At 34.5% G+C, this 122,859-nt stretch overlaps 10 protein-coding genes across 12 annotated transcripts in view; 6 read left to right on the top strand and 4 right to left on the bottom strand.

The window, feature by feature from the left end:
* The window catches only part of LOC130648389 (transmembrane channel-like protein 7), a 13,086-nt gene extending 6,806 nt beyond the window's left edge, over positions 1-6,280 (top strand). Inside the window, exons 10-18 of the mRNA XM_057454435.1 lie at positions 216-300; positions 545-642; positions 2,003-2,116; positions 2,234-2,309; positions 2,847-2,977; positions 3,524-3,553; positions 3,870-4,007; positions 4,520-4,598; positions 5,052-6,280. Of these exons, the coding sequence (XP_057310418.1) occupies positions 216-300; positions 545-642; positions 2,003-2,116; positions 2,234-2,309; positions 2,847-2,977; positions 3,524-3,553; positions 3,870-4,007; positions 4,520-4,598; positions 5,052-5,162 (862 nt within the window). The 3' untranslated portion in view covers positions 5,163-6,280. The remainder of the gene's footprint in view (positions 1-215; positions 301-544; positions 643-2,002; positions 2,117-2,233; positions 2,310-2,846; positions 2,978-3,523; positions 3,554-3,869; positions 4,008-4,519; positions 4,599-5,051) is intronic.
* A 3,200-nt stretch (positions 6,281-9,480) lies between these two features.
* On the bottom strand, positions 9,481-15,780 carry LOC130648390 (40S ribosomal protein S9-like). Its single transcript, XM_057454436.1, has 3 exons — positions 15,328-15,780; positions 10,130-10,300; positions 9,481-9,549 (listed from the first exon to the last, which is right to left on the bottom strand). Coding segments are annotated over exons 1-3 (570 nt in total). The 5' UTR covers positions 15,726-15,780; the 3' UTR covers positions 9,481-9,548.
* Positions 15,781-19,067: 3,287 nt separating this feature from the next.
* LOC130648749 (uncharacterized) lies at positions 19,068-35,884 on the top strand. 2 transcript variants are annotated; one of them, XM_057454830.1, is made up of 30 exons: positions 19,068-19,226; positions 19,319-19,390; positions 19,740-19,814; positions 20,373-20,447; positions 20,633-20,746; positions 21,484-21,677; positions 21,883-21,986; positions 22,530-22,597; positions 22,744-22,813; positions 22,979-23,034; positions 23,148-23,309; positions 23,390-23,497; positions 24,866-24,924; positions 24,998-25,047; positions 25,412-25,497; positions 26,569-26,631; positions 27,281-27,337; positions 28,237-28,297; positions 28,447-28,509; positions 29,005-29,055; positions 29,354-29,424; positions 29,812-29,991; positions 30,258-30,350; positions 30,442-30,478; positions 31,018-31,097; positions 31,361-31,434; positions 31,708-31,759; positions 31,905-32,083; positions 32,342-32,393; positions 35,447-35,884. In XM_057454830.1, the coding sequence occupies exons 1-29, from the start codon at positions 19,194-19,196 to the stop codon at positions 32,391-32,393; spliced, it is 2,439 nt and encodes an 812-aa protein (XP_057310813.1). In that variant the 5' UTR covers positions 19,068-19,193; the 3' UTR covers positions 35,447-35,884. The 2 variants fall into 2 exon arrangements, with proteins under 2 accessions (XP_057310813.1, XP_057310814.1); XM_057454831.1 differs by lacking the exon at positions 28,447-28,509 and having other exon boundaries at positions 35,447-35,883.
* On the top strand, positions 32,400-35,149 carry LOC130648750 (queuosine salvage protein-like). The gene is made up of 2 exons (XM_057454832.1): positions 32,400-33,914; positions 34,428-35,149. The coding sequence occupies exons 1-2, from the start codon at positions 33,597-33,599 to the stop codon at positions 35,097-35,099; spliced, it is 990 nt and encodes a 329-aa protein (XP_057310815.1). The 5' UTR covers positions 32,400-33,596; the 3' UTR covers positions 35,100-35,149.
* A 2,036-nt stretch (positions 35,885-37,920) lies between the features above and the next one.
* Positions 37,921-40,288, bottom strand: LOC130648498 (uncharacterized). Its single transcript, XM_057454550.1, has 2 exons — positions 39,089-40,288; positions 37,921-38,540 (listed from the first exon to the last, which is right to left on the bottom strand). Exons 1-2 carry the CDS (start codon positions 39,447-39,449, stop codon positions 37,921-37,923), a joined length of 981 nt encoding a protein of 326 aa, XP_057310533.1. The 5' UTR covers positions 39,450-40,288.
* Positions 40,289-46,567: 6,279 nt separating this feature from the next.
* LOC130649181 (uncharacterized) lies at positions 46,568-54,858 on the top strand. Of its 2 annotated transcripts, none has more exons than XM_057455422.1 (4): positions 46,568-46,791; positions 52,486-52,799; positions 53,000-53,251; positions 53,784-54,858. In XM_057455422.1, exons 2-4 carry the CDS (start codon positions 52,694-52,696, stop codon positions 54,131-54,133), a joined length of 708 nt encoding a protein of 235 aa, XP_057311405.1. In that variant the 5' UTR covers positions 46,568-46,791; positions 52,486-52,693; the 3' UTR covers positions 54,134-54,858. The 2 variants fall into 2 exon arrangements, with proteins under 2 accessions (XP_057311405.1, XP_057311404.1); XM_057455421.1 differs by lacking the exon at positions 46,568-46,791 and adding an exon at positions 50,755-50,815.
* A 4,704-nt stretch (positions 54,859-59,562) lies between these two features.
* Positions 59,563-65,370, bottom strand: LOC130648887 (capsule biosynthesis protein CapA-like). The gene is made up of 7 exons (XM_057455005.1): positions 65,283-65,370; positions 64,826-65,076; positions 64,507-64,654; positions 63,979-64,140; positions 61,829-62,050; positions 61,120-61,241; positions 59,563-60,295 (listed from the first exon to the last, which is right to left on the bottom strand). Exons 2-7 carry the CDS (start codon positions 64,837-64,839, stop codon positions 60,061-60,063), a joined length of 903 nt encoding a protein of 300 aa, XP_057310988.1. The 5' UTR covers positions 64,840-65,076; positions 65,283-65,370; the 3' UTR covers positions 59,563-60,060.
* A 4,265-nt stretch (positions 65,371-69,635) lies between these two features.
* Positions 69,636-75,158, bottom strand: LOC130648888 (NADH dehydrogenase [ubiquinone] 1 alpha subcomplex subunit 3-like). Its single transcript, XM_057455006.1, has 3 exons — positions 75,003-75,158; positions 70,981-71,061; positions 69,636-69,813 (listed from the first exon to the last, which is right to left on the bottom strand). Exons 1-3 carry the CDS (start codon positions 75,097-75,099, stop codon positions 69,731-69,733), a joined length of 261 nt encoding a protein of 86 aa, XP_057310989.1. The 5' UTR covers positions 75,100-75,158; the 3' UTR covers positions 69,636-69,730.
* Positions 75,159-79,382: 4,224 nt separating this feature from the next.
* Positions 79,383-83,898, top strand: LOC130648904 (mediator of RNA polymerase II transcription subunit 7-like). Its single transcript, XM_057455033.1, has 7 exons — positions 79,383-79,591; positions 79,675-79,747; positions 80,028-80,122; positions 81,945-82,022; positions 82,453-82,526; positions 82,731-82,824; positions 83,522-83,898. Exons 1-7 carry the CDS (start codon positions 79,427-79,429, stop codon positions 83,609-83,611), a joined length of 669 nt encoding a protein of 222 aa, XP_057311016.1. The 5' UTR covers positions 79,383-79,426; the 3' UTR covers positions 83,612-83,898.
* A 1,986-nt stretch (positions 83,899-85,884) lies between these two features.
* On the top strand, positions 85,885-86,875 carry LOC130648905 (histone H1-delta-like). Its single transcript, XM_057455034.1, has 2 exons — positions 85,885-86,057; positions 86,143-86,875. Exons 1-2 carry the CDS (start codon positions 85,973-85,975, stop codon positions 86,568-86,570), a joined length of 513 nt encoding a protein of 170 aa, XP_057311017.1. The 5' UTR covers positions 85,885-85,972; the 3' UTR covers positions 86,571-86,875.
* Positions 86,876-122,859: the final 35,984 nt, after the last annotated feature.

The raw sequence follows: 122,859 nt of genomic DNA, 5'->3' as shown, positions 1-122,859 counted from the left end.
GTATGATTTACATCTATATACTTTTTAAAACTTCGCAACGACAATTCCATTTTTGATTTATTTTTGCAGTATTTTGCAGTGGTCATTTCTTGAACAGGTTGTTACGTTTTTAAATAAATCTCCATACCATCTTTCCTTTGCTGACTTGGTTGTCCCTTTTAAACAGATCTGCCAACATTTTTACATGTCATGGCAAGCTACTGCATTGTGTTTAGGGCTGTGTTGTTAAAATTGGCTTCAGTTGCCGTTTTGGTAATCACGTTGTTTGCGTCGTATAGTAAAGATCATGGTTGTCAACAGGTGAACAATTATCTGATACGTTAGATTAAGCTTCCCTTCTAATAAGCCCCACCTTTCGTTAAACCACCACTTTTAAAATCATTTCTTACAAATGAACCCCCGGGTACAGATTATTTACGGTAATGTTTTAAGACCACCAGCAATTTTTTATCACAAAAAATAATAATGCCTTTATACTTCACTTGTTGTTCCCAAGTTGTGGATCTTTTGTGTTTTATGCTTCATTCGAATCTTATTTCTCTAGTGTTGGGAAAATCTTGTGGCTGGCCAAATGTTCAATTTAATATTCGTTGACTTCTTTGTCGTTGTTGGAATCACAATCGTGGCTGAAACAGGAAGAAAGTAAGTTTTTTTATTATTTAAACTACTTCTGTTCTTTTCTTCTTTCGCTAGTCTCTGTAGTAGTAGCCTCTGTCTGTTTGTCTGTCTGTTACGGAAACACGAAATGCGATATATAAAGGACGGGCGACTAGTTAAAAAATATTAATTGTTGAGAAATTAATTTAAACAGCTAACATTCATTGCAATAATAATGTTTAATATGTTGTTTAATAATGTCAATAATGTTTGAATACCTATAGTAACCAAATATAAGGTAAAACTTTTAGAAATAGTTAAATTGCAGAAATGTTTTCTTCGAACAACGCTTTAAAATTCGTCGTCAAAAGTTAATCGCCAATGCGAGCGTATTGTGAACGTCAATTGGTAATTTATCGTGAGTTAGAAGAAAGAGACTCTCGCAGAAACTAAAAATTTATGAAACTGTTACTTTTAATTGTGTTTACCGTAATCCGTAATGCTTCGAATAAACGCCCCCCTTCTATTAAACGCCCCCTCTAATAGACGCCCCTCCTTTTCAGTCATTTTTTAAGTAAACGCCCCCCCCCCCTCGAATAGATGCCCCTCCCTCATAAGGGGAGTTTATGCGAGGCGATAGTAAAAGTATACTTACTAACTTTTTTCCTAAATCTTAGGTTCAAGGTTGGAAATTTAGCTTTTCGCTTTTGAAGTTCATTCTCTAAAACATGTGAATATCTTTTATTTTATTTTGTGAATATATATATTATAGGTATCCTTAAAAACTGCAAAAGAGACGAAGTGTAAAAAATTAAATAAACGCCTTCCTCTTTTAAACGCCCCCCTCGAATAGAAGCTCCCTCAAAATGTCAAAAAATTTAAGAAACGCTCCGGGCGTTTATTCGAAGCATTACGGTATTAGTTGTGATAAAATTATCGAGCGAGTATTTTCGTTGTTAAGCCATCCGGTAAAAAGACTCGTTTGGGTTTGTTGCGATTGATAGTCAATAAAATTTAACGGCTATTGAACAGTGGGAGAGTGACAATGCAAGTCAAACTGTACGAAATAATTTCGAAAACAAAATGGGCAGATCTACTTTTTGATTCTTTATTTGTTGTCGCTGGGTGTTAGTATAACCTTTCAGCAATTTTTGCGAGAATTAATTTTATCTATTTATCTACATTAATGACCATTGAAGACTCCGTAAAACGACTAGTAACAATAAGCGCAGCGTGTAGGTTATAGAATACTTCTCTTAATATGTAATGACAATTAGTAGCTGAATATTGAAGAGAAGCTTTATATAAAACATCATTACACAGGCTGAAGACGTAAAAGTGGAAAATACAAAAGGTTATCATCTCAAACGTAGTCTGGTGTTCTTATACTTTCTTTTTTTTTTAGATACGTATATCGCTATCTAGATTGTGGTTGTGGACTTGGACAAAAAATTGGAATGCAGGAATTTCAAATACCCAAGAACGTGCTTGATTTAGTCTATGGACAATCTCTTATTTGGTAAGTTTACAGCCAAATTACAGTGTAGTTAACTGTTGAAAAATATAGCATTGATCTACAACTCGTCTGTAAGTGGTGTATTTTTAAATTACTGCATGTTTAATTTTTAACCGATAGGATTGGTGCATTCTTCTCACCGTTGCTACCCGTACTTGGTATACTGAAGTTGTTTATATTGTTTTATGTGAAGAAGGTATTAGTTTTGTTTTGTTTTGTTATTTTCATTTGAGGCGCGCCCTGAAAATTTTGCTACTCTTTTCACAAGGAGAAGTTTGAAAACATTTTCAGATTGATTACGAACGACACGTTAGTCTAGTCGAGAAATTGCAAGTCTAATATACGTGCAATAGATTTGAGACAGTCTAATAAGATATAACCGTTTGTTGATCCTGCTACATGCACTAAAAATGGTATGATTCAAGTGTTCTGACTCAAAGTGTTTACGTTCGACGATGCTTCAAGGGTTCCCTTTAATGTCAAATCATCGTTAAACGCAAACAATTCTAGTCCACCAGCCCATCATTTTACATGATAAACCTTACATAGTTTCAAAATTAACCTGTTAAGGAAGTCCATTTGCCTTTTTGTTTATAAAACCTTGCAACCTGTTTTATATTTCTTGTCTTTTCAAGTGTGTTACTGTAAACAAAACATAACGCGCAAAACCAAAGTACTTTTAATAGACAATGAAAGTACGTACAAACTCTTTACAAGCGCTCTCTTTTTTTAGATCAGTCTCATATATAACTGCAAACCTTCTACTCAACCATACCAAGGTGCAAGATCGAACTATTTCTTTACATTGCTGTTATTGTTGACTTTCCTCTTATGTACAGTTGCTAATGGATGGGGTGTCACAAAGTAAGTTCACTTCAATGTCTTTGTTGCAATCTGTGTTCATAAATGATCATAATACAGTTTAAATATCACTGAAGTTTTTTAAACTTATACCGATATGAAAACCAAGAAACGGACTGTCAAGACGGGCCCAATAAAGTCAATTAAACAGGAAAATTTTTCAGGAATATTTTTGTCTGTCTCTGACATCACTTTCTTACATTACTTTTCAAAATGTATGGCATTGCCTTGACTCTTTACATCCGGTTCCCATTAACAGTATCCAAACTACAAACTACTTAGGTGTTGAAGTAAAACTATAAACGCACAAACACGAATGTTGTTACTGCTGAACTTTTTTCCACTAAAAAGCGTCCTTGAAATTGAATAAAGTTAAAAAAAACGTATTTTTTTTCTAGTGCCTAGAGTTTCCAAAACTATTCGAATAAATGATCTAAGGGATGTCTGAACGAATATAAGAAAATTTAGAAAAAATGTGATTTTTAAGACAGAAGGAGAGAAGACACTAGATGATATGGTGTAAAGTAAACCTTTACTTATTTACTTTAGGATTCCTACTTCTTGTTGCGGACCTTACAGGTATGTATCATTAGTCAAGTTTAATGCAGTATAACCATACTTCTTATCTTTTGCGCCTCGCTGTTTTTTACGTAACATTTATGCGCGCCTTTACAATTCACACATCGCGCGCCTTTACAATTCACACATCGCGCGCACTGGAATTAAAATGTCAATTTTCTCTTTCAGTTCTTCAAGCAATCGCCTCTTTTCTTTTCGCGCATTTTTAATTTTCGCGCGTTTTTAATTTTCGCGCGTTTTTAATTTTGGCATAGCCAAAGTAAGCGTGAACAACAAATTTATACCTATTACTTTAATTCTAACATTGTTATTTTAGTAACACACAATGCGATTCCGAGAAACAGATGATCGATATTATTGGTGCTACGATAAATGATTGGCCAAGAGCTTTTAAAGATACCATCAATTTTCTGAAGACTGCAGTTTTCATCTTTCCATTATTTATTGTCATTTTGTAAGTATCACCTAATTCGCCTGTGCTGCAATAAGTAAGGCTTCTGCATAAATACACCTTCTGCATAAATAAACGCCCCTTGTTAAGTATATACCTTCTGCTTAAATATACGCCTAAATGAAATTTAAAAAAACCAACACCCCCCCCCCCCCCCCCCTAGTAATTGTTGTCTGTAATAAGCTATCCCTTTCAACCTGTGTCAAAAAAGCAATATGTTTTTTTTAAATAAGCTGAATACATTACTAAACGCCCAAGGTTTTAATTTGAGTATTCACGCCATGCCATTTGCGTTATAGTAGGTCTCAAAGAATAAATCCAGATCTCTATATGAAAACGTTTTCTTTAAATAAGTTGTCACCACCTGACTGTTTCGCCTTTCTTTAATTTATTGCTGTATTACTATCACGTGATCTCATTTTTTAGCGTATTGCTGTACTATTTATTGTCACGTGATCTCACTTTTTTAGCTTATTGCTGGACTATTTATTGTCACGTGATCTTACCTTTTTTAGCTTATTGCTGTACTACTATCATGCGATGACAAAGGCTCATGAGAAAATGATTAACATGCTGAAGGACCAACTTATAATGGTTAGATCTGTTTATATAAAATGAGATACTCTGTGCTGTGTGCGTTTTCTCATGTTTAAAGCTTTGACTGTATTTTGTTGTGATCTTATTAAAACAGTGAAGAACGTTTTAGGAAGTTTGACATCTCTGGCGATTCCATGCGAACTACCAACTCTTTCTACTCTGCGACTGTAATTATGTTACATTACCGACAGAGATACGCATGGCCTAGGTGGATATCCTCCTGGGTAAAGCATTGCTCTAACTTGCATGCCTGCCACAAAAGTCGTCCTGCGGTCAATAGGTTTGCTACAAATAGGCTGACAACACTACATATGAAGTGTGCTTTGCAGAGGTTACTCGAACCTGCAATCTGGTGATGTCGAATGCGCACCACACGAAAACTATATATACTTGTGATGGAAAAGATTTTTATTTTCATTTCATATCCTTTTGTTTTTTTGTTTTTTATAGGAAGGTAAAGATAAGCGTTTCCTGATGGATAGACTTATACGTGCCAGTGAACAAAATAAAATAACTGGAACCATGAGAACAACGACGCAAGAAACTGTCCTCCAGTCATAATCATTTTTATCTTACTTAGCAAGTTACTATTAAGTTTTACGTTAATTATTAGTTCATAGTTACTCAAGTAACCACCGAGGTGTTTTTGGAATTTACCAAATCTACTTTCTCGTATTTCTTTACGAAATGGGTCGTAAATTACGCAACGCGGTCGGTTGTTAGAGTAGCTACGATAGATTATAATATATGCCGCATGTTTATAGAAACATCTTTTATCAGTGGAAAGTATAAATGTTCAGTTTTATAGCAGCCATGAAGTTTGTTTAAGTTTGAAACAATAATCTTAGTGGATTTGACACACACACTCGCAGCCGACAGACAATCGAGGACAGGCATAAACATAGCACACAATCGGGTACAAGAGTGAATACTTTAGCGAAAGGTGAACGGTGTTTATGTGATTGAGAAAACTCAGTTTTTGTCGCACAAATATGCTCATTCTAACTCAAGAGGATACCATTGTCTTTATACAAGAGTTGTAAAATAATTGCTTGTCCTAGAATAAGTTGTGGCAGCTAGATGTAATTTCATTTTAATACATGCCACCCTGGATAAAGAAATGATCAGTAAGATTGGATTGTTTGCACCGATATCATAATTTAAAACGTTGATTTAAAAAAATATTTATTTTTTATAGTAAGTTATTTCAAAAATAATTTAACAATTTTGTGACCAGGTTCGTTTTAGACCTGGAATGAGATTGTTATAGGGTGGGAGGGCTGTGTTTTTATGGGAGTAGCACGTTTAGAAAATTTTATATTGCTTAAAGCACTATTTTTAGAATGCGATAGTTATTGTATATAACCAAGTTGATACAATCTTGTTTTGAAGTCTAAGTAAAATGCTAATCTCTATACACAGGTCAGAGTTTGTCACTTATTTGAGTTAAAGACTATTTGCTATACACAGATCCGATTTGTGTGTTGCGTTGCTGTTATTGTTTTCGTCAACCTATAAATTTTATTGCACATTGTACAGTTTACAAGGTTCTCATTTTTCTTTGTTAAAATGTTTTTCTAACGATTTGTTTGTACGGAGTAACTAATTTTTTAATGATTTCACGTGATAATTAACACTGTAAATATAGAAGAATATATTTTGGATAATCACTAACTAAATATTTCTTAAACATACAGTGTCAAATCTCCAATCTCACCCCTAGAGCTCTTCATAGTTTAGGGGTTAGAATTACACGGGGCTGATTAGAAACGAATTAGACAACGAATCTCGCATCAAATTGCGAATTGGTTTTCTAGTCTTTTGGTATTCATTTTTATATGGTTGGGATCAAGGGTATAGTATCTAACCGAGTGACCACGGTGTAGATAATTTAAACTGTTTATATCATCTAAAAATGAATCAGTTTCTGCAGTGTTGTGTATGGTGGCCGAGAACTGCCACACGAAAAAAAAACTCTTTGATTTAATTGATTTATTTATTTATAAATTTATTTAATTTCTGTTTTTTGTTTTTTATTAACTTTTATTTTACTTTTACTTTCAATTTAATTTATTTTTAATTTTCTTTTTCTATTTTAATTTATTTACTTTTAAAAAAATTCAACTATATTATACTTTTATTTTACTTCTACTTTCAATTTAATTTGCTTTTTTTATTTTAATTTATTTCACTTTGCATAAAAAATCAGCGGCTTTTATGTTTTTTTATTTTGTTTTTAATTCAATTTTAAATTAAACTTGATTTGTATTTACCTAAGCTTTTATTTAAAAAAAATAAATTGAGTTTAAAAATTAAATTTAAAATCTGGCTTGGCCTAGAGCTGCCATATTATACCATAATGCAATCCGAACAACTGGTTTCTATATTGTCACAAGGACATGTGCAAAAGAATAGTCTAAATAAATTATCGGTTAATATATTTACATATAACAATACACAATACAAACATTCCACCACCGCAGTTTCTGTAACGGATTTGTAAGCTTCGCTAAATTCCTTCGCTTCTTTCTCCTGTTCTTTCTTCAATGGTCAGGAAATCATCACCCACAACATCAAGGCCTGATTGCATCCATGATTTCTGCAATTTGAGCAATGTCAAATTCGACAGTTTTTATATTTGGTGACCAGGACATAGCATCTTACAAAAATAATGTTTAAAGATGTTAAGTGGTGGAGTGTTTTTTGTTTGGAGTGAAAAATTAAAAACATGCTTTTTTAATATTTTTAATCGTAATTTTTTCGTAGTCATGGGAGACTAATTCCTGTGGGCCTATCCTTAAATACGTTTTCTCCTTCCCTTTCACGTCACTCGTTAGTCTTTGCACTACAATTTCTTGCCTATCCAAAATTTCTTTAATTTTATTGCAAAACTTGTCCTTTCCAGCTATCGTGGTTGGTTTTGTTCTCTATGCAGTAACAGCTTTTCGGAAAACTTTAAAATCAGTCATTCTAATTTAAGTAAGCGTAAAAATTGTTATAACATAGTAGAAACCAATGTTTTGAAAAAATGGTTTTACATTGTTAAGAATTTTCCGCATGGGTAGTTTCTGCCGACTACACAAGACAACGGGCAGGTTACTTGCGTCTCTATAAAAACACACAGATATTAGTAGAAAGAATAAAACCTGTAATAGCAGCTGAAAAGGACAATAGGAAGCCAGTTCCTTTGTTATAAAAGATATACTCATTCATTTGTACGATAGCGTCTTTTAAAACTATCTTTTAATTACTCACTTTACAAATTGATATCCAAATTATAGTTTTGCGGTAAAGAGAATAATTTTTAACTTATGATTAATACACGGTTTTCCATATAACATGAGAGGAAAACTAAGAACTTCTCGAGTTAATATTTTGAATTAGTTTCTCCGTGCGCACGTGTTGTACACTGGGCTGGTTTCTATCCCCATGTTTTTACTTGTGCACGTGTTAATGTCGTCGAAATGCATTGTGGTATACTATGGCAGCTCTCGGCCAAGCGACAAAAAAATTTAAAATAAAAACGTTTTTAAAAACAGAAAAAAAGGTAAAAGTATAATAAATTGAAATAAAAAATGAATTAAAAGTTCTCGGCAGTTCTTGGCCATCATAGAGCTCACTCAACAAAAGTTACTCACTCCGCTGGCAACTTTGAATAATAAATTTTAAATTGAATGAAGCACCAAAATTCGAATGCTTTCATCAACCCATTTTGATGACATTGCAAATGACAAATTCTATTTCATCGAAACATTCGGATATTGATCAAAATCTTTTGAAAATAAGGATACTCGATTTTAATTAAAAATTTTGATGCATTCGCCCGGCCTTAACAAAGAAAAATGTTCTGAAATAATGGTAAAAACATTGTACCTAGCGGTTTAAGTACCAAACATTAGGACCTACACACTGTTAGACTTCGCGGATAACAGAAGTGATACAGCGCACTTACGACATAAAGCGCACGAATGTGTCACAAGCGAAATCCAGAAACAGATGGAAAATTTAAGATTCGAAATTAAGTATTCGAAAGACACTTCGCCAAGCAGATTAGATCATTCGATAACCACATGCTAAACCAGTACTTTGTTGCCAAATGTTGGGAATGCGCAGAAGCCAAATTTTTAAAGCTAAAGGCAGCGCCGAAAACAAAAATCCCTTCTTGGAATTGGAAATCATCGTTGAGTAATGCAAATATTTAAGAAAAAAATCAACGTTAGTTCGCGCGATTTAAAAAAAAAATTAATAAGAACGAAATACTAAACAAATTGATGATACGACATTTCAATAAAACCCGTCTCTCCCTCTTACGAGTACGTCGCTTTGGAAAATAAAAAGCCTTATCCGCGAAATATTCCACACTCCTTCATTCGCCAGTTTATGTTACAAACTTTTTAAGCTTTTTAATTATTTTACCACGCATTCTTTTTTGTGAACACATCAACTTTAACGCAAATGATTTATCAGTATACCCGAATTGAAAATATGTAATTTTTTTCCAATCACAAGCACTTTTCGCTAAAGCTTGGTCCCCAGCATAGGTTTCATAAGCACCACCTTTAGGCATAGGTTAAAATTAGCAAACTCGAAGCATATTTTGAGTACCACACAGGGGCTTGGGTGCACTCGGACGGAGCACAGTAAGGTATATTTGCACGACAAAAATAACATGCATATTTTAATTAAAAATTTTTAGCAGCAAATCATTTTAGAATCATCTTCGATTCATATCAGTTAAGATAAAATGATGCATTTTGCAATGCTTTACAGAAAATGAAAAGCATCCGTTTCTATGTTTACACTCAAGTTCATGGTTTTTCAGACTTGTTTAAGGCCATGTATTATAGCTTTTAGGTAAAATAAAAACAAACAAAAAAGATTCCCTTGTCTGTAATTTATTCCACCAAATAATTTACAAGGTTTATTATTGGTTGGTGAAGTTGGAAATCTAAAAATAATAATAAAATAGCGTTACTTTATATTAGTTAAATTTTAGACAGGGTTGTACTACAAAGCATGCTAGCTTAAAGCTACAATCAACATCAGTCCTGTGCTACATAAGGGGATTTAACTTAAATTTCGAAGATTACATGGGTTTTGTTGAATGTATATATGCATCTGTGATACAAAAACTGTAAGACGGCAAAAATAATTTTCACAACACTGGTAAAAGTATTTTAATGACAATCTTACAGCAGTTGGGCCATACCAGCATTTTTTCAAGCACACACAAACTGTATATTACTACTCTAGCAACCCAAAAAAACTTCAAATTTATCACCCTTCTTAATTTCAACAAACAACTCCTCCTATATTACTCTTAAAAGAAAAATTTCACAAGAAATAAAATCATCGTAAGTAAACCTCATATTCCATGGAAAAAAACTAGGTAAACATTTACTCAAATCATTTTACTTATCGCATTTAAATTTTATTGTTGGAATGAAAAACCACAAACATTCACTTCTTATGAAAGTCTTGAAACAAGGAAAGTTTATTCTGGCAGTAAAGATATATTTAGTACTTACTAATCCTCCTCTTCTTCACCATCATCATCACCACCACCTTTCTTGGCATTCTTACGTTTAACACGTCCAGCTCTACCACCAGCATATGGGGAATTTTGACGGTAGTCAATATGTTTTTGTGAGTCCAATCTTACCAGGAATGAGGGTACGTTTACTAGTTGTTTTCGAACTCTAAAAAATTCATAATTTTTTATTCCAATTTTCATGACAGTAACTCTGAAGTCCTACATTTTTGTAAGACAAAAACAAAAAGAAAAAGCAAAGAAATGATTTTAGATAAAATATTTCTTGAAGTACTTCAAAAATTGTTAATTTGAGAAGATGCGGTCACGCCTGTGTTAACACGCACATCTCTATAACAACCCCTTGCTATAAAAACGACAACTTTAAAGTGCAGACCTCTGATTTTAGTAGTACATGTCTACATGATTACATTATTTTTTGCTGATAATTTATCAATTTCCCTTGTTAGGTTTTATTGCTAAAATTATTTGTTGCTAGATTTGACTATAAATTTAACGTCTTTAACCATAAGATCAATTTGTATTCACAGATTTGCAGTAGAGATTTGCAGCAGGGATTTGCAGTAGGATAAAACTTATTTGATCCTATTTTTGTGGCATTAGACCAGACTAAGAAATAAGAGACTAGCTGAGCCATAAATTGCTCTCCCAATTCCAAAAATTTTGTCTGGCTGAGCAATACTTTTAAGTACTTTAAAGGAGAATATTTTTTCTATAAGGTTACCCTTTTATAGTAACTTTGGGAGAGCAATTTATTGCTCAGGTGTTATTTTCTCATTCATAGGCTTAAAAGTGATAATGTTAATAAAACATAAAGCATTGATGTGTTCCATATTATCATGTTCCTACTACAAGCTTTACAACAGATTGTCTGATGGCGCTACGGAATACAAAATAGGTAGAGATAACACATTATCTAAGGGTGCTTTTATTCTTAATAAACAAACAAAACAATGCAACACAAAACTTAATATTCCTTCTTCAGTATCAGACTTGAGAATGGTTATAATTTTGCATTTTTTAAAAAAGCTCTTTCTACAAGAAACATGTGAAAAGGAAATGTTAAGTTACAAATTGGATGGATGATTTCATTGAATTAGGGCTCCTGTTAACATGAACTAAGACTTAAGCTTTATGGAGACAATGCAATTTTTTCATCTGCATGCAATGCGATTTTGTTGCATTGCATGCGGATGAAAAAATTGCATCGTAGAGCCGGGTAAAATGATGGGATTCTTTTCGTGCAATGCTTAAAAAAAATTGTTGCATGAAATCAACTCGATTGATTTCCTTCAACATTTTTTTTTAATGCTGCAGACAACGATGGTTTGCAATATTTTTTTGATGCATGATAAAAATCTACCAACCAGAATACAGTATTTTCTCCAATCATTTGCTGGATAATGCTGAATAATCATAACGGAAAGTGCATAGTACAAGAATTGTTATTTTTGTGTGGAAAAAAAGTTGAAAATGAACGAGCAAGAAAAACGAGAACTCGTAAACTTTTATCGAGAAAATCCAGTACTGTGGAAAAATGACGATTCAGATCACAACAATAAACAGAAAAGATCAGCAGTAAAAGACAGTTTATATTCTTTGTTTGATAGGAAAGTATACAATAGAGGTACTTGAAAAAACTTTCCACTGTCAGATACAGCAAGGCTGAAATCAAACAAGAATGGAACAACTTGGTAACAACCTACAAAAGAGAGTATATGAGGCAAGAAGCGTAAAAATCTAGTGGATCTGGAACAAGGGATGTGTACGTTTCCAATTGGGAGTATTTCAACATGACCTTTATCGAAGCAACATGTATTGTCGACAAGTCGTTCAACACGATTGGTGATTCTATTTTACCTCCTTCAAAAAAGAAAAAAAAGAAATCAAAATCAGACAGAATCAGTGCAGAACAAAATGCTGTTCGTTTCACTTATATATCTACTTTTGCACATTTCCATTGCCAGGGAACACAGCCTTCCTGTGTAAAGTATTCCGTGAATTCTTGCCTTATCTCATTGGCCTGATTGCTTGCATGATAACCACGACTTGTAGCCAAGGGTATCCACGGATACGCTAAGTGTGTCTGTCTGTCTGTGCAGTGCACCTAAAACTTTGAGGCCAAATAACTTGAAAACGAGGCGGTGACGTCAATGATTTTACACCGCGTAGGTAACTAGGGACCACCTAGGACCAATTTGGGTAAGTTTGCAAACCTGGCTCACTGAATCCGTTTCGGAATGGACGGGTTAATGACGTCATAAAAAACCTTTAAACCATAATATCTCTGCAAATTACACAATCCTATACATTTTCTTGATTATAGCTTTTTAAGATCTATACGATGAAGGCAATAGGCATACACATTTGTGAAAAAAAATTTTGTGTTCTGACATGTCTCTGCTAATGTCATTAAAATTTTTCCACGGGCTTTATCGACTAGTTAATACATATATTAACGAACAAAAATTCCTAATCTCGGCCTATCATACCCATTAAAACGATGCTGTCAGTATTTTTATAGTTCCGATAGTGAGAACCAGAGTGTGACAGTTGCTCAATGACAATATGCTTCCCATCACCAATGCTGTACTGAAAATTCCAATGTAATATGAATTTTTTAGAAATATCCAACCAAGCATCTTCAGTGTTTGGTGTTGTCAAATATTCAATTCTAAGTTCTTCATATATTGCCATACATACATCAAGAATAATATTTGATATGGTTCTTTTGCCTATTCGGAATTGAAATTCCAATGAACGAAACGATTCTCCACTAGCAAGATAACGCAATGTAAGACAGCAAATTTCTTCCGGTTTTATGCACTCACACATATTCTTATCCTGTTTAATGATATGTTTGTAGACCTTCTGTAACAACAATTCAAATTGTGTTCTATCTAACCTCAGATTGTTCTTGAAGGCTATATTATCTAGCTTTAAGTCAGTGAATAGCGTATGAAACGCACCTTATCGTTGTCTTTTTACGATCCATGGTCGAGCCTATATTCTATTTCTTCCTTTTTCTTCCTCATCAAGTAAGAACGCTATGATAGCTGCTCTTTTCACCGCATAATGAGTTTAGTGAGTGAAGAAAATGATAACTTTGTTGCATATAAGTTGTTGCACAGATGGCGAGAAGACAGCGACTGTTTGATCTTGCAATGCAACAAGATCGCATTGCATGCGGATAAAAAACCCGGATCGTCTCCCCAAAGCTTTACACCATTGGGTAATTTCAGGGGTCCCAGGGCAAAAACACAAATTTTATTTATGATTTTATGCCAATGTACACCCTATTTTTATGCTATTTTATGCCATATACTTCTAATTTCATGACATTTGTTATGAAAATTTAGCTGATTTTATGCCAATTTTATGCCAATGTTTAATTTTTCCTAATTTCTTACTAATTTCTCACAGATTTGACAAATTTCCTATATAAACTGGATAACCCTTGGAGAACTGGGTATACATAAAAAGTGCTTTGAATTTTGACCGTCTATACTGTTACCACCAAGGTTTATTGCTAAACAATGGGCTAAATTAATAAAGTATAAGTGTTTGCACCTAAAATTTGTTTTTGGTTTTATCAACCATTTGCAAAGCTTGTAACATTTCTGCCTTTTTTACTAAATTTTCTGGACTTTGGAATAAACTGCTGTAACTAAGACTTAACTTGCCACCTTTGGTTTGGTTGTAAATGTCCTCCAGTTAATAAGCTGAAAATTTATCATTTTTAACAAAACTGAGCTTAGGATAGCTTTTCCCCACTTACTATTGTAATTACTAACCTTGAAAAAAGTTGTTCTACTCTCTTCTCGACCTAAACAATTGCTACATAAAACTCTGGGAAATGTCATAGGAATAATAAATGTTAAGTAAAAAGCAAACAAAATTAAAAATAACTGCGTAAACAAAATTTTGGTGAACACATGTATAAAAATTATGATTGCCAAAAAATCAATTTTATGCTTATTTTATGGTTTTTGAGAAAAAATTGCTCATTTTATGATTTATGATTTTATGCTGGATGGGACCCCTGTAATTTTACCTGATCAAGTAACATTTGAGTTAATATGTCTGAAGTTAATTACGTACAAGTGTGCACATCCCCATAATTCTTAAAATAAAATTAGCCAATGTTCTTTACACAGATTTAGGACTGCTTGTTTTGTAATGATTTTTAATTCCTATTTTTTACTCTTTGGCCACCATCAAAAATATGTTATGTTCGCATTCTGAAGACCCCACAAAAAATGAGTCTGGCAGGTGGCCGTATATTTTTCCCAGGAGGAAATTCGTTCCCAGGGCCAAAACAGTATAGAGTCATTCGACATCATTTGTACAACATTTTTCACCGTCCTGTAAACTGCCAGTAGCCACAGAAGTGCCCTAAAGGAATTAATTTTTAGGGAAATAAATTTTTGCGAGTTTTTGTCAACTTTGCATAAATTAGTTCTGGCGAAAAAAATTTTTTTTTGAAAAATATTACCAAAAGTGAGTCGGTAGGAGGACGGAAGATAGATAGATAGATGTGCATATTTTACATGGCTAGCCTCACAAATATCGAGGGATATACCGTCTATTATTTCCAGGAGGGGCCATGGCTTAGATGGAGAGTCCTAGAGTATTTAAAGCTCATTTTGAGCTACGCAGACCCAATTAGAGCCCGCGCTCCACTAGACAACTCCCTGCAACATCCAACGGCCCACAGTGTGCCATCTTCCCAATTTCCCTCACAAGGCTTGGGTTAACCCGGGCTATGGTAACATTCACTTGCCCGTGTTGAATCGCCGTCAAGAGAAATCGAACCCCGGTCTCCCGCACAGAGTACGAGAGCTGTAACCACTAATCTACGGCGCCACAATCGAAACACAACATATTTTTGATGACGGCCTTAGATTGAATTGTCAGAGTAAAATAGAATTATAACAGAATTCCTGGAAAAGAACCAGAGTACTCTGTCAAACGCAGGACTCAGTGGATTTTTCCAGTCGAGGCTATAAGGTATAACAGGAAAAGGTTGAGTCTCCACCTTTGTTCATCATAACTGTGACGTACAATAGAAACCAGCAGCCTTAGCACAATGATAACTACTCAAATGCAGTATTCTAGCTAGATTTAATCATTAATAATAGTGTGAAAGTATATAAATTTTAACTTTTGCATTACCTGATATGCCTTTGTCTAATAATAACACGAGCATGATGGATAGATTTAGCTAGTCCAAGTTTAAATACTTGTGTTTGGAGACGTCTCTCTAAGAAATCTTCAACTTTTAAACCCAACACATAATCGAGTTTCATACGGCTTTCGTCTAAAACACCAATTCGAACAAGTCTACGAAGAAGTGCGTTTCCTTCAAATAACCGTCTGTTATCTTTCTCTGGAAGAGTCAGCAAATCTCGAGCCCGCTTACGAATTTTGGCAAGGGATAATTTTACTCTCCATACTTCCCGTTTGTTACGTAAACCAAATTGACCAATAAGTTGCAACTCTTGATCTAATCGAGCTTTTTCGAAAGGACGCCTCGGAGTGACATAAGTCTTCGAACAAACATTCTTGACCATGATGGCCGACGGTGATAAAGAACGGGCAAAAAGAACGTGTAGTGGGAACACGGGGAAGAATAAGCACCATCTTCATCGCATCCAGCGAAAATTACCAGCCACACGTACCAGGTTTAATTAAGAAGTTTTATCTTAGATTATGTTCTGGTGCAGCTATTCAGCAAGTAGCTAGCAAAAAAGACATGCTTCTTGATATATCTACCTTGCCAGGAGGAGAAAGAAGATGGTACCGTTAAAGATCAACAAAACAAAGCGAGGTGAATTACGGAAACGAAAGTGCAACTTTGCAAACTCTCAAAATATTGTGAATTTAATGAAATAGGAGAATCTAATAAGAGATGTTATATTAGTAGGTGTAAGTGATGAACGACTAAGGGAGAGAATGTTGGGAGAACCTGACCTAAACTAGGACAAGGCTTTGCAACTAGGAAACTCTGCTGAACAAACAAATATCCATGTGAAAGAACTGAAACGAAAGCATACAAACGTGACACAGAAAGTTAGACAACACAGTGAGACAAGACGGTAGACATAAAACAACTTTTGCAATCATAACAACTCCAAAATATTCGGGAAAGCAACACAATTTTTACATTTGTAATAGTGCAAACTAGAATATATACTGGTTTGCTTTGGTGATTTCTTTTTTAATCCTTCTTAGCATATTCTTGTTTAATAAGAGCAAGAATTTTTCCACAATCTTACAAATCATGTTTAGTTATGAAGCTGTGTGACGCCACAAATCTACATAATATATACGAACTGGTTCATATGGTCCATTATCAAATGAAAATGTATGGTGACCATTGATGTAATTATCGTTTTATAACTAACCAATTATCGCTTATTAATATGTAGTTCAAACCATCTTTGTAAACATGCATTTTAGGAATTAAGGAAAAATAAAACCATTGTAAATCTTTTGCCTGGCATTTACTATGGTTATTAAATGGGAACTGTATATTCATACGCACTTTAATATGACGTAAAGTGCGTATTAATAGTGTGTATATATAAAATAAATCGCAATAATTAGCATGCCGAGAAGAGTTTATTCAGGCTTAATGTGATTTCTTACACGCTGTTAAATGATTGCAGTAAATGTTTTTTCTTTTATGGATTAAGTAAGAAAACCTTTATTCAACCACCTTTCAATAATTTAGGCACTAGTTTGTGCACCCAAACTGGTATACCGGCATCTAAAACCCATCTAAAACTATGGTGTTTTGGCATCAGAGATGCTGCCTTTGACTGGTTCGAGTCCTACTTAACGGGCCGAATGCAGCTGACTCTTGTAAACGACACAGCATCAGATCTGCTTCATGAAGACGCTTTTGGGCCAAGTCGACCTCTGGCTGAATAATAACAAAATGACTATTAATACGGACAAAACTGAAACAATCTTTTTCGGCAACCACAGCCAGTTAAAAAAAGTTGAGAACAAAACTATCAACTATATGGGTATTCCTTTGAAGAGGAGCGAAAAAGTTAAATATCTTGGGGTAACATTTGATCAAAAAATGCAATGGGAAAAGCACATTAATGACATAAATGAAAAATACTAATTAAATATTCTAAAATTAGAACCATTGCATCCTGTTTAACACCTCACACAAAAAACCTTTTAATTAATGCACTTGTCATGCCATATTTCAACTACTGCTCCTCGTCATGGGCTTGTGCCACCCAAGGTAGATTGGGAAAACTAGAAAAACGATTAAAATGTGTCCGTACCTTTCTTGGGAAAGAGAGGGAATATTCAATGAATAATTTACTCATCAAAAACGATGCCATATTAGTTTTCAAAGCCATGAATCACATTGCTCCTGATTACATGCGCTCAAAATTTCTTTTGACAAAAAACTGTCATAATCATCAAACAAGAGGAGCTTCAAAAAACAGGTTCACACTTCCCTTGGTCAACACGGAATTTGGCAAAAAAGCCTTCCCATTTAGAGCTGCAAAAGTGTGGAATAATCTTCCAGACCAAGTGACCTGTGATGAAAGTCTGCTTTCGTTTAAGACTTCCATCTCTAATGTATTTGGCAAATTCTAATGGAGATCACTTTTTAACTTTTTAATTTTTTGTTTTTTATTCTTTTTCTTTTCAATTTTCACAGATTATAAATGTTACTATGTTTGATTGAGCTGAGGCAGTCTAAGGTTTATCATTTTTTGTTTCTTTTTTGTTCTAGTGGCCCCCAGTGGAAACAATCCACTAACTATAGGTTTTTGTGATTTTCTGGGCTAGCCACTTTAAATATTTATTGTTATTATTATTATTATTATTATTATTATTATTATTATTATTATTATTATTATTATTATTATTATTATTATTATTATTATTATTATTATTATTATTATTATTATTATTATTATTATTATTATTATTATTATTATTATTATTATTATTATTATTATTATTATTATTATTATTATTATTATTATTATTATTATTATTATTATTATTATTATTATTATTATTATTATTATTATTATTATTATTGGATACGCCACTGTCTTTATTAAGAGATGGTGGATAACCCAGCAGGATGTACTGGTTAGTTTTAAATAGGCTTTCATTGCTTTGTTTAATAATAATAAAAATGTTATAGTACATAATAACAATAGCTATTAAACCTGGATGTGTGATCATGTCAAAAAAGTATGATTGTCAGACTTTTTTAAGTCTATAGTTTAAAAACATTGTTTATAAGCGATATCTTTGTGACGTGATTTTGTTAGACATTTTGTTAGCACATCAGGTTAAAAAAGGTTTGATAAACTTTGCATGGGATTATGACCACTCATGAAAAGGATTACAACTTTGTTGCAAGCATTAAAAAACAAATTGGGACAAAAATTGCATTTTGTCATGTAGCAACTGCAATTTGAGAATATGAGTTAGAATATTATCCTTGCAGGTGAGATGTAATAATGACAGTTATGTGCTTATTTTCTGGATGTACCAGTCAATAGCCATGGGAATCAATAAAAATATATCCAATTTGCTATTATGTACAAAATTTTTTGTGCTTTCTTAACATAAAATTACCTTGTTTTCAGACAAAATATTGATGTTATTAGTATAAGGGACTGACTAAAAATCAAATTAAAGAATAAATAATTAATAAAATGATTTTTGTTGATAATATTATGTTTTTTTAAAAATATATAATAAAAAATGGAGGTTGGTGTGTTTTAAAGTTGTTCTTTTGATAATAAACTGTATAAAAATGGCAGGTTTCAGCTACTTATATAACAAGTCATAAATAATTTGAGAGCAACGCGCAAATACTATAACTTTCCACATCATTTTGTTGACATTGGGAATTATCCAAAAACTTTAAAATATTTTGTTATAGCATAGTATATAAAATGTCAACTGATTCAAAATGGCATGTTTGTGTAATGTTAATTTCTTCAAAATGTAAGTAGAGGAAAGAATTCTTACAGTTTGGAAAAATGGAATTAAGATCAGCAGAAACATCATGTGAGGTAAGTTGACCAACGTAAAAAACATACTGACTGCTTTATGATGTCTTATAGTTTCTTATAGTTATCTCATGTAGATGTTGCATCTTTTTTAGATATGTCTTGTGAAGGCAGTGCAGAGAAAAATGAGTGACTTGTTGCTGCAGTATCCATTTTTAAAATTTAAGGTAAGTGTGTTGGCAATATTATGTATGCTATGACATTAAGCTAAAAAATTATCACTTGTCTTCAAATAAACATTTTTTTCCCTTAACTTGGCCAACTTTAAAAAAATTTAGCTAGCCTTAAAATTTTTCTCATAAAATGTAAAAGTATGTTCAACCTCACAAATTTAAAACCCGTAATTACAATTTTTAATGCTATCATCTCATATAATATAAGTCACTGCAGTCACAAAACGTTTTTTTTCTCTTTTTTATTAAATCCGACAAGCAGATATTAATTTTTATATTCTCTCAATTTGCTCACTATATATGTTTCTTCAAAGGAAGATATGTTTTCTACTTCTTTTGTTAGGAAGAACAGATTGCTATAAAAAGGTATCTAGATTTACTTAAATCTAAAAGTGAAGAAATAATAATTTACATTCAGGTATGTATGTTTTGAATGTTTGAGTTTTAGATAGACAGATAAACAGATGGATAGATGTGCATAATATTTCATGGCTAGCCACACAAATATCGAGGGATATACTCTGTCTGCTATTTCCAGGAGGAGCCTGCCTTTGATGGCAGAGTCCTAGAGTAATTAATGCTCATTTTGAACCACGCAGACCCAATTGGTGTCCCTGCAACATCCATCAGGCCACACAGTGTGCATCTCCCCCATTTTCCTCACATGGGTAGGGGTAACCTGGGGCTATGGCAAAATTAACTCGCTCATTCCAAGAATCACCGCCAAGGAAATCTAACCCCCAGTCTCCCACACAAAGTACGAGAGTTAAGCTACAGCGTCATAAGTTTTGATTATTTTTATTCACAATTTCAAGTTTGTAGGACCACTTTGAAGATAATAAATAATAGTTTGTGTAATTGTCTTTTCTGCAAATGCTTTATTTTCACACTTAACAATATAATTGATAATTTTTAGTGTTAACATTGGAATAATGGTGTCTTTTTTTTCAACATTATAGTTTTATGTTATTTATAGATAATGCTAAAAGTAAAAAATGAACTTGCTTTTGCAAGACTGGATATGGAAAGAACGATAAAATTGAATAATAAAGTAGGATGCTCTGCTTTTTTTATATATATTATAAGAAAGCTTGGAAAACAATACTGAGAAATAAATTGTTTCTTTCAGGCAATACTTTTTTTTATATATTACACATGTTTAGTTATTGTTATAAATTATTTGTATTTTCACAATGTCTTAAAATTGAGAGTAGCAGCTAGTCAGTACTGTTTTAGTTTCAAATAAAACAAGCACAAAAGAGGGTGAGATGGTTAGAGGATAAACTTGAAGATCTCACAGAAGCATGTCAAAAGTTATTTTTTGAAACAGACAAACACATCTCCAATACGGTATGATCTTTTTATTCTTTTTGACGTAACAATAATTCCAACTTTAATTAAAATTTTAGTTTAAAACAATTGTTAAATTAATTCTCCTTAACTAATTGGCTAGAAAATATTTTATGTCAACCATGTATATTAACTAAACTGTTTTCAAAATTTTGTAATGCTAAAATACTGTTATCAAAAAGTTTCTGACAATTACCAGCTTTTCTAATTTATGTCAGCACTGGCCAATTGCTGACGCGGATGCTTGACCTTCATTTTCTTTAAGTTGTATGTGATTTAAAATTACAACGGGTATTAATTCTACTGTACTTTCTGGATGTGAGCAAAAAGTATAAATTGCTAACTTGAAACACAAGTTTTTTGATGTGATATGTTGGCAATTTTTAACTAATATGAAGTAAATTTAATTCTGAAGGCTGATTTCAGTGAGCACTGCTATAAAATCAGTTCAATTTTGACAATTGCTTAGACACATGCTGGATATTGACTAAAATTAAGCCTTGTGAGACAAAGTATACCAAGTTTCATATTTAGAAATCAGATGGTTTATAATCAAAAATGCCATTATAATCGCAGCTATAGTCATAGTAATGACCCCTGTCCAAATAATTTCCTACTTTAAGCTAGCAGGTAAACAAGAATGCACAGACTAGCGATGCTAGAGATGATTTTCAGTGGAATTATCCACAGTCTACCCACCAGTAATTTTAAATGGCATTTAATGTTTGCTTTTACAGGCAATTGAATTTGCAGAAAGTGATGCTTCTACTAGACTAAAAAGTATTCTTTACAATTCCACAAAAACATCGATATTTAAAAGCTTGTGCAGTTGCAGTGACAAAGAATTATCAATGGAGGAGAAGGCACTACTACGGTTAAAACACAGTGTCAGCAGAGTTTTAAAACATGACAAAAAACATATAAAAGAGAAGTACTGTTTGATTTCCTATTTTTTATATTTTATCTTTTTTTAAAACCCAACAACTTATCATGCAAACAAATCTAAAAACGCATAAAATGACAAAATTCCCAAGAATTCTATAATTGTTCTCTATGTTAACACTGCTGTCTAGTGCTTTACTTTTGTTATTCTAGTTGTCCAGTTCATGTGTAACAAGTCAAATTTTCTGTCATAGAATATCAATGTCAGCTTTACCTTCAGTGGAAGATAAGATTAAAAACAGTAAAGATCAGAGAAGAATCAATGTTCCAGATACTCAGACATTTAATGAGAAAAAAAGTACTTTTTTATTGTTATTAGACTTCTGGTTATTTTAAGTGTGACAGAAAATATTTCAAATAAATAAGGGGTAATATTCATCAACATCAACTTTAACGATGAGCTTAGCAGAAATATTTCTTAAAAAATAAAACACATTTTTTTAATCTCAATGATACGTTTCAATAGTTCTAATTGTCATTGTCAGGTTATAAAGTTTTTAGAAACCTCTTTTTTACAATATATTCAGTTTTAAAACCCTTTACAAAAGATCAGCAACACCATTTCACTTTTATACTCTGTTCAAGCCTTTGGGGATTAGTATTTTTTACAAGATCCTACGAAGTTTTAACATAAATTGACAGGCACTTCGATGCCTTTAATCCTGTCATTGGGCATATCTCAACCACGGAAGGTAAAGATCAATTAATTGGATAAATTGGATTTTAAATTTCGAGATACATATTTATATTCCTTTGCCCTATCATGCATCTAAAGCACAAGCTTTCTGTTTTTGTTTATTTTTTTTAAAAAAACAAGATCATTAACTTCATAATTATTTAGATACAAATCAACCACCTCAATTTATGTGGAAGGAAAAGCCAAAATTTAGTTCAGTGATTGACTATCATGTAAGTTTTTTGTTGCATGAGCTTAAAAAGTATACATGAACTGTGGTTAAAAATCAAGGCTTTCTTTTAGTTTTGCATAAAGATATCCTCTTTTGGGATAATTTTTTTTCATATATTTGAATAAATTTATTTTATTGGTGGCTTAGAGTAAGGCATTGGATAGATTGGTAGGAAGACTAGAAAATATTTACAATTCTGCTGAGGATGCAAGTGCAGGTAATTTTTATTTAGGTTCATACTTGCACAAATAACAAACATTTAATATCTAAAATAACCATTGAGTTTAGCGTTATTATCAGTACATTATCGGTTTTGCCTTTATATATATCCTTGGTGACGATTGCTTGTTGTGTATTTTTAAATTCAGACTTTTCAATGTAGACTCCTTAACGCACAAAGAAGTTGATAAAATTAATGATTTACCTGCAGATGCAGAGGTTAGTTTGCTACTTCCAACTTTAACTTACTTTTAGCATACTTCATTTAGTTAGCCAACATATTAATTTTTTTCTTCTACATTTGTATAATTTTTTTGATCACTATTATGCAGATATTATCGCAAGACATATTACCTGACATCAACAAAAAATCTTCAGTTATAAAAAAAACTGATGAGACAATAGAAGCTCAAAATAGAAGAAAAGTTGAGTCCAATGATAGCATTTCCAACCTAAAACTACACTTGTTACAGCCCGAAAATGCAAACTTAAAGGTAATAAAACTGTGGAAAAAAACAATTTCCTTTTTGAACACCTTGAATAATTTTTTTAAATGATTTTCCTTATTTTTTAGACAAGACATATGGTGTACCCACGTTCACCTTCCACGTGGTGCAATCAAAACATCAATGATACTCCTGGTCTAATTAAACATTTAAAGCAACCAAAACCCTCCAAAGCAGTATGTTTTTTAGTAATTTCATTGAAGCCATTTTGTTACTATCAACCTCTAAGAGCCTTTTTATATGAGAACCGGGAAACTCGCTAATCGAGTTTCTCGGTAGAGTGGGCTAATATCAATTCCGGGTTTATATGTAAATTTGTCATTTTCTATCCCAGGTTTATATGAAGAAAAATTAGCAGGAAATTAAAAGTGGCGGAGTGAATATGTAAGCAAATATTGCTTCCATTAACAGAAAAAAGAAACCGCTACTGTTAAGGGCTTAAAACAACTGTGTTATTATCACTATTAATTATTTCTCAAATTTTTTGAAAATTCAAGTGTTCCATCATTTCTGAGCAATTTTTATATTATTCATTAAAATCTTCCACATGCTTGAAACAGCATTAAAAGTTAATCTTAGATCATTCTCAATTATAATTTTAGTGAAACCTAGTGTTTTCAACATGTTTCATGGTTTTGTTGTCTTTTATTACAAATACACTTTATACAAAAACAATTGTGTCAATCGATATGCAGTAAAAGTGATAATTATTTGCTCCTCTAAAGTTACATAAACTTTTTCCGTACTTTGCTACCAGGTTTTTTTGTTTACATTGACAAATATCCATCCCGTTTGACTGGGATCCTAGCTTATTCATCCGGGATCTTGGTTGACCGAGTTTCCTGTTGTAACCAGGGGGAGATGAATATGCACCATGTAAACACGATTTCAATTTTCAGCATTCTTTCCCAAATATCAGAGATCTAGGTCATGCAGGATATCTCAGTCAAGCAATTACCTAGCAAGTCAGAGGTCGTGATTTATATTTGCAGCACTTAGGAAGATAATGTCCAAGTTTACTTATACCAATACATTGCTTTGATACATGTTGCATTCTGAGGAAAATTAGGCTTTGTCTTTTTTCACGCTAGAATGGCCGATTATCTTTTTAGGACCATTTTCACCATTGTGCTTGAAGGTCAATTTTCACTTTTAAAATGATTTGAATTACAATGCATCACCTCTTATATCTGTCATGTTATGTGTTTTTAAATATTTTTGAAGTAGGAAAAATGCCTTTTTAAATTTAATTAACCTGCATAAATTATATCAAATTTAATTTGCTAATGGCGTTATTGTATGTATACATGTTTGCAAACAACTACCTTTTCAAAACAGCTACCTTTGGAAAACAATTACCTTTGCAAAACAGCTACTTTTGCAAAATAGCTACTTTTGCAAAACAATTTATGTGATAGATAGGATGAAATTTGTTTTTGATTTATAAAGTATTCTTTCCTCGTTTTACCTGATTAGTTTTTCAGGTAAAGAAAAACTTAATAGCCAAGATTTTTGTCTTTATGTTCACGATTAAATTTCTATAGAGTGCTTACACATCATTGCAGAAACACAAGGTTGAAACACCTCTATCAAATTCTTCTTTGTAAGTTCTACTTCTATTTATTTTCCTATTTTCTTTATTTCCCCTGTCTTTATTGTTTTGCTTAATTTTCTAGAGAAAACGAGAAGAATTCAGTAATGAAAAGAGCTGCAGCTAGAGTACGAGGTAAATTTATTTAGATATTTTTGCAGTGATCAGTAGCATGATATGGTATATTTAAAATATGTAACTACTACAAAAACTTTTACTTGTTGTTAACATTTCTGCTTTTGCTAAATTTTGCCAAATGCGATTTTTTGTTCAACATGTTTAAAATCACTGTCTTTTAATACATCTATTTTTGGTTTATTAGTTGTCGATCCACAATGTCATTTGCATTTTAACAGATTAATTATTTAATCATTAAAATTTCTGAGGTTGCCAACTGTTGCTGCTGTATTGATTTTTAGACATAAAAATGCATCTTGAATAATCACTTATGTATGACAAAGGAATGTTAAAAAAAAATTCATTATAATTTGTGTTTTAGCTGTGGCTAAAATTAAGATCCAGTTTTGTAACATAACGCATAACAAGGATCCAGAATTTGACAGTGTTAAAATAAAGAGAATCAAGGTAAGTTGAAATGATTTATGGAGTTAATATTGCTTGTTAAATCAAGAAATAATTTAGCAGACACTAAAAAATTGTTTAAATTATTCAGTCGTACTATGAGGCAAAGTTTGAGTGTTTGGTTAAGGGAGCAAAACGTCGTTGCCTACAGTTTCTTACTTGTGATGAGTGGCCAAATGCATAGTATTGAAGATTAAACATAAGGTATCTTTTTAACTCAAGCAGATGTGACCATAAAGAGATGAAAATTCAAAGCAAAAATATTTAAAAATGGCGGTGTGGTAGTGGTGAACAACACGTGGTTTACAACCAAAGCATATTTATCAAAAAAGAATGTAGAACGATATTTATTTTATTGTAAGCTATGCAAAAAAGTGTAATGTAATGTTATTTAGCTTCCATAATGAAACTTTTTTGTAGTTTGTGTACAGAAAAGAAAAAAAGGGGGGATATTCAAACGAGTAAGGCCAAGTTCTAAGTTTTCAAGAATGGTTAAAACCATAAAATTATGACTATGCAGAAATTTATTTAGGGAGTTAATGCGTGTACTTAATGCCAGTTTTTTTGTAATAAACGTTAATAATGTGTTGAGTAAGTTTTCAAATAGTATGACTGTTAAGATGCTGAACTATTTGGGGGGTTGGTTTAAGGGAATATGGGAATAAAACCTTACGATCTTACTGAACTTTGTTGTTCCAATTTACTTCTAAAAGCACATATGTTAATAATAATAATAATAATAATAATAATAATAATAATAATAATAATAATAATAATAATAATAATAATAATAATAATAATAATAATAATAATAATAATAATAATAGCCAATGGATATAATTTACAAAAATTGTATCCACGGCAATATAAATAAAAATTAACAAAAACGATGGGGTTTTTTATAGATAAGCTTTTATCTTGAACTCAAGCCATGCAATTTTTATTCAGCTATCACTTGGCCATTAGTAAACCCCTGTCTTTATATTAGAGTTTAACGAAATAGGGATTTATGTTATTATTTTTCTATACAAAAAAAAAATGAATTAGATAAATTGCAGCGCTTATCTTTTACAGGATTTAGTGGGCGAATCTGGTATCTGCTCTGAAAACACAAACATAGCAGTCGATGCTGCGAAGGTACATGACTTTTGTGGAATTTTTTAACTATGGTCAGATATTGTGCACACTACACCAAGCACATTATATACCTGTGTTAATGGTAATGTTTAATGTAAGGTTTAAATTTTTAAAGAACTTGTAGAATAGAAATATCAGATATCATGATATGTTGGGGTTTTGTTTTAAACAAATATAATAAAAATATTTCAGATCTGTTAAAACATGTTGTTTTAGGTATGAATGTATATAATGGTAACACAACAGACTAGATCACCTTTATGTTTAGGACGTAACAATAAACTATTTATCACAGAATAATTTTTTTGGCCATTTTGAAGGAACCTTATTAAAAAGAAAGCGTCTGATTCCCAGTGAAAATTAATATTTATTGTGTACGATCAAACAACGCAAATTACACAATTAATCGTTTTGTTACATTTTATGGGAAATGAATATAACTTAAGGCCGCACACCAGTTTGCATCACATGTATACACCAAGAATGAGACGTCATGTAGATGTCTAGACACGTATTGTGTTTACATAATCTTTAAAAACATATCATGTAGTAATTGCTTGACGATTCTATAAGACTTAGGTTTGATTTAGTTAAATTGCATGTTATAATATTCTAATTTATGAAGTAATAATTAGAAACCTTTTTCTAGGCATTGGGTCAGTTAAAATTCCAAGACGAGTCTGTCATTAAAGGTTTGGAGATGCAGGTAGGTCACTTGTTGTCAATGATTTAATTTTGACACCTGGGATAGCAGTTACTGGTATATATGAAATTAAAACTTAAGCATGGAGATTCTGTTCAGTTCTAAATAAGTTTTCGTTTGAACATATTTATACGTTTTTGTCCTCTTTAATGTTTTACGTTGTATGTTACTCTGTCCATTATTTCTTGGGTAACTCAGGAGCATTTCTTGTGCTACAATTTAGTAATCTTCAGTATTCACAGCTTTAGTGAGATGTTTAGTAACTAGTTCATTATATAATACAAAAAAAACACAGTTCGCATGAAAAAATCTGATGATTTAATCTGCAGCTGGAGTTTAGTCAAAAGTGCAGGCCTTGTAACCTCAACATTAAAACCGATCAATAACCCTTCTTATTAACGACAATGCTACTCATAAGTTTTTGGAAAATGGCATTTTTGGCTATTTCTTACAAAGGCAAAACAGCATAGTCTGACGAATGCTCCGTTGCTGAAAGTCTACAAAAGTTTTACTTAGGCAGATGCATCGGGTAAGTGAGAAACGTTGAAAATGCACTGTTCATAGTTTTTGCGATGTCCACATTATGTAACATTTAACGCGACGGCCCGCGTAAGCCTAAGGAATTATGAAATTAATCCATGTTGACGTCAGCAAGAATTATTACACAGTTTAAGGTTAAGTATCTAACCAAATAGCATAAGATTCTAAGTCCATTGTGAATATGGACAAGCTCAAAGTGCGTGTTAATCATTATTTGAGGGTGTGAATTAAGGATTTATTCAAATATTTTTTTGAACAGGATTTGTAATCTGTTATCCATAGGTCGGATCTCGGTGAACATTCTTTTTCCATAGAATTGACTGACTTGACATAGTATAAATTGTATTTCTCTCTGGTTTTAGATAGATAGCAAAGAAAGAAGCTTTTTATCGTATGAATGTGCGAAATCATTACTTTTACTAGGTAACTTAATTCTTGTATATGGAAATGTTTTAAATCTTTTTAAATATATATATTTTCTCTGAGGCTACAAATTCCTAACAGAATTATGACTAGAAGAAGGTTTTATGCTCTACCAGAAATTATTTTATGAATCTTTGACTTTATTTCAGAAGCTTGTGGCATAAGAATTGGTGATTCTCTTAAACACCTAGTTGTAGGGGTGGAAGGGAGTGGTTGGTAAATTTTTTCAACTAGTGTTACTTTCTTTTTTAAAAATGTGAAATGCCCTTTTGTGTGTAACATGTATACTTGTGTTTATTTGCAAATTCTATATGGTTGCAGGAGTGTTTTTTTTTTATTTCGGGCGTTTAATAGATTGAAATGGATAGTATAATTTTCCACAGCTGGTGTTGTCCTTCCCATGCATAGCACACTGGTTTACATGTTCTGCTTTAATGAAACTTATCGAATTTAGTAAAGATGATCAAATTCCCTTGGATTTGCCATAATTGGGGTATATTTAGATAATTAGGGTGTTGAGAGGAAAGTTAAGAGGGTACTACGTCAGCAATTTAGAATTAAAAAGTTCAAACATAATGCAAATACAGACACATGACAGGTCCACTTTCTCAATATAAAATAATTATTTTGTTCAACACTATAGTATCCAAACGAAATGTTATCCAATATTTTCTCTTGTTTGATTTCACTGATGAAATTGTTTTAAGGGCATTGGCGAGAGAATGCAATGGCGGTTTTAACAGATTGCCTTAAAAATGGTAACGAAATGTCATATTATTTTTATGTTGTACTAATAGCGACATGGTTTAACCAGCATTGCTTAATACATACCTTGCTATGTTTTTTTAATGTCGAAAAAAGCCTTTGCCCACTTTATAATTGCATTTCAGTTGTACAAAGTGACTTTTGAGTTTGAATTCTAGTGTATTGCAGTGTTACCAATAGGTAGACAGTCTTATTTGTCTTGTGCTAAACCTAAAAAATCACCACTGCGTCTTTTTGTGTGTTTTATAATATATGTTCTAGTTTTGTCGGGACGTGACATTTTTTTTTCAGGCAATAAAAAGATTTGTGAAGATATACTAGCAACAATAAAGAAGTCACCAAATGCAGCTTTTATTTCAAAGGTAATACGTTGGTTCTGAAGTCTTTTATTTGCAAAATATAGAAAAATAGGTCTTTTCAATAAGAAAGGTGTTAGAATCCCTTGTTTTGTAATATTTAGCAATTTCTTTCGCTTAAAAAATATTTTGATGATTAAGAAGCTAGTTATGGAAATCAATGTTATCTATTTTTGAGTGAATTCCAAACAATTTCTTAAACTAACAGCGTAAAAATTAAATTTTGTATATATGCTTCCATATAAAAGTGCTTGAAACGATGTTCAATTTATAGTGTATGCGATCATTCGCGCACGAAGAGTACTAAACAAATTTAATATCCTTGTGCAGGTGTAAGAATTGTGGCCACCATTTGGCTCACAAACAAAAACAACTGAACTGTTTGTGTTTTAGTCATCGAAATCATTCAAATCTTTATCAAATGTGTTAAGAGAAATTGTGTCTTCGTCAGATGATGAAAATATAGCATTTAATGCAGCTACCTGTCTTGGACATTTGTGTGTATACACTGAAGAGGCTAAGTGTTTGTTACTGCAAGCCATAAAAGATGACTCATATGGTAAAAAAGCTGATGTAAGTTATGTTTTTTTGTTACATTCACCACTTATTTATGTCTTGTCAATTTGTTTTTGGGACGGCTGTCTGTTCGTCCGTCTGTCTGTCCACCCACCCATCTTTTTTTCTATCTATCTGGCTGGCTATCTGCCAGTCATTCTGTCTATCTGTCTGCTTATCTGTCTGTGTCTGTCTGTATTTTTTATCTATCAGTCTATATCCCACTTGCTATCTAAATTTGTGCTGCGTTGTTTACTGTTTCTGCTGTTTAAATGCTTCCCTAGGCGTTAAATGTTTTGATAAAACAGATCAATTGCAAAGAAGACATAGTGTTGGATGGTTTGATGCATCAGATAAGTCACGCCCACTGCTGGAAGGTATGTTGTTTTTGTGTAGTTTTGACTACATACTGAGATAAATTTGCCAGCTATAGATTTTTTTGTTAACAGTATTTTTCTTGTTTCATAGCATCGTATCGAGGCTGCTGAATTGTTAAAGTTTGTGGGTATGCCGTACAGTAATTTGAAATTGTTTTCAACAATGTTATTTTTGAACTTAAATATTTTCTTTCAAAGATGCACTAACATCATTGAATGTTGTAGTTAATCCCAAAATGTATTTGTCCTTTGTGAGTAAAACAAGGTTTATAAGCACAAACTTTTTTTCGCTTACATCAAAAGAAAATTAGCTAATGCGTTGTCATAAGAAACCAAGGACTAATTAAAAATTGTACCCTGCTCTGAAAGCAAATCATAGCTATGTGTGTAAAATCAAAATAAGTGTTGATTCAGCTTTTTCATCTAAACAATATTTTAAGAAGCGCCATTGCCAAAATAGAGAAAGTTGTATCGTGCTCTTGTTCTTCTGGCGCCCATTGATTCAAAAATTAAAGTGCCTTGCTTACACAACCTTTTATGTATATTGTTATTCATGAGTTGAATTGATTGATGTTTGACAACATCTTGAGAGGTGCTTGTCTGATAAAAAAAACATCATCGAAATCTAAGTTGTTTTTCTATATTTAAGATGTTCTTCTTCGCACAGGTTTAAGGAGATTGCAGCAGTACGATTTAACAAAAGTTTTCGATGTTCTGCATGAGTTGCTATGGAATCATCCAAACAAGGTTTGTCCTTTTTCCCATTTTACAGGTAGTCAGACGGGTAATTTTAATGACTTTCAGCTGAACGGTTTTACTGACCAATGCGACGCAGGTAAACATGTCACTAACCAATCAAATACTGTTAATACATCACACAAACTCCACTTAAACATTGCATCCGTCAATAAACTTTCATTGTTAAATAAAAATAAAACTCGTTAGCCTCGCGTTAAGTCATGATATCCTTTCGGATTAACTCTTCATCATTCTTGATTTTTCTTTTGTAGGAGTTTCGTTCCAAAATAACTTCACTTCTGACTGACTTTGGTATGAGAGATGATGCATGCGCAATCACTCTAAAGTAAGTTTCTATATATATAAACTATATATTTTGAGGGCTTTAAAACGTGTTAAATGTTTCGACATAAAGGACGCAAAAGAATGTGGCATGAAATACTGGAGTGTGCAATACCAATGTTTATAGGAGGGGGCGGGGAGTGGCTGAGGGGCCGATCTTGCCCACGTTTGTACGAAAATTACACACTGGAGTGCACACACAAACACATGCATAGATTTTTCTATTATTTGATGTAACTGTTACCTGATTTCTTATGATTATTTTTCCTCTTTTTAGAAGGCTGGAAAACAAAAATGAAACTGTTAGAGTGGAAGCCATCATCGCATTGGTAAATAACTTTAAATATTGATAACAAGTTTTGATTAAATACACCATGAAATTATTTAAAAAGTTTGAGTTTTAAAAGAAACACATGAAGTGATAGTGGAGTGCAAAAATGTCTACTTTGTTTTTATGTATGACATCATTTGCAGGCTACACTTAAGATGAAGGGAGAGAAAGAACTGAAAATGTTGTTGGGTATTTTTGAGTTGGATTCAAGCAACTACGTGCGTATACAAGTGATTAAAGCTTTTGTTGATCTTAAATGGAACAATCCACGAGTTTTACGAGCACTGAAAGAACGACAGAAAGGAGATGACGTGCTCGCGCAGTAAGTTATTATTGATTGATTGACTAATTGATTGATTGATTGGATGATTAATTGACTGATTGATTGATTGTATCTTATCTACGATTAGGTGTGAATTTCTAAAGCACCGCACTCATTACTGTTCGAATGTGCACAAAATCACGAAATACTTTTTGGAGTAATTAAAAGTTAGGAAAATGTTATAAATGCTGATTGAACAAATCAGCATTTATAACAAAATAAAACTGTCAGAATGACTCGTAATCTTTTTTACTTTAGAGAAGCGTCAAAGGCTTTAAAAATGCTGACGTCATCATCGCTGATGGAGTAGGTGAGTTGTCAATATTTCACGAAATATTTTGCTTGCGAATATTCCGCCTTGACAAATCAACCGAGCTCCACATGCTTAGAGTGTAGTTGAAATTTCTCCGGCGAAAAGTTTGTTGTTTTTTCGTCGTCATTTTGTTGTACTCTGACGTTGTTGCTATTGTTATTGTTGTTGTCGTTTTAGGCTTAACAATCAGTGTCTGATTGTGGTTTTCGTGCATTATTGTACTAATGTTATGTGTGTTAAGGTTTGATTTTCAAAATATCCTGTGAACAAGGGTCCTCGCCATTCTCGTAAATGTTGTCATATTTTTGACGTATCGTAGGGTTTTATAAATCGGAATTATGACGGTTTATTTAGCGAGCGACGGTAGGTAGTAGAGTGTAGCTTGAACGCGCACGCGCACCTAGATGTAAAAAATCATTCAAAGGTAACATTTGGAGTAGTATTCTGAATGGTCAGTAATGGAGCTTGTTAACTTATTGACTATGTTTTTATTGAGATTAGGTTGTTTAACCTTTACCAATTTTCGTTTCTGTGGCTTCCAGTGCTTTAATCTTTTGACTATGGAAGCAAATTAAAACTAAAGTAAAATCTTTTTTGTAACGAACACCTCTCTGAAGCAGGCACTTTTCTCAGGAACAGATGGAATGACAGTCAAACTCTCATAAAACTTCTATGTAGCAAACGTTGCAGCAGGCACCTATCTATAATGGACGTCATTTAAAGGTCCCAATTTACATTACCCCTAGATCCGACCACTGCATAGAACATGCGCCCAATAATAAAACAAATGTAAATGTAATAAGTTTGTCTATATTTTACTTAATATGTCACAAGTTCATTAAATTCTTTTTTTCAAAAATAAAGCACAATTCTTAATTTCTTTGCAGATTCTTACGTCAACCTTTTTTACAATATTGTCATTGGGCTCTTTCACCTGTTTGACTATATTTTGTCAGCAATGCGTGCCAATACAGGAAAACCTCTTCATAGCGCAAACTTTTTTGATTCCTATGGTGACCGCTAAAAAGAGGTTTCGCTGTAAAGCTGTTTAGAGTGCGTATAATTTATGAATGACTCCCAATGCCATTAAATCTTCTCCACAAGCGAGTGGAAACTCACCACTGTGGACGGAAGATGTGACTATTCTTGCCGATGCATTAATAATAATTTTATTTCTTTACATATAAAGTATATTACAGTATGTCAAAACTTTCTCCGCGTGAGAGCGGGAAACTGATAGCTGCTAACAGCAAACATGTAACCGTCCATCGCAACTCAACCGCTGCGAAGGAGATTTTTCAACGAATGAAAGAACAAAAATACTCGAGATCCTTGTGGAAACAGTGGCCTCTACATCCCAAGAATTTAACTAAAGAGACAGTTGATTGGATCTTTGTTGTGGACTCGCTTAACTTCTCGTTTTGGCTTGCTGGAGAGAAGCAATTTCAACTAGAATATAATGGGAAGGTTTATGAAGATTACGAGGCCTTGTGTGCCGCAATTAACCGTGCTTTAGATGTAAGACAATAATTTCTGATTTACCTGTACCTTTTATATTTTTCGTTAACTTTTCTTCGTACTAAAAAAGTTTTAATTTTTCAAGAAGGGTTTTAACGCTAAAGAATACATCCTATTTCATTAATTCTTGGACCCCATAGTAATTTTCAATCTTTAGTTAATGACATCATAGCTGGTTATCGACGCAATTTTGAGCAACTCCAGATCTGCCAAGTTTTTTTGCCATGCTTATGTAAACCTTAGAGGTAATACGGAACGCCCAGAGGTTACGCCCTCTCTCAGGTTACACAGGTTGAAATTTAGTTAATTCGTAGTGTCATTACAGCCATGAAAATATCTAAGCAGTAACTTCTTGACACTTTAAAGATGTCCTACACAGTCTGGCTTTAACTTTTGTCTGTTAAACGCCATACGGGTGGACTGACTTCTGTCCATCTCAAAAACATTAATCAAAATTTGTTCGACGACCCACGTTTTTTAGGTATCATTACACAAGCACATGTTTTGTTTTAGGAGGGTGTTGCTATAACAACACCAGCTTACTACAAAAACATCACATTGGACGAGATTAATCACGTGTTCAGATCGTGCAATGGCACTGTTCTTCCGTTACTAGAGCAACGACAGAAGAATCTAAATGAAGCAGGGAAGATTTTATGCGAAAAGTATAATGGTTCCTTTAGTAATCTTTTGTTGGAGTGTGACCACGATGTTAATCACGTGATTCAAAAAGTGACTCATCATTTTACGTCATTTCGGGACGAAGCTACATTCGACGAGCAGACAGTTTGTTTTTATAAGCGAGTTCAAATCCTTATCGCCGACATGTGGGCTTGTTTTGACGCTCAAAGTTTTGGCGAGTTCCATAATATCGAATTGTTAACGATGTTTGCCGATTATCGAGTTCCACAAGCGTTGTTAGCGCTGAATCTGCTTAGTTACAGCGAAGAACTTATGTGTAAATTACAGAACAATGTACAGATTCCTTCCAACTCCCGCGAAGAAATGGAGATTCGTGGGTGTTCGATTCATGCTGTGGAGATCTTACGTGAAGAAATAGCCAAGCTTAATGAGTCGACTGTTCATTCACTAATGTTAGATTTTTATCTCTGGGATTTTGCAACACAAAATCCAGAGAAGATGAAAGGTTTTCCAGAGCATAGGACCAGGTCCACATTTTATTAAATAACGAACAGTGGAAGATTTTTATTAAGAAATATATTATTTTAAATTTTGTTGTTGTTGTTGTTGTTGCTTGAAGAAAGCTGAATTGAAATGTTTATCAAAAATTGTAGTGGTAATCATTAACCCACCAGACCATAATATCTTCACGAAAAGTCCGTTGTTGAAGTGGGGGAGGGTAGGTCAAAATCTCAGTGGATGAATTGGTGGATGCCACCCCCTCCTTCCGCTTTCGTCAGTCCAGCATTTATGCACTTCTAGATTACCAGTATTAATGGAATAGTATGAGAAACGAAATGTCGACAGATTTTGTGGTTAATAATGTTTTAAAAAAACTGTTATTTTTTTAGATGAACTTCGTCAAATATATCAACATCCTGAAGAAATTTGAAACCAGAGTTGCAACTTAAATCATAGCATTGGTGGATAAAATTGCTTCGTAGATATTTTTAAAATGACTAATTTTAGATTTTTTGACCAACATGATTGTTCACATTTGTTGTTTCATGTTTCGATGGCATGCTATGAATAAGATTTAACGTTACCCATCGATATGTAATTGTATTTTTCTGAATATCAGCTAAATTTTTGGACAGCGTCGAATTTTTGCTGCCTTGATGAAGTTTTAAGTTTGCTTTTAATTATGGTATAAAACTTTGTATTGAGCGAAATAAGGCGATTGTTTATTCTTGATGATGTAATTTTTTTATTTATAAATAGTCTGTTTTTTAAGTGTAAATAACTAATATTTATTTTAGATGTTTTTCAGTAGAAAATAAATGATGTAGTTAAGTGAAATATTATATCCCCTCTAAATTCTTTCATTAAGCTTTGTGGATTAGTTAGAGCCTAATTGGGAAAAACTAGTCGTTAGCCCGTGGAAAATCCACGGGTTCGCCCGTCCTTTTTATACCGCATTGCGTGCTTCTCGCATTATTTATCTTCGCAACAGCACTCTTCTTCCAGTAGCTTGGAAACTAAATGGCATGGAAAACCTTGGTAATGATTTCTCACTACCAGTAGATCATGGTGTAATTGAACCAATGAATGAGTTCATTACGAAGAACATTTCGGTTAGATTCCCATTTAGTTTATTTGAAAACGTAATAAAACAAAATTAGTTTTGATTTCTTTAAAAAACTACTTAACTCTTGAGACCGGGTGTGGTTAAACCTTGAAGACATGTCCCACAAATATCCGGGCAAATATTCGGGCTTTCTTATAAATAAAACGGATAAGGACGTTAAGCGTAAGGCATAGAAGAAACTTTCAATTTTTTATTTTTTTGTAACTATATTAACTTCATATATTCATTAGTTTGAACTGCTTTGTTTACATTTTTTCAAGTAGCGCAAATTATAAGAACGGTGCGCGCAATATCGTTACAAGATATATTAGCAAGTCTGTACAACACAACAGATCAAAATCAAAAATTATTTTTGGTAATTTGAAAAAAGTAAAAATAGAAGCCTGTGTATGCAGAAAAAAAAAATTAAAAAATAACGTTACAAAATGTGCTTTGGCTCATTACAACACAATTTCAGTTGCAAAAAATGTATAACTTTTTTCACAGCGTTCGTAAGATATAACAAAAGGATTCTGTCAGATTTTAAAACCATGGATAAAGTTAAGATCGGTGATTAAATGATTGATGTTGATTGATAGAATTTACCATGTAGTTCTGAGCATGCTGCTAAACAGGTTTACAATTTATTAGTGAGCCCCCAGGGCTTTTTTAATGTCCAAGATACGTTCATCTTAGTTGTACAAGAGTGATGATTGTTTCCAAAAAAAGATTGCAACTGAATGCGTGCGTCATATTAAAAGAAAAGGAAAATTACTATTTCAAGCTTGAGCCGTGATCAATATTTAAAAATATATAACATCCTATTCATAGTAAATTTCAAAGAAACAACAGAATATTTTTACTCTATAAAATCCTCAACTACACAAATTCAATGTATAGAGTGCTTATGTAAAATATATTTCCCAGGACAAAGATTATTCAAAGGAAGGGAGTGAGATGGACTTGTCCAAAGATAATGACCTACATCCGGTACAATGAACCAACTGTAGAAGAACTTGGACAGGATATCAAAATAATCTTAATTTTAAGTCGCAGTCATATTAATGGGTGTTTCAACATAAGCGCCGAATGTTCATTCATTCTCTTATAATTATGTCATAAAATTACTGAGATGTTGACCAACGACATAAGAAATTACGTAAAACTCTCCTGTACAACATAAGCACTTAGGTTCGTTAGGATCTTTTTTAAAAACTTGAGTCCACCCCCTTCGAAGTTTCTATCCAAAAATGCCTTTGCCCTTATTTTCTTAACTGCCTGAGTAAAAACTAAATTCATTTGTTATTTTATAGATAATAATAACTTAGCTCTGCCAACTTTTCGTATATCTCTAAAGGTCTAAATTTCAGACTAAATGTTTTTATTATTTTTTTTAATTTTTCAGCCTCGAATGTTCTTATTTGCATTCTCTGTCAAAAAGTTGTGAAAATTAGTTATATCTTGTCGGAATTTTTTGTTCTTTACTTATAATCTATGAACAAATTCAGGCTGAATGGACTATGTTATTAATTTTTTTAAAAAAAAATGCAGCCTTAACGCTCTTATAAACTAAGTTGTTAGATGGGAAAACGTGTACCGTGTGTACCATACTTAAACAGTAGAAAAATAATATTTTTTTGTTATATAGGTTCCTAAAAGTAGATTGAGGAGATTTCTTTGAAGTCGCGAAAGACGTGGAAAAATATTGTCTCGAAATAAAAAGAAGCAAAAAAATAACCTTTTTATGTTTTCTTTCATCTATTTCCGAAACAAACGAAACTTCTTTTGCATATTCGCACATTTTAACTTGTGTAAATTCTCAAAAGCTTTTTCTAAACGCACGTGAAAATTTTTAAGAGTGTCGTCCACCTTCGCTTTCAAGTTATTATTAATATAATTCGTCATAGCAACGTGTTGATCTTGCAAAGTTTCAACTTTTAACCGAAGATCTTCATACGCTGTTGATTTTGAACAATTTTCAACTTTAAGATCAATCAAGACATCTTCCAACACGCTAATATATTCCAGGTAAGAAGTAGCGGCTTCTTTTAATTCTTTATAATCTGCACTGCGCTTTTGAAACATCTCCAAACGATACTTCAATACTGCTTCTTCGTATCGTTTTTGCAACGCTATTTTCTTACGCTTGAGTTGTTTCTCATCAGTCTTATCCAATAGAATGGTTTGGTCTTTTTCATTAACCAATGAGGTTGTATCATTTCTTTGATTGTAAACAAACATAAGATGATTCTTTAAGGCGCGATTTTCTTGTTTTAAGTGTGCCATCTGGCTTTGCTGTTTTTTTGCATTTGCGTTTTCCGTATTTAATGACTGAGTTTTCAAAAGTGGATTGTTTTGTTCCAAACATCTTTGTTGTTCTAAATATAAAATAAACCATCGGCTATTGCAAAGTCGACAAAAATATTTTGCATATTGCAATTTTGTGTGTTCGTAGCACGACGTTTTTTTTGCAGGCAGACAGACAATACGACTTGACTAATTCTAAGAACGATAATTGACGTTATTATTTGTTAGTTTTTGATAGATACAGGTGTTTTGGTCTGTGTTTTAAACACGACAGTCAAGCCTTATTGTTTGATAAATAGGTTGTTATTTGAATTTGTTTTTAGTGTTCCATGCTACATTGTTTTTTAAACTTTTCACATAATAAGAAGTAACAAATGGTTTCGTGCACTATGGTTGCAAACAAGGAGTCAAGTAACTCTCCTAGACCAGAACGAAATTATGATCTGTGAGTTCATGTCATGTGAGTTAAAATCGACTCTAATAGCGAGTGCCTAAAGATTTGAAAGAAAAGACTTTTCTCCCTCTCAATTTACCCTCCCTAATTATTTGACTCCGTATAAACAGAATTAACGTTAGATGTTAGCTACTATATACGATCTTTTTATAATTGATTACTTACGTCTGCTCGTTGTATCGCGTTGCATAGCAACATTACTTTGTTTACTTTTTCGAGCACGCATAACTGGAACACCATTTGTTATCTCTGTGTCAATGAGCCTACGCTCACTTAACGGAGATAAAATAATGCTATCTCCGTCAGCAATTGCCGATGTTATGGCTTGCAAAACTTTTTCCGAGCGTTGTTGATTTCTAGAAAATTCTTTCTGTTCATTGACATCGTTGTTAATTCCAGCTGTGTTTTGACGAATTTGATTTGTCGCATTAGTGTGAGGCTTCTTCTTAGCGGAAATATTACTCGATAGAACTTGCTTCACAGGGATACAAGAAGGGCGTTTTGATTTCTGAGTGTGAACCAACATCTTCTCGGTCGCTTCAAGAAATATACACTGCTTTCAATTTGACGTTAAATAATACTTTTACCAAATAAAACGTCATAATTTTATAGTGTATTGTTTAGCAGCTAGATTACTCAAAAAAAACTCTCTTGAATAACTTTGAAATGATATAATTAAGTAAGATTTTTTTAAAGATATCAAAAGGTCTCCTCATACCAAAGCTTAGAACCAACAAACGAATCGCTTAGAGTAAACCCCGAATTCAACTCGATCAATAAACACCAAATCTCACTCTCATTAAAATAGTACATGTGTTAATTATGTTTGTTTTGGTTATTGAAATCATGAAAAACAAGCAAGAAAAGGTAACTAATCAATAAGCGCGGATCGTATTTGCCTTTAGGGAATCTGTTTTCCACCCAGCTACAAAACTCTTCTAATTTCCCGCTTTATCTCGATGTTAGTTGTAAAAAAAATCGACACTGGGTTTCCTGGATGTTGATTCGGTGGAAAAATAAGGTTTACAATATACGAAAGATCTTTGTTATTATTCTTCTTCTTGTAGTTGAACATTTGAATTGGTTCTTATGTTTTCGGTTTTATATCTGGTGAATTAATGACATGTAATACAATACAAAAAACTTTAAAAATTTCTCTATAGCCAATTTTCGTCTTATTAAAACTAGGATTTCTGTAGGCTAAGTACAAAGTTGGTTTTACTATATTTCTTGCTACTTATACTTATTCAGGCAGTTTTCACAGCAGAAAAGACTTCCTATATGGATCAATATTAAAAATGGTGACGAAGTAGCTAATTTTTGTTTTATATATAATTTTGATATCATCAAGTGTAGCAATTAAAGGTTTAATTACGTTCATTGATAACCTTTGTTATGATTTGTCAATCTTTTATTATGACGTCAGGACTTCCCATCCTTTCACTTACACCGCTAATCCAAGCGAGAGATTTCCAACACGCCCTGGAAACGAGGTTGGAGAGATTGCAAGTAAAATTATTCTTGTTAAGCCTTATATTTTTGACTGTCAGGAAGGCTGTCACAAAGATAAATTCTTAAAGCTGTATATCCGCAGTCGAATATAAGATGATATCAATCTAAAATTTGTAGAGAAAGATAAGGGAGAATTTTCATAAAACTGTGAATAAAATTTTGTTTGTTCAGAAAAGATTATTTTGAGCACGTAAAACTTAAAACTTGTTATTTTTAAAACATCAAAGTCTGAATAATTCACGTCTGCATAAAACGTATTTAAAACCAACGCTTTTGCTACTATTGAGACTAATTACTCCTCAAAGAAAAGGGGTTCTGTAACTCGTTACTTGAAACCGCAATTTCAATGATCTAAGATAGGAAAAATTACCCGTTTTATTTTTTTACAAATCATAAAACATTGAAATTTGCAAGCAATTGATCACTTATCCTCTTGGAGTGATGGCAACCATTTCATGCAGATTTGTAAGTTTTCAGTACGTCATTATTGGAAGTGGATCACATGTTTGAAAGTAGAACACGTGATATTTGAATAACCTATTGGTACCAATCACCAGGAGTTATAAAAGCCTAATTCTAACGTCCTGTCAAACACTTCACACGATAATAGTTTCTTTTAATAAGGCAGTCACTTCCATAAATAGAAATTTTGATCAACAAAGTAATGTAGGAAGATAATCATCAACATGTTTTATCTTAGTTGCTGGATAAATCAGCATTTCAAAATTTCTTGTGTGGGTAGAATAATATACGTTACCAATGTGATCTGACATGTATTATCGAGTATCATCGAGTATTATCGAGTATTATCGAGTATCATCAATGCGTGTGTCAGTATGACACTTTATTCATATTTCAATAATCTTTTTCTCAGTTTCACTCATTCTGCAGTAAATCGCAGCTTGTCACTCACTATTCTACAAACTTTGTACCCAGTACTTGTTTTCGTTTTGTACTACCGATAGTAAAGGGGCCTTTGAAACAAGTTGACTTAATTAGTCATCAATTTTCGTATTTAGAAAGAGCTGACTCAGTTTAAAAATTCACACCCAATAATATTAGGATTCATACTTTGTATGAAAAATGAGATCAGCCTTTTGTATAAGCACAATTTTTATTTTATGCTAAGCCTGAATAAGAAATATAAACTAAATTATTCTTAAGAAATGCGAAAAAAAAGTCGGAACACTCATTACAGTAAACGTTTCTAATTTTTTGTCCTGTTGTCTATTTGATATCGTGAAACATACTTTGGACAAAAATACGGACATTCCTTTATTTATATTTTACTTTCGGCTGTTTTAAATTAAAAGGATATCCACAAATGAAACGCATCCCATGCATTTTATTGGATTTATTTTGATAGATACAATTATGCTCTCTCATTTTATTTTATTAAATGTTTAAATAAATGGTAAATGTTTGTGTTTTATATCAAGAAAAATGTAGGGGAAAGTTTCTCCAGCTTTGAAGAAATGTTTCTGGTGGGTTGTTATTGTCTAAACGACTCCACCCTCGCATTGAATGCTGGGATAAACACACAAAAGATAGGTCGCATTAGTTTTTTTCACATACCTAAAAATATGCAGGAGTATTTTCCGTTTTCTAACGTACCAGCTTATTAAGTTTCGCGCCATTTTTTAACGAAATGCGACGCACAAAGGTTTGTTAGAAAGATATATTTTTTGTTTTATAGGCTATAAAATAAACAAAAAGCAGCTATTTTTACAACTAAGATAAAATTTTTTTAGCACGTTTCTAAAATTGTTGTGTATAGCATCACACAAATGTTGCTGAGGGGAGGTCGTGGTACAACCCCTTTGACCAACCTTATTCCGCAAATTAATCGAAGAGTTCTTTGTATATATTTAGACACGCCAACTTCCATGAGACATTTTTACGTTTTAGACAACGTTGAAGCTACAAGGAGTTTGCTGTGGTTGTACAGCTACGTATTAGAATTTGATATATGCAACTGTCTGTATATATACCACGAACCTGAAAGCATATTGCATGTGACATACCTGCATGTGTATCAAACAGATAAAAAAGGTTGGTGGCTTTTTTTTCATTTTATCATTCAACAAAAAAGTGTTTTATCATGTTTATTCTTATGTTGTTCACTGAACAAATCTATTGCTAAAATTGTTACTGTTTTATACTCCATAACTGTTGTTATTTTTACTAAAGATCTAACATCTGCAAGTTGTGTAAGGCTTGTTATTGAGTGAAAAAAGATGTTTGACGCCAAGCAACATGCAAAAGTCAGACAATGGGCGTAAATGTCAGACAATGGGCGTAAAAGTCAGACAGTGGGCGTGGTCAATTTTTACATCTCCAATAATAACACATTTTGTTTTTTTCTAGTTGAGCGTTATAAGGTCCCTTCTAATAAAGCGCTGTACTTGATAGAATGTTATTTAAATTATTTTAGAACGGTTGGAAGCAAATAAGTTATAAATCTTACTGCGCTATGGATGCACAGTCTAACTTTATTAGATGACGCGTTTGTCTAAAATAAATACAGTGTACGCCCGATAAGTTAAACTCCCAAAGAAACAAAGAAATAATTATCGAGATATTTGATAACAAAAGAAGAAAGACAATTGTTAGGGAGAGTTCAAGAGGAATGTAAAGACAGTTTGAGTTACTAAAATTACGAGTTGCGTTTGAGTTATCGAGGTTATACTACACAAATTGTCCTTGTTTATCACAGTTATAAAAAATAAATTTCGTCCTTCCGCTTTTTTTAAGAAATTATTTTTGTGTGAGTGACGAACATTTCCCAAGATTGTGACAAAACCCTATAAGTTCAAACCCTGTTAGTATTCATACTATTTAACAATACATTACAACAAAAAGAAATTTTAGATAACACTGCGATTTATCTATTGTTATTTTTCCGTTTAAGAATTTTACCCTTTCCCGTAAAAATAAATACAAAACAACTGTCTAGAAATATGTAATTGCATGGCTAGAGTAGTTATAAATGGCAGGAGCAAGTCCTATTGGAAATTACATCGTGAGAAATTATTAAAGACATGTTAACTGCGCCTTTGAGATGTCGAAGGGAGAATCAAGGTGACACATTGAAAAACTCAGAGGTGTGCGTTTCCCCTGTACGTGTAGTTTATTTTTCATACGTGAGAATATCGCTTTCGGTGATATAAGCAGGAAAATGTTATCGGATAATTTTAGTCTATTGTTTTATTTTGTCCAATTAAATGCTTTGCAAACGTGTTGTGCTTTGAACATGTTTTCAAATAAGCACGTGACCTTTAGTTGCTAAAAAAAGCTAGGAGTTTATAAATAACTTTTGTTTAATTCTTTTTATAAAATGTTCAAATAATGAAGCAATCAAGCTTAATTGGCTTGATTATATTTGTAATTAATTCCCTCTTAAGTAGAGGCTAATAGTTTGGCCAAGAAAGTTTGTCAAAACTCATTGTAAGTGGGAGGCTGCAGAGAGTTCGTGAGTTTTGTATAGATTTTATTTTTTTATTTCATTAAAACTCAAAAGCTCACACATCAACAAAAAAACAACAACAGTGTAGTACGTTGTAACATGGTACCAAAAAAGAATGGTTACAATTTCGTGCCCACTATTTTTTCGTATTAGCCAAGAGACAAAATGTGTTTTTTTGAAACCAAAAATTTGAAAGAATAAAGTTGGAAAAAATTACGCTAATCGCAAAACAAATTTTTGCGGTCATGAGGCTGACTGTGACTATTAATTGGTGCTTACTTTTTTTCTCATGTGGTCAATTGTTTTAAGTTGATGGTTTCACTCACCGAAACAATAACATGCTTAATTCCAAGACTCTTTATAGGGGTAAGATGTGACTGCGTTGAATTTGTGTTTTCAACAATCCAGCATGTTAAACTTTATTTCTTTTTGTTGTTGTTGTTCTTTTTATGCATGTTAAACTTATGAAAGTCTGAATAGGCAAATAAGAAAAATACGTGAAGACTGGACAACCAATTTCAAGGTATTATGTTATAGACTTATGTTTCAAGAGATTCTTTTAATTTGAAAGGTTGGTTTAATGACGTCAACAGCTATCATTGTGACGTAGGCGTTTTCCATCAGAGTTATCGTCTAGCATCTACATACGATATCTTTATGAGAGGCTTTTGAAAAAAGGACTTCAATTTTAAAAAACGATGCTTTACGATTTTCACCCAGCCCGTTTTTACATTATTCATTTCCTTTTTGTATGAATAAAAAAGGGACAAAAATACTGATGCAAGGCTAGTTCTACTCATTTCAGAAACCCGGGTATACACGTTTCACCCTCGTCCCCAGGGTTTTTTACCTTCTTGATATGAGAGATAAAGGTAAAAAAAAGGCAAAAACCCCTGGGGAAGAGGGTGTACACGTTTTGGCCTTATACTTAAAGTTTTTTAAAATTTAACTAATTATGATAATTCCCCGCTTTATATAACGGCATTTTAGCAATTCGTATTAGGCAATTTTTTTTCTGTACTATCCTTGAATTCAAAATGGCAGGTAATACTCTGTACAGCAGTTTTTATAGATTTTACTTCATTTTGTTCATTTAAATCATTTATTTGACTTAAAAATATTTATATTTTTAATTCCTTATGTGCGTAACAATTCCAGTTCTTAAAACAGACGCCAAACAGACACGTGTTCTTCGATCGTCCCACTTACACTGCACGAAAACATGGCGACACCAAGTTGCAAAATGAACAACAACCTACAAATATTAAAAGAATTAGTAACCCTCCTCGATGTTCACATTTGCTTTTACGTAATATGTTTATCATATGGATAACAACTGTCTACGATGGAGATCCGAATTCCTTCGAATAACCGTTACCCTAATCAGAGCTAAGCCGGTAGTGAATTCTGTGTGTTAATTTTAACACAAGCTAGCTAATGATCCATTCTAACTACATTTAAAAGCACTAGTGTGTGGATAAAAACGTCTATATAGAAATTAATTCGAACGGGAAGGTTATAAATCTATTTCAATGTAGACTTCCGAGCTCAGCTCAGCGAGAGTAATCTATTGACACTCCAAACATGGTTTTTACTTGCTTTTGAAATGGTTTTGTTAAGTTGGGAATTGTCAGAGAAATTTGTGTATTGTGTCTTAATGTTGCTTTCAGAAAGGACAGTTAATCCTGTTATCTCGTTCCCAGGAGATTGGTAAAAAGCAATCGGAGGAGGTGTACGAATTAAAATTGTCCATTACCAGTTCCATCAACCATTTTAAAAATTTTCCTGCGGAAAACTTTCATTTTTTTGCCTTTTCATCATTATATTGACTTTAACGTTGTTATAAACACTACACAACTTCTTTTAAAAAAACCAATCAGATGGTAGATTGTTTCAGCAAAAAAGCTTATTCACCAGGGAAACATGTTCATCATACTGGTTTCCGATTAAGACCCTCCCCTTCTGTTTTGTTTTTAATTATTTATTCTGTCTCTATGCTGTTGGGTCGCTGCTGGTTCTGAGATCGTTCTTGTCGGCTAACTGTTTTAGTCCTTACGTAACGTTCGTTTCATAGTCCTGATTAAAACCTGTTTTCAACTGGCTGATATCCGAAGCATGTGTATTGTTGAATTAACGGAAAGGAACAAAACCACAATTATGATCATTATCCAACTTGTATTTGAATATTATCCACAAATTATCTTTTTCCTTATTTTTTTGGCGTCGAATAAAATATTCTATAACCAAACAAAATTTGATAATTAAAATATCATAGAGTATCATACGCTGACTGAAGATTTTCTTAACAGAATTTAATCGTAAAGGTATTTGCCGCTGGTGAAGTATTGTTTTAAAAAATATTTTTTACATAAAATTTTACTTAGGAACTTATTGCATAGTCGCTAATGCATTCTGTACAAAAATACACAATTACTAGAGTTAGATGTCTTTCATGCAGTGCACGCAGAAACCACTATGATATGGCAAATTATTTTTAACAAACAGAAATGTTTTTGCAGGATTTTACACTTCCTTTAGCAGTCAAAACTTAAAAAGTGTATTTAAATACAAATAATGGAATGGAATTTACACATAAAAATCCTTTTCCTATTTAGTAATAATAAAAAAACAATTTGCTCAATACCCTCTGGATTAAGGGGAGGACATTAATTTGAAAAGAAAATTAAAAAAGCTTCTGATACCAAACGTCATAATACGCTGTTAAGAATCTATACTACTTGATCAAAATGATACGAACATCCGAATTAGAAAGAATTTCCTTCACACGTTGTTTTAACGACATAACGTTAGATTTGACGACAAAAACATTGATTTAAATTACACCGAACACCTACAGCCATGGTTTGAAAGAAATTTATTGACTTTTTTGGTAAGATAGCTAAATTTTTTGATTATTGCTGCTACTATGAAATACTACTACCATCTATATATTAATTTCTAAGTAGTTAGTTCTAGTTTACGAAATGTGTTATTTGCAGAAAAATTAGTACAATTTTGCTATACAACTAGATTTTTTGAGGTTTAACTGTAAAACAGGACAAAAAGCCTAAACCAGCATTACTACAGCGGCGAAAATAGTAAAGAAAAAAGATGGGGCGAGAGGAGAAAAAAAATCTTTTTCTTCAAAAAAAATTTTTTTTCAAAAAACGGTGCTTTTACTGCTATAAAAGCAGATTGTAAGATATTGTAAGAATCCAAGACTGGTAAAACTAATAATGCATTGTTTTATTTAAAAAGAATGAATAGTTCACGTTACCTATATCAAACGGCAAGTGTTAACATTTTTCCATTGATAATGTGTTTATTTTTTAATTAATTTTTGCATATTATAGTTTACTACTTATCTTAGTACTTTTTCGTGTGTGTTATAGTATACGCCTTTAAGTTTAAAATCTATCGGTTTATGGTGACAAAAGTGTACGAAGATGACAAAATTCATAGTCATGTGATTGATGATGGTAACACAATAGATATAGCAACTACACTATCGTCAGTACAGTGATAAAATTTTAGGTGGCGAAGAGTATGGCCACCAAAGTTTAGACGTGTATTCAATTTAAGCAATGTCTCAACAGCGCTATATTTATTATCAAGAACATCAAGTGATAATTCAAATACTGCATGTTATTTTAATTATTGGTCTAAATCACTTTTATGACTACTAAATTATTTATTGTGGCAATTTTCTAATAAGTTGAACCTAATTATTTAAAATATTAAAAATCAATGGAATTGCTACCAATTAAAGAAGACGGTATGTCCTTAGGAAATTGGCCATTTTGTTTCAATTGAACGATGCGGCGTATGAATCAGAATGTTTAACATTTTTTAAAAATCTTGCAATTAAGTATTTCTTTTCTTTTCTTTCCTTTTCTTTTTTTTTTAAAAAAAAATGAATGACATTTTGACATGAAATTTTCGTTTTTTCACCTTAAGAAGACTATTTGAAATTTAGGATTAGTGTATTTTGCTTTTGTTTTTAAAATCTGACACTTACTTACTGGTGTCATTCGTTCTTATGCTATTTCTATCTAATAAATGATTCTGTTTTAGCAAGTAGGTATTTTGTTCATTGATAATTTTTATACAGTCGGTTACACCTGACATAACCAAAAGTATTATTTCAAAGCTCTCTCTTTTAGTAAGTCTTCTGAAAGTATCAAGAACAATCCTTTTTGATTATTTTGCAACTTCTCCACATTTAACTATTTCAAGCTTTAACATTGTGTTTAAAAAAATTCTTGCGTATGATATGAAAGCAGAAGATCAAATCATAGCATATGATGTTATGAGGTATATTGACTTATAATTCTATTTTGTAAGAAAAGATAAAGGCACTGTGTTTTTGTTAAAAAAAGAAAACTGATAAAATGTGACCACGAACATTTTGAATTATCAATGAAGGTGGTCGGATGACTGTCATAGTGTCATGTTGAAAGCGTGGGGACAGAGGACAATTATAAACCCGTCAAATACACATATTAAACATTCTAAGACAAACTTGTTTATAGATGAAGTTAAAGTTATACTTCAATTATGTTTTAGATAAATTAGGCATTTTAATGAAGATTTTAAGTGACACTATCTACATTTCTCACAGAGATAATGTGGTTGTCATTGTTAGGTTTGTTGCTATTTCATGTTGTTGTTGTGTTGCTGTTGATGTGTTGCTGTTATTGTGTTGCTTTTTGAAGGTCGGTGTCATTAAAATAAAAATTGTTGAGCAACAATTGTAGTAACAGTCTTCAATTTAATGTTGTACAACGAAGTGACACTAGGGATGCACAACAATAGCGGACATTAATATAAAATAACCTTGGAAGTCTCATCACGACATTTTCTTGCTTTACATTGTGATTTCGCTGCACTCGTAATGATGATGGAGGAAATTAAGATTTAATTTTCTCCTTCTGATATCCGTTTCTAAGGCAAGCTTCTCATTTCAGTTAGACTAAGTCAGTGAGTTAAAATGAATCAATTATATAAGACATTTTAACATACCTCACAACGTTGGCTGATTTTAAAGTATTTTGCGAGCGTAGAGTTGATGCATAGAGAAAGAGACACAACGGCTAGTCATTAATATTCTAATACCCAACTTCAGTCTGTGAGCCAAAGATTGTAGCTGCAAGTAGAGACAGGCGAATTGGCTGTGGATTTCAATGGGCGTGTAACTAGTCTTTTATATTTTTCACGTCCGTAGGTATTACAAAAAACTAAAACTAAAAGCCCGACCGTTTGCTCAAAAAATAGTGTTTCATATAACATTAAGCAGTAACTATTATATAAAACTATGAGTCAGCAAAAACTTCTTTTAGCTAGCTAAATTTTAACTATGAAACATTATTTTTGTGTTTTAAATCTTTGAAAATACTTGTTATGGTTACGCTTAATACTGTTGAAATTTTGTTAGATATATACCTGTTACTTGGAGAGGTACCGGTCAGCATCGCAATAGTTAGCTTAAAGTTTCGCCCTTAAGCGCGTAGGCACTAGAGATTTCGCACGCACCAAATGACTAATTTTTTCGTACCTTCCCCATGCAGTAACACCTTTTCGTACCATACATGACTTTGCTTTTTGATGTAGCATTGTCATCTTCCTCATCCATTCAACTTTTCTACATTTTTAGTCGCATGGTTGTTTTGTAACCGATTAAAAGCAATATGTTCTCAATTTTTAGAGGAAAAGATTTTTGTTCTATCGCGCATAGTAAAAGAATTTAACAAAAGAAGAGAAGCCAGTCTTCTTGCACGACTTTTTGCCGTCAAACTTCTAGGAAAATAATTACAACATTCAAAAATATTTCTTTATAATTTTTACCTGCTGCTTCAATTGAATAAGACTTTAAATACTGACCAAAACCACGCTAGGGATCTTTCGCGTTTGATGAACGTTTTACATCATACTTATTTCCGACATATTATTTGCGTGTATATGCCACTGTCAATTTCTCTTGTTGCAAATATAGCTTGTGCAAGTTATTTGCGTAATTCACAAATCATACAGGAGTTAATTACGCCGAAAAGATTCCACGTCTGTTGATACATGAGTTGCTTAGTAAACGATAGCAACTTGAGTGTTTTATGAGCACCTAAATCAAAAAAAAAAAAACTGTTTTGGCATACAGAAAAAGAAAATGTTAGCTATTAATGACGATGTAGTGAGATAGACACTTACAGTTTGTCAACAAATAATCACAGCCTGAACTGAATTTACGTAGATTGTTTTTCGACCATTTATAATGGATTGTGTGTCAGGCGAACAAGATAGGCGAAAAATATATATATATTTTATTGCGATCTTAATTGTTTACCTTCATGGTTCAAGATTGATCTAGAAGCATCTTATGAAGGATCTTAAGAAACTTGTTAGTTTTTAATAGTCCGAAGACATCTTTCCTCAAAGTAGGCCCTGTAACACTGCATGTCACTGTGACTGCACTGATAGAATGACTGGTGCAACAGTTTCAGTTGTTAGTTGGACATTGTGAATCAAAACCGTTGGGTAATGTCACAGATATACTAACACTTAGTCGAGAGAAGCAAAAAGAGGAAAAAAATGTGGAAACGTGTTATATTGAAAACAATTTCACAGCAAAATATTCTATTTCATAGTGTGGGACGTATTGTTAGTCAAAGAGAATAAAATATTCAGTATAGTGTGGTGAGAAGGGAATTTATAAAAGCCTATAAAGTACGTAGCTTAACAACACTTAAGATTCATTTTAAAAGATGAAAAAACCTTATTTTTTATCTGATACGTACAAAAAACAAATCATAAATAAATAATTTGAATAAAAATATAGAAAGATCGAAACTGCAAAAAACCATTTTTAAACTAAACTGAAATTGTCGATAAGATAGAAGGCAAAACTCTCGGGGTGTTCTCAGGTAGGATAAATTTAGCTATAATACGTAACTATTATCTTTGACCACCTACAAAAATTAAACAAAAACTGAAAAATCAAATATAGAGTTTTTTGCGGTAGCTAATTACGGTATTCAGTTACTAATACACAATATATGTTTCCTGTTACCGGTGCATTTACTGGCTAATCGTCAAATTACTGTGTTAGATATTACGAAGAACGCACAATAAGCCAACGAAAATAGAAGATTGGGTATATTAGAAAGGTATTTTGGAATGATTAGACTACATCAGTTTGTTAATTAAAAGTGCACGCCTTAGGCGATTAATATTGATATGCTATCATTGAGATGGTCTTGACAGGGACATTGAAGTAATCACTTTATGACCACAGAAGACTGTAAGTTCTAAAATTGACAGCATTACTCATTGTTTCCCGTCAAGGCATATTTTTATCATGTAACTTCATAATCCTACGGTACCTCCACTTAGATTTTATAAGAAACAAACTTTTCAAAGGAAAACCACCAAAGTCACTTTTTCTTCATAATAATACTTACAAAAATTTTTATTTTTTTTAGGTGACTAAAAAACCTTTAAACTAGAAAGTGCAGCCTGCTTGTACTGCTATTATCAATAATTTTATCTTTATTTTCCAAACCAGTCTATTTTCACAGAATGCATAAGTTATAGCGAGTTCTGATTTTGTTGAGCTTTTTGAGAAAAAGTTTATCTCAAAGAACCCTGCAACGAGAATGACTAATTTAGCGCACCATGTAATTTAATCAAGCTTCGTTAAATATTAGTATTTAGGCACTTTATATTTGTTTAATTTGCTAATGACTTTGACCCTGTCCTTCGTTATGGCGATAACAAGTACAGTACTACAAGTATATACATTTATATGACACTTTGGACGAAAACAAAATTAAGGACCGGAAGAAGTGGACCGGTGTTGACTATCCGCCGGTGTAAGTAAGGCCAATAAGGTCTTTTGATTTTTAACCTTATTGAGACTTTGGTAGATTTCTGCCCCCTGTCTTCGGACATGGTTGACTTTTCACCTGCATAAGAAATCAAGCAGAAGATAACAAGTAGCAACCATAAATAATTGTTGCGTGGATAATTTATTATTCCATTGGCTAATCGAGTTGTCACTATCTCTATAAAGCCAAAAGGTGGGCGAGATCATAAATCATACACCAATTACGGTACATCATGTTTTGGTGTAATTAAGGAATATAACACTTAATTTGCACTGCGTAAACAAATAATTAACAGTTGTTATGAAAAACAATAGATTAAAAGCAAGGAAAAGAGCTACATCGATATTCTCTCCCCCGCATAATCGCCTTACTCACTTGTCATTAAAACTTGCAGGAATGTCACTATCCTGTTGGCGACGATAAAAACATAGTTGCAGCTCTATAACATGGATTAGTTGCAGTGTCTCTGTGTGTATATGCAAACGTCTCGTGGTGATTAACAAGTCTTATGTTTCAATTGTTCATGTTTAAACAAGATCTCATGGTGCTAATTTTAACATGTTTATGATGAAACGCTAGTAAAATAAAAATCTTATAAAGAACGAATTGTATAGTGGGCTTTTTATGCTTTAGTGTGATACGTTTTTGTAGAAGGGTTGAAATGACGTTACATCGTATTTTTAAGAATACTTTTCTTTATATTATAGAATATATTACAAAAAATACATTATCCGGTATCTTACGACGAAGAAATAAAAGAATTTAAAGAAAAAGCTGAAAAAAGATTGTATATCTTTAACAATACCGTAGCATATTTCGAATTTTTGCTATATCACCACAACAGTTGATCGACTTGACATCTTTTAGAAGTCACGATAACTAGAAAAAAGTGTTATTTTGCCACTTGCTTCAAGTATGCGTTACATGAATGTGTGTCTCTTGTTTTGGAGCGTTTTAACGCTATCCTTCTGTTGTGCTATCGCTAATGTCATCGCGAAGAAATCATACACGAGTATGAGCGGTAAGTAATATAAAATAGTAACTGCGCCATGACTAGTTATGTTTCCCACTTACCATTTTTATTTCTAAGTTTGTAAAAATATATGATATTAGAAGTAAAATTTGAACTTAGAAAAAAATGTGGTAATGAAAGACCTCAAAAATAATTTTTAAATGACTTTTTTAAAATATTTTTTGTAATTTTTGTTTACGTGTTTCTAGATTGTGAATACTCGCTACATACCAAGTGTGTCATTGGTCAACTAAAGAGCAAGAAACTGACGGAAGAATGTGACGCCAGTGATTTATTGCAGTGTTTGAAGAAACATGTTACAGATGAACTTTGCTCTATAAATGATCCTAAAACTTTATCAACAATTAAGTCATTAATTGATCAAGTTATGAAAAGATTTAAAATAAAGAAGTTATGCGCAAATAAAAGATTTTTAAATAACATGGAAGATCATTTTCTAGGTAAAATTCTTTCTGCTCCACGAAAGTTTGTTTGGTTTTGGTTTTCCACATAAATCTTGTATTATTCAATGGAAGGTTAAGAACTCAACTTCTTTTCGAGCAGCGTAAAAAAAATTATTTTGTAGTCGAATTCGTAATTCTGAATACGCACGTTGATGTTGTCAAAAAAGGTGCCCGAAGTCTGTTTTCGATTTTTCGAAAACTCATAATCACATCTATAAAAACACTTTTTATAATGAAGTCTGGAGAATGTGTGAAATGTTTAACCTTTTGTTAAGTTACGTAAGAAAAGTCTGAAAAAATTAAAGATTGATGAACTCCCTAATTTTTTAGTTATATCTCTTATTTAACGTAAACATACAAAGAAACAAATAATATGGAAAATACAGAAAATATTTCAAAATTGTGAATTTACTACATTTATAAAGTTTTAACCTGTAGCACACTGGGATATTTCCTCACAATAATATCACTCGTCCTTGGATACTTTTGATGTTTTTGTATAAATATGTGAATATTGTTTATTTTTTAGTCCAAGGAGAAAAGGTGGGCACAGATCAAGGCAAGGAAACTGATATGGCGTCATCAGGTTCCGGTGAAGTTCCCGATGACAACGAACCTGACGATGATGCAGGCGAGGAAGAGAAAGGAAAAAAAGAATCCAAGGAGACATCGGACGTCGATTTTTGGAAAGAGAATGCTAAAAAGATGAGCTGGAAACATGTACCACTATTAGTGTATTTTGACGACCCGAAACAATACAAAAAGAACAAGCTTAAAGAGAAAAATAAAACTGTGTCTAAACCGGTTCAAAAAGCTTGGCAAAACTTAAAAAAAGAATATCAAAACTGGTTTAAATCATCAAAATATTACGCTGTGTAGTGACCACACATACCGGAATGAAAAAATATGCATATGTAGAATAATAAGCAGAGATTACATCACAGGTTGCTCTGCCAAGTTCCTACAAAACAGAAGAATTTAATTAATTGCAAAGGATGTAAAAAATGACGAAATTATTTCAAGTATTCTGTCATTATTGCTGTGAATAATTTATAATGTGTTCAGAGTTTTATGTAGTGTTACTGTTTCTGTAAGGTCTGGTTCTCACAACGCCACTTAGCGATGGTACAATGGCCGGAAATTACCTTACACCTTGTGTTTCAAATCGTGACTTCCTTGTTTTTTAAGGTGGTCTGACACTAGAAAACATTTTGTGTTTTTGGTTTTTTTAATTTATATAAAGTATTTATTCTTATTTGACTTTAAAAGTGTTGTATATTTTCCAGACCAGAAAAAAGAATTTTATTAATATTTTATAGAATTGCAAAACATATCACGTGCCACATGACAAACTGGTTACCAGTACTTTGTGTTACTCTCAGTACTCGTATTAAAAGGAGGTTGTGTTGAACTGTATCAAATTTCTTTATAAAAGCAATCAAACAATATAGATGTCTTCTACTCAAAAACGCTTCCCCATTCTATACACTTCATACCACCGGCCGTTTAAATAAATCGATTACCGAATTAATCGTTACTTGTATATAAGATATATTAAAAAATGTATTTAAATATATTGTAAATGTTATAAAGAAAGATACAAGCACGATTAGTTCAAAATGTTGTTTTTGTTGACACTCGTCCCAAGGGGCAAGAACCCCTGGGGATGATATCACAGAGTGGCTATCACGAAGACAAAAGCGCCTTCAAACGGGGATGTCCCTAAATTTTGCGTGTGTTTATCTTCCACATTCCAATAAAATGCGTATAAATCAATATATTCAAATTAACACTAGCTGGGTGACACGGCGTCGATTGCCATGTTGAGGGCTTAAGTACAGGCGAACCGTGCTGCACATCTGTGGAATTATTTTTTGAAAAAGGCATTTTCCTCAAAGCGGTTCAAACCAAAACACAGTATAAGTCTACCTGGCCAAAAAGTCTCTTTATTAAAATACACCCGAACGTTTAGTATTTTGCAAAATAACTTCTTGTGAAAGTTATCGAATTAAGTACTTCGTTTTAAAAAACACAGGGCTGAGTCTTTTGTTATCATAGACTATTGCTGCAGTTTGCATAGAATTTCTATCATTGTGTTATTAAACATTAGACGTTCATTCCAGAAACCTTCTTGTTCCAGTTTATAATGCAATCAAGGGACCTAACTATGAAAATAAAAGTCAATTCTGAAAATTTTTGTCGAAGCTATGATATGTGCAATATTTAAGGAAATAATTTTCGAACCTGCACATTAGATTTCCAAATACTCTGCAAGATTGATGACGAGGATGCTTTTTTGGTACGATAATCGTGAGGAAGATATACAACCCGGCCTCGTAGAAAGTTGCAAAGTAGAACTACTCTCGCTTTTTCTACTGCATGTGCTAGGCAGATATCATCGGATCAATAACACTGTCGGTAGAGCAACGACTGCAATGCAAGAGGTCGAAGAATCAAGTCCAACTTGATACATCACCATTAGTAATGCTTATTTTTTGAGGTAGTTTCTTCACTTTTTTTGTTTACAATAATTTCAACTTGTCTCGACACCACTGTTCTGTTTGCTTAAAATCGTCAATCGAAATCAAAAAGGATTACTTTCCTTTCATGTTTACAATAAAAACAAAAAACATTTACATGAAAGCGTACGTGACCGTTATATGAGCTATTTACATTTGAAATATCCGAGCTTATGTTTGCCTTCTCCAAATTAGCATAAAAAAATAACAATTCTTTTTTACGATAAAGCCTGCGAGAAGGTGATTGAAATAAGAATCTGTCTTCAGCGTAAACTTTTAATCAAACAACCATGACATGCAGACGTCAAATAAAAACTTTTTATTGCAGGTCAGCCACAATCATAAAGTAGAAGAAAGGCCCTAGAATCAAAATAATATTTTAAAGTTGAAAATGTTTGCTGCAATAAATTAGCGCCTTGGTAAAAAAGATTCTTTACACGTCTCTAAAAGAGCGCCCTCTGGCAAAGTTATATATTTAATAAACAGCCTCCCGGAGGTTAGAAAAATTTCCTTTCCTCTACTCAAATACCACTAGGGTGCATGGGTGATCTAGAAGCGGTACAACATACCACCAAAAGTAGGTCTCATACTTTACGGTATATATGGAAAAAGTTTGGTACAGACTTTACCATTAAAATCGCAAGGGGAAATTTAGCATTTTATTTCTTATACACGAAAGTTTTGCAGACGGGCGTATATTTATACAATTGCATAAGCTTAAAAAAAACAAAAACATAGCTAATCAGAACTTGTTAACGACCAGAAATAATAATAAGATAAAAAAAATTTGAATAATAATTTCAAAAAATCCAACACACAAAGTTCGGAAAAACATTTATGGAAAAGCCTTGTATTCAACGAGATTGGCGGGCGATCGCAATTTTTACATTTTCGTCTCCACGATATTTAGACATAAACTAAAAAAGTCCTGGAGAGAAAGTTGTCTGGTGTGACGAAATTTTTAATTCATTAACTACATTTTAAACAATGACACGCGCAAACATTAAAAAATAAATGATCTGGATTTCATTAGTAAATTTTGGTGTTACCTGGATACAAGAAATTATATGGCCAAGAAAAATAAAACATTAGTCAGTACTATTTTTATGCCAAAAATTTAATTGGTAAAAAATCGCCTCATTGTAATAGTCTACTAATGAGCCGGTCATTATATGCTATATTCCATAGATATCAAAATATCAGGACTCTCTTTTTTTCTCACTGCTGTGACATGGTGTTTTAAGGTCTGCAATATTATATCAGAAGGTCAGTTATTCTGTACATTTGACTTAGAAGTTTGTTCTATGAGAAAGCACCTAATATTGAACATCAAGCTTTCCAACGGAAGAAAAATGAGAACAAATCTTTAACATAATAGGCTTTTAAAGATTATGTTTGTAAAAACATCATCTAGAAAATATGAATTGTAGTACATGACCTTGAGTCGATTTTTTACCAATTAATTTTTTGGCATAAAAATAGCAATGACTAATGATTTGTTTTCCTTGACCATACAATTTCTCGTATTCAGTAACATTAGAATTTAATAAGGAAACACGGATCACTTATTTTTAATTTTTACTCGTGTCGTAGTTTAACATATTAAACTAGACAACCTACTTTCCAGGCTTTCTTGGGGTTTTAGATTTCACCCAATATAAAAAACCTAAGAAGCCCTGGGTACAAGTTTGCAAAATGTGATAACCTGGTAACTAAGCAGAGTTTCGTATATCGATTTATATATATATTTGCTTACTGTTTAGATTGGTATTAAAATGGTTTTACACATGCTGTAATTCGCGAATCGATCAAACGCTGAACATTTGGGAAATCTTGGATTATTTCCTAATTTATTTATTTCTTAAAGCTTAGTTATTTTTAAGAATCAAAGGATAAGCGAAGTGATTATACTCGTATAAGCTTTCGTGATTACTGTTCCTAAATAAAAAATCCATGTAAAACCTATAATATTCTCAACTAAATCAAAAACTTTGTTTAACCCTATTCGGTCCGGGGTTTTTCATACTATGACCCTTCCCTCCCCCCCCTCAATAACTTTTCATAGGATTATTCAAATTGAATCAAACTTGGCACACTTATAGTACGTCATAAAAGGAACAAAATGGCGGCAATAAATTTTTGCTTGCGTCAGCACATTTTCCGTGACGTCATCAGAAGCTTGAGAATTGTTAAAAATGCCACTATCTGCATAAAATATAATTACTTTTGTTCTAGAGCGAATTTTTACATTCTGTTTGAAGTTTCTGAAAGCTAAATAAAATTTTTTTAACATATCTTCCGGTTTTTACATGGATCGGATAAAAAATTGCCAGAAATTGCCCAAAAATCCGTTTTTTTTCGATTTTCAGGTAAAATCCTACAAAATCGGGAAATCAGATTAGTCACGTGTCAAAATTATTCACAATGATTCTTCTTGATGAAACAAAGTTGTGTTGCAAGTTTCAAGTTCTAAGGATAATCCTAACAGGAGTTATTATATTTTCCATATTATAAGGATTTCATAGAGATTTTTAGGGTAGTTTCGAGTAATGGCCAATATCAAAGCCTCTGAAAGGTATGGGACTTAAAAATTTAACATGCAGGTGTGTCATAGATAAATGTTGAAACTCAGTAAGTATCATAGCCATATAAGAAAGCAATCAGGAGTCCCCGGACCTAATAGGGTTAAGCTTCTTGACTTTCCTGCTAGATTTTAATACATTTTTAAGTCTAAAATCTATCCACTTTTGGAAAAACAGATGTTATTGGTAATCTCTTAACATTTTTAGGTAGCCTTAACACCTGAAAAATTTCTGCTGTGTTAAAAATCCTTACACTATTATCATGCCAAAAATTGTAGTCAAACAAAATAAATGGAAAATAAATGTAAAGCATTATATTGAAGTAAGTGATTCTTTAAAACATGCTTATACGTCATGCAGTCATCTCCATTTTCTTTTCTTTAACATTGACCAATTGTCTATAACTGTGCTGAAGCAAGAAGCAGAGCAAACCTTACTATGACAATTCATAAATGGCTCTCATATTTAATTGTCATGAATTAATTTTCGCGCAGATCTAATATCGCCAATAATTGCAAATTGTTTTCGTACATCACAGCTAGGAAATAGTTCCGTGTTTCCTCAGAAATAGGGGAATCCATAAACTAAAAGAAAGAGGGGAGGGGTGGGTGAGGGCAGGAGCGCCATAGTAAAACGGGGGTTTGCTTGGGTATGTACCTACGCATTCCTTGTACAAGGACGGATGCATGGAGGGATTGAATGACGATAAAACTCTTGTCACGAAAGTAATGTCATTGTACCAATGTAAAATACTCTGTGGAACTGACCCCTGGTTTGCGACTGCTTCAATTATGTTATATATTAGCTACTTGATATCGTACTTTGTCAAAACAACGAAGTTCCCACAGGTTTGACTTTTGAAGTGAGGATCAAAATATTTAATTTTCTTCGCTTAAAATAGACAATACATTTAAAATATATATTGACTTTAGTTTTTTTTTTCTGTCAAATCAGCATCCTGACACACTGTGCCGTCAATTTCAATATACCTCAAAGCAACAGAGCAAGCTTTTGAAGCAATACATACAAATTTGGAAAGAACCAGCATGTAGCGAACACTTCTCGATAGCCAAATGTTTTTGTTCGATATAGACAGGTTTCACTGAATTTCAAGAAACAAGCAAAACGCTTTAAAATTAACCTGTTTTTGGCATGTTTATACGAAAGTAATAAGGAAGTAATTAAGGATGTTCAAATAGCATGACTTGTTTGAATTTTGACATCTAACGCGTGTGGAGGTTTAGCTTGTGATTAGTCTTTCCCACATTTGTACAATTAGGTGTCTAGCTATCGAAAACATTTGCCTTGAACGAGAAAGAAGCGTAGGAATAATAGTGTAATAAAATTCCGTTTGAATAAAGTAGAATCCATTCAAAAGGATCTGACGTTATGGAAACTAACAAGTTACACAATTTCCTAGTTTTTTTTAAATAAAAAAATTTAGTACTTAATTCGAAGGATAGCTTTGGTAAAGGTCTGTATTAAAAGTAAATTTTTTGAATAGACGAGGAAAAAGACTTTTGAGTATGCTTAGACGATTTTTTTATCAATGTCAAAACAAGCGTGGATTAACCATCTCAGATTTTTAACATTATTACCTTAAACCAATGGATCCAAAATGGACTTACATAAAATAAACATTGAAAAGTTTAACTTAAAAACATTGTATCCACGACAATATTAAAGACGTGTGTTTAAACTTGAACTACACATTTTTGTAGGTTTCGTGTAATTTCCCCTTTCCTTTTTTCTTTTTTGGTTTGACTTTTTGTACGCCTCCACAATGCAACATATTACAGTCATTAGTACCAACGCAGTGTTTGTCATTTTTATCACAGATTGTTTTCCATGATCCTTTCTTCTTGACAACCAGACAATGCTGTTTTGTTACATCAATCTCAATTGGTAGATACTTGGTTCCAGCCCTTATTATGCCTGCTCTATAATAGAATGAAATAAAAATGACATTCATAGCAAATACTAGGTACAAAGAAAAAACATTGAGTATACAATTTTCACTCAAGGTGGACTATTTTAGTCTCGTGGAGGAAATATCAACAAGAATTGATTCAGAATATTTTTTTAATTTCTTACTATAAACGTGTTTTTTATTAAACAATCTGTATTGGTGAGAAAACATGAACAACAGAATTGTATTTCCCATTTTTCAATCTTTCTTCAAAGTAGGGTTAAAAAAATTTGTCTATAAGCAAAGAGGTTTCCTCCTTGATCCACGCATAAGCATTAAATATCAAACAAACACGATCCTGGACATATTCTTTTTGCAAAGGATCATGTTTTGGTTAAAATTAACAAACTGCATCACTTGAGAAGTGCCGAGCAGTAGTGGAGTAAATAGCTCTACTTTGGCAAATATGTAGGATACGTGAACATCATTCATAAGCGCTAGTCGTAGTTTTCAAAATGCTTTATGTAACAATACAAAACGGAATGTAATGGACCAAACGATACGGTGTGCTGATGTCAGGAAAAATTGAAACTTTTTGAACAAACCGGTTAAATTAAGATGTTTTAAAAACATTTCCTTGCATTGGCCAAAATATTCCCTAATAATCAATCAATAAATCCTAAGTTCTGTAGCCATCAATAAAATTATCATGTGTATCAGTAAATAAGCCACATAACCGCTAATACATCAAAAACAGGTAGATGAATTGAGCAAAGTTGGTAGTTCAAATAGCTACTTAAATTAGCTTATGTAGCTACATACTTTTTTTCATCAGAACGTAGGGTGTATGCTTACTTGTTTATTTCCACCATTATTAATTTACCAAAGGAAGTAGGATTCTTTAATAACTTTGTCTGTTTATACCATACTTTATCGTGGTCAGGTCGAGATATATTTTCACCTTTATCCAAAAATTTCTATAACATAAGTTGTAAAATTAAGGTCTTTTTGCATGCCTACAAAATACGAAGTAGAAATGGATTTCCTCTAGACTTTATCATAGTAGGAACTTGATCTATTTTGGCGTTGTTTATTAATGATGATTGACCAAAAAAATGTCCCTACTGAGGAAAAACACAAGCAAACGTCTATTTCCTTTGCATTTATTATTTTACATAAAAATAAGGGAAGTTTCCACTGCTACAATATTTGTACGCAATATTTTACAATTAATTGTAGTAACTGGTGTACAATTCCGAACAATTTTACGAAAAAAAAATACATCTTTGTTTTGATAATGCCCATGAGTTGTTCAATTCTTTTGAAATTAATTCAATAGGCACTAGCTTCTTCAAATCACGCTGATTTGACTCCAAAATACTTGTGAACTTTGAAGTCACAATATAATGTACATCGTGTTAATATCTGTAAAATATCTTGAACAAGAATATACAATTTTGTACAATTAATTGTGTACAAGATATTGTAGCAATGAAATTAGACCAAAGAATACACAGTCAAAAAGATAGACACACAGAAAGTAAGAACAGAGGAAGTAACTTACATTCATGACACTACCGTGCAACGGAAACAACATGTTTCCCACACTTTGAACAACTAAGGCACCATCGTTGTAAAAATGGTCTTGTACCACGTGGGGGTGGGAACCAATAATGACGTCAACATATGGTGACAACTGGACGATGACCTGTTCACCATGATACTTTGGTAGAAATTTGGCGTACTCAACACCCCAGTGCATGAGGACGACAATGATATCTACTACCTAAAGATAAATTTGTTTTTATTATCTTTGTTAAAATTGTTATTATTTTTAATGTTACTATAATACCCAACTCTTCGTCTCTAAGTTAATGTATACTAAATTTCTTTTTGACTAAGTTTAGGCGCGTTTAGCTACAACATTTTATGCCCATTTTATAGCTCTTTCTACTTCTATTTTTTTCTTCTGTATTTATATTTTTTCAATTTTCTAATATTTTTATTCATTAAACTTCTAAGCTACCAATAAATCCTAAATATAATTTTACGGACCAAAGAGATACATTCGTTTCCATGTTTCGAATTATCCTGCACCTTTATAACGTTGAAAACCAGATAGACATTTCCTCACTTTTTCAGGTACTGTCATTTTATATTTTGGTTAATGGTGAAAGTATAGTCAGTTCCCAGATTGCTTTGTACTTTTCACTGAAAGTTGTTAGGCAGACTTTTTAAATGACAACAGATGCGAACCATGTTTAACATAACAGCCTGTATATTTATTCCAATGAAAGTCAAAATTAGTTTGTGATCACTCTTTTTGTTGAATGGCAAAATGTTGTACGTGTAACATTTTTAAGTATTCAGTAAAGACATCTGATGCCCATTGAAAGTTAATAGTCACAGTATTATCGTAGTCTATAATGCTGGACATTAACCCTATTCATATCGTGTTGTGGAATATAAAAAACTGTCGGGTCGAGGTTAATCAACATTAGGTCTTAAAAGTAATGACAAGCTCATTTGGTCTGAAATTTTCTTACCATATCCATAAATTGTACGTTTTTCTTTGTTATTTGGTCAAAATCTATAATTTTCTTCAAAAAGTCTGATTGCCTTTTCTTAAAATGCCTAAATTTTAGAAATCAGGAATCTGGCTAATACAAAAACTGTCATTCAATAAATCATTTAAAGCATTGGTCATTGATCTTTACCTTCAAGTTATTGCATTTTTGATATTCAAAGACGCTCAATCATGACGATGTGACCACTATGACTTAATTGTTGTGATTTTTGTTACTCCTTTCTGCTTGACTTATAATTGAGAAGGAATTGATTGAATAGAAAAGGCAACCACAAATCAAAAGGGTGCAAAGACGATGTACTACGTCCAGCGTGCGCCACCGGGTCTCAGCTAGTACTGAAAAATATCAAGCAACTATCATTAAAGCAGGATATGTTGAAGTATTATACCGGTCATGGTAGAATCAAACCTTTTACCTGAGGTGAGTAATTTCACAATGCTAAGTTGTAAATTTCCATGCTACGTTATCTGTAGCCATCTGCAGCTCAAAAAGTGAAACCGCTCAAGAAAGTACAAGAATGCAATACATTTTTTTAGTTTCCAACAAAAACTGTTGACAATAGAATTGCTAACAGTAATGGCGGACAGAAAAGAATCATAATTAGTATCATTTGTGAAAGCATCAATACTTTATCGTAAGCAGTATATTCAGTTCGTTACCTTGCTGTCTATTACAGAGGACTTTGTATTTTGAGATTTTTGAAAGGCGTAAAATAATAAAATTTTAATGTTACCAATTTGGTTCTTATTCCTCATGCTTTTTTTTGATTTTTGAGCAGCTTTGTCGAAAGAAAGTCTGCGGCCAGAAGAAAAACTTTATTTAGCTAAATGTTATTTTCGACATGTTACTGTAGATTCCAAAACTGTTTTGATCCAATTGGACTAGAAATGATAAAAAGTGTGAAAAATTAAAAATCCTAAACTCACCATCATGTCTGACATGCTTTTTATGTCAAAGGCTAATTTCCGTCGAAAGAGAGGCATAGACGGCATATTGTTGGGGAAAAACAAAAAAACCCGTATAATTGACGCCTAACAACGACGTATTGACGCGATGAAAGAAAAGTTGTTACAATAAAAAGGAAAAACGAAAACAAACGCTCGCGTATACCCTTAAGGTTTTTTACCTTTCTTAGTCTTTTAGCTTCACGTATAGCCAACGTTTTATCATAAATAGCAGGTCCCGTAGACACTCTATCGCGATAATTTTCTTGCAAACATCCTTCATCTGAAGAGCAATACGCAAGAAATCCAATTTTTATTCCCTTCTCTGTTATGATCAAAGGTTCCTAAAAATATACAATATACATATTCCTAAAGAAAAACCACCTACAAACAGATGTGGCTTCTACTAGTCCATAATGGCATTTCCGGTCCTCCAACTTTGTATAATGCTATATTTTCTTCCTGATTTAAGTGTTAGAGTAACTTGGCATATTAGAAGATACAATTTGAGCGTTTAGATTTTGTTTTTAGCAAATGGGACTACACATTTTGAGTTATAATTTATAATTTATACTGTTGATTAAAATTAATATTTTTTTAATAGTTTAACCTACGCCTTATGCAATACCTTTCTCCACGATAATACCTGTTGCGTTTCTTTTCTAAAAATATTTTTTCATACAAAAGAAAAGAAAAGAAATCCAACAAACCTGATCAACAAACATAGATTTGCCATACGTAACACCAACGTATTGAACGTCAAACTTCTTTAAATATTCTATTGTCAGATTAGCTGGTCCTTCTCCAAAATCGATGAAGTGGTTATTGGCCAAGGTAACTATATCTATGCCTGCATAGCTACAAAAAAATGGTTGCATAACTGTGACGAAATAAAAGTGTTTTTGTTGAGTCGTTTTAAATTTGGATTTATAAGCAATAAAAAAACAAAGCGTAAAAAACATAATGGTCACTAAGATTATTTAACGGGCATAAAGCTAGTCTTATATATGGTAGAATAACTTTAACTACTTAAGTGCTGCCATTGCATCTGTATCCGAAATTAACGTCACTTCTTTCTTCGGATTCAATTCTTGAAGCTTTTCATCTTTTTTATGATGAAATGGAGTTTCTAGGTTGACAATAACGTGATCAGCTTCGCTAAGGACAGATTTAATTGGTTTAAAAGAATCCTCATATCTACACTCCTGTCTTCTTGCGTGATACTTGATTACTCCAGAAAATGCAACATCGCCTCCAAATATAAGTCTTACTGTTTCTCCCTACAACATGATTTAACAAACGATGAGACACCTTACTATTCTACAGATTGAAATTTGCAACTAAACAAGCTAGTAAATTGCAGAACTGTAGCTGCAATGTTTTAAATTTGCCATTTAAGGCTATTGTATCTTTAGATTTCAATGTAACTTTTGTTTGTCAAGAAGAGAATAAATAACAACACCAATTCTATGAGAAGATTTCTTACCTGAACTTTTACGCTGAGCCAAACATTCGGAAGACATAATAAGAAGAACCATAAAGTACGCTGTTCTAAAGAAACTGATAATATTGATGACAATGACAAAATTGAATAATTAATGAGTGTGCATTAAACAAAGATAATCATGTGTTTTGCAAAATATGTGCACAAGACATTTTGTGGGTTAAAATTTGCGTTCTGATGAGATACTTTTGCCTAATACTTGCCATAAAGAGATTTAGTCAAATAATGACACAAAAATAGAACTACTACTTATGCATGTTTTAATGTAAAACAATATGTAACTTACTCTTCATTACGACAACACCACCACCACGGAAATAAAAACTTTTTAACAATTCAAGTCATAATGCTATGCGCAAAAGGAGCATGTAAATTGAAAACCACACGCCAGAGGTAATTCACTCCATTACTTCCGGTACGTACAAAAAAACGTACGTTTGCGCAGTTAGAATATAGGTGGATTACTATTTACACGCTCTCGCGTATTTTTGTGACAGTAAACCGATATAAACATGCGCGCAGTTATTGTTTAAGCAGGTTTCTACAGCGTGCGATGGTTCGTAAAGAAAAGTAGAAACAGATCCTACTTGTGCGATCGTAAAAATGCTTATGTAAAAACTTAGCAAGAATGCAGAAAAAGAGCACGAAGATTTATTTAAGCCTGGTACCCACTAGATGATGTTATGCTTAAAACTCACAAGTTATGCGTTAACGAGCGTGTGAAGCTTAACGCCACCCCTAGTGGGTTGATGCAATGCTAAGGATTTGAAAATCCTAGCACGATTGCAAAGCGTTAGCGCTGCGGTATCTGGAATGAAGTAAGCGTTAGACATTAGAGCCGGTGATAAACTTTAGCGCACATTGCATGTAGAATAAAAGATTTTTCAATCTTGACGCTGGGTGGTTAGCAAATCAAGAACACGCTGTACAAATTTGAAATGTGAAACAATCCGAAATCGCAAAATCAAACTTTTTTTCTAAAGTTTTTTTATTAACTGTAAAAATAAAGCGCGGGAGAAAGACATTGCTTTGGCAGAAATAATACAATAGTATACATCTATCTATAATAAGGCTATTCCTGAGTATCACAAAAAGGTGTTTAAGAGATTTGCTGGAACGTTATTGCAACCGAGTTAGGTATGGAGACAGATTGGTGAATATATTGGTGAATACTTACAGATATGTAACTTTCTTTACAATCGGTTGTTTTTGTGTTGCATTTTTGTTTTTGTTACATATTTTTTAAATTCATTTTATTTTTTTATCATCAGATGTAATAATAAAATATAGTAAAAATCAAGATAAAGTTTTGTTTTAGGAAAAGTGGCAAAAAAGTCATTCAAAAGTATCCGTAAGATGTTCAATAAAAGTTGGAGGCTTTAACACAAGAAGCAATGGAAGCAAAAAGAGATATCGATGGATACGAATATTTGATGTGGTTAGTTCAAATTTATCGATGTCAGGAAAACGTCACTACTGTCAACTTCTTAACAAAAAATGATTTGCAGGAAAAGCTTAAGGATGACAAGGCAGACTTAAGTGGAAGAAAGGCATTTCTTTCTTTATATATGGAACAAATTCAAAATTTACGTTTCCTTCTTCCCTTGACTTCTTTGGTCGCCCGATTCCTTCGTTGTTGTCACAACAGTAACAATCTCCTGTTGAGCACGGCCATATTGAATATTCTGAGATAAAACAAAAGAGAAAAGATTTATAAAAGACAGTAACATGAGCTTCTACAAAATTTCATATTGTTCATCTGCATCACAAATTCTTGGTGGCATCAAGAATATTTTTAGGTTTTTGAAAATACAACCGCTACGCGTTAGGAAAGTATGGCGTTAAAACTTACGCCACTTGCGACCCCAAGTGGGTACTAAAAATAGATTCCAGGAATAACATGTTTTGTACGTTCAAAAAAGGGGGAATATTAGAAACTCAAAATAAACTTAAAAGGGTGTTTATCTTACGGCATGTTATCTTAGTACTTATGACTGTTGATGCGTTTAAATCACGAAACGTTCCATCCTAATAAAGAAACAGGGCGTAGGATTAGTACGACACGATGGTCTATTTATACCCTTTGCCTTAACCAATCAAGTTTGAGATAAATAAAACAGCTGAATTTACACACGAAGCATAAACATTCTAAAAGTAAAAAATAAAATATTGGCAGGTGAAAGGTACATCCTAACAATTCTTTTTATTAATGTAATCTAGTAAATTTTAAATTATGAAAAACATTTGAAGCCTGTGTAAAAAGAAGATACGAATTTTAGAAGAAAAATATATTTTGTAAGATATCTTAGCGATTTAAACTGAAATCGGAAATGTAATTTTTGCTAAAAATTGTATCACTATTTGTTAGCAGGTTGGACGTATATTGGAATTTTGTGAAATTACGTACTACGCCTCCTGTAGCACAAGTTTGCTAGCTTGAGAAACCTGTGCATTTATTAATAATAAACCAGCACATATCCCGTCTTTTCTATATCGTATGGTGCTAAACGCGGACTTCCAATTTCTTTTCTTCTTTCAAGTGTCATAAATAATAGAAGAAAAAAAAATGAATATCGTGAAAATAGATTGTGGTTTATTTCACCATATAACACTCCCTGAAGATCATTTTCATTACACCATTGCTACTACCGCTGAAGTTATCGGCATTCTAACCATCATACTCAATGCTGTATATTTAATATCAATGTATAAATATTCAACCAAACTATCTGTTGCAGATACACTGTACATTATGTTATCTGTTAGTGATCTACTTACTGGAGCATTATTTACGTTGCCTTTGATGGTTCTTCATACCTATGCTGTACTGAGCAAAGATAGGTGCAAGTTGATCAACTTCGTTTCCATCACTGGGTACACCTTTGGTGCAATGTCAGGATTCATCATCACTTTTATTACAATAGACTTGTATGCATCTGTTCTTCATCCGTTCTTCTACGAAGAAAGTTTTACACCTGAGCGAGCTGTTGTTGTCAGCATATCAACTTTAATGCTGTTGATACTGGCACCAAGCATAACAAAGAATGTAAACACATCCGCATTTGAATTTTGTCAAATCCTCATGGGTGCACTCCTTGGTATATTGATCGTCTTAACGTTTGTTATGCAGCTACAAATTTATAAGGAACTACAGAAGCTGTATACCAACAAAAATGAGCATAGTATAACCCAAACAGAGAATATCACTACTATGGATCGTCACATCGGTAATGTCTGTAGTGTGCTTTATAACAATAGCTAAAAAATGGTATATTTACCAGTTCCTTGCAGCATTAGGAACCATTTGTGTTATGGTAGCACTCTTTGTCATGCACAGACAGATATACAACGAACTCAACAGATTAAGTGGCAGGTTAAGCCAAGGAGACATGAAAGAGAGGAAAGAGATGAGCTGCAAACGAAAAGCTTCAAGAGTGGGGATTAAGGTTTTAGCAACATTTTGTGTGTGTTTTCTACCAGCAGTGATTTGCTACTTTAATAACATCTTGATCAGCGGAAAAACAGTGTTCGTCACAAATTATGTCGAAAATGTTTGTCTTTTGATATACTTTATCAATCCAGTATTGGATCCGTTTATATATTATTTTAGATTGTCAAAAATACGCGTTAAAATTCAACGATTATTTAGAAAGAACAGTATCGCTGAAAAGAGGTGACTTAATTCAGTAAGTTCTAAATGGGAACTGGAAACAGCACATGAAGGTTATCAAAAAATAGACGTTGTTCTTTTTTTAGCATTGTTTAGCTTATCGTATTGCCGCGAAGAATAATACGGAGATATCTACTTTACTATAATATATGTTAAAACTTGGAGGAAAGAATACGGATTCTTTCCTCCAAGGTTAAAATAAGACTTCCCCAAAAAAAGATCGGGTGCGAACATTTTAACCTAAAAAAAAGACATGCAAATTTCCAGTCCAATAACTCTGCAATAATTATGACTCTTTTATTGGACACTGTAGCCTTTTCTTCTTGAAAATAACGTGCGCGAAATTTGGGAGAGTCAAGATATACCTTAACTTATCCATTCACTGAAAAGAAAAAAAAAACTTTTTAACTGGAATCTAGGAAAACATAGGAATGGGGCTGATAATTTTATTTGTCTGTTTCTTCAGTTTTTGCTTTTATGTAAAAGAAATAAAAAAAAGTCTGCTGAAGTAGTGGGGATTCACATATAAATTACATATAGTTCTAGGTAAATCAGAAGTAAAAAAGAACTGAAAATCGTTTTTTAAAAAAAGAGACAATATTCAAATTTTGCAAATGACGAGTTTCCCAATAATTTTCGCAAAATTAAAAAAAAAAACGCAAGTCTGTAAAAAAGAGAGTATCTTTTGTTTACGTTTGTTTGTTCTTACTAACTATATATGATACAAATTTTAAAGCAACCATTTGGAACTATCCAATATTTACTCAACTTTCCACGTTGGCTGTTCGGAAGGATGGACAGACATTTTTTCATAGACACGAGAAGGTTCTGTAGGCAGGTTATCTATAACAGAAATAAAACAATGGGATCACACCTTTATTTCTTCATTTTAATGTCACTAGTCTGACATTGTAATGTCAGTTACTCTGGAGTACTGAATACCCTTTCTCTCCCGTTAGTATACCCCCCCCCCCCCAAAGTTTTAAGTTAAGTTGAAACATCCGGTCAATTTGGCTGTAATCTAATCGAAACATCATACCATAATGGTAGAATTCTACAAAAAGAATCAAAGACAATGTGCACCACATTGACGTGCCATTTAACACCGCAACACCTCAACCATGAAGTTTTCAAAAATATATTTGTTTTCATTTTTTATATACGCTTAATTGTGCCACTCGCTCAATTTTGAATATTTTTTGAATCTATTTATTCGATACTTTCAAGTATGCTTTCATAAAACTAATTAACTGGTTAACAAATTTTTAACTTGATTAGGCGCATAACGTACTTTCTTCAACACACGTTTAAAATTTTAAGATTTTTAGGAGGACAAGGACTAGGATGCTGTTTATTTACAAAAAAAAAGAGAGGGGACGTTTATTGGAGGAAATTTCGTAATATAAATCAGGGTGGGGTATGCTTATGCAGAACAAAATCAGGCCTAAGGCTCGTTTTCATTAGACTGCATTTTCCACTACAGCGCAGAAAGCTCAAGAGCTTTTTTGTCAAATGATTCATGATGACCACGTGATTTTCGAGTATATTTATAATGGGAATTGAAACATACTTTTGGGCCTGGATGTTTATTAACTTAAAATTTTAGCCACACTAATTTACTTTTATAAAGCTTTTTAGTAGAAAATCTATTAATTTATCAATTCCCTTTTTTTGATTTTATTTCACCCGCCCGCAGTTGTAAGAATCTAACCTTATGTTTCTTAAAGTCATGTTTCTTATAACGATATTTTATCTTGTACATTAGGTAAGTAAATTTCCCAAATAAGTGAATTCGTTCGTTCTATGGAGGCTGAAGTAGAAAGATTCAGTAAAAGGATGAGGAGAAACTTGAAAAGAGATTAAACTGATAACACGAGCTCCGACTACACAATATGAATGATAAATTTTTTATTTTATAATAATAAAGACAATTCAACATCTACACAAACTGTAAAGTAAATACAGATTAGTGCATTGGACTGAAATCCTAAGATGCAAAAGATTACTTACAGAAATTATACATAGTTGGCCAATTATCCATCTCGTCAGCTTGTTTGTATGTGTATGGACTTGCCAACATGCTAGTCATGCCTACAGTATATTAAGGAAAAAAATGATAGCTGGTGTCATCAAGATTTTTTACATACCCCCTTTTATTGTTTAGAATGTAAAAAGGCTCTGATCACTTAACAGTACAAAAAACTTCCTAAATAATAAAGCACTGCAAATTCTATCTATACTGCTTCTAAATGGAAGAAGAATCTTTGACCTGCTGGCTACAAAATATTTTGCCAAGAAAAATAGAATTTTAAAGGAGATTTTGCACTGAATTTTGAGGATTTTTTTGTTAAAATAAAGAACTTTAAAAAAATAGAGTATTTCAGAGGATCACTTTTTTCACTTTCTTCGGTTTTCTCAAGTCTATTAATTCTGATGTCACGAAGAAATATGTCAAGGAAAGTAGTACTTTCAGGATAAAAGATTCAAAAAGAATTGAAATAAAGCTCATGATTAGGGATGTATTGCAGCTTATATCACCATAAAAAATGTAAAATTTCTGTATGTAATAGTAAAACTATTATAGTGTATATACTTGAAAAAAAAATTAAGGGGTTAAATAGGAGATTTGGTCACATTTTTACCTTTTTAAAGGACTTCAGAGAAGCATAGCCACCCTGTTAAGTCTAATTTAAAGTTGAAACACACACCTTATAAAGCTTAAATACACAAAAAAATAAACATGATGTGTAGACTGGGCATTTTGAAAACTCCAAACAGATGTTTTGTCACTTCAAACAAATGTTTTGGTGTTTTCTTCAGTGGAAAACACACTATTTTCAGGCTAAATATTTAAAATTTCCCTCTCTCTCCCAAAGGTTAAAACCTCAAAAAGTGGGAGGTTCTTTTCAGTAGTGAGAGGAGGAGAAGGGGGGGGGGGGGGGGGGGGGAGATTCATATATTAGAAGTTGACCTCTCTGCAGCAAAAAAATAAATGTTAACCTAAATTTCTCCTTAACCTTTATCCTGTGACTTTATTGACTGAGCAAATTATATCACAGGAAGACTTTTTTTAGAACAACTAAAAACTTTCTCAACATTTGTTGGTGATATCACTTGCAATATAATCATGTTAAATTATGCCTGTCAGCACCAATAGCATGCTTGGCGCATACAGGTCTTGTTGAATGAAAAAGTAATGTGGACACAAATTCTGTGCTCTTTTGACTTTTTTTTTGTTTTAATTTTAAATGAATGCTGGCTTTTTAAGTGAAAGTTTGAGGGTTTTTTATAACGAGGAACTTTTCTAATATATAGGGTAAGAGGCCATCAATCACTCGCCCAATTCTGAGAAATAAGAAACTAGCTGAATCATTACAGGCTTGGACTGGAATGGCGTGCGGTTGTACACGCAAGATCGCACACCTATAGAAAGTATTTGTGTGTTTTAAAAGGTAGGGACGATTTAACCAGTGAACCCCAAACACTGGAGACTGCAAAAGCCTAAAACATATAAAACAAAATAATCAGATTTCTGTAGCTACATCTCAACATGCAAAATAACGAGATAATTCAAATATAATCTGTCTCTTTTAATCAATCTTTGTTCCACATCCCTTTTGTTTCCTTTTTATTTGCCATGTGCCAGCATGGAAGTTTTGTAACCATGATCAACTTTCCACAAGTAATAAATGCATCAGGGCAGGATTAAAAAACAAAGTAAGGCTGCGCATTTTAATAAGCCAATTTAATCGCACAAATGCCGTTGCTAAAGAAAACTTAAAACATATAAAACAAAATAAGTTTTTAAGTCTGTCTTATTATTATTATTATTTGTAAAGTCATCATAAGGGAATAGGAAAAAATATCTAAAAAAAATCTTTTAAGTTTATCCAAGTGGCTTAAATAAAACTTTAAAATTCATTCAGAAAATTTAGCTACATTTTAACAAAATTTATACAGAAAAATAATTATACCGCATGTGATTTTCATTTTTAAAATTATTTGAACTGGTAAAGAACGTTGGACGCTTGTGCTTGGAAATAATTACGTTTGTTTGTTCCGCCTGTAAGTGCAGTTGTGCAGACTTGCTTCATCTGTGCTCTGTCGGCATTCACCTCCGCATTAGTTAAGAACTGCATGGCTGGATTTCTTGTGTACGACCTGGTTACCAACAACAAAGGGTCCAGGCAAGAGATTCATGTCTAAGTAGTTCTTTTAACTAAGTTAGGAATTAGTGATTTAGCTAGGATGGTCATGTTGGCTATGAATAGGCTTATTCCTGGATTAAAAAAGGACAGAACTATTCAATAAATCAGAGATCTAAGCAAATGGAAATGTCTGACCAAGATGGAAATCTATCGGATGTTTGGTCTGATAAAAGTTGATTCATACACATTTTTTTTTTAATTTTTCACCCAACGTATGCACAACAAGTATTTAAGGTGTGTACTACCCACGCCTAACTTTACTTTTTGACATGCGATCTGTTGCACTCGCCAACAAGATTTTGGCGTGTGATGGCCCGCACGCCAGAGATTTTACTCCTGTCCAAGCCTTGCTCCCCCAATTCCCAAAAAGATTTTTTTGGCTGAGCAATATGGAAATCGATGTTCTCTTTCTTATTAATTACAGTAAAAAAATACCAAAATATATAAAAAAGATAAAATAAAATATAGATAAAAAAGACTTTGTGACAAAATATGCATTAATAAACTTATTCCATTTATTCAGATTGCTCACTCAGTTTAAATTATTGTAACCTTGGGCGAGCGATTTATTTTATTTCTCGGGTGTTATTCTCTTATTGATAGGCCTGTTCTTGATAAATAAGCTGTTAGTGTCTTACTTTTTATAAAGCATGGATGGTGAGAGCAGACTCGCAGCCTGTCAGTTTTTATAAATATAAAAAATAAAAAAATGGCAGCAAAATGGAGAGAAAAGCAAAAAATGTCCTCCACTTGCGAGAAAGCCCACTGTGTATTGATTTGCCACAATCTTAATGTGAACACATTGGATCCCACTTTTAAAGACGTTATGCATGACAACATGTGAGTATGTATGGAAGGCTCCTCTAAAATCAGTACGGGATCTTTCCCCGATCAGGTGAGTGTCCCCCGATTGAGTAAACCACTCGATCTAGTGAGTCAGCACTGGTGGCAATTTTTCACGACCACCCGATTGAGTGAGTCATAACTGGCAGTAAATTTTTAGCTGGCTAAATACATAAACAAACCAAAGGTGCTTGAGAGAGACTTAGTTCTTGCCTAGCACCTAGTCAGCTTAAGCTCTAGAGACAGAGAACTAGCTATGTTAAAGATATCAATATTTCTCTACTATACTTTGTGTGCAAATTTTTCTCTATATAGCTTGCTATACTGGCTTCTTACTAAACTAATTCCAGGCACATGTCTATAAGACAACTAAAATGAGCTTCAGAGGCACAACATGTGCAACCTAGACTGAAAATATGCACGATGTAGTCAATCCAACTCAAGAAATCATCAATAGCATTGGAACGGCACTGTGAATTTTTTTTTAATTGGTGAAATGCCGCAAAATAAGTTTATGACTTAATGTAAACAAAAATTATATTGCACTTTTGGCCAGCAGCTTGCCCTTTTAAAAAGCAATTTTAACCAAGAAAAATACTTACCCGATTCGAGTAAGTCTCTCCCCCGATTGGGTGGTTGCGCACTCACTCGATCGGGAGATTTACCCCGATTGGGGGACAGTCACCTGATCGGGGAAAGATCCCGTACTGAAAATAGGGCCTGAAATTTTTTTAAAGGCCCCTTGGGGATTTACTGCAACATGTTGCTAAAACTACAAAAGTTAGAAAATATCTTTTTACAGCTATGCACATATTGCATTTAATCAGCCAGTAGCACCTTCAAACATTTACTATTTAGGTAGGCACTAACTACTCCCCACCACCATATCATTTGCACAGAAAAAAATTCTTAAATTTATGAAAAGTTATCTCCTAAAAGAACCTAATATAACAAGATAGAAAGCAATACAAAAAAACATGCCTACTGCTCCAAATACTACGGATACAACAATAATAGGCTCCTTATCCCATGCATTACGAAGAAATCTGTAAAAGTTTCTCAGTCCTATGGACGCCATGTTTAGTGGTTATATTTCGGATAATAGTTACAGAAAATCGGAATTTCCGATCTTAAAAGGCAGCATTGCTGGACACCACATACGGTGGCTCATATCTGCCACATTTTCAAAGCAGCTGACTTAAGCTTCGGGACACGGAAACATTTTCCATGCAATACACCCTTACGATAATTTAATTGTACATGCGTTCCTACGGCTCTCCATCCTTTTACAGCATCGTAAAAAAGGAGGTAAAAATCGTGTTTTTATGACAGTTTGATAGAGACGAAAGCGTGTTTACTCCAGTTTTTTAACTTCCGTCGTATCAATTTCTTTCAAATTTTCAGGAAACGTTAATAATAAGATACAACTTATGCGTACTTTTCATTAAAAACAAAACGCGGCAAGAAAAGTTATCACGAAAAAACGTGTTTTCTCCTTAATAAACTCTTTCTTATAAAAGTGTGGTTTACCTCCTTCGATCGCAAAGTAAGCTGCGATGGAGTGCTGGTTTTCCCAAATTATCGTAAAGGTGTGTTGCAACAAAAATCTTTTTTTTCCTCGTGTCGATCGCGTGGGATGCTAGTTTATGAAACAAATTTTCATGCAGCTATGAAGAAAGATGGCGGTTGTAAAAAAAAGTAGTAATAACAGCAATAGCACTTCTTCTTGAAGAAGAAGAAGTAACGAAAAGACAAACAAGGCGCTCTATTTGGACAAGACAAATTGGTGGAAGTTAGTTAGAAGAAGAAGATTCAGAAGGTTTTAAAGGTTTTTTAAGAATGGACGTTAAACATTATAATGAGTTCGTTCATCTTCTTACCCCAATCTTGCAAAAACAAAATACCAACATAAGAGAATGTACAAAGCCTGAGGAGATGTGTTGCATCGCCTTAAGATATCTTGCAAGCGGCGAATCATCTAGATCCCTAGAATTTGATTGGTTAAAAACAATAATGTTGCAAAAATTTTACTCAAGGTGCGGGGACACGATAGGTTTTTACTTCCAAAATATGTCTCTACTTTCGAAACATGAAAATTTTGTTCCTGAAACAAAAAGAAAAAAGAAAAAAAATTCAAATCAATTTGAATTTTTTTTTTGTTTCAGCAACAAAAACTTTTAGGAAAAAATGTTGCAAATTCTAGTAATTTAACGAGGGGACACATGGAAACATTTTTATTTGTTTGCAACAAATCGTATTTTTGTTTCAATCGCATGAAAATTCATTTCCGTGTCCCCGAAGCTTTAGTATTTTAGTGCGCACTAAAACATTATCCAGTGCGCACTGGTGACTTTGTTACTGCGCACTAGAAGACAGCACTAATGCGCACTAAAAAATGATATAGTGCGCACTAAAAATGATCTAGTGCGCACCAGAGTTTGTAGAACATTTAGAAAACACTAGTTATATTGTTACTGCGCACTAGACTCCACGCTAGTGCGCACCAGGTTTTATCCCAGTGCACACTAAACTCCACACTAGTGCGCACTAGTTTTTATCCCAGTGCGCATAAGGATCAGCCTAATGCGCACGAAAAATGTTTCTAGTGCGCACTAAACTGCGCCCTTAGTGCGCACTAACATTATGACTAGTGCGCAATAGCAATATACTTAGTTAGTGCACGCTGAAATCATGTTCAGTGTGCACCAACTTTTATGTTCTAAAAGTCGTTTGGGTAAGACTAGTGTGCGCTAAATTGCGTTATACTTTATGTATGGTGTTTATACAGTCCCCCTTTGTTTTCCTAGTTCTCTTCGAAGTCATAATGGTAGATCTAGCTATAGGTTTACTTAGTTTAGGTAAGGATCGACTGTCCTTTTATTTCATCTAGAATCATCTTTCGAGGTCAATGTTTGCCGGCGTTTCACAAAATCGAGGCTATCGTAACATCCGACATAGGCTTCTTCAAACTTATGAATTTTAATTAAAGGATTATTTCAGAACAAGTGTAATATGTTTTAAAGGAATATATTGCAGGATATGACAACTATATCTTCTTCGCTTCTATTAATAATAATTTTAGTGCACACTACTATGTTTCCTGGGGCGCACTATGTTATTATCTAGTGCGCACCAGCAAATTGCATGTATTCTCCATACAATAAGTTGTATGGAGAATACATGCAAAAATCTTCAAAGTGACGATTGTGTCGCAGAATACCACTCATTTATATTGTAATGTTTCATATTATATAAAATAGAAGAAAATACAGCAATAAAATGTCGAAAATGGGTCGATTTATTTTTGTCTGATTGAAAAAATCAACCCGCACTATGATTAGACGAAATTTTGACCCTTACCGCAATAACTAGAGGAAAACTGAAAACTCCCAAAACTTATCCGCATTAATAATCAGGGGAAAAAATTGTTTCTTTTTGCGCCAAGATTTTGATGCATATCACCGTGTGTAGCGTACTATTTGACGCTGTTCTTCAATTCATCTTGTACACGAAAACAACTTTAAATTCCATATTGAAATCCTTTAAGAAAATTGATATTATAAAAAAATTCTTTGCCTAGACAGTTACTAGTTGCTTCCAACCTCGTCCCCATGGTCTTGTGGCACCAGAATGAGCCGTTATTACGGGGAATTTTTTAAAAAAAGCCAAAATGACCTTGGAACGTGGTACAGTTGCTCTCTTAACTCCACGAGTTACGCCTTATTTGTTATTTTTAAAAAATATGAGTTCATAGCAACTAATAATTTTCTTGAATTTTTTTTTATAGAAAGTATGAATAGAATAATTTTTTTTTGAAAAAATTCTCTAAAACGTTGTTAAGCTTTGGAAACTTCCTATACATATGGTTGACGCTGTGTTGGAAAGAATACGTAAAGGTGCGTGCGGTGCGAGGCTCAAACTTCGTAATGTGGGGTGTAGATGTCGTTGTTTATTGGCCTTGCCGCAGGCCTGTATCGGCATTAGCACTACTGTTATCATGACAAACGAGGATACAACCATAGCTATAAGATTATTATTATTATTCCGAATATTTATACAGGATATAACTATTTCAGTGTTGGAAACACTGTTATTATTGTGGGTCTTGTGTTTGGAATGTATCCAATTTCTCTCATACTGCATGGATTAACCCGAAGCTGCTGTAAAGGCGTTTGCTAAACATTCCCCGTGCTGTGGACCGAACCACGGACCTTGTGATTACAAAGCGAACTCCATAACCACAAGACCACGCGCCATAAATTGAGCGCCTGTGGTTCCTTCGGTTAATATTTATCTTAAAACCTTTTACGATAAAGAATCTTGCTTGCAGTGAACAGCAGCTAATTGCAAACGGTCAAATATGGAAAAATGATTTTGAACTAACAGAATACCTTCATCATGGTATATTCATCGCGTAGTAAGTGTTTGGACCTTCGTGTACCGGCTTCTGGACCGACGCAAGTCTATAGAGAAATGATATTTTTGAATCACCAACTTTTTTGATGATCCTTTAAGAACCTCTACTAAATAAAAGAGGCACAGCGCCGATGAGAGACAACAAGCCCTGGGAACGAGGTTGAGGGGGCACAGCACTGGGGATAATTTTCCTGACACATCCCACACTCCTGGGCACCAAAACTCGTGTTTCGCGCGCCGTTATGACAAAAAAACATTGCTCAAAGTTCTGAACCACAAAATGCTTATCCAGATTCAGTCAGCCTGAGATGTTTCAGTAACTCAGTAAACTTTCAGGTTGCAAACATGCCAACATAATTAATAGGAATTTATACACACACGGAGTTTAAAAATCGTATTTAATTCCCTTTTTTGTATGAGTAATTTATAAAATAAAATTCCATATGGTTTCTTACAGTACAGAGTTCATTTATTTTCCAAAATTTTCATTGTGTCAGTTATTTTCTGCACTCAATGCACATAACCTTATCCTGTCTGAGTTGCTGTGCATTAGCCGAGTGCTCAACAGAAGACACATTTTACATAGACATTCAAAATTATGGTTTTGAATATCTAGGATAAATAATTGTAATGTAATATTTCCCTCGGTCTACGCCACACATTTATATGTATTAATTGATAATATTGCTAGCTAGCTAGATAGATATAGCTACAGCTAGCTATCTAGCTAGCTCTAAACATTGGAGGACAGAGGAGAATGAATGAAGGAGGGAATAAAAGACAATGCAATATATATTATATATATAAATTTGTATTATTTTCTGTATATTTTTTTGGCACCAGCATAATAAACCGATTCATGTGTTTCATGCATAAATATATATTTTGCCGGAAGAATATTACGTAAAATTATACTGGAACTAATCTTCAGTATATATAATATACATTTTATGTCAATTTTATTGGTTTAGTTTTTCTTATCAATAAAAATGGCAGGCGCTGGAAACACTGGAGAAGATGCACAACTATCTTTTCCTCTCCCACCTACATTTTATTACAAACACTATACAAATCACAATGTTAAAGCAAAGTTAGTTCCAAAGGCTCCTGCTCCAGTAACTGGTGAATACACAATGTTCGGTCATCAATACAAGGTATGAAGGTTTCTCATGAGTCTAAATCATGCTGTATATACATTATTTCTTACGAATCTGTTGTATTCACCAATTTAATTTAGACTGATGATGAAATAATTCAACCACTAGAAAGTCAAGGAATAAAGAGATTATACTCAAAAGAAAAACAATTTGGTAATTTTCTCATGTGTACTTATGGGATAATCACTATGTAAGTGATTAGCGACAATCCCATCTGTTCAAAATGTTTTATGTGTAATAAGGTTTATAAAAAATTTTTTGTGTATATATAATATATACATTCAATTTCACAGACATTAGGTTTTTTGTGCTGTTTAATTATTGCACAAAATTCAAAGCATGTAATGTGAAGCACCAGACTCTGAAATTGGCATGTATTTGTGAATGAATCAACAAAATTGTAGCAACTTCATTTTTTTTCATGCATCTTTAGACCATATTGTGGAAATGAAAAAGTTGAATCATTCAATATTGGTCAACTATCTTGAACTACTGGAAACAATGATAGAAGAGCCAGCTTCAGCAGAGGTATGCAAAACAAACATGCCATTGCTAACCAGTAATTTTTTTTTTTTTGAAGAAAGTAATCAATTATGGGTATGTATCAGTACTGTGATGCAATGTAATAACGGGTATATATGTGTGTTAATAACCACAATTGTACTCTCATTTTTAAAAAATTCTTTTGCTAACACGGACTGTTGTCCATGTTAGCACATCCGTATTTCATTCTCAACAGAGAATGCTTCACCCCGATCAGACCTCTGATCATGACGGGCGAGTATAATGCGTGTAAGTCATATTGAAGAAGAACTACTTTGTTCATCACTAACACACTGCCAAGCAGTGCACGGGATTCGATCCGCGGTCCCCAGAACTGGGAGCCGCAGACAAACCCACTACACTACGTGTCAACCTGTTGGATAGATAATTTATTGGAGTTTATCATTCTTATTTCCTCATCCCCCTGCTAATTTGTTATGTAAGTAATGTTTTCCTTACAGTAAAAAAATGGCTTGAAAAATATAAATTTTAAAAAGTTCCTTGTATATTTATATATTATTTTTTTTATTAATTCATTGTAGATCATCTAATGATCATCATCATTCATCATTCTTGGCTTAACATCCGTTTTCCATGCTAGCATGGGTTGGACGGGCTATATTAATGACCCTCTTCCAATCTGATCTAGACTGTGTTAGATCTAAACTCAACTTCCTCTGTATTAAGTCTGTCCTTATAACATCCTGCCAAGTCTTTCTCTGTCTGCCTCTGGGCTTTGCCCCAAGAACTATCAAGTCTCTACACTTTCTTACCCAATTATTCCCCTCCATTCTTTCCAAGTGCCTCAGTCAATTCAATCTTCTTATCTGGATAACATCTTTAATTCTAGGGATACTTAGCCTGCTTCTTAGCTCATCCGAACTCTTTCTGTCTCTCAGACTGGCGTTACACATCCACCTAACCTTTCTTATATCATTCCTTTCTAAACGGTCAAGATCTTCCTGCTTCACTGCCCATGTCTCACTACCGTACAACATAACACTTCTTACACAGGCCTCACACAACCTACTTTTTAACTCAATTGACAAGACTCTGCTAGTCAACAAAGGAAGTAACTCTCTGAACTTTTTCCAAGCAGAACCTATCCTGCAAGTAACACTTCTTCCAACACCCCCTTCACTGCCCAACATATCACCTAAGTAACAGAAGTTCTCAACTATCTCTAACGAGCCACTGTTTTACATCATTGAAGCTGGAAATACTTCATTCTCTATAATCTCACCTTTGCAACGCTTACATAAAAACTGAATGTCAGCTCTTAACCTTCCACCAATACTACTGCACTTCTTATTTTAGTTACTACCAACCCCTTTCCTGCAAACTCCACAAGGCCACTTTCCAACTACAAGGTCACACTTGGCTGCAATGCTACTAATCATGACTTTAGACTTTGCTGTGTTCACCCTTAGCCCTTTTTCTTCTAGTCCTTTCTTCCACTTCTCAAATTTTTCAACTAATTCTTCCATCGACTCTGCTATGAGAACCAAATCATCTGCATACAATAACTCCCATGGACAACCTGTTCTGAACTCCATCGACAGCGCTTCTAAGACTAGAACAAACAACAAAGGACTAAGTACAGAACCCTGATGTACACCAACATGAACACTAAATTCATCACTAAGTGAATCGTTAATCCTGACACGACTTCTAGCATTGCTGTACAAAGACTGTACCATCGTAGCCACTCATCCACACCTAATTTTCTCATAGCCCATGATGTGCAATTTAATTTTTATAACACTATTGATAAAATTGACCAACGTTTATGTGATCTAATATTTAGAGGATACGAAAGATTGAAGAAATCAAGGTTTTATTTATAAATCTTCACCATCTGATTAATGAGTTCAGACCACACCAGGTAGATTTTTTACATTATTTTGATGAAAATTACTCATTGATCCGATTTGATTATGTGCTATGCCTCGGTCTAACACACCTTTGATTAAATTGCATGTATACTTACTTCTTAATTTTTTTATAATACTTTACTGACATATATTACTGTTTTAAAGAGATTGTTGCGCCAAACAATATGTTTGTAAGGCTTTGACCTTTTATTTTTATCAATGAAAATAATATTCATGTCGTTTTAAGCACAGGTATATCATAATGTTTGCAAATGATTTTTGAAATATTCTTATTCAAACCAAACGGGGTAGCCAGTATACCACATTGGATAGAAAGCTACATAAATTGGCACAAAGTGCACAGGTGGATGTATACCACACAAACTAACTGTTGATTGTTTTTTGGACATGGTATTCTATGGAACGTAAATTTGTACTTAGGCACGAGAAACGTTACGGATCATGCTTCATAGACAAAAACAACAACGATTAGAGACAACTGAGAGACTGCGATTGTAAGTAGTTTTGATTTTGAGCAGACAATAAGAAATTTTATCTTACCAGTTAAGAAAAAATGTTATGGATTTTAATCTATATAAAAAACATTTATTTTGTAGGACAACTAATTTTTTTTTAATTGCATTTATCTGAGTCCCTACTCAGATAAATATATTGATTGATAATTTTTTAGACACTATTGAAAGTGTTTTTTTTCATAGAAACATCGATAAGGCAAAGTCCATATTAAAAGCCTGTGCTGGTCAACTCAACAACTTGCAAGGTTCTACGTCAATTGCAGTAGAAGATACAAAGGTATGTATGAAATTCGTAATTCGTTTGAGACTGCAGAAAAAATACTTCCGATATTCGCAGATTTATTAAAGTTAACCCAATCCTTATATAATAATAAGCAATACATATTTTTCATAAGCAATTGAAATTCCAAAATGAGGCTTATAGAAAAGTACTTTTTCAGGCTCAAAATATGCTTAGGTTATGCTTAATGGCAAAAAGATTTTTGGGATATGCTTAAGTAAAACACATGATAAGGCTCAAAATATGCTTATTTGAAAAAAAAAATATTTCATTTAAATTTTAAATATCAGTAATTAGAACTTAAATGTCACTACAACACAAAAACTTCACAACATTTTCTTAGACTTCGCATATGCTTAAAAAATTACCAAATTTAATGCTACAGATGCCTAAAAATATCTTGCTTAAAAAAACATGTAGAATTGAAAAGAGTAGCAACCTGAAGTGTAATTGATGAGTTTCATGATAAAAACGATTCGGAGTCCAAATAAATATTCAAGTGAATTATTGAAATGTAAATCATATTTGTGCATTCACAAAGATTTATCCTGGTACATATATTTTTTAAGTAAGTTTGTTTCCAAAATATTTGATGAAAAATATTTGATGAAAAATACTTGATGAAAAAGCATGCCTTCCTGTAGGATGCTCGGTCTGATTGATTTAATAATAATTTTGTACATTTTTCTGTCAGGTACCTGGGAATAACACCAACGAAACTGTAAAAGAATTAGAAGCACTACGACATAAAATTATGTGTGATATCGTCGATGAGATATCATAACATGGAGTAAAACGTGTTCCATTCGAATAGCTGATTTGTCCAAGAAATTTGTCAAGAATCGTGCCATCGAACCTAAATTCTGCGTTACCTGGACTTCGCGGTTTTTCCGTTTTGTACAGACTAAAAACCCAAAACATTGTCACTAGTGACTACTGAAAATTTACATATGTTTGTTGGTATATCATAGTTTTACACCTTGTATTTTATTAAAAAAGTATGACAAACTTTCCTTGGTTTTTGTAACTTATAATTTAGAAGGAGAAAATGGAAATGGGAGGTGCATAACACACATGGCTGTTTTTTCTCACGCATGTGTGCAAGTGAAAATTAACTATTGATAGGAACACGAGGTCGAAAGTGCCCTACTTCTTAGCTTGCCCATGTTTTCATTTATGATTCTTATATTTAAAATATGATGCTATCTGATTGTTTAAAAAACAACAACAGAAAATTACCCCCAAAATAAATACTGTTTATTCGCACGTGGCGCGCGTGTGCAATTTAACATTACTTTAGAAATTACAGATTCTCTTTTATAAAGCGTTTCAATGCCATAAGTAACAGTACTAACATCTGTAAAATTTTTAAAGAGCTTAAGTATTAGCAATATTTGTTACAAAAAAAATTTTTACACTACGGTTTTAACAAGATACATTACCGACTTTACGTTAGGTTAAACATTGTATAGCTTCTGTTTTCGTGACCCCTAATAATTTATAATATTTATGAAACAGCCTCCTTTTTCTGTTTTTGAAATAAATAATTATTTGGTCTGGGTGTTAGCTAAGTTTAACATTAAGTCATACTTGTATGAGGGACCTGCAACCTTCAAGGTGGGAACACGGGTGGTTTTTCGCAGGCAAGCATACTCATGCGTTGAAGCCGGTGAAAGATAGGCCTAACGTTAAGAAAATTATAGCTAAAAATCAGTAATTTGAAAGATATAATTGATATATTTTTATTACTTTGATGAAAATGGTCAAAGTCTAATTCCGCTAAATCTTCGGAAACAAAGTTTGATGTGAATAAAAACACCGACGCCATTTTGAATGTACTAAATTTTTATCTTGTTTATTTTTGTTTTTTAAACTTAGATTTAAAATTTCGAGTTTTAAAGGCTGAAAGAACATAAACTTTTTATATCGAGTCATCTAAAATTCTTAAAGCAACATTTTGTAATCAAAATTATTTTTTTCCACATCTACACGAAGTAAATTTCTTTTGTGTGCAAGAGTAGTTGTCTCCCACGCCAAAAATCACTGAAAGCTTTTGTACAAGCATAGTATTCCAAATCCGGATGTAGTTTATTAAAGAATAAACCGAATTTATACTTCTTAACGCAACATAACAACATTCTAAACTTTTGACTGAATTTTTCTATAATATTTAGATAGCTGATAATATAACACAATTTTGTGTATCTGATATATAATTCTTCGTAAACATATTCACCACACGCCTTTTTTCTCCCTAACTAATGTTTTTTGCACTAGTTTATTGGCATCGAGAGAACTATAATTTACATTTAGATCAGTCTTAACATACTTTTCGGCAATTATTTAAAACAAGATCAAATTTTTATATTTAGCAATCTAGCTAATTTTTTGAGTCCGAACTTTCACAGAACTTTTTCTGTGGTATCACACCACAGTCTAAATTACAATATCTCCTATATTATAACCATCCTAATGTTTTGTCTTTGGATACTAAATATATTTATTGGTAATTTTATCATTATGAGCTACAATAACAAAAAGGAAGAAGAAGAAGAAGATAAGATACGAGAAAAATTCCAAAAAAAGTTGTGACATTGATCAAAATCGGGTGGAAATAAAACGTGTTTGTTGTCTTTTTTAAAATCACGTTAACAACCTCTTTTTCGCAAATTCAACATGATGTTTCACTTGAAATCAAAAGAATATAGTTCAAAGTTACTTTTTAGGGTAATATGTCAGGTCTTATAAGCTGAATTGTAAAGTTGTGGTGCATTGGTTTCGAAATATAGTACTTACGAAACTAATTTATTGAAAGTATGGTGCTAATTGGAGATATTTTCCTTGCATCTAACTCTAGAAAATTTGTAATATAATAATTTACTCCCTCTACCATCATCCTAAAAATAAATTAATTTTCCAGGTACTTTTTAGGTCCTATAAATTTTGTGCAAACAAGGAAAGGAAACACAACTTTCTTAAAACTAGCTTTGCCATGTCTGAACTGCAATATTTGTTGTTTGGTACATCTAGGTCCGCAAGTTATAGTATAAATAAGCAGAACGGCGCGTAGTTTTTAAAACAGCAAAAATATTTTCGGGTGAAGTTACGTGTCAATAAATTATTAACATTAAAACAATCAAAAACAATGGTTGCTGCAAAAAAGAATGCTGACCATCCACTGTTTATAGAAATGATATCAGCTGCTATAACAGCACTTAAGGAGAGAAAAGGTTTGTCTTGCTTAAAATTAGCAGCTAGAGTAAATGCAATGTGCAAAAGCTAAAGATTATTGAGTTAATGTTTTCTTATTTCTAGGAAGTTCCAGACAAGCTATTGTTAAATACATTAAGGCTAACTACAAGGTTGGAGATAATGTTGAAACCGTTGTTAAAATGACTCTTAAGCGTAATATTGGTGGTCGTCTTGTTCAAACAAAAGGAACAGGCGCGTCAGGTTCTTTCAAGCTTTCTGCTCCTGTTGCTAAGAAGCCTGCTGCTAAGAAGACTACTGCAAAGAAGCCAGCAGCAAAGAAACCGGCAGCAAAAAAAGCTGTTGCGAAAAAGCCATCTGCTAAAAGAACACCAAAGAAAACAACTACGAAAAGAACAACTACGAAAAAAACAGCTGGTAAAAAGAAGACTCCGAAGAAGGCAACGAAGACTCCAACAAAAAAATCTCCTGCCAAGAAGGCTGTAAAAAAAAGTAAGGCAAAGAAAACCCCCACTAAGAAATCTAAGAAATAAACTAGCTAGTTGATGCTTGCCTGGTTTGTCTATATGTAGTGAAAAATATTTTATATAAAGCTATTTCCATTATCCTAGGGATTGTAAATATATAACTTTGTTTTAAAATTATTTAATATTTTAGCCAGATTTTTCATTATTTTACTTTTGCGTATGTATGTCAAGTGTGAGTAATGTAATATGTCAAAGGATGTAATGTGTATATTGCTACGAACCCTTTTAGCAAATTTTGATCAGACATTTTAAAAAGTCTGTTAAAAACAGGAGTTGTAACAGTTACTTATTATTATTAACCATAACAACAACTTTGACTATTTATTATTATCTTTCAACACAAAGTTTGAATTCATTAAATTTGTAGTGTATCAGCTGCTTTATCTTCATCAATTTTTTCTATAAGTAAAAAAAAAACTGTGTTTTTAATTAGTTTTGCAGAGGTGTCCGGTCTGATCATATACTCAATTCAAATCCACTGATTAAAATCAACCAATGAGTACAAAGTTATTGGGTCACATCTTGCCCTCTTAAAAGGACGAGAATTTACTTAAGTTGTTCGGGTGAGTGAGGCTATTTGCGCTAGAAACAGGATTTCCTGATAATGATTATGTGAGTAAAGAACACTAGAAATCACCAATCAAGAAGCGCGGTTAATACTTTAACCTCAGAAAGTTTGTTTGCAAGCTATACCTTAATTTTCTCTGCCTCAACTATTCCGATTTTTTGGCGGTAGAAAAAATTAATCCTGGGTTTCCTGGTTACTGTTTTCCATAATGGCTATAAACTCATTGTCAGTTCTAATTGTCAAGTTTGTCCTTATTACCTTGTTTCTCGGTTTACCACTGAGATTTGCCCCAGGAACTACTAAAGGAAGAAATTTCGCGTTTAAGGTTTTTAATAGTTAACTAACTTTTTGAATCGATTCATTATTTTCATCGTTGATGACATTTTATCGTAACTTCACACATAACTTCAAGACTTTGAACTCTCCTTGATTTCGGAATTTTTTTACTCGTAGAAGTTTCTTCCTTAAATTTCTTACCCAACTATCCTCCATTCTTTCCAAATACCCAAACAAACTCAATATTTTTTTATCTGGATAACATATTCTACGAATACTATGGCCTGCTTCTTAGCTTATCTGATCGTCATCATCATCATGGAAATTATCCCAATCAAACCCAGTCTCAAGCAACCTCCGATAATGGTTACGTATACACTTTTAACCTTCAGCATCTTGATTCGTGTTTTTCATTCGCCTTGCTTTCCTAAACAGCTCATTACGTTGGTACTCCCTTCTTAATACATCTACAAATATGTTTTTCTTTCATTCGGACTTTACATTATACACTGCTGCACGCGCACGCCGCTAACACCAAAGGCACACTCATCGGTCAAGGACTCTTAATTAAAATGCAGGTAAAAAAGATCGCAACTCAATCACGCACAATACAGGCTGAAACTTGAATTTTGATTCTCGTCTGCAAAATATGCAACAAAAAAATAAACGAAACCCTTGTAATAATGAGATATACAAGCGTTTTTATAAGAACGAGGGCTTAGAGTATTGCCGAATAATTCGGACTATTCAAATCATTGTTTGTAAAGTCAAGAACAGCCCTAGTCTGAATTTCACTATAAAATAAGGACGATCCGATTATAAATTCTCTTGTAATTATTTTTTAATCTAACGAAGCGTTAAAAAATCCTGGACATAAATATAGATTTCCATTAGCAACAAATTTTTTTTTTATTAACACATTACTTTCAGAGAAAAAAGATTATAAGTAAGAACGAAATAAGCCTAAATTCTGGAGAAAAAACAAATTGGGCTGAAAAGGCTGGAGAAGTAAGATCAACTAGCCTCGAGTCAGATGTTACTGGTACTTGATCAACTTAAAGACATTTAGAAAAGTGATTCGTGAATTGCATGACATTCAGTAATATACAGACTAAAATTCTAAAATTTTACAGACCAAACTTTATATTAAGATTCTAGTCAGTGAAACATATAGTAATGAAGAATTTATAATCTATTTAATAACAGCCTGTAAAAGGTAAAGATCTGTACTGCTTGTGGAAGACCTTACTAATATTCATAACTAGTCGTTAGCACGCGAAAAATTATATCGCACATGTTATTTGTAGCTTCAATATTTCGTCTGTGGTTACCACCGTTACAAACAGAGAGTGCTGAAAGTGACATCCAGCCATCGCAGAGCTTTAGACCACTCTTTATTCTTGGGTCAGTGAATAGCCCAGAGTAAAAAATAGATAGATGTGCATATGTTACATAAATGCTAGCCACATAAATATCGAGGGATATACCCTGTCTATTATTTCAAGAAGGTGTCATGGCTTCGATGAGAAGTCCTAGAGTATTTAATGCTCATTTCGAGCTACGCAGACCCAATTAAGTTCCGCGCTCTGCCAGACAACTCCCTGCAACATCCAACGGCCCACACAGTGCACCATCTTCCCAATTTCCCTCACACGGCTTGGATAAACCCGACTACGATAACATTCACTCGCTCATATTGAATCGCTGCCAAGCGAAATCGTACCCTGGTGTTCCGCACAAAGTGCGAGAGTTATAACCATTATGTGCGGCGCCACAATAATAATGCAAAGATCTCAACAACAGGCAAGTCTATGGTGTGTAATTTTGTTTTCTGTATTCAGCTCGTTATTTAAAGTTAACTTCGACTTGATGTACTACCATTGCCTGGCTCGAATAACATTGTAGAAACATATGATAGCTCATTTTCAGGTAATCAGGTAATTGGATTTGCGAAGTATACAGCCAGAGTGAAAAACACTTGCTAAAAACTCAAAATCCTCTTCCGGAGCAGTAAGGAGTAACAAGGGTTGCTGTTGTTACAGTGATAGGCATGACCATATACCGACTATCGAGCTCCCAGGTAAATATTGTACACTGGTGAATATTTCGAAGTAGCCGATAAACTTTTTCTGCACTACTTAAAATACATATTTGGTATACGCAAAGCTGTGGAGAAAAAACATGTTTATGTTTCTGTGTTATAGAAGTTACATGTAAGCCTCGAGCGACAACTCTGTAATCGACACTTATTTGAAGCATAGGAAACAACATTTTTTAACTCTCCTGAACGCGAAATTTAAAGCAACACGCTTGTGAACGTTCTGCAGCGTGTTTACATCATTGTTTAAATTTACATAAATCTAGTTTTGGCATCTTATACTTTCCGTTACTGGCTATCATGTAAAATTTTCCTTACTCCAGGCATAATTTTAAACGTAAAAACGTCTTTATTGGTAGAATAGGAATTTTTTTCTTTCCTCCTAGTTATGAAATGTTCAAGTATTCGATTATAATTTAAAAACACAATTTTCTCGTCCTGAATTCTCTCGATAATTTTTTAAGAATCACTTAAATAAATTTTTGTCGAAAACAGTGTCGGAGCTATCCAACACTGTCTTCGACACAGCCATCCTCCAACAAACTAATCGTTTTGGCTGTTGTGGCTGAATACAATACAATAGTGTTTCAATTAAACTGAGACAGTGTTTATTGATATAATAAGGTATAATAAGGTAATATTGATATAATAATACAAAAAGTCTTGACTGCAGATCAAGACTGAAACGATACCTCGACTGGATATTAACTTAAACTGTCTTTCTCCTACAAGAGGATCTGGCAGAGTGGTTCAAATAGTAATCATTACTAGTTACCCGTTAAACCACATAATTGTTCGCAAATGTGTAGGCCAGGCGGAGAGTGTTTAAAATCAGTTTCACTATCTCGCATTATGGAAAAATTGACCATTCGACTCCACAAAGTTTATTTTAAGGTTCCAAATCTACCAAAAAAGTGCTAGTCCTCTACGAACGTTTACAAATTCAAACATCTAGGTTCCGCAATTCGTTGTAGGGACCAAAATTTGAGATTTCCGCGTTTTAGAGGTAGTTGCTGATGTCATAATTTCGCATATATAGTAAACATCAATAAAGCTTATTAAAAAATATATAAAGATTCCCAGACAAATTTCAAAGGTCCTTAATACGCGGACAATTATTTTTTCGCAAGAGGGAAGCTTAAAGACTATGTGTATGTAAAAGACAAAACAAAAACATGAATAAATCACAAACCGCATCCGTTGTTTTAAGTTACATAATATAATTGTGATGTTTTACTTTCTAAAAGCAGTCTCTATCTTTTCTTGGTAAACTTCCATTTTGCTAATGTTATATTTCATTAACCGGGTCTTCTTTTCGTATACGTGTTTCTGTACATTACACATTTCTTTCTAAAAGCAGTCTCTATCTTTTCCTGGTAAACTTTCATTTTGCTAATGTTATATTTCATTAACCGGGTCAGCTCTTCGTATATGTTTTTCTGTACATTACATATTTCTTCCTAAAAGCAGTCTCTATCTTTTCTTGGTAAACTTTAATTTTGTTGTTGCATTGCATAAGTCTGGCTGTTTGCTTGTCTTGAAGAAACGACAGAAAAATTCTCAAAAACACACGGATACGGTTGCGGTAGTGCTTAAAAAGATTGAGGAGGCGTGCCAATTGCACTCTCCTCAACCACACTCTCCTCATTCGCGCTCCCTTCCATTACCTTCCCCTCCATCACTCCCTCCTCAGTTACACTCTTCTTCATCACGACCTCATCAATCACACTTTCTTCCATAGCGCTCTCCTTAATCACACTCTCCCCCATCACGTTCTCCTCTATCACCATGTCATCGTGTGGAGACACGACAACTTGATCGACTTTTATTTGCTCTTTACTGTCATTCGTTACTTCATCCTCTCCATCCTCCTCCATATCACCCTTTTTCTCATCACTTTTATCCAATACTGCGCCACCTTCTCTGCTGTCCTCGTTGTCTTTCTCCTCATTTTCATCATCACTATCCATCTCCCCATTCTCACCAACATCAGCATCAGCATCATCGTCATCTTCTATTTCTTCTTCTTCTACAATCACATCCATAATCGCAACAGTTGGAAATCTTCCTTCAATATATTTTTGCCTTTGCATTCTTAACACTGCGAGCAGGTTTTCATCAGTTACCTCATCCAAAATAAAATTCACGACTGTCGTTTCTTCTTCAATTTCCTCTTCGTTTATCTCGGGGATTACACACAAAACATCACTTCTGCATACTGTCAAACTCCATTCACGATTAATAATGACACCACTGTCGTCTGCTTCTGGTTTGTCGCAGGATGATACTGAAGTTGTTTCATCACATTCAAGCTCTTCATCCTCGTGGATAGTGTAAAGCACTTTATCCGCCTTAAAATCTTCTTCTGTTTTAACCGACATAATGAGAGATTCGTATGTGTCGTTTAAACGAAAATAGCGATGTGGCGGCTTTGGTTGACGACGTATCGGTGATTTCTGTCGGATACCTGAACGTTTTTCATCTTTACACACCTATGAATCAACAACCATTTTATTATTTATTAAGAAATGTTCGGTCATTATTTGTAAAAGATTGGGTTTGAAGATAAAACGCAATATACTTACACCTACTTTTCTCAATGGCTTTTTCGTTACCGGTATAATATCTGCAACTTCATCCATGCATAATGATTTCGACGCAAGGCATATGTAATCCTTTTTCGTTGGCAGGTTGGTTTTAGCAAAATCATGATTCTTATTCAGATTCATTGATCCTAAGTTTTGTGGTATTCCTCCCTCGAAACTTTCGACAGACTCGCTTTTGCAAGCAGCATCTTGATCAAGCGCATACTCCATCTGCAACTGAAGAGCTGCTTGGGACAAGACACCTTGCACGAAACCTGTGATTAGATTATTTTCTTTATTCAAGTCAGTCTCGTTCAAATGTTTAATCGATTGCGAAATAACAGAACTTCTCTCAGTTCCAACTACAGCATCCGTGTTCAGATTCATCGATTCGGCAACATGTGGGACTGCTCCATCAAAGCGTCCAGTTGATTTTTGTTGACACACCATGTCCTTATCGCGACCATCTTCCATTTGCAAGTCCACCATCGCTCGGGACAAAACATCTTGCACAAAATCTGTTACAAGATTGTTCTCCTTCAACGAGACAGTTTCATTGAAAACCTCAACCGATTGCAAATTGATGGAACATTTCTCAATCAGAACAGAATCTTTGTTACCATTTTCCTTGTTAATTGCAGCCGTCATCTTTTGTTGGTCATCCTTCTTCTTAGTTAGCATCTTCTGATCAGTGTCCAACACTTTGTTTTCAGATACTTCAGCACAGCTCAATTCCATTGCAATTTCACTATTGATTTCTTTTCCTTCGATTTTCTCCTTGTCATTACCATTGTGATTTATAATTTCTGTCTCGGTTCCAACCGCATTATCAATAACTTTATTATCGTCGTTAATGGAGCATGTATTATCCTTTACGTCTTCCGCTATGACATTGATCTTTTTCTCTGTGACGGCACTCACTTGGTTACCTTCTGTCCCAACGTGATTGTTTCCTGACGTTGCCTTGCTATCAGCTTTATGTGTTTCAATTTCCATTTTTGTATCAGTGGGCCTCTCCGGAGCTAACCATGTAGCACTACCAGTAGAGCTCTCAACTGAGTTGTCTTTGTCAATCTTTACTTTACTTTTAAATTCTCGATCTTCACTTTTACATCCTTGATCTTCACTTTCACGTCCTCGATCTTCTACCACAACTTTATCAACTGATACTTCCTTTTGACTAACAACCTTGTCAAATTCCACTACATTCACACCTGGTTCAACCTCGACCTTTTCTTCAGACATGCTCCTCCTCCTAACTCTGCGATTTTTTTTCTTCTTTTTCTTCTCAGAGTCTAAAGGTACAGTTGCTTGCTTGGTTTCTTTGGCCAATTTACTTGTTTGATCTGCAGTTACTTTAATTTCTTTCATTGATGATTCTGAAGGACACACGACAACATCAACTTTGTTGCGTCTCCGTCTCTTCTGTTGTTTATTTGCATTACTGCTGGTACAACATGTTAAAAGTGCAAAAAAACTTTGCCATAATGAGAACAATCCTGTCCTCTCTTTCTTTATTTTACGTTTTCTAAACAGTTTTGGTCTTGGAAGTCTCATCTTGACCGTGTAAAACTGCTACGCACGAATAATGATGCCATAAAATATTGTCATGGTGTATATATGTTTGTTTTTGATTTGACGTCAAATTATTTTATATTGCAACGTTTTGTGATATATTTGTTGTCATGGTACTAATTGCAGATTCGCATTTAAGCTAACATCTTTTTTCCTTTCCAAAGATAACTGGAAAGACGATTTATCAATCTCGTTCCCAGGCATTTTTCTTTTATGATAAACTTTGTGGGGTTAGAAATATAGGTCTCTCCATGTGATAACGGCTCTGCGAAGTAGACCCTGACGACTATGATGACAGTAGAAAGAAGAGCATTGCTTTGCATGTGCAGTGTAGAGGGTATTTAAGGGGGAAAGAAGGCGTATTATCATTAACACAAAAAATATCTCGAATATGATTGGCTAGGCGTAAGATATATACACTATACTTCCGATTTGTGGTGCCGTAGATTAGTGGTTATAGCTCTCGTACTCTGTGCGGGAGACCGGGGTTCGATTCCTCTTGACGGCAATTCAACATGGGTGAGTGAATGTTACCATAGCCCAGGGTTAACCCAAGTCATGTAAGGGAAATTGGGGAGATGGCTCCATGTGTGGGCCGTTGGATGTTGCCGGGAATTGTCTAGTAGAGCGCGGGCCCTAATTGGGTCTGCGTAGCTCAAAACGAGCATTAAATACTCTAGGACTCTCCATCTAAACCATGGCCCCTCCTGGAAATAATAGACAGAGTATATCCCTCGATATTAGTGCGCTGCGCTTTATCATAATGTTTTTATTTTGAAACTTCGAATGTTTTTCTGTCTTCTTTTGAGTTTTCGAACAATGCTTTCGAATGTTATGTAGCTAAGTTTCAAAGCGTTTCTGTCAAAGAATACGATAATATGATAATATGATAACTATCATTAGCACATAGTGATCACACATACCTCGTTCATATGTCGCATATTTTTATCGTTCTTTAAACTCTTTAAAAGTCATAAAAAATGTGTTCAAGAAAAAAGTCAGGAATTGTATTTGGCCTGCTAGAGATAGAGAAATGCTACTTTTGGCGCAGGCGCAGGCGCACGCCCACAAGACGTCAAAAGAAATCCTCGATCATCCAAGACTTAGTGGGGAAAGTCCTTACCATGCCATGCCTAGCAGGGTAAAGTCCCCAATAAGTAATGACGTCATCAAAAGTAGAATAACAGGTCCAAAAAATTTTTAGCGCAATTCCCTGATATTCATAAAAAAAATCAACACATGCGCAGTAAAGACACGCTAGGTCGAGCAGAATGAAATCTTCTGACAAAACAAAATTTCTATATAATAAAGAGAGAATGAATTCATACACTGTCAAAGAATTACGTGATATTGCAAAAACCCGTGGATTAACAGGGTATTACAGACTACGTATAGCTTAATTGGTTGCCTCGTTGGAGAATGTATCATGGAAACCGGTCAGACCTATAACATCAGAGGATATGGACGTCTTCGAGAGACAGGAGATGGCCAAGACCCGTCCAACCATCGGGGGTAAAATTTGGGAATGGTACAAGTTGGTATTGCCGCCATCCGAGATGGATGTATTCGAAAACAGGAGCTGTCGAAAAATCGATCGATTATTGAGACCAAGATGCGGGAATGGTACAACTGGCTTGTGGACGCTGTTTCAAAACTTATAAAAGAAGGGGTCAAGAGTACCTATGCAGCATTCAAACGCGGGGTATTGGGGTTCTATAACAGGACAGCTAACACAAGGCCTACGCTATCTATACTATCTATATGAACAGCCAGGTCAAGATTTTACACCTAAGGAACATAAACGTGCTCTCCACAGGACCTGTCGAAGTTTCTGAATTAACGGCATGGGAGGGGCCGACGATGACGAGTATATAGGGATGGTGCAATCAAACGTGAAAACTTTAGTTGGGGACCAGGTGAAAGATATGGAGTCGGCAAAGGTACAGTTATCCCTATGGATTATGTGGAAGAAGACCTCAAATATAGAGGGGGCTAATGATGAGTACATTGAGGTGAAGAAGGTCTTTCATAGCAATATGGCCTCGGTATTCCAGGGTAGCGACGTGGACGATGTGCTGAATAGGATGTTTGCCCAAATCAAAACAGGTGTGGAAAATCCGGCACTGCCCCGGAGTGGCTTTACAATATCTAAAATCCTATCTCTTGATGTAGACTTCCATACTCTACGGTTAACGAGAAGTTCATCGTATGTTGAACTACCAAAATGGGTAGCATCCAAAAATGCAATTATTAACCCAAAAAATGAGGATGAGGAATGTTTCAAATGGGCCATTATAGCATCATTATATCATGAGGAGATTGAAAAAGATCCAAAAAGAATAAGCAAGCTGAAGCATCATGTAGACCTTTATAATTGGGATGGTATAGAGTTCCCAACAAGTATCAAATCCATATACACATTCAAGGCGAATTACCCCGACATTGCGGTGAATGTTCTGTATATAGATGGGAAGAAGATCAATATCCTACGTCGATCGGTGCACAACGGACGTACCAAGGTGGTGACCCTATTGCTTATCACCGATGATAAAAAGACTGACTATATGGCGGTCAAAAGTCTATCGAGGCTCCTGGGCAAGGAGACTTCAAAGAATAGGAAGCCAATGCACTTCTGCCTTTCATGTCTACAGGGTTTTCCCACGGCTGAATCAAGGGACAAGCATTATAGGTACTGCATCGATCACGAGGCAGTCAAGGTCACAATGCCAAATGAGGCCGAAAAATGGCTATAGGGATGTCCAACAGCAATTCAGGGTGCCCTTTGCAATATATGCAGATTTCGGGATTCTGCTCCGGTAGAAGATGCCAGGGACACAAAGACGAAAACGTTGAGCAAGCATGTACCATCTGGCTGGTGCACGTATAGTACCTTTCCCTATGGGGATGTACCAGATCCCCTAACAGTATACAGGGGTGAGGAAGTTCGTGAATCACCTGGAGGATGAGGTGAAACGTCTTTACAATGCCTACCAGAAGCAGCCTCTAACAGAGGTCCTAAAAAGAGAACATGACGAGGCATCGAAATGTCATATCTGCATGAAGCCGTTTGATGACTGTCAGTATAGCCGTAAGGCCCACGATGACTCCCACTACGCAGGACTGTATAGAGGGCAACGCACGCAGTCTGCAACCTCAGATACAAGATACCCAGCCACATTCCTGTGATATTCCACGATCTCTTGGGTTATGATGCACATCTTTTCATACGAGGATTAGGTGAAAAGTACGACACTCAGGACATTGGGTGCATTGCCGAAAATACTGAAAAATATATCAGTTTTAACGTGAAAATCAAGGTACACCTTGGAGGCATTGGATATGGTGATGGTGAGAAGTACAGGACAATCGAAATAAGGTTCATCGATAGCTGTCGATTTATGGCATCCTCGTTAGACAAATTGGCAAGCAACCTCATTGGTACAAATGCCGCAGGTATGAAATGTCAACAGTGTACAGATACATGCCTGGAATTCCAGAGCATAGACGCCAAATACATGGCAAAGTTTTGGTGCAAAAATTGCGACTCAAATACCACAAAGCAGCTTTATAGGGACCAGGTAAAAGCAAACGTACCACCCATGGCCAAATTTATCGATAAAGATGACGTCTTCAGGCTGATGCTAAGAAAGGGCGTGTACCCCTACTAGTACATGGATGGATGGCGGCGATTCGAGGAGCTGGAAGTACCTCCCAAGAAGGCATTCTATAGCTAGCTGAATATGAAGGATATCAGCGACAGGGATTATACCTATGCAAAAAGGTATGGGATGTCATTACCCCAAAAGGTGATAACGTCGCCATTGGGGACTACCATGACATCTACCTGACCATAGACGTCCTGCTATTGGCCGACGTCTTCGAGACATTTCGTGGCGTCTGCTTGGAGGTATAACCCAGGCCGTACACCGATATGCCAAGGCTAACAATAAGAACATGAGAGATCGGTACGATCAAGAGGCTGAATCCTCCTACCTGCAATATCTGGATGCGAACAATCTCTACGGCTGTGCCATGCGTCAAGACCTACCAACAGATGGTTTCAAATGGATATCGAATGTTAAGGCATTCACTGAAAAGCGGATCAGGAAAAGGATAATAGGCATGGGTATATCTTAGAGGTTGATATTGACTATCCAGAGAGATTGCACGACAAATATAACAAGCTGCTGTTCCTACATGAACGCAAGATACTCCATAAGGTTGAAAAATTGGTACCTAATTTGGGGGATGAGCATAAATATGTGGTACACATCAGGGCACTTCACGAGGCTATAAAGCATGGGCTTGAACTCAATAAGGTGCATAGGGTCATTACGTTCAACCAGAAGGCGTGGTTGAAGGAGTAGATCAATCACAACACGGCGTTGAGAACAAACGCGAGGAACGAGTTCGAAAAGGACTTCTATAAGCTGATGAACCTCTTGGTATTCGGCAAGACCATGGAAAATATTAGAAACCACCGCAATATCCAGCTAGTCACCAATGAAACTTGTAATGAAGCCTAGTTTCAATGGTGGTAGCAGGTAGACTGAGGTCAAGATAAATAAGCCCATATATATATAGGCCAGGCCATCCTGGATATGCTAAGTCATGTCCATATACGAACCTACGACTTTTATGAAGATATAGCCGACGATGTTGAGGCACGCTTTGACACATGTGCGTATAATCCTGATGATGGAAGGCCCCTCCCAATAGAGAAAAACAAGAAGGTGGTAGGCCTCATGAAGGACGAATTAGGTGGTAAAATAATGACTGAATTCATCACCCTCAGGGCCAAGTTATATGCGTACAAGAGCGTCACAAAAAAGGCGGTGATCGCAAAGCCAAAGGCGTGAAGAGGTGTGTCACCAAAAAATCAATAACCTTCGACGACTAACGGAGATGTCTCGAAGAGGGCGTCGACATATAAAAAATCCGGGTATTGATCCAAAACAAGGGCCATAGTATACACGCAAGAGGTGAACAAGTTGGCACTAAACAGGGCAGATGACAAATGGCATGTACAACTCGATCAAATTACGTCGCTTGCAAGAGGTCGTTACCGCCTGGCATTCACAAGGGAATAAAATGGAAGCATGTATGTATATAGCCATACTCCTGCCCTATGCTCTGATCGCATTTTGCTTCTTTCGATATTGCCGTATAATAAAGATGTCAGATAATATTGCACAAATCTATCGATAAATGTCAAATTTTAAAGGAGGCTCTTCGTAAAGGCAAGGGTCACCTTTTGCCAAAGAAGTGTAACGAGGGGTTTGTTGACAAGGCTCCAGAGGAGGCAATCGTTAAGGTACATGCAGAGTATGTACAACGCGAATTACAGGAAAAAGGGGAGAAGACGGCAAAAGCCCTGTCTACCCATGTTATCAGCCTCTATGCTAGCATGATCGGTAATTTTGTGGATATCGACTCCGTTGAGGAGCTAAGGAGAGATATCGAGGAAGATCCTATAATCTGGGATAGCATGACAGACCTTGGGATCCTTGTATACTGTACTATTGGGAGGTGTTTAGCCCCACTACTTGTGGCGGGCCATACAGCCCGACATATGGGAAAAAAGAAAGAGAATGCGGAGAAGGAGGCGGATACGACGGAGGAGACGGTTTTATAAATAAAAATGAGTAAAGAAGATCATAAACAAGAAGAAAGGGTTATAACAACAAAACCACCGAAGAATGAGGGTCGTGTAGCAGCTGGCAAAAGACTTGCCGAATAGAATAGGAAGAACAAGGCCAACTTGCAGAAGAACGTGCGCAAAGAATCCGGAGCCCCGGCATGACAAACAGGGTAAAACCCAGCCTATCCCCAGCATGCAATAAATTTTTGCTAAAAAATGATACTCAATAAATGACAAGTAAGCATGATAAGAGAAATATTGACTCTTTATGGTAGGGGAGGAGAGTCTTTTCGTGGTTGATAATATGATATCTGACGAGAGCCTTGATAAAAAAGGCAACCCTTGCTTGAATTAGCTATCAGTGGTAGGCACAGAAAGCATAGTTTATGGCTCTTAATGCAGTCATATACTGCCTTGCCCAAGAATCTGAAAAAACGGAAAAAAGCCCTGTTTTTATGGTACCCACATGAGAAGATGACAGATGAAGAGACCAATTTGGTCCCCGATTGGGATGATATAAAGGCTGAGCTGAAAAAATCTCAACATGCGTGTCTATACGTAAGGCTTGAACATCCTAGAACGTGGAAAATTTTGGATGGAGGACAGCGAAAACCTCTGGCCTACGTTGATATATTAGTAAGATGCCAACGCAAGTTATGTTCAACGCGGAGACCATCGAAACCCTAACCAACAATCAAAATCAACCTATGTTCAAACGTGCCGAAATTGGCCGTTTTCTGAGTATTGCCAATATCAAGTCTAATTTTCAATATTTGTCCGGGGAAACCAAAACAAGGCAGGAGATTGTGAAGGGGGGCCGCGCCACCGTCTCCTTTAGAAGAGGAAAAAATCCACATGATGTATTTGTCACATTGGATCAAGCATTGGAAATCATCCGTCGTTCCCGAAAGCCTAAGTCTGTGAGGCTAATCAAATAGCTAGCCCGTGCAGGTGTGAAAAAGCTGCAAGATGAACATGAGAAGCAGCGCCAAGCCCTCTAGGACAGAGATATTGCTGTCGCTATACTCGAGGATGATCTAGATGGCAGGGATAGCCAGCTCATGGTACTCGAGGACGAACTTGAGGTAAAGGCCAAGGAAAATGCGAGAGTTAAAGAAAGGAATGTTTCGCACCGATATGATACCGTGCTATGTGTGGTTGATAAAAACGATCCTCACGAGCATGGAAAAAAGGCATACATAAACACAATTTGATCCGATGCCGGCCTAAGCAACTCAGCACAAGAATAAACACCTCAAGGGCAATATACCCTGAGATGACTGTAAGGAAACTGGAATGCGATGATCCGAATGCCGTACATGCGTGAGTGAGGGTGCCTACCACTCTTTAACATATTCTGGAGGCACTTCAACGTCTTCAGGTATCAACATCAACTCCTCCGAGACAAAGCTTCTTTCGGGACCATCTTTCAGGTAGTATAAAAGACGACTACCTATACATTTTTTTGCTCCAGAAAGCATCCGTGGCGCGTCTTTTAGAGTCACCGTGCTCTTCCCCGGGTTGTAGCAGATACAAGTATAAACCATACTCAGGTAGAGGCTTTTCCCCGGGATATTCCTCGCCTTTTGCGAGCGATACCTCATCCAGCTTGATCACCTTGTTAGGCTTCATGCCAATCATAGTAGTCTTGGTATTATTAAGAGTTTGAAGATGGTATACAGATGCTTATCCCAAGTGCTATTAGTCTCGTTAGAGACCAACTCCTGCGCATCCTGGGGCTTGAAGAGTCTCTCTGCAAGGACCTTGTTGTACGATTCGACGAAGGCCATGAACGTATGGCGGTACTTGGTGGTAGCCCTCTTGATCTCAACATCCTTGCCTTCCAGTAGTTTCATGACGCCGGATTTGAACTCGGAGCCATTGTCGCGTTGAAAGGTTTTGGGGTAATTAAGGGGTCCTGCCTTGTATATGTCCTTCAACATGTCGGCGACTTCGCTAGCCTTTTTGGTTCTTAGAGGTCTCGCTACCTTATAACGTGAAGCGACGTCGATCCCCGTCAGAATATACTTGTACATATTGGCATGCAACCGATCGTGAGGTATATATAGCAGATCAAACTGATGCATTTCATTGCGTGTTGTAATGGTGAAATGCGGATAATCGATCTTTTTAGGACCTTCGATATGCCTTCTTTTTGGAGAGACCACCCGACCCACAGATTCTCCGGAATGTAGTAGATATTGCTTAGCTTTTCTGCTTCCTCCTTTGTAGCGATATGTGGTGCTTTTGACATGTTTATTATATGTCAAAAAACGCACGTTGTTACAAAAATTTGTAAGCTACAAAGCCTAGTAGGGATAATGAGCAGAGAACGAATGTGAGTTCCCCGTCCTGTTGGGGTTTGGAAGGGTATAAAAGTCCTTCAATTGAGGGGCTTTTTTGTCCGAGTTGATGTAGAATTGATACATGTCGTTGTACAGTTCTCTCAATCTCTTACCCGCCTTTATTTATTTCTCCCGTTCTTCGCCGAACCAGTCGAGTTTTTTTGTCTATCCCTGATCCATTTAGCCTGGGCATAATTGAGCTTTTCAACCGCAAGGTCATGTCTTTTCCTCTCCGCCTCACTGTGTCCCGAGAGCTTTGAAAATAGAAAATTTGTCACGGTGAATGCAAGGGCGTTTATAGCAGCCCCCGCCACGATCACCGCTATTGTGGCCATTTATTTAATATTCAACACGCTCCAATCTACCATCCAAAATATTAATTTGCGCATCCATCAGGTTGTATACGCATCCAACATTTGAACTTACCAATTCCGTCGGCTTCTTTGGTGATATGTAAGGTGATGCCATCACTTGCTCGCTGTAGTGGTTTACCACTACCATGTAGCACGTCATCAGGTGAGCTACGGAAGTCTACAAACAAGGCATACCTTTCATTAAAAAACTATCTGATGGTCACATTGGAGTTCCCGCGTCTGCCAAAGATATTGACGATCTGTTCCAGATGACCCTTGGGAAGCATGGCATGACTATACAATTCTTTGGGTTCACCCTCGACAGTGACACTGCGTGAAACGGGTTTGAATACGTATGTTTTTATCTCCGTATTATTCCTTATTAGCTAACACAAAATACGGAACGATACGGCATTTTTTAATCCCGTATTAAATCAGTATTCAAGTTATGTATTATCCCATATTGGGACACTGAAAATACGGAGGTAACTATTTTCCCGTATTCACGCAGATGTGTAAACGATCATATCCTAACGAATACGGAAGTTAACTGGCTACACCCATTCTAACAAATACGGGATAGTAAATTACATATTCTTACTTATATTGCAAATAAAAATCCGTATTCTTACTTATACGACAAAATAAGAACCCGTATTCTCACTAATGCGGGATAATAAATGCCGTATTCTTGTTAATACGACAATATTAAATCCCGTATTACTTATTATATGCCAACCTCGACTCCAGTTTTTTCGTCTTTATGATAATTTAGAACAGCAAGAACAAGCCTTAAAAATCAGTATTTCCGTATATACTGGAAAACATCCTATCTTGTTAGGGCTCTGTTGTATGTGCATGGGTTAAGGATGTAATAACAATCATATAATAATAACTTTTTTATTTACATCCATTATGTACAATCCTTTTTCTCCCAGTTAAAAATATCAAATATTAACAATATCAATTATTTTTTAAAAAACAAAATAATCTAAGAACTTAATAGAAAAAGCCGACAGATCTAATCTGATTAGGACTCATTAAAGCAAGTAAGAACTGTACTACACAAGACTATTCTCAAACTACGGAGAAAAAAACTGAAGATTACACCTAACAAATATTATAAAACCTGTTAAAAATGTATAACTAAAATGACACTATCCACAGTCTACTTGGTGACTTATCACAGGAGAAGTAACTTTATAAGATACTTACTATCCTGCTTAAAAAATATGTAACATATCAAAAAATGTTTTGCACTATAGCAAAAAAAAAAAAAATTGTTATGTGCACAAAATGATTTTTTTTCAATTTAGCCATAAAAAGGTTGGATATTTTGTATGTTTATTATACATGTCAATTTGTAACACCAAGAATCATCTTAAAATAAAAAAAATCTCAAACGCGCATATAACTTATGTTAATTTTAGTGGAAAACACCTACACACTTATATATTTCAAAGAATTACTGTCTTTTTTTACTTCAAATGTAAAAAACAAAAGAAATAAAAGTATATATAATAATGCATATGTACATTTAAAAAAAGATAAAATATATATATGCAGCCAAATTTTCATTGTCACCAATAAATCAAGCGTTTGGCTGTATGTTTTCATCATTGTTAGAATATTCTGATTGACAAATTCCAAACAATGCATATTAGGTTTCCTTTCTGAGGGCTCTCCATAACGCCTAACAGCACCAAGTGCTGTATCGCATCTTCGGATTAAATCTGTGGACAATTCATTACGCCACGGAAGACTTCCAAAAATCTTCTGCCCATTCTCGTCTTCCTCCTCATCTGACGTTGGCCAAACATTGAGCCTTTGCCACTGTTCCAGATCATCATCCATCTTTTTAACTCTTTCTCGCATTGCAAACAACTAGAAAACAAGTATTGTTAATATAAAAGATGGTGATCATGCTTTCAAACAGAAATGCATTAAACTTGTGTGGTTCAGCTTCACCAGCAAAAACAGAACAATTTTTTTCTGCAAACGCCTTCTTCCCTTAAAGTATGCAATAACGGCTTCATAATAGAGATGGAGAACTGTTAACATTGTATTAGAATACTCACTCTATGCCTGGATGTTATCATGCGTCTATTTCTTTTTACCATCCCTTGTTCTTCTTCACTTTTTAGAAGTAATTTGTCCTTTCTTTTTTGGCTTTCAAAATATCGATTCACTGCTCCTGAAAAAAGTGCACAATTCAATTATTTTAAAATGTAATTGCTACTGGATTTTTAGAAACATATCGGGAGTTGGTGCAAGTGTAAATATTTATTAATTGTCTGACAAATCCATAAAATTTTGACACTGTTATTAATAAACCTGCAAATTAATTATTATATACATACTTCTCTGCACTCTTTTAGATTCTGAGCATTCACCATCTTGTAAACCCTGTAGTAAGTTATTTGTTACCGTCACATTGCGAGCATACGTTTGTGAGCTTGGCACGGAACATGAACGACTTTGTTAAGGCCTATTTTTAACATTCGGCTTCATTACTGGCGCGGTTGATGTCTGCTACGGCGGAATTTGAGTTCGATTTGTAACATATTTATGTATATGTAATTTAGAAACTTAATTAAAGTTTTTGCTTTGTTTCATTCAAAGTAGTTTTATTGAGTCAATTTTTACAGAGCAAAAATGTAAACCCTGAGCCCGCTTTTAAAATAAAATTGGGGTATACTTCCAGAATACCCAGCGCCATGAAATTTTAGCCCACAATCCCGTGCATACGGAACGATACGCTGTACCACATACGGGTTCCGTATTTCACTGAACAATTTTAATTCTGGCGAATACGGAAATATACACGGATCCTGTGTAATACATTTTCCGCATAGCAAATATTCCGCATATATTTGTTATCCACCCGTATTCTTATAATAATACCAAATTCCGTTTTCCCGTATTCAGGCATGTTTCACGCAGTGTGACCCTAATCTTCTCGATTTTGGGGTTGTAAAACGTTTCGCTAACACCGGCATAAGGCTTCACTTTTCCCGGGTCTATAAACAGTAACAGTAGACCTTTGAACGACCTGCAAGGACTATCAAACTGGAGGTTGTAATTGGTATCAGCTTTTTTTATAGTAAACACCTTCGTTCTAAGCACCCTTTCATAGGGCAGGACAATTCTCGAATATCGGGACGTCATTGCACTTGCCAGGCATTCGTTTGTTATTTTGTCAAACTCCAATCTCATATTACTAATCTTATATGTGGCATCGGCCGGCTTCGCCGTTGACCCGGAGCCCGTCCCTACATCTTTGATGACGTCACCGTAAGGCGCGAAATTGATGATAAATTGCAACCGGTCGTACAGGCCTGCTGGATATAATGGTAAATCTCTCGTCAGCTCAAACATCTTTCCAATAGGTATGCAGAAGGTGTTACTATACGCTTTAACGATGGCTTTCTCTTCATCCGTTGCCACATGACCAGTTGCCTCCACCTGCAGGGTTCTGATTGTCCCGTTATTACGATTAAGGTTATTCTTGCGCTCAAACTTGGATAGCCAGAGATCCCTATACAATGCCAGGATATTGTAATCAGAGATATTTTGAACCTCTCTGTTATTTAGAGTAATGCTCACCAGACTTCCCTATATTGCCAAATCAAATAGAAGCTTGAAGCTACCCGGGATAATGACATCATTTTGCGGCATGTTGGGAATGTCAATGTACAAATCTTCCTTCTGGTCGATGGTTGATGGGGTATGTGAAATCTGTACTCTTTGCCGGCGTCCTTTCATCCCCAGAAGTTGTTTACTTTCTGCGTAAGGGTCCATCAATGTACCATATGCGTTTATTATATATTTATTATATGGGATGTAAATAAAGGATAGCTGATAATCCAGTATTCACACCGGAGGAGGATATTGGTAAGCATGATGAGGATGATAAAGAAGAAAAAAAGGATACCCGGCAATCAACACAGCTTACTGGAACACAGCAACTTCCATCAACATCGGGGCAGCAACAACAATAGGAAGGTTCACGTGATAGAATGACGAAATCTGTACTACAAAAAGAGGTAAGTGATTTCTATATACATAATAATAATTGGAATATGGGACCTCTGGATGAAACCCGGGTAGATATAAACGTGACCAATTGTATTTCGAGTTTGAGGATGGGCAGTTTTTTTTAAAAATATAAGGCTTACTAAGGGGAATGGGACCAGGTTCCTAGCATTAAGTACATTAAAAAATAATAGTCTTACAGGTTCAATATATTCGAGATATGGTCTTTACCGACTATCGCTCTACGCCCAACAAGATGGAAGTGGTCCGGAAGCTCGCAATGGAGGTTGATGCCATTGCTAATGGGGAGGAAATATTAGAAATTCGGAGGATAGTATGAAAAGGATCAATAACCAGGTAGATGCCGATGGTCAGTTACATGAATGCGCTAAGGAAGCCATTGAAAAGGTTGAGAGTGGTATTAAAAAGATGAAGGATGAAAGGGTTGTTTTGCAGAAGAAAGTGAAGGAGCTTAACCGTGATATTTATAGCCAATTGAGACATATTAAGGACACGCTGTTAGAGATCTCTGAGGATGACACGTCATTGCTTGAAAAATTGAAGATATTATTCAAGGAGCAAGGCCTTACCATTGCAAGTGTGGTCTCTGCTGTAGGTCCATTAATTTCCACCATCGTACTCTCTGTTACACGGGGAAGCGCCGGGGGTGCTGTAGGAAGAAGTGCCACAGCGGATGGTGAAAAAGGGTTAGTACAGGTGCTGCATTGCCGGGTATTATAGGTACAGTGGTCTCGTTCCTTCTGAGAGTGGTGTCAACTATCGTTAAATATGCGGCTAAGCATCTGTATATGGCAGTCGCTGCCGCCGTTGGATTTGTCGTGCTATGCGTTAAATAAGCCCTATTTTTTTCGCAACCATATATATGCCAGGAGGATCCCGACTCCTGTTATAACTAGTCTTGGTATCCTCGTGTTGGTTTTGTTGGAGTTGTTCGGGTATGGGAGACGATGTTGCGGGCCCGGTAGGTATAGATGGTATGGCCTGTATGGTATGATCAGGAGTATGTATAGGAGGTTAATAGGTGTTATATACTTGGGGGGTATGGTATGCCCTGGACGTATAGTATGATCAGGAGTATGCTTGAGGGGTGTAGCAGACGCATGCCTCACGAGAGGCCTGTTATTTAGGTCAAGCCTGATACCGATCATTGCGTTGGCCGGTGCGATCAGAATATTATTATTGTAGCCGACAATTTTGCCTATACGCAAGTTCATATCGGAGGGTAACATGTACACGTGATGCATAACAGCAAAGTTCACTGGAGTCCGGGCATATTGCAGTACCTTTTGGAACTCCGTAATATCCCGACTTACGTTCTCCTGACGTTCTACCATAGCCTCAAATTTCTGTACTAGAATTTGCCTTGCTGTATAACTATCGGCACGGGTCCCAATTAGGGATGACTTGGCCCCTGCTTGTGATCCTAGTATCAAGACCAAGTAAACCCTGATACTCTCACTCAGCTTGGTCAGACCCTCCGATGTAAGGCCTTGGGTTGTGGACATGATAAATTTGGCCCAACCACCGTCAACTTTTCGCCACCATCTACCATTCGTCAATGACGACATGACAGCTTTAAACTTGTACAGGGCATTGGGATCTGCACTGTACTCGCGGCATACCTGTGCATATCCAGAGCTCGAGTATGGGTTTTTGTACTGTGAGAAGCGATCATCGTAAGGGATGTGGACCTTCATCCGTGCCAGAATATGAAGCATATGATAGTACACGTGGAATTTAAAAATGCTGTTGATGAGGGGTACAGAACCCGTTATGTGCTTGGCACATATGCCCAGAGCTGTGGTTGCGCAATGGGTGGCGGAGATCACCTGAATATTCCAGTAATCCAACGCTTGCCCTTTCCAATTCACATTGACAGGGTCATCAAGGTATGCTGTTGATAGCGTACTTCGTGAACTCAGGGAATACCACAGAAATATGGGAGTCTGTACTCACGTACAGATCCTGGTGCTCCAAATTTGTAACCATTCTCCCCTGTTACTTTTGTACTTTGCCGAGTGATTATATTGAAAGAAGTTCATTTCTTAAAACAAAAGGAAATGAAACAACTCTATATCACCAACATAGATAAACCTACCATATTTGAAGACTACCTTGGACAGGACACTCGTATTGCTCTGAAATCAATCAGCATTAGACCTTGGTGGTTGAACCTATACAGTGACAATGATATTACGATCAGGAAAGTAGGGCTTAATCAGAGGGTGACTCACATCTCTATTGTGATGGTTTGTATAGGATCGAGGATATTGCGGCTACTGTCAGCAGCCAGACAGAGGACAAGATCAGGCATTTTGTATTGAAAAATGGCTACTGTAGGCTCCATGTCACTGAGGGGTACTCGGTGGTGATTCATCGACCATTGCAGGAGCTCCTAAGCCTACCCTACGACCCTAGTAATGAGTATTATATGAAAGGCGACTATAATGCATTATATAAGACCGATATTCATCAAAGATTGAGTCTCGTTTGTCCCCAATTGGATGAAAACGATTGCCTGCTTGATGGTAAAAAGTCCAAGGTTCTCGCCTTGCTTCCTACCAAGGAGTTAAACGCCTGGGGAGACATGCTAACTTGGACATTTGATACACCTGTATACCTCCCACTGAAGGGTAGCACAGATTGTCTGGAGTTCGAGAAGAACGTGACATTCTATAACATAACGATGCAAATCTTGATAGAATAAATAAATGAATGACATAGCTAAGCTGTATCCAAATTTACCGAGTGCGCATGCACAAGGCGACGATATGCAGGAGGAGAGCCAGATATACAGTATCTCCGAAATGAAATAAAGGAGCCGGACAGGCTTGCGAAAAAGTTTAAAATTCACGGCACGTGGATACAGTGTGATTGCGTCCGGACTTGGTATTGGAGCGATAGCCTCAGGCTTAGGAGTCCCCTTGGCCATTGTCACGGGAGGACTCACCATTGCGACCGGAATACGTCAAGCAGGCCTTAAAAATGCCTCAAAAAGACTTGGGGTTAAGAGCAAGAAGCATGAGTGTATCAGGCTGCTTTCAGAGGCTAAATTAAACTCTATTATCGATCTCATTTCAAAGGCAATGGAGAATGGTGTGATTAGTGACTACGAGCACAGCCTAATCAGTAGGGAGAAGGAGAGGTATATGCTACTAAAGGAACAAATGCGGCAGCGGTTCAATAGGATTGGCAACAGCATCAATGAGCAAGAGCGTGCCCAGTTGGTTGCCAGGGGCAGGGATGAGGGCAGAAAAGAGATGCAGGATGAGATTTTAAAAAACGTTCGACCTGCACAGTATGTAAGCGGTACTTAGAGTCTCCGCCCGAGTATGAGCCCTAAATATATTATTTCATAGGCCCAAAAGACCTATAAAATATATAGTTTTTTAGTCCTCGCTTAGTAACCACTCCTTTTTAAAGTCTTTATACCGACATTCTGTGATGTGTGTCTGTGGGTAGTGGTTTTTGCCTTGTACATATACCGATGAAAAGGCTAGAATCATAGGGTACCGGCATACCATAGAACTTGGTAGTAATTGTGTCCTTGTAATATTGGAGCTTAGCATTCACATAACGATCCTTTTTTACAGGCTCTGTCGTCAATTTTTAAGAGATTAGCTCCTCGATCTTTTGCCATACCTGTCGATACTTCGCCACGAAGTCGGGATACTCTTCAAAATCCAGGCTCATTGCCGGTGATGCATTGGCATCTACTTGATCACCCCATTCGGGGACCAGATTTTCGGTGTTTTCACCCTCAAGGAAACCACAAGGTCCCGTGTATGATACCCTATAATGTACTTTACCTACATTGGCGGGCATGGGATCCGATACCGTTAAGTATTCCACGTTTATATAGTTGATATCTGTAAACGTAGCAGCAAATGAGTAGAATAATTTAGGTTTGACAACTTCATATTCAAATCGTAGCATCTTGTTTATTGTATATTTGAACGACTGCAGAGAATTACATGTCATCGTACATACGCAGCCACCTCCGTTATATGTGATATATTCATGGTAACAGTACCAGCATAACATTTAACCGCTTACCACGAACCTACGTCCGCAGGTACATTTGTCATATGCATCCAATACACGCTCACAGTCATTGCATTGTTCATTCATTTATTAGGAGATCAAGACGAGCCTCCAGGTATTTAATTCTCCGTATTTGATTCTCCTGTACACATGCCAGGGTTACAAGTGGTAGGGATAGACTGATAACGGTAAGGAAGGTTATGAAAATCATACTTTACAAACTATATTGACAGTTAATACACATTTATTATATTACGGCATAGTTGTAATAAAATGTTTTAAACCAACCCCAAAAATTCCTTTTGCATCAAGTCACCCCCAAATCTTTCGAGGCGTCTCCAATCCGGTGCAGGCCTTCCTTTATAGCGCCTTTTCAACAATCACACTGATATTTCGTACGCGCTGTCATACACCTTCCGCTCTTCCACATAGGCCAGGCAGCATGCATCCCCACAAAAGTAGCCCTCGTATATATACTCACCGTCACCATCCCCCATATGGCAGCCATGCTTTTTATCACATGAAAGCCGGATTTTGCTGTACTCACCTGTGGAGGGTTGTATCTCATGGGGCATCTGACGAGGTCGCACAGTTCTGCGGAGCACCAGTAACAGATACCATTTTATATAAACCCAAACAAGGTCCGGAGAACTACATACATTTGAGCATGAAGGGATCTTTTTCAACAATCCTATTGCATATGTCTTGCGTTTTGAATTGATCCGGGACATGCTCGAGCACCCCATGATCTTTTTCAACGGCCTTGCTGTACATGTCTTGCGTTTTGAACCTATCGGGGACATATTGGAGCAGCCAGGGATTTTTTTCAACAGCCTTATTGCACATGCCCTGCGTCTTGAACTTGTTGGGAACATCGCCGAGTGTATAGGGTTGCTTTTCAACAGCCTTATTACAAATGTCTTGTGTCTTGAAACTCATCTTTATTATAGTATTTATCTTGCAACAAATGCTGTAAGATATCGTTTTCAGGCCAAATCCGACAACTTTTTGAGACCTGCGTTTTCATCCTCTGAAAAGCACCAATCTTTGACCCTATCAGGATGCCAGGCTAGTGGAAGAAGATCCTCCTTAATTATAGACTTTTCCATCTTCCTGTGATAGTAGGCCTCGAGTAGTTCGGGCTCATTTCCAGAAACCCTGAGGCACATGTACTCCGTTGTGAACCAGTCGGGTACGACCCTAAACAACCGGGGATCCTTTTCAACGGCCTTGTTGCACATGTCCTGCGTTTTAAATTGATCCAGTACCTGGTAGAGCATTGCGGGATACTTTTCAACGGCTTTGCTGCACATTTCCCGCGTCTTAAGCCGGTCCGGTACATCATTCTCCAAAGGTCAGGTTCCTCCTCAACAGCCTTGTTGCACATGTCCTGCGTCTTTATATGATCCGGTACATGATCTAGCCTGAAAGGATCCTCCTCAACGGCCTTGTTACACGTATCCTGTGTTTTGATCTGGTCCGGCACATACTCGAACATATGGGGGTACATTTAAAAATACCTATTGCACATGTCCTGTGTTTTAAATTGATCAGGGACATATTTGAGCACCCAGGGATCCCCTTCAACAGCCCCATTGCACATGTCCTGCGTCTTAAAGCGGTCCGGTACATACTCGAACATATTGGGTACTCGCCAACAACATTGCTGCACATGTCTTGTGTTTTGAACCGGTCTGGCACATACCTGAGTGCATGGGGATTCTTTACGATATCGTCCTCCTCCAACAAGGCAACCAATTCAGCTTTATGTAGTCTACAATACACTGTTAATCCACGGGTTTTTGCAATATCACGTAGTTCTTTGACAGTGTGTGAATTCATTCTCTTTTTATTATATAGAATTTTTTGTTTCATTCTGCTCGACCTAGCGTGTCTTAACTGCGCATGCTTTGATTTTTTCGATGAATATCAGGGAATTGCGCTAGAATTTATGGACCTCTTATTCTACTTTTGATGACGTCATTACTTATTGGGGACTTTACCCTGCTAGGCATGGCTAAGCATGGCATGGTAAGGACTCTCCCCACTAAGTCTTGGATGATCGAGGATTTCTTGTGACGTCTTGTGGGCGTGCGCGTGCGTCTGCGCCGGAAGTAACATTTCTCTATCTCTCTGCTAAAGTTTTGTTTGTTACTGTAATTCCACTTTCCGCTTGTTAAGTGTTTGTTAGTTAGGAATTTGACTAAGACCAGTCACGGATGTGCAATGCTTAGAGAGAGAAGAATTATATTGTAGCACTGGAAAATGACTCATTGTCAGGCGAGGAAAAAGAAATCTTTATTTTTTTAGAATGATTCTGTTATGTTTTACGCTGTATGGTGTGGAGTGTGTAAAGCTGTTTAGCTTAATATTTCTCAACTAAGCTGTTGTGTTGTTAAGTATTAATTTGGGAGGTCAAAATTACATTTTTTCTTGCTAAGGTTGTGCGACATTCGCAATCAAACGTTAGATTCAATCTGTGTTAACTTTAAAACAAGATATGTCTCGTTGCTTTCAGCAGAAGAAAAAAGCTTCTTTTTCTGCCCTTTTTTGTTTTTTTATTTATTTACTTCAGGCTGGTTGCTTCGTTCGTTTGAAAGCTTTGAACCTCATATTTTTATAAAACGTTATAACCAACATGGATAGCGTGCAATGATAATGCACAGCAATTTATTACCCCTACCAGCTCTGCCTAGGCGAGTTTACTAAAAACAGAAGAATGCAAAAGAAATCGTCAGTTCGCAGCTAATGAAAAGAATTGTAATTCTGTTATAAGTAACTGGTGCTCCTGTGTTTAGTATTTTGTTTATTTAGGAGGTAGCTGTACTTGTGTTAGGAAGTCTAACAATTTGTAGAACAGGGAGGTAACTGTACTTGTGTTAGGAAGTCTAACGGTTTGTAGAACAGTACTTCACATTTCCTTATAGCAATTATTGCTTTAATTTTTTGTCTTTTTAGTCCCTTATCATTTATAATTTTTCACAAAGATTTTTTAGAAAAAAAGCAAGCTATGCTTATTTGTATGGTTCTCTTTCATCATCTCCAGCGTGTTTACAATCACGCAGATGAAACGAAAATGATTTCAGTTCTATTTATATCCGATTCGCTCATACATTTGTCAATTTTAAAATTGTTTCAAAACAAACAAATCATTGGCATTTAGAAAGATGGATAAAATCAGAAATGTTGTCATTAGTTTATGTTTTAAAAGAGTCAAAAAATGTCTTGTTTGTACAAAGAAAACTTTGGAAGATTGAAGGTAGAGTAAATTTTAATATTTCATACCAGAGTTAACAAGTATCAACTAAACGTCTTCATTTCAGAACAGTCACTGTTAAAAACAACGTTTCGTGACCACACGATTGTGTAAATGTTCATTTCAACAATTTTTTTTATAAGAATACTTAACTTTGATAACTCTTCAGACGTTGTCAATAGTATCGGCCTTAAAGCGTTGTTCTTAACAAGCTGTCCCCGTTTGCTGCCCACAAAAAATAAACAGTTCTTACTATTTGAGCAATGCTAAATACAAATTTACGTAAGGAAAATGTCCTTCTTACTCGTTCTAAATTAGTCACCATATAAAAATTAAGTTGTTCTACAGTTTGTTCTTATTAGAAAACTTTCTTACACTCTTTTCAGCCATGATAATGTTTCTAACTGCTAATTCAGATATATTCTTCATCAATTTGAAATGAAAAAAATTTCATGTAGGTTTTGGTCAACATTGTCACCATTTTATTAAACTTGTGTTATAATCTAGATAAAAAAATTCCGCAAAATAGCCAGTTTTGCAATGTCATTGTCAACGAAAACGATCCAAAAATGACTAGAAATAACATTGCTGTAGTAGTGTAGTAGAATGCTTTTGTCTTAGTAAGTCAAAACAGTAATATGACTTGTAAAAATTATCTCAAGGTATAATGTTGTGTGAACATTGTTAAACCATTTTCTGAAACGTAGAAGTAGTAGTAAAAACCAAAAGTTTATAAATTGAGGCGAAAGCAAGCGAGACGTGGGTGCATAGCACATAATGTAATGATTAAGGCAGCAATAATATCATTAACAAAGATGCTAACAAAACTTTCCGAACACTAAAGTTTGGGATAACAAAGTGTTTTGTCTCTAATTATAATGTTTTGCGCCAGCTTGCGTGACCAAACTTGTGTTGCTAATGACAACACAAGTTTCGTTGTTTACACACAAGAGAATACAACCCACTTATCATTTTTTTCTCACGTGGAGTTGACGTGGGTTTTTTTATACACACACAAAAAAAACCAAACTGAAACAGAGAAATGTTTATAAAAGGCTGAGTAAATTACGTGATCGCCTTTAGAATTGCATTGTACTTCCATTTGCATTGTGAAGGGTAGCTAAGCTGTCATACATGTGACGGCGATCCACAAGCGTAGAAGACTCAGCATAAAATAGAAAACGCGACTGCAAACACTATTTCCATAGCAACCGTAGCAATAACGGCGTAATTAGTTTTTAGCGTGCATGAAATTACGTTTATAACAATGGTTGCCATATGAACATGTTTTAAGAAGTTCTAAGAAAGAATTCGGGAATGAAGTCACATCTATTGAAAATTAAAGCCAAATATATGTTAGGATAAGTAACAAAGCATCAAGCTTTAACTAATAAGACATAAGTTATAGCAAAAAGTAAAAATGGCGGATAGGCTGAAACACCACCCCCAGCACTGAGTCCAAGCATTTATATATTTTTCAGTTTTTTTTATAATTTTTTTGCTTTTTATAATGTCGAATTTTAATTGTGATATTTATAAACATATAAATTTAAAGAATTTATTACCTTTTTTTATAAAAAATGTAAATATAAGGATCAGGATAAGAATCAAGAACAGCACCAGGTCTCCAGGGTAACACACCAGGCTAACACACCTGGTAGAAACCTGGTTAAACAGCGTAGTATACGCAAACACAAAGTAACCCTTTGTACGGATGTATCACTTTTAAGTACAGCGTTAATAGAAACGCTGTATAACAAAGTGGATACTTTTTTTTTGGACCAACGATGTTCGCTTCGTATATTCATTTTTCGAGCAGTGTTCTTATTGATGAGGTAGCATATGTAGAGGTTGCAGTGGCGGATCTGTATTGCCATATTTGCACATGAGAGGAGGGCGCTATTATGTCTTGGAAGACAAGAAAACCTGAAGCAAAAAAGGTTATTAACGCGTGTCAGAAAATGCTGGGACAATTCATTAGTAACTGCACTATCCTTCTTTAATATTAATCTTGTTATGTGATAATATCTGTCAATTAACGTTTAAATCCGGTAAATAAATAACAACAAGGACATAAAGTATACCGGCCTAATTTTCAATTACGGTGGCCGGAAATTGAAGAGAGATTGACACAAAGTTAAATGCACTACATCACAGGGGTTAGAGAAAATAAAATTAAAATTGAAATAGACCATAATTAACTTTGTTTTAGCTAATTAACATACAACTGCACTTCTTAATTAAACTTGCTTTTGTGATTGATAGATGGAAAAGCATTTTGAGATAAAAGAACATTGATCACAGAAAATGGGAATGTGACACAAACCACAGTGGGTAAGGCTCCCTGTTTTTTTGTAAATCATTTCGCGCTCTAACAAGCATATCCGATGTAAATGACAATGAAGTAAGATTCAAAAGTCCGGTATTAGCATGCGAGCAACAGCTAAAGCGTCGACGTACAGAATTGGTGCTTCAGCCAAAATTGCTCTAATTTAAAAATTACTTTCACCTCACGTTGCCCTTAACTATTCTTTTTATCTCAATTTGAGACTCGTGTTATTAAAAATTGCTCAGTTTCAGTCATAGTACGTGAAAGCATTTTATAAAGATAAGTGGATCTTTTATATAGCAGACAACTAATATAGTGGATAACTTACAGCTACATTCTGGAAAAGAACTGAATTTGAGCATGAAGAAAACATTAAATTTATCAACACCTGTTTACATCGAGCAGTTTACAGCGCACACCTCCGCATAACGGACATCTTTTTGTCTCTGGATTAAAAGTGTGGTCTTGAGAAACCTTTGCATAGCGGAAAATGCAAAAAAAGAAATAAAACACTTACTTTGTTTCTGTATTTTGGACATTTAGAAAAAGCACATGTTTCTCTTTAGCCAGGGTCAACAACAGTACTAAACTAGAATTCCAAGCTTCTGGCTACCTTAATGATTAACTCATTTGCTGCAAACAACCTCTGCTTTCAATGGAGAAGAGTGAGGAGGAACATTGACACATGTTCACATTTGTTTTTATGAAATATGCCAGATGATGTTTCATTGGACATTCCAATAAACCATCTAAAGTAATAAATGCTACGAAAAAATAACGTGTGAATAATCAAGTCAAGTGATATCTGAGCCTCCATTGCTCTAACCGTGAAAAAACATCGGCAAGAAAATAAAAAACCTGGATATTTTTTTAATCTTGATTGTGTCCTATTTTCCCCTACTTTTCTCATGCAAAAAAGTTGCAGTTACTTGCAGTCGTTAGCCGGTGGAAAATCCACGGGACTTTGTCTATCGCAGCAAAGTCGATAAAAATATATCGGATTTGTTACTTGTAGGTTAAAGCTTTTGTGCGTTGTTAGCACGACCCGCTTTGGACCGACATACAAAATACGACCACAAGAACTAGTCATCTGTGTAATTCGCCCATCGCTACTCGACGCTACCATTTTTGGCTCATAGACGGAAAGTCGGGCATTATTCGCTCGTCCTTTATATATCGCGCAGCCATGGTAAGAGACTGATCACACACACAGACTTCTGCCATAGAATTACATGGCATTGGAGTGTTTTTAAAAGTATATATCACTGCGTCTATTAATAAGGGAGAAATTTGCACATTAAACAAGGTATTAGTAAGTAAGATTGTTTCTGAAGGCTTCCAAGAGATTGGCTGGGAGGAGCTGCAGTTTTTTAAGATTCACAGTTTTTAACATCTAAAGACAATTAATTAATATTGAAGAAGAACTACTTTGTTAATCACTAGCATACTGCCTGACAATGAGCGGGATTCGATCTGCGGTCCACAGAATTGGGAGCCGCAGACGAATCCACTACACTACGTGCGGCAATATGTTAGTGATGAACTCAGATAGTTTATCCAGATGGTGTGTATACATAGGTGAATATTTATCATAGCACATCCGTATTTCATTGCCTGAAAACAGGCCTTATACTTAATTTAATTTTGTATCTAGAAAAAATCCAGACACTAAACTGTAGACATTGTTTCTACTTTTATGCGTTTTATTCCGTCGTAAATTAATTTAAAGCAATATGCTTAAAAAAAACAATATGTTATTTTCATGTTTATTTCAGTCATTTTATTTTCAAAGAATAATTGGATTAAACATAAAACGCCGTTTTGATTTTAAAAACTTTAATTCATTTTATTAGTCCTGAGATGTTTAAAAAAGGTCAGGAGAAAGCAATGATTTTTGAAGTCCAAATTATTGGTCGACGGAACATTTAGCGCGCAAGCTGAGACATCAAATCTAAGGTTGATAAAAAGGGGCGTGAAAGTAGCTTTTCAGAACGTTTACACAATTCCAAGAGATGTCTTTCGTGAGTTTTACGCTTCTTGAAGCTTCTTTTTCGTCAATATAGCTAAATTAGCATGTTACTCTTATACAATAGTTTGCATCAGCCTCGTTCAAATTATTGGAGCTGCACCCAACTAAATTTTCACTTACAAATTGATTGCAAAGTATTTTTGAAACAGCACCATAGAGTGCAAGCTAACCCTTAATAGAACGCTAAAGTATAAAAAAGAAAAAGATAGTATTAATTTGATTTATTTACTTTTTTATGCGAATTAACAAAATAGTTTGGCGTAATAAATTCAATTGACGTAAATGTATCATCCAATCAAACGAAAACATTTAACTTGTTTATTTCTTTTATTTTTGTCTTGTTTTGTTTTTCCCGCCTTCTACACTTAGGAAGGAAATTGACATTAACTTAAAGAATTTTGACAGAAAATCATTCGAAACACATTGATACAAGACAAAATCCTATTCAGGATTGAAGTTGAACAATTTTAAGTCAAACAAAAAATATTTAGGGTCATGTGTTTAACCATTTCAGCACGGATGACACGCGGGGCGTGTTATCTGGGTTACTATTTTGAAAATGCTTTATCTCCAACTGTCGTTACTTTTGGATAGTCTATATCCTTTTCTGGAGATTGAATTTTCTACAAGATTAATTGTTTTTGGGACCGTTCTGCCCAAATACAACGCTTTGTGGCGCAGCAAAACTTGTGAATTACTTTTTTTAAGAATGTACAACTTTCCTGCTGCAAAAGTAAAAGCTGTAGCATAGGCGTAAAAACTGTAGCATAGGCGTAAAAGCTGTAGCATAGGCGTAAAAACTGTAGCATGGGCGTAAAAACTGTAGCATAGGCGTAAAAGCTGTAGCTTAGGCGTAAAAACTGCAGCATAGGCGTAAAAACTGTAGCATAGGCGTAAAAACTGTAGCATAGGCGTAAAAGCCGTAGCATAGGCGTAAAAACTGTAGCACAGGTGTAAAAACTGTAGCATAGGCGTAAAAGCCGTAGCATAGGCGTAAAAACTGCAGCATGGGAGTAAAAACTGTAGCATAGGCGTAAAAGCTGTAGCTTAGGCGTAAAAACTGCAGCATAGGCGTAAAAACTGTAGCATAGGCGTAAACACTGTAGCATAGGCGTAAAAACCGTAGCATAGGCGTAAAAACTGTAGCACAGGCGTAAAAACTGTAGAATATGCGTAAAAATTGAGCAAATTCTACAGACTATGAAAGGCCCTGCTGCTTTTTTGTTTTCTTTTCTCCTTGTTTTCTCGTCCTCATTTAACGTTTATTATCTGGAAACTCTTCAGACGAAGCTTACTGCGAAAACCAAAGTATTATATTACTTTGGTTTTCGCAGTAAGCTTCGTATTGTATTGTATTGAGTAGAATTAGTACAGAACCTACGTTCAGGTCTAATTTGTCACCTCTCCTTGTTTTACCTACAAAATATTTTTTAACAATTGATGAAGAAATTTTAAAACTAAAATAACTATTATTTGTGTTACAATAGTCATCAGTAAAAAGTGTAACATTGGTAAAAAAATACCTTTTTCTCCTTTTATGGCCAAAGCAATGAGGAAAGTTTGGCATAGCATGCGTAGAAATAGATAAATATGGTAAAATGTAATAACTTTAAAATAACTTTAGCTGTGATTAACAGTTTTGGATAATTACCGTTTAATTAGTATTATATTCGTGTAATTAGTGCACACGTAACAGTAAAATTAAGAGATTTGATTAATGCCTCTCCTATCTTCACGTCATGTCACGGATCATTTTTCTTTGTATTATCAAGACAGAATACAAATTTCGCTTCGTCCTTGAGAAGATGTTCGCTTGGCAGAGCTTTCACTGTACAGGCTATATCAAAACTTACGTACTCTGCAGTTTTATCGAAATATTTGATTAAACAGTGTATTTTTTGACACAGTGAGCACAATAATATTGATGTTGTCATACCTTTTTAAGTCCAAGTTTCACATGAAAAGAAAAAAATGGCCCGTTGTAATGAAAAATGACACAGTCGATAACAAAACGTACCAAACATAAATGCGAACTAAGATTTTGGATTTACCTAATAGCTATGCTTTTTAATCTAAATTTTTATCTACAATCTTTTTTGCAGGTTCTAGTGTTAATTTTAAAACCCTTCATTTTTATTATCTATTATCTCCAATATTTATTTTGTTTCTACATTCGAGCAATGAATCACAGCTGGAGAAAGATACGAGATGGTAACAAAATAGATAAGACTGAAAACTTCTAAATGCGGTGACTTCAATAAACACATTTTGGATAATAGGAATACGATAAAATGGTTAAGATTTTGAAGAAGCATCATCAATAGGTTCATTATGCTATAGTCTATCAACAACTTTAATAAAAATGGGAGATATGCCTGTCTGTATAATTTCATCTCGTGTTATCGTGAGGAAAATGACACATTCTATAAAATTTGAATATCATTTAAGATTAATTGTAAATGGTTTTGCATGCATCCGGATCGAAATTGATTAGTTACCGGTGTATTTGATCACGATTGATGTATATGACAGGTTTGCCTATTTTAGAAGTATACTCCCATGCATATAAAACTTCGTTACAAATAATTTAATTTATAAGACTAATTTATATTAAGGTCATTTGCAATCGACACCAATTTTCCGTCGGTTGATATCTTCATTATTGATTTTTCATTATTACTATCAGTTCATAAGATTATGTCTGAAACAGACATTGAAATCGATTTGTCTCATAAATAACTTCTAACCATCAATTACAGTTTCCATTCTAGTATCCTCGTGCACTTTATGTTCATTATATTACATCATTATTGAAAATTACAGAGTGCAAATAATCCCTTGCTTGTTTTAAAGACACGCTTAGCACCACAGGAATGCCAATGAAGGTTATTAATAACATTGATAGCCTTTGTATGTTTATATTAAGTTGTTATTCACAGATTTTTTGTTACATATTCATAGCTTTGTAAAAACTTCTTAATTATTAATAGTCTCGATTTTTCATTAAAGTATCGAGGATTATGAGCGTCCCAGAGCTATCTTTATTCTAAAGTGGATTCTCGTTACCTTGCCTCTTTTTTATTTTTAAATTTCTTCCTATCTCGAAAAGAAACCTGGTTCCTGAACATTGATGTGAATTTAAGCTATATCTCGAATATATCTCTATCTCAAACAATTATTTCGGTCATCTGCTGTTTTTTTCTATCTTTACTTTTTAGTACTTACACCTTTACCTGATACACTACATAATAGAAGAAGAAATTATTGAATTTAAAATTAGGGTGTCTCCACACTTTTTGAAATGAAATGACAAATATCTTTTGATCACAAAGCAGGATTTGATTTAAACGCAGATTGTAATAACTTGAGACAAAGATCTCTTGTACACCCAGGAGACATCAAGAAGAAATACTGTCATTATTTTTATCACTAATCTATCTTTTGAAAAGGTGACGTATTTTATGACGTAACGTCGTTGCCTTCAACGACATATACGTCATGAAATACGTCATTCGTCGTATTTAATTAGAGTGTATGAAAGATTTTTTGATTTGTATGATGACGCAAATTTGTCGAAACATGAATTGCTTGCACTTTCTATTTTTACTATCTCCGACCTCCTCGGCCTGTGTTACAAATTATAAATGTATACAATATGAACTTTTACTTATCAATACCATAAAGTCGATATAATAAAGTATTTTATATTTTTTTCCTTCTTGTTTCTTAAAAAAACTACTTAGAAATAGTATTTTTAAATAATAGCACATTTTCATTAAAGTGTTTAAAAAATGTCCGCCAAATGAGCTTTACAGAACGAAAATTTAAATCGTCCCGGCACAATGTAGCAACTGTACGGACGATATATGTTATTGGGACATAGATCTAGTCTACTGTAACATTTACAGGAATGTTATATGTTCTTTTTTATATTTTTAAATGATCACACAGTTGTAAAAGTCTTGGCAGAATTTTTGCTTCCGCCGATATTCACAACCTCGCAACCTCGCAACCTCGCAGCTACAAAATGTAGTAAGCAATGACTTTATCGGTACGCCTATTTCCGTTCAAGTATCCGACATCGGAAATAAAGAGCTGCTGATAGTCATTACCGGGTTTTTGTGGCGATTAATCTTTCCTCCGCCTTTTGAATGTTCTGTTGTTTTCAGATCTACGTTCTTTTTTTCCTTTTCCTTTTATTCTATCTTACCCACGTGTAGTGTGTTTATCCAATGCACAGATTCATTTCTAGACACGTTCATCCTGATAACGGATAGTCGTTGTAAACAATGTGGTAATGCGTGGCAATCTGCTGTAATTTTACCTTGATAGCTTATCATAAGTAACAAGATTGGTTGCCAAATATTTAAATGAACAGATTTTCTATACTGATTACAAATTAACGACCAAAAAGCTGACCAAATACATTTCTTGTGGTAAGTATTGATTAGGCGGTAAAGGCGCATTTAGTTTCCGGTAAAATCAATATAAGCATACGAGAAAATAGTTCTACAAAAACTCTTCTTCTTCTTCTTCTTCTTCTTCTTCTTCTTCTTCTTCTTCTTCTTCTTCTTCTTCTTCTTCTTCTTCTTCTTCTTCTTCTTCTTCTTCTTTTTCTTCTTCTTCTTCTTCTTCTTCTTCTTCTTCTTCTTCTTCTTCTTCTTCTTCTTCTTCTTCTTCTTCTTCTTCTTCTTCTTCTTCTTCTTCTTCTTCTTCTTCTTCTTCTTCTTCTTCTTCTTCTTCTTCTTCTTCTTCTTCTTCTTCTTCTTCTTCTTCTTCTTCTTCTTCTTCTTCTTCTTCTTCTTCTTCTTCTTCTTCTTCTTCTTCTTCTTCTTCTTCTTCTTCTTCTTCTTCTTCTTCTTCTTCTTCTTCTTCTTCTTCTTCTTCATTTTTCTTAACAGGTACATTTAAATCTCTCATTTTAGCAACGCAAGCAACGCAAGCCGCATGCAAGCACAGCTATTACTCAACTGGACAACAACATAAGATATCAATCCTATTCTCATGATGACCGCTGAGCAGAAAGGATCAAGTCACCCTATTACAGTCAATGGTGTGATTCAACCAGTGATTGAACTCAAGATTTCTTACGCTTAAAGTGAACGCTCTACCATCACTAATAATCAGTGCCATAATACTA

This window comes from Hydractinia symbiolongicarpus, chromosome 7, assembly GCF_029227915.1.
Source record: "Hydractinia symbiolongicarpus strain clone_291-10 chromosome 7, HSymV2.1, whole genome shotgun sequence".
Taxonomy (NCBI): Eukaryota; Metazoa; Cnidaria; class Hydrozoa; order Anthoathecata; family Hydractiniidae; genus Hydractinia; species Hydractinia symbiolongicarpus.
The sequence above is the reverse complement of the archived record's forward strand: the minus strand, read 5'-3'. Positions and strand labels throughout refer to the sequence as shown.

Bases quoted from the DNA above. Each gene is read 5' to 3' on its own strand.
- LOC130648390 (XM_057454436.1), bottom strand. From the start codon at position 15,725: ATGGTCAAGAATGTTTGTTCGAAGACTTATGTCACTCCGAGGCGTCCT. The intron at 10,301-15,327 runs GTAATGCAAAAG...TGAATTTTTTAG, and splicing joins ATTAGACAAAGGCATATCAG to AGTTCGAAAACAACTAGTAA.
- LOC130648749 (XM_057454830.1), top strand. From the start codon at position 19,194: ATGGAATTAAGATCAGCAGAAACATCATGTGAG. The intron at 23,035-23,147 runs GTTAGTTTGCTA...ACTATTATGCAG, and splicing joins ATTTACCTGCAGATGCAGAG to ATATTATCGCAAGACATATT. The intron at 30,479-31,017 runs GTATGCCGTACA...TTCTTCGCACAG, and splicing joins TGAATTGTTAAAGTTTGTGG to GTTTAAGGAGATTGCAGCAG.
- LOC130648750 (XM_057454832.1), top strand. From the start codon at position 33,597: ATGTCAAAACTTTCTCCGCGTGAGAGCGGGAAACTGATAGCTGCTAAC. The intron at 33,915-34,427 runs GTAAGACAATAA...GTTTTGTTTTAG, and splicing joins CAATTAACCGTGCTTTAGAT to GAGGGTGTTGCTATAACAAC.
- LOC130648498 (XM_057454550.1), bottom strand. From the start codon at position 39,449: ATGTTGGTTCACACTCAGAAATCAAAACGCCCTTCTTGTATCCCTGTG. The intron at 38,541-39,088 runs GTAAGTAATCAA...TTTTATATTTAG, and splicing joins ACGCGATACAACGAGCAGAC to AACAACAAAGATGTTTGGAA.
- LOC130649181 (XM_057455422.1), top strand. From the start codon at position 52,694: ATGCGTTACATGAATGTGTGTCTCTTGTTTTGGAGCGTTTTAACGCTA. The intron at 52,800-52,999 runs GTAAGTAATATA...ACGTGTTTCTAG, and splicing joins ATCATACACGAGTATGAGCG to ATTGTGAATACTCGCTACAT. The intron at 53,252-53,783 runs GTAAAATTCTTT...TTTATTTTTTAG, and splicing joins CATGGAAGATCATTTTCTAG to TCCAAGGAGAAAAGGTGGGC.
- LOC130648887 (XM_057455005.1), bottom strand. The intron at 64,141-64,506 runs GTTTGTTGGATT...GTATATTTTTAG, and splicing joins AATCTATGTTTGTTGATCAG to GAACCTTTGATCATAACAGA. The intron at 61,242-61,828 runs GTAAGTTACTTC...CTTATGTTATAG, and splicing joins TGCACGGTAGTGTCATGAAT to AAATTTTTGGATAAAGGTGA.
- LOC130648888 (XM_057455006.1), bottom strand. From the start codon at position 75,099: ATGGCGTCCATAGGACTGAGAAACTTTTACAGATTTCTTCGTAATGCA. The intron at 71,062-75,002 runs GCATGTTTTTTT...AATATACTGTAG, and splicing joins CGTAGTATTTGGAGCAGTAG to GCATGACTAGCATGTTGGCA. The intron at 69,814-70,980 runs GTAAGTAATCTT...TTTCTGTTATAG, and splicing joins GCCAACTATGTATAATTTCT to ATAACCTGCCTACAGAACCT.
- LOC130648904 (XM_057455033.1), top strand. From the start codon at position 79,427: ATGGCAGGCGCTGGAAACACTGGAGAAGATGCACAACTATCTTTTCCT. The intron at 82,023-82,452 runs GTAGATTTTTTA...ATTTGTACTTAG, and splicing joins ATGAGTTCAGACCACACCAG to GCACGAGAAACGTTACGGAT. The intron at 82,825-83,521 runs GTATGTATGAAA...TTTTTCTGTCAG, and splicing joins TTGCAGTAGAAGATACAAAG to GTACCTGGGAATAACACCAA.
- LOC130648905 (XM_057455034.1), top strand. From the start codon at position 85,973: ATGGTTGCTGCAAAAAAGAATGCTGACCATCCACTGTTTATAGAAATG. The intron at 86,058-86,142 runs GTTTGTCTTGCT...TCTTATTTCTAG, and splicing joins AGCACTTAAGGAGAGAAAAG to GAAGTTCCAGACAAGCTATT.